Source organism: Peromyscus leucopus, chromosome 18 (assembly GCF_004664715.2).
Source record: "Peromyscus leucopus breed LL Stock chromosome 18, UCI_PerLeu_2.1, whole genome shotgun sequence".
NCBI classification, from domain to species: Eukaryota; Metazoa; Chordata; class Mammalia; order Rodentia; family Cricetidae; genus Peromyscus; species Peromyscus leucopus.
In genome coordinates, this window is record NC_051078.1 from 18,211,958 (window position 1) to 18,356,136 (window position 144,179).

Genomic DNA, 144,179 nt, shown 5'->3' on the forward strand with positions numbered 1-144,179 from the left:
TGTGTACATGGATTGCTTTAACATGTTGTTTCTTAATTCCTTTTCTTATAGTTAGTTTGGGCCAATTCAGTTAAAGTTGGATGTGCACTTTCAAACTGTCCTAATCTGATGGGAACTTCAACTGCACTATTTTTTTGTAATTATTCACCACGGTAAGTTAATTTGCAAAAAAAAAAAAAAAATAATGTTCTAAGTTGATAACAAATATTTACAAAGTTGGGTGTGATGGAGCACACCTTTCATTCCACACCCAGGAGGCAGGGGTAGTTGTATCTCTGTGAGGTCCAGGCCAGCCTAATCTACATAATGAGTTTCAAGCCAGCCAGTACTACATAAAGAGACCCTGTCTCAAAATGAAACAAAACAACAACAACCAAACTCAAATATCTACAAGACAGAATCTTATACTAGACCCTTGAGTATTTTTGATGAAGCCTCCCTCTGCAAAACTAATTTTAAAAGTCAAAATAGGATGGTGACAAATATTGCCTAGATGAAAAGCCTTTCCTCTCATGAACTACTTCAACATAAAAATAGAAATGATAGAAATTGTTTCTAAAGTTTAAAAAGGAGAGACTGGGAAAATGACTCAGCCAGTAAGATGGTTGTCTTGAATCATAAGGACCTGAGTTTGGTCCCCAGCACCCACGTAAAAGGCCAAGCAAGGCAGGCTTACCTATAATACCAGAACTGCCAGTACCAAATAGGCAGAGTCAGGAAGATCCCTGGTGCTTGCCGGCTCAGACAGTTAAACCAGTCACTGAGCCACAGGGTCCATGAGAGACTGTCTCAGAAAACATGCTCAAGAGGGACTGAGACAGACACCCAACAGTCATCTTTACACCTTTCAGTAAGTCACATGCTAGAAAGATGAAAATCACTAGAGGACAATATCACTTTCTTACAATTCAAGCTTTTGGAAAGGAAGAAGGAGAGAGAGGGGATTGGAGAAGAGAGGAAAGAAGGAGAGAAAGACAAAGGAAGGGAAGAAAAAGAAAAGGAAGGGAAGGAATGAAAGAAAATGAAGGGGAAGTTTTGATGGTTTCTTAGTACATAGGAAATGAGTCTTCTGTTGAACAATAGCTGTTGCTCCTGTTCTTTCTAGCGTGTGACTTACTGAAAGACAGAAACAGCTTGCATAAATGTAGATCTAGAAAAGGTAAAGAGCATCATTGGCTCATGAATGTTCTCTGTTTTTGCAGAGGAAATGAGAACAATACCAGTCCTTACATAAAAGGAGAATCCTGCTCCAAGTGTCCCACAAATGACTGCAAAGATAAGCTCTGCCGTAAGCAAAAAGGGAAAAATAGTAACATCATATTTAGATCGTAGTGTTCTCATGATTTCATTATTTTTTTTTATTTCTGGCCCCATCTGTTTTTGATTTCTAGGTGACTTGGTTGTTTCTATAAGAATATAAAGCATTCACCATAAATTATATATAAATATATTTAGTTTGGATGATTGTTCCTTGTACTTGGGGTTTTTTTATCCCACTACTTTGGTGGCCAGCCATCCAGATCCTAAATAAATCACACAGGGAGGCTTAATCTTTCTTATGAATGCCTGGCCTTAGCTTGGCTTGTTTCTAGCCAGCTTTTCTTAAATTATTCCATCTCTCTTTCTCTATTTCTGTGTACCTTTCTTTACTTCTTACTCTGTGGCTTGCTGTGTAGCTGGGTGCCTGGACCCTGATGTCCTCCTCCTTCTTGTTCCTCGATCTTCTCTTCCCAAGTTTCTCCTCCTATTTATTCTCTCTGCCTGCCAGCCCCACCTATCTTTTCTCCTGTCTCAATACGGGCCACTGAGCTCTTTATTAGACCAATCAGGTGTTTTCAACAGGCAAAGTAACACAGCTTCACAGAGTTAAACAAATGCAACATAAAAGAATGCAACACATCTTTGCATCATTAAAACAAATGTTCCACAACACAAATGAATGTAACACATCTTAAAATAATATTCCACAACAACCCCCTCCACTGCTATTTCCCCTTTCAAGTAAAAAGACAAAAACAAATTAAATACAACTGAGATCTAGTTTGTGGCTGTGCTCAAAGTAGCTGCTGGTTGAAATGATTATTTGCACATGCTTATAATCACGGTCATTTGCTTGTTATTACTCTAATAGTGAGTCATTTAGAGGTAAGCACCAGTCTCCACCAGAATTGTGACTAAAAACATGTTTCTTTTCCATCATCACCTTTTTTATTAATTTTGCTGTTTCACAGCTTCACACCTCTATATAATCCATTCTGATTATTCTGCATCCCTGCATTCTCCCTCTCACCCCTGTCAAACTACTCTCATTCCTACGAGTTCCTCTCACTACGCAGCCAACAACAATCTTCAGTTCCTGACCTTCCTGCCTTTGCCCCCTGAATGCTGGGATTACAGATATGAACAGCCACACCTGTTTTATACTGGCGCAAGGATCAAAATGCATTGTAGGCAAGCGCTGGACCAAGTGAGCCACATCCCCATCCCAGTGCTTTTGAAATTATTCTATTCATATTTGGGATTATATCTATAAAAATCACTTTGCGTTTGTAGTTGTTGTGATGGTTACCTTTGAAGGAAAATGAATAATCAACTGGATGAAGATGACTAAAGACTTCCTAGCCCAATGCACAGAAAGCAAGAAGTATAGGCTTGATGGTAATTCACCAGACTCCCCAGCTGATGAGTGCTGAATTAGTCTCCATTGAAATGATATTTTATTTTAAAATATATTTGAAATTATCTCATAGTTCAGATTTAATTAAAAGGCAGGTTTTTTAAAGTACTGCGATCTTTGCCTCATATTTTCTAGTCAAAAGAATTTAAAGATAACAACAATCCATCCACCTTTCTTCCACTTCTCCTTCCTGCCCAGTACCCAAATTGCTAACGCTTTTTGCCAGCATCAATGCTGATTCCTATCTCTCTCTCTCTCTTTTTTTTTTTTTTTTTTTTTTTGGTTTTTCGAGACAGGGTTTCTCTGTGTAGCTTTGCGCCTTTCCTGGAACTCACTCTGTAGCCCAGGCTGGCCTCGAACTCACAAAGATCCTCCTGGCTCTGCCTCCCGAGTGCTGGGATTAAAGGCGTGCGCGCCGCCGCCGCCGCCGCCGCCACCACCACCACCTGGCTCCTATTTCTCTTCTTACGTGTGTATATATGTGTATGTCTATTATATATATACATGTGTATATATGCACAATATATATACATATATATGTATATATACACATATATATTGCTTTATACAAAGAAAATAAGATCAGATTATTCCTTTCCTTCAACTGCTCAGTTGCTTTGTATTAGAGAAGGAAAAAACCTTCTCCCAAACCATACAACTAAAAAGGTAGCACCACCTAGCTGCTGCCCTCTCTCACCATCCTTTTCACTATTCTTCCTCTGAAATCAACACTAAGCTCCTTTATCACCACTCCCAATATTAAACCTCCTTCCCCAAAGCCAGTACCCATATCACCATAGATCTGTGTGTAAGTCTAAGGCTGTTCCTGCTGTTCGTAATACGCTCTGTCTGTTGGTATGAGGTGAATTATCTTTGCAGATACGATGAATTTCCAGCATCCAGAATCGGAGAGTATTTGTATTCCCCTTGAGTAAAGATTTTCTAGTTCTTTGGCTAACCCACAAGAAACCAAAAGCTTTAGCCTCTTGCTCTATTGGAAGCCCTTTAGTATAGAAAGGAATTCACACTCTTACTGGGAATGACGCTGAGAAAGGTACTGAAAGTAGAGACACCGTTTCCGGTTCCAATGCCAAAAGAGCTTTATGTAAACACAGTCATGATATTGAACCCCTAATGATTCCCGACTTAGATAATTGTGGGAAATAATTATTTGAGGTTTAAGCCATTAAGGTTGTATTTATTTGTTTAGTTGGTTACTGTTGGTTATTTTGAAGCAGGGTCTCATGTAGCTCAGGCTAGCCTGGAACGCGCTGTGTAGCAAAAGATAACTTCAACTCTTTGACCTATCTGCCTCTCTCTTTCACATGGTAGAATTACAGGTGTACGCCACCACACACAGTGTTTGAACACACGGTGTTAAAGAGGTTTATTTCATAGGACGTCTTAGGAACACACTTGCTGTGCCTAGTCAATTTTTAATTAAAAATTAGCTGAACAGGAGCAAGACAGAAATGGTTCACGATGCTGAGAAGAGAGATTCATGGTTGTGTCACTTAATCCAAAGAAAATCTAGTTAAATATGGGCTACAATAGATACAAGGCTTCATTCACCTCTGCTTCGCCAGCTTCCAGGGGTCTCTGGTCACATGTTTTTTCCTGTCACTCTCTGAATGCCCACTGCCTTAGTAGTCCAGAATTGCTGAAAAGTTTGCTCTCAAGAGCAAACTTTCGCCTAGCCATCTAACCTTTTCTTTTCTTTTACTCCCTCACAACTGAACAAGTCACCTGAGAATAATATGGGCATCTCTTAAGAATTTTATATCCCTTGGGGCTGGAGAGATGGCTCAGAGGTTCAGAGCACTGCTTACTCTTCCAAAGGTCCTGAGTTTAATTCCCAGCAACCACATGGTGGCTCACAACCATCTGTAATGAGAAATGGCGCCCTCTTCTGGCCTGTAGGGATGTGTGCAGACAGAACATATGTACATGTACATATGTACATACAGAACATGTATACATAATAAATAAGAAAAGAAAAAAGATTGTGTCCCTCCCCTTGTCCTTTCACCCAGATCTTGAGCTCTCTGTTCTCTAATTCGGTCTGTCTAATACTGCAATGCTAATAAAAAACACTACTGGTTTTTCTCTGGCCAGGCAACAGCCTCTGGCTAACAAAAACAAAAATCTAGATTTTTTTTAGCCTGAATCTTGAGCCCAGAATCAACACGTAGACCCCAGGTGAATACAGTATTGTTTCAGCTCATCTCTCTGTGGGTCTCCTCCCATGAGATCCCCATTCCTCCAGTGTGCTTCTCCGGTCATTTTCTTGTGATCAGTATTGGTGGTTTTTTTTTTGTTGTTGTTGTTTTTTTTTTTTTTTTTTTTTTTTTTTTTTTTTTTTTTGCATGTGATATAGATGTCACGGTTGTGCCTGAGCAGAGCCTTTGTCTGTCACAAACTACTCCTAAATAGCCAGGAACAAAGAGGATGTATTATTGAACCATATAGTGTGTGGGCAGAGAGCACATTAAGGTTTGATACCCGACTGGGAGATATTTCTCCATCTTTGTCTTTTTCCATATCATTCAGAAATTATTTGACTGTTCTTGACTCTGGTTTTGCAAATTCATTTTGAAGAAAACTATCCATCACATACAAATGACTCTGGTAAGCACATTGGATTTAGAGAGAAACTGGACTTTCATGCTCACTTAAAAATTAGTATGAAGTTATAAATTGAGGACTGTAGAGGTAGCTCATTGGTTAAACATGTGTACTGCTCTTTCAGAGGATCTAGGTTCAGTTTGCAGCACCCAGGCAGCCTCACTATTGTCTGGACCTCCAGTTCCCGAGTATCCAATACACTCTTCTGGCCTCGAGGTTACCTGCACAAACCTACTCTCAGTCATAAACATAGACACACAATAAAAAATAAAATCTTTAAAAAATGATATATTTGGAGAGAAATATTATCACATGGACAACTTTCATTGAAAATAGTGATTAGGGTATTTATGAAGATTTTAGTTAAGTTTTGAAATGTTCACAGTAGTGGTTTTGCATTTCAAAGTAGATCTGCCTCACTGGCTACATCTTGATCAGAAGGCAACAAGAAGTGGACTGCCTCACTGGGTGTGGCTTGAGCATAGAGGAGCCCTCAAAGCCCACCTCCACAGTGACACACATCCTCCAAAAAGCCACACCTCCTAATAGAACCTTTCCCTTTGAGCTTATGGGGAGCAATTACATTCCAACTACCACAAATACCATTAGATACTCTGGTTTTGAACTGCTTTGTCTGTAGTTACATTCAATCTAAGCCCTGTGACTTCTGATGTGTTTTCTTTTCCTTTCCTATTGGTTAGTCTTTATTAATAAACATTTAGCTCAGTTGGCTTTTTTTAAGACAGGAATATTGGTATTGTTTAAATATGTAGGTGTTGGAGCCAGACAACTTAACTTGAGGAGTGATTAAGGGGATTAAATATCATAAATTATACAAAGTGATAAGAACACAAAGCAAAAAATATTTGTTGAGGGCATCAACAAATATTAGCTGTTATTAGAATTCCCTAATCATATTTTATTGACCCAATACATACTCTTCATAGTGCTTAGCATTCTGAAATGACCACTGTTGGTCCTTTTATTTATTCCATTTAAAAATTAATGAGAGCTTTTCCTTCACTGTTTTCTCTTTTCTAATAACAATTGTAGAGGCCCACAAAGGTTTCTTAGTGAGATCTGAGCTTGCTTTACCCAGCAGAGCTGCATTAGAGGATTGCTTGACCACCATGTCTGTGGTTACCAGGTGATTGCATTTGGCTCTGCTAGGGGGAGGTCTTTTGGCTCCACCCTTTGGCATTCCTATAAAAGGCCCTTTAGAAGAGAAAGAAGGGACTGGATAATGATCCAGGCCCTCCTGAGGCTATCCTGTGTTTCTGTTTCTCTCCCCTATATCCTTCTATCTAATATCTCTTATCCCTCACTCCTCAAGTATCCTGTTGTAGAATGTGGGACAGGGACTTGGTAAAAGGAGTGTTAGGGGTGTTGCAGGTATAAGGGGGAATGCCTGATAATGAATTAAAAATAAAGGTGATGGCATTTAATTCTTGGGAGTGAAAGTAAAGTGGCTGAATGCCAAAGTTAAAAGTGAGGCTGCATGGAGTATCTCTCTCTATCTAGGTTTCTTTCTTATTTTCTCTCCCTTAATTTCTATCTATGAGAATTAAGGAAAAATGTAAGACAGAATACAGAAATATAGTGTAAGAAGAAATTTAGAATAAGAGTAGAATTAGGAATATTGGGTAAAAAGAAACTTAGGGTTAGGTAGAATAAGATAAGCAACAAGACAGAGGAGCTATGTCCTTGATTTTCCAGCTATGGGACTATAAACACGAACTGGAAAGAATCAGAGTCATGAAAAAATACTATAGAAGAAAAGAGGCAGAAAAAGATTCCTGTGGAAGCTTTTGGCCTGTGGACAGCTTACATCTATGCCCTGAGCAGCAGGGAAAGAATTTTCCCTGAGGTAGATGTGGATAAAATAAAACTCTTCACTCTGCTGGCATCACCACTGTACCATCAGAATTAGTTTCCTATTGGCCATGAAGCCAAAGTAAACATTGGCATGATTAAAAGAGCTCATGGCAATCTTATGAAGCAGCTTTAAAAAATTAAGAAGCAGGAAATTGTATCCTCAGAAGCTTACTGGCTGTCTGAGTTTGGTGAGGAGTGTGGAACCGAGGACTGTCAACTCCAATGACACTCCTCCAGAGGTCTAATAGCTGCAGAGGAAGTTTTTTTCTAAGAGCTTATCAGTAGCTCAGTAGGTAATTACTCATGATTTGTGAACTCTCTGTCTTATTGGAAGATAACGTAAATAGTTCAATTAAGAGATCTCTTCTAGATGTTTGTTAAAGTTTGTAAAGTAGTCCTATAGAGTTTACATTTGAATATACTTCAGTTCTGTTAAGAGATTTTTTTAGATAGTTTGTAAAATAGTTCTATAGAGTTTCCTTTTGAATATGTTTGTAAAAAGTGTAAATATGTATAGTAATATTCAGGCTACTTGTAAACATGTTGAATGTAAGTTTGTAAAAAGTGTAAATATTGAATGTAAAAAATGTAAATGTTGAACGTAAGTTTGTAAAAAGTGTATGGTGATATTCATACGAGAACTGTTTCTATTACTCTTACCTTCAGTTATATTTGAACACTTTTTATGATAGCTCAAAATATAATTTTATGGTGTCAGTGGCCCCTGGAAAACTTAAGTGAAGGTGTTATAAGTAGGGAAGCTTTTCTGTCTTCTTCCTAGAAGCTTCCACTCCTTCTCTGTTTCTGTCCAGAAGAAAGGGGCTTAGTGAAGCTAAGACTGATGTAGTCATCTTAGACCCATTCCAAAAAGGATATCCCATCTTTATTATCCTCCACTCCTTTACCGAGAGATGTGACAGCTATGGAGATCGCTGTGGATGTTTGCAAGCTTTTAGTGGGGACCTAGGCCTAGAGCTGAGTTAGGCTCTGTAGCCCCTCTTTCCAGAGGCTGGTAGCCAAAGATGGGCAACTTCTTGATAGCTTCCTGAATGCATGTATGTAAAATTAATCAAGAAGAATGACCTAATACAGGCACAGTCTATCTGAGGGGCCCGAGGGGCCCTTTACTATATCAAGAAGGGGGAGTTATGGAGGCCCTCAAAGGTTTCCTAGTGAGATCTGAGCTTCCTTTCCCCTGCAGAGCTGTAGGAGAGGATGGCTTCACCACCATGTGTGCATTCCTGTAAAAGGCCCTTTAGAAGGGACAGAAGGGGCCAGCGGATAATGATCCAGGCCCTCCCGAGGCTGTCCTGTGATTCTGTTTCTCTCCCCTCTGTCCTTCTATCTAATATCTCTTATCCCTCACTCCTCAAGAGTACCCTGTTGTAAAATGTGGGAACTGGTCTCTCAGCTGGGCTCACACAAACCATTATATCCAAAGCTTAAAATCACAGTACGTGGTAGGAAGTGAATGAAAATACATCAGTGAGCAGAGGTAGGGAACATCAGGGGTAGGGAACAAACGAAAAGAATGAATTTCGAACACACATAGGATGCTATTAAAATTCAAAACTGGGGAGAAAATTTAGATGTTGGAACAATGAATTTGGGGTAGCAATGAAAATTATATTTAAAACTTCACATGAAAGAATTGAACTTTCCTCAGAAACTTAAACTGGACATGGTAGAGTACCAAAAGAAAGCTGTTTTTCTGTGGTTTTGGCTGTTTTAGATACTTATGCATCTAACATAAGAGTCATTCTAGAAATATGTGTTGGCAAGATACTATTGTTGGGCAACACTGTAAAGATTTTAAGTCCAGTAAGTCTTGAAAGTTTTGGGTTTTTAAGATCAAGAATCATTTCTGACTTGATTTCCTTACTTTAAAAGGTAGAAAAAACAATCAATAGTTTTCATTTTATGTAGTTTTTCTTTCATTAAACCTCCATAAATTATACATGAGAGTACACAAAAAATATTTCAGTTATTTTTTTCTTTTGGAAATTAAATGGAGCTTTTAATTGTTGTATTTTATTGACAGGTCACCGTATTGGGAAAGCAGCTCAGCAGAGAGCGTGCCATCTACTCATGCTAGGTTTTATTCTTCATAGAATACTTTAATTGTTATTCCTATTCAGAAGAAATTTTTAAATGCTACAATAAAGACTATTTTCTGACTAATTAGGACTCAAGTTCTGTTTAGTTCTCCATTACATCTTCTATATTCTTGTCTGAGATTTAACTTCAATGCCTACATTTCAATTCAAAAGCGTAGATAGATAGATAGATAGATAGATAGATAGATAGATAGATAGATATTAGTATAGAAATTGGAAAGCAGTGGAATAAAGTGAAGCTTGTGTTTTTATTTTCAAGGTTGTTTGCTGATAATGCACATGGATGTATGTCTGTGTGGGTATGTACACATGTGAAGACCAAAGTTCAGAGCCTCATCACCCATGGGTGCTGGGGTAGGTGTGGCAGTCCTCCTAAACCCACCACGTGGGAAGTAGAGACAAAGGACTCTTGAGATCAGGCTGGCTAGCTACACTTCAATCAGCAAGCTAGGAGTTTAACTGAGAGACCCTGCCTCAACATTGAAGGTGGAGAGCAATACAGGAAGACATCCTGTGTCATCCTTGGGCCAACAAACATGCACATGCACCACACATGTACATCCAGACACATGTGAATACACATACACCAAAAAAGAAGAAGTAAAGGAAATAGGAAAGACTGATAAAAAGAGTCAACAAAGTTCAAGCATATTCCTACTATGAAGAGAACAAAATCATACATTTGTGTATTTTTAATGTTATTCCTTGTTTTTTCTCATTAAATGAACACAAAAGATATATTTTTAAATTTTCTAGTTTTCATAAAATTTTAGTAGCCAAATTAAACTTCTACAAGAAGAAATAGAAAATCTGAATAGGCATATGCTTGTTAAATAAATTGAAGAAATTATCAATTAATTTCCCAAACAGAAAGCATCAGGCCCAGATAAACTCATTTGTAAAATTTACAAATACTGAAGAATGCTATTATACATAGGCAGAGGCTGCTGAATCTCTGAGTTTGAAGCCAGCCTGGTCTACAGAGTGAGTTCCAGGGCAGCCAGGGCTACACACGGCGACCCTGTCTTGAAAACAAAACCAAACAAACAAAAAAGAGTGCTATTACAACAGTGGTCTACAGCCATCTGTACAAGATACAGAAGGACACACTTCCCAACTCAACCTATTAGGTAGTGAATTTTGCACACAACACCAAAGGCATGATCCGTGACAGGAAGAACTGAGATAAGCTATACCTCGTAAATTAAAAAGACTCCTAAGTTGCTGACAAAAGCAGGAAAAAGATAAAAATACTTTCAAAATCATACTTGCATAATATGCAAAAGCCCCTTCAAACTCAAGAATTAATGCTAAACTCGTTAGAAAAAAAAGAAACCAAAGACCTTTGCCTCAATAAAAGGAAAAAAAAAAGCATATAAAAAGGCACAGTACTTTGTAAATCAACAGGGAAAGGAGACTAAATGTAACAATTCCACACACCTATTAAAAACCTCCAGAAACTGACAACACCACATGGGAACAAACGATGTGAAACAGCAGAAATTCTCATTCAACCCTGGCTGGAAAGCACAGGGTCCAAACACACTGCAAAGTAGTACACCAATTTCCAATCAATCAAACTGATCAGAGAGGCCTGGGAGGGAGTTCATCAGGTCGTGGTACCTGCTGCAGAAGCATGGTGACCTGAACGCAGGCCTGGTGACCTGAATTCCAGTTCACGTAAGGGTGGAAAGGGAGAAATGACATCTCAAAGTTGTCCTCTGACCTATACATGGCACAAAATAATTAATAATAATATAATATAATGAACAATCTTGAGCACACTCCTGCCATATGAGCAATAAGCATGTCCCTTTGTTTTGCCTGCAAGAGTTGAACATCATTTCCATACAAAAGTCTTCAAGCACATGTTTCCAGCAGCTTTGTTTATAATAGCTCAAACTTGGTAGAAACCCATATGTCTTTCCTTCAATGGATAAAGGAATAAATATGTACACTGAAAAAAATGGAATATCACTGTGTCAAAAAGAAATGAGCTACCAAACCATCAAAGGACATGGAGGAAATTTCAGTGTAACACTGCAAGAAAGGTGTCGTGTGACCGGCTTACACATTGCATGACTTCAACTGTACAACATTCTTGAAAAGGTCAATTGTAAAAAGAGTGTTTGGCAAGATGTCGAAGGGAAAGAGAGGTAGATGGCATGGAGAAATTCCTGAGCACAGAAACTCCTCTGTGTGATAGCAAAATCATTAATTTTAATGGTGTATAATATGCAATGATGAATCATTACACATTTGCCCAAATCCATAGAATGTATTGCATCCAAAATGAACCTTAATACGAACTGTGAAATCTGGATAGTAACATGCCACCATGGGCTCATCAATTGTAACAAATATAAAAACTAGTGAATTTGTTTTGTATTGTTTTATTTTGGGTAGTAAACGGAGAATTCTTAATGAAAGTGGGGTTGGGGAAGCTTCTTCATTTTATTGCTTTGAGATAGAGGCTCACTATGCAGCCCAACCTGGTCTGACCTTGCTTTGTGGTCCAGGCTAGTCTAAAATTCATAATTTCCCTGCTTAGACTCCTTAGTCCTGACATTATAGGAATATACCATCATGCTTAGCTCCAATGAAGAATGATGATAATGGAGAAGGTCATGCTTTGCAAGGACAGAGATCACATAGGATATATCTGTACTTCTCCACCTACAAATTTCCTCTTAGAGAGCCTATCTTTTGTTAAGAAATACCTAAAAAAATTGCCTTCAAGAATTAATGGCAAGATTGTTTTAGACAAATTACTTGACTGCCCCCACAAACACATAACGATTCTCCATCTGTTTGAGGAGATACAAATGATAAGTGTTTAATAAAGATATTATCTAAGTTAATTTTACAACTATTTAAAATAGTGATATACAAATTTGGTGAGATGAATTTAAAACAATGTTCACAACTGCATTATAATTCACTGTTTAATAAATTATTTGTAGCACTGGATAGACTTATTTCTACTTTGCTCAGCTTTTATAGCCTCATGGGCTGTAACTGATGGGAAGTATTAAAGAAACATTTGTCAGGATAAGGGAGATGCCCAGGAATGGCATGAGCTCCCCAGGAGATGGAGGCTTTCCTATAAAATTGGTCAGAAGGGTATGACCATCACCAGCCCTTATTACATTAGAGACCATGCCTGATAAATGGGGTCCATGTAAGTGTCAAAATAATGTCCAAATATAAAATTGTCTTATTCACATTTGAGAAGAAGGCCTGTGTCTTGTCTGCTGGTCCTTCTCAACCATTTAATATGCTGTCTCGCTATATACACTGAATGAATAAAGGCACGGCTGAAATCATCTTGTGTCGGTTTACTGCTTTTCATCTTGTGAATCAAAGATAATTTTTGACAATGCCTTTTAGATGTTTTTGGATAAGACTTAAAGAGAATCTTCTGTCCCTAACAGAGACAACAATAAAAACACTCACAACTCAATAGATAAGAAAAAAAAAAATTTTTTTTTTAAAGTGAGCCGGATGCCCGTCAGTAACACGGCAAGAATGACTATTTCCCTTTGCACAATTACAAGGTATCTCAGTTGGGAAACATTCAACACTTGGGGTCCAAATTAATGTTTGTTTAGTAAATGAAGACGCACTCTTCAGTGTCAGAAAACAATTCTAGATACCGCTCAACTAGCCTTGTGAAAAACGTGCTTGTTTAACTCAAGTCTGACTTTGGTCCAGCAGCAGCAGCAGCAGTTATCATGAATCCTCCTCCTCTTCCCACTTCTGAGCCCTCTGCCGACCCGTAGATTGGCAGGTCTCGGGGTAGGGGTAGGGGGCTGGCGCATGTGCACTGGCTCGCCCTCCTCGGTGGGTAACCATGAAGGCTGCCCTGCCTTTGTGCGCGGTGGGCGGTGCTCCGTCCTCGTCTCAGCCCCTGACGCTGGGGTCTGTACTGCAGCTGTGGCTGTGTGAGCTGTGGATCCTGCTGATGTGCTCGGGTTTGAACGCCGGCGTTCTGCCTCACGAAGAGAACGTGGACTTCATCAACGAGTACATCACTCTCCATAATGAGATCCGAGGCAGCGTCTTCCCCAAAGGGTCTAACCTGCGCTTCATGGTGAGGCCGGGAGGCTGGATCCCAAACCTCCCACCACCCAGGCCACTGCTCGAAAGTGTGGGGAAACCCAGAGAAGCACAACGTATTTGAGCTTAACAATACATATCTAAACCACTGTCGCTCTGAGACATGATCAGTTCCATGGTTTTACATAGGACCGAGTGTGGAAGAAGTTGGGGTACTCCCCGGAGGTGCAAATTTTAAGGGACACCAATTTAAAAATTGTATTTTAATGCAACTGTTCCCCCCTCCCCGAAACATTAAGAATCAATGCAACTTTATCAATGATCAATCAAGTAACAATATTGAACAAAGAGAGAATCCTTGATTCTGAATTAGTAGGAAGTGAGACACTCGGGGTACGAACCTAAGGTCAGATCCTATTTTATTTAAAATTTTGGATTTTTTTCCCCATTGTGAGTATTTTCACATGATTTCTACTTAAAACAAAACAAACAACAACAAAAACCGTGTTTATTATGCGGTTTTTTCCCATTTCTTTGCTTCTAGTTTTCAGAGGTTTTGTTTGTTTGTTTTCATCATTGCATTGAACTTTGTTCCCAAGAGCTTGTCTTAGCCCCCTTGTTGAGTAGCTAGTGGTATATTACCAGGATCAGAAGGCATTAGGGCTGAGAGACTCCATCATAATTAGCAGCTTCTAAAGCCCAGGGCTGCAGGCTGCAGGACTCTTAGTTACTAGTCGGAAGAATGGGACCCGAGACATATCTAGCCTTTGGAAGAGATGTGACTCCTGAAGTGCCCCAAAAGTCGTTAATTGGTTCTTATCTAAACTTAAATCCAAGAGGACACATTATGACAAAGAAAAGGACATTTCCGACTCCTCGCTGTCAGTCTAAGTGGGCCTCTCAGACATCTGGGTAGGAAAATGCCCCGTAGGAAAGCTGTTCGTTTTAAAGACCAGAAGTAAATAAAGCCTGTCTAAAGGGTAGATTGGCACAACAGTTCCCTTGGGCATTGCCCATCCTCATCCCTTGAACACAGGCTGTCGGCTCTCCCTGTCTTCTGCACTACAAGCTGCCTGTCACCCGAATTCTTACATAGAAATCATAAGGACTAGGAAGCCGAGGGGAGTCTAGGAGTGTCCTGGGGCCCCTTCACCCTAGCACAGACCCTTAGTTTGTTTACTCTTGCAAAGAGAAAACCACCATTTTTGTTTTGTTTTGTTTTTGTTTGTTTCCCTCCTTCACTGCTGTGGAGATTTCATGGTAGTCATTAAAAATGATGACAAAAATCCAGCAACTAAATAACTCTTCCTTATTAGCCAATTAAGCATTTCTAATTTACATTATAAATTACATAGGTGTGCCATGCCCACAGATGTCTTTTTCTGTCTAGAGGATTAGTTCCTCAACAAAAATTTCTGAAGGAGTATGATATTAAAAAAAAAAATTGAAATGTAGCAGTTACTATTGTTAAAGCCTGGCAGATACAACACAGACCAGCAACATGCAAGTGTTATGTTTATGCATCTTCATTGGCTTGGATATTTTCAATCATTTCCTAAATTAATTATGAAATAGGGTTTTTAATGTTAATTGTGAAAAAATCCTTATTAGATTTAAAAATTTTTATTTTACGTGTGTGTGTGTGTGTATGTGTGTGTTTGTGTGTGTGTGTGCAATCCATGACAAGCATGTGGAGGTCAGAGGACAACTTGCAGAATCTATTCTGTCCTGCTTTGTGAGCTCTAGGGATGGAACTCAAGTGCAGAGCTGTCTTTCAGGATCTAATGCTACTCTTTGAAATGCTAGTTCTATTGTCTGTCTTGTTCACCTTCTCTGTCTTGTGAAGTCAGTATTTTCCTCACATCATCGTACCTGCTGATGATGGTTTTGGTTTTTTTTTTTGTTGTTTGTTTGTTTGTTTTCCCCAGCCAGCATTTGTATTTCCCACTCCTTATCACTGTTTCACCAACTTTGAAGTATCCTCCCTCTTTAACAGGAGGAAACTGGGGGGGACCAGCCCCCACTTTTACGACCCAGGGAACTCTTGAGTAGGGAGAAGTGAGAAATATTAGTTAGAAAGAGATACCTAGACAATGAAAAGGAAGACAAAATACAGGATAACCTCGGGAGGACCTGGATCCTTATCCATCAGCCCAGAACTCTATTCCAAAGGGCTTTTTATAACATTGGCAAGGGGAGGGGCAAAAAGACCTCCCCCTGCCACATACAACCAAATATAGACCCTTCCAAATACCTGGTACCCAGGCCCATGGTCCAATCATCCTCTTATGCAGCCCTGCTGGTAAATCAAGCTCAGATCTCACTAGGAAACCTTTGTGGGCTCCAACAGGAAACACTGGTTTCTAGCATAACCTTTGCAAGCTGGGTTTGTGACCTCTGAACCCCATAAAATATTTAACTAAGAAGAACAAAAAACACCAGACCTGCGAGCCTAGATCATATAATTTAAATTTTGACATGGTACATTTTAGGTTTAGCTAAAGGCTAGACCCTAAAATTTGCTTCTCTCTTTTCTAAATCAAAGTTGTCTGAGTTTTGTCTCAGTATTTTCTTCCTTCCTTTTTCCCTTCCTTTTCCCCTTTTCCCGTGCTTTCCTTTGTGTGCCTCACCCAGAAAGAAGAAAAGTGTGCAGGAAGAGGGAGATGAGAGGGTAGGCCAGAGCTGTGTGGAGATGACAGAGCAGGGAGTGGAGCAGGGAGGCAGGTGTGGGACAGGAGAATCTACAGATGCTCTCTCATTATGTGGGTTGCTCAGGGGGGGGGTCCCTGCAGGTGTCATGCAGGGAAGCGAACCACACAGAGATAAGAATGAAAATCCAATGCAGACTGACTTGGATCAGACTTTAGGGAGTCTAGTAACAGGCAGTTGATTCCCAATGTATTAAATTTAAGCCCAGTGCAGTTTGGAAAAAGTTTCCTGGTGTAAAACAATCCCCATTGCACAAGGAAGCATACGTACATGAAACTCAACTCAGGATACATATCATTTCTTCCAAGAAGATAGGTTCAGGGTCTAGCCTGGTCTCAGTTGTGTAGATAGCATAGAGGTCATTTGGGTTATTAGCCACCTCAGTCCTGGTTGTGGGAGCTTGGGAGAGCCTTTGGCTATAAAGGTCATTTAGATTACTAGCCATCTTTGGTCTTAACTGTAAGCTTGATGTAGCCTGACCCAACAGATAACGCAGATCACCACGCAGTTAATCCTTTCCAATTCTCTGTTTTCTGGATGGAAGAACAGGTTTTTCATCTTTCCCACTGGAAAGACAATCATGTGTGCTTAACATTCCTATGCTCCCAACAGGTTGCCTATCTATTTATAGTAAATCTCTTAAACCTGAGGCTGGAGAGATAGCTCAGTAGTTAACAGCACGTGCTGCTCTTGGAGAAGACCTGGGTTTGATTCCCAGCCCTTATAGACTACTGTAACTCAAGTTCCAAGGGGGCTCAAAGATCCTCTTGTGGCTTCTTTGGGCATCAGGCATTCAGGTGGTGCATCTATGTGCATGCAGGCAAAACATACATGTTAAAATAAGAATAAACATTTGTAAGAAGTCTTAGAACTTCCATGAGAACTACTCTTTTTCCTTTATGCGTGTCCTTTTGGTACTGTCTTAGAAAAAGCATCACCAAATCCAATTTATTAAGTTTTCATCTACATTTTCTTAAAAACAAAACAAAACAATTTCAGGTCTTACATTTAGGTCTTTGATCTATTTTCGATTAATTCTTTGATACGATATAAGATAAGGGCCTAATCATATTCTTTTTTGTGTGGATATCCATTTTTCCCAAGGCTTGGTGCAAAGTGCTGGTTTTTGTCCATTCAATGGTCTTGGCAGCCTATGCAGAAACCATTTTCCTTCCTGCATGTGTGCAGGAATTTATTTCGGAGCTCTTTATCTCACCCCACAGTCTGCCAAGGCCTCTTCTGAGTTTGTTTTCTTTCAGGACTTTTTTTTTTTTAATCCTATTTTGTACCCCTTCAGAGTCCCTCAGAATTGCTCTTGGTGGAGGCCACACTACTTTACAGAACGTTTTTGTGTAGTGAGGGCATCTCAGTAATAAGTCTCCAAGCCCCTGGCCACAGATACCAGTCTTTTCTTTAGTGTCTTCTTTTATTTTCTTTAGCAACATTCTATGGTTTTGAAAAAAAGTCCAGTTTGGTTAAGGTTGTTGTTGTTGTTATTATTATTATTATTATTATTATTATTATTATTATTTAGTGTTATCATGGTGGAGTTATGTGCCCAATTTTTCTGTTCAGATTGTTCATTAATGTATGTAAATGCATGTAATTGTGCATGCTGATTTTATGAGTCCTATTTGACTCAAGTCATTTCTAAATTTCTCTGCAGAATACATCCTTCAGTAGTTCTCTCCGTCAGGCTATGAATAATAAGTTCCAGATTTCTATATCCAGGATAAGTTTCATTTCTCACTCTGTAAAGCCTTTATGTGTGTGGTATATGCTTGTTTGTACATATGTGTGCAGGTGTACATGTATGCATATTTATTTGAGAGTATATAGAGGCCAGAGGAGGTCATCCAGTGTCTTCCTCCGGGGTTTTCGGTCTTATTCTTTTGAGACAGCATCTCTCACCAAGTTCCAAATTTATTCTGCTATGCTGGCAGCCAGTGAGTGACTAATAGGAAAATAAATTGACAGGATGCTTAATTTTTTAAATGTTTAATATATCTTTCTAAAAAGTATTTTTCAAAACCTTTTTAGTAACATTTTACCTTACAACTAGGGCAGGTTAAGTTTCAGATATCCGTTTATGATTGTCGCCTTGAGCTCTCTGCAAAGAAATGCTAGAGAAACAATGGCCTGTGTGTGGACAGTAATCTGGTGCTGAGAAAATAAATCTCAGCCCATAGACTCACTATGTTATGCTCAGAAGAGAAATCATAATTTTGTTCCAAAGTAAAATGACCAGTTGCTACACGTGAGAAAGGAAATTTTAAGATAACAACTCAATGAATATAGAAAGTTGTCAGAAAGCTTATGGGAAAGGAATTTCATGTGGTGCTATAAGTAGTCGGCAGTTGGATGTATTTATTGATGAGATATTTTATGAGTAAATTTAAACATCAAAGGAGCTTGACACAAACTAGAGTGTGTGTGTGAGTGTGTGTGTGTGTGTGAGTGTGTGTGTGCTTTTGTGAGTATGTGATGCTTGTGTATGTGTGTGAATGTATGTTTGTGTGAGTGTGTTTGTGTGCATGCACATGTCTGATGTTTGTGTGTGAGCCCAGAAGTATATGCCCAGAGGCCAGAGGAGGATGTAAGGTGTCCTTCCCTCCACCTCACTTCTTTAGGACCGGGTTTCTCCCTAAATCTAGTGTCATTTTTTGTTTTCAGCTGAAATGATAGCCAGAAAGTCCTAGCGATCCTCTTGTCTCTGCCTCCTCAGGGCTGGGAATACAGCAACTTGAGGACCAAATATAATTGACTTCTCATTTTATATCTGAAAATAATATTCTATATATAATGAGTGCTCACTAAATAGTTATTAGATGGATATTTTAATTTACTGGACACAAAATACAGAACATTAAAAATGTGTATTCTGATCAAACTATGTAAGCTTATTATGTAATCCTGAAAAGGCTATATGCAATAGTATTAGAATGATTAGTTTAATCTTTCCCTTGACTATTTAAGTTACAGACATATTATTGGGCTTTGCCTTGGGAAGTAGTCATTTTATTTTTGATGACCTGAAAAGAAGTTTTTCCTACAAATATTGCTCAGAAAACAAAAAGTAAAAAACACGTAAATAAGAAAGAGTTGGTCTAAGAGAGTAAACACCAAGAAAATAAATTAGAGCATTAAGACAACATTATTTTTAATTATTTTGTTTTCTCGTGTGTGTGTGTGTGTGTGTGTGTGTGTGTGTGTGTGTGTGTGTGTTTATTTTCAGACTTGGGATGTAGCTTTATCACGTACTGCTAGAGCATGGGGGAAAAAATGTGTGTATCAACGTAATACGCATTTAGACAAAGACCATGAGGCCCATCCTGAATTTACCGTTGTTGGCGAAAACATGTGGGTTGGTCCTGAAGAGGAATTTACTGCAAGTATCGCTATCAAAAGTTGGCATGAGGAAAGGAAAAGCTATAATTTTCACAACAACACCTGCGTTGATGATGACTGCTCCCATTATATTCAGGTATCTGATTTGTGTATTGTTATTAAATTAGTAAATTTTTAAAATTGCTTTAACTAGTTTTCTGTTTTAAATTTATAAGCTCACATGACAAAATTACTCCCTTAATAAAATAAAAATGTTAATCTTTTCTATGCCTTTAAACGTCCACCATTCCATCTATTACGTGAATCATACAAGAAGTAGGCGTCGTCTGCATACCTCAAGATCAAGGGGGTTGTTCCGAAGCTAGAACCTGGTAGAAATGGAAGGAAAACTCTTAAAGAAAATGACTTACAAATTACTGACCATGCACAAACATAAAAGGCGTTCCCACAGAGTATGTAGACTGTGTAGCTAATTGGCCAACTTCTAGTATATTTCCACCACCCAAGCCCAGCACTCCAGGTGCCCCATTACCCTCCAGCAACTCTCAGCCACCTTTAATTTTCTGTCCTCGCTTTTATTTTACGCAGTAACTGAAATAGCTCATACTGTGCTGAGAACAGAGACCTTGTCTTTTTACTCACAGATTCTCAAAACAACATGACCCTGCTTCGTTTCTTCAATAAGTGTTTATGTCAGAAATCAAAGAGATTTTGAATGAACATGAACTTATTTGAAACATGACATGATCTTCTCAATCAGTTTATATCATATTCCATGTAAAACAAATTTGAGATTTCTTCATAGTTTTGAACTCTACTCTTTCTTTTCTAGTAAGTGAATTCTTCAAAGAATTTTTGATCCATTCTTTTTTTATCAGTTCCTCCTTCTTATGGATAGCAAAGCTAGACTCCTTTATGAAACTTTAATCACCCTCCTGTTACTTTACTGTTTTCTGCAATTCAAGCCACCAAGGCATTCTTGTTCTTTTGTTGGACCTGCTAGATTTTGCTTCAACTCTTTTTTTTTCAAGGTCAAACAGAGATATATATTTTAGATAGACAAGTCATTTTCAAACACTTCAGAGATCTACAGAATATAGCATTTAAGATATTTTAATAACATAGGGTTTTTTTTTTTAATGACAATGAGACATGTCTGCTCCTGGCAGCACCAATCTACTTCAGAGAAGATGATGGGCATTGAAGAAACTCCATTATGGAGTTTACTTTCTTTGTGGCAAAAGTGAGCCACTGGACAAGAAAGTGCCCTTGCCTTGACTGCTGACGGTGTACTGTCCAAATCGGGCAAGCAGGACACAAAAGAAAAGACTGCCAAACCTTGCCAAGACAAGGTAGGAAGGCCCTTCAGAATATCCTGCTTCACAGAAAAGTGTGTCAGATATAATAGGTCTGTAGGCCAAAGATGGATGCCCCAGTGTTGCAGAGGAACCTTGCGTGACTGTCCAGGCAGCCTTTGCTTCAACTCTTATATTTTATTATATTATTTTGTTATTTTTGCAGTAGTGGGAATAAATCCCATGGCCTCACACATGTTACTTGAAAAGTGGTCTACCCTTAGGTTTTTGTCTCTGTTCTTTAATATATCACTATATGTCTTTAAGAATTAAAATTTGAAAACAACAAAAGTTTGTTAAAAATTGAGGAGACAGAAATAGCTCCGCTTCCCCACACATTATGAGCTAAAAGAATAATTTTTTTTCTCACTTGAAATTTTACTAATACTGAGATCACACAGAGTATTTCTGGAATGTCTCTCATTACTCCATCCTACCCTACCCCCACCCCACCCCACCCCCTGTAATTCAGGGTCTGTTTTTTGTTATAGGGAGCAGATCTCTTCTAGGTCTTTCCTAATGAAAAGCCCATGTTTTATTTTGTGACCCAACTTCCTCTACAGGAGGAAAGGTAGATAGATGCCTTGCCACTGCTAGACTTGCATCTTGTTTCCTTCCTATCTGTAGCACTAATAGTCCTCTTTTCTCCCTTCTGCTAGAAACTTCCACTTCCACAACGCTTCTCCTCTTCTCTCTCTCTGATCTTTCTTCCTCATTGCCAAAGACCTAAAACTGTCCAATTTAACTTAGTACTGGGAAATCACTTTGTCAGATGTAAGTTTCACTGGCTTAGAGCACTGCCCAGCATCAGTGTTTTTCGGCTGTTCCCATAATATGAAACTATGACAGTGTTGATGTAAATACATTTGGGAAACGCTCCCTAAATCCATGACAGTCTCTTGCCTGGGTCTAAAACCAATTTTTGATAGTCCTTGAATTTCTTAAAGATTCTGTGTGAATGGAATATAGTGTATATAGCATAAGTACTTCTAAATAAAATTTACATTTTCTTTGACATGCTTATTTCAGCTTGTTTGGGACAATTCCTTCAAAGTTGGTTGTGCTGTTACTCCATGTAAAAGACTTGGCGGTATCCTACATGCAGCACTTTTCATATGCAATTATGCACCAGGGTGAGTGATTTTAAAGCAATTAAAAAAAAGAATAAAATGAGACTACTTCAACTTTAAGTTTTCCTAACTTGTAATACGTGTTTGAAGTCTTTATTGGCCATTAAAGTTTTAGATATATTAATAGAAGACTTCATGATGAAATGTTCTAAATTTCATAAGAAATAAGTCATACCTTGGGCAAGTTGGCTTTACTTACACACTCTTTAATGGTTACCACCTATAGGAAAGAAGCTTAGCAGTAACTAGTTATAATAACCAGAGGAGCTGCAGCAGGGTTTCGGTTATTTTCCAGAATGGTGTATTCTCATAGCACTAATGAAAGCTGTAAAACTCGGCTCGGTTGAAATTTGTGTAATAAGAATTGCGTTAGAAAGATTGTAGTTTTGTAACATGAGGTACACTTTGCTAACCCAAGATGGTTGTTTGGGCTAAAGTGTATCATGCAAGGATTCATTAATATCGGAGACAGAAGAGCTTCTTCAAAAGTCTTTGAATCAAACTATCCACTGGAAGCTTGAATTCTTTCTACTTACTCCTCATAGGGCTATTTTCTTTATACTTGAACACCTGCCATTTAGGGCAAGTAACTACTCCCCAATCACCTTCATCTCAGAAAAACTCTTGTTTGGAAGCTCCGAGTCATATAATGCTATTAGTAACAGGACTGTAACTTCCAACTAGGCAGGGGAATATTCTAATCAATGTCTTAAGTGGAAAAAAAAAGACTTGACTACCTCTCAGGATCAAAGAATACTCTGTGAGACTAAACCAGGGAGTGGGGAGAGAAAAAAAAGAAGGGAAGGAAAACAGAAAGGAAGTCAGATCTCATTGTTTATAGGTTGTTTTCTCCTAGATAGAGAAAACAATGGAATTGTGTTGTATGATGAGTAAACCTAGGAAGCTCCTCCCCAGTGAAAAGCCATCCGTGTTTATAATAGTCTCAGCAAGGAGATGAACCTCTTAGTAAGTAAGCACACAAATTATATTTTAACTAGGCAATGAAGTATGCCATAAAAACCAAGAGGAAACAAATAATAATTGGGATAGGAATTGGAGAGATGGCTCAGTGGCTCAGAGCACCGGCTGCTCTTCCTTAGGACCCAAGTTCAATGCCCAGCACTCTGTCGCTCCAGTTCTAGGAAATCCAATGCCTTTTTCTGGCCTTTGTGAGTACCAGACATGCAAATGGAGCACAGACATCGTGTAGGCAAAACACCCATGTGGTGGAGGGCTAGGGGGAAAGAATATGAATATGACTGGTATGGAAGAAAACTAAGTCCCAGATCATAGCATTTGAGCTGAAAGCCAAATAAGAAGATAGATAAAGAATATTCCATGTGTAAGAGTTTCATTAAAAAATTACAGGGGCCATTGAGATGGCTCTGTAAGGGTCTGAGAAAACACTGAAGGAAGACTCCAGATTCAAATAGTATGCAAGAACAAAGAGCGTTTATTTACCAGCGTGAAGGATGGAACACCTGTACAAAATGGCAATGACCCTGAGAGGAGCATGCAGGCTCCTTTGAAGCACAGCTAGGGGAATTTCAGGGACAGTTAGGTCATCTCAAATGGTCAAGCAAGCAGCAGTTACATTAGTATACTTTTAATTGCCTGGGGTTCAGTTTTACCATTTTTGGACATGCTTGAGTAAGTTTGGTCACGTCAGGACATGACTCAGAAGGGGGTTGCAGGATTTGTCCTTGAGACACTGTGGCGCTGACTCAGGCCTTGTGTTTGCTCTCTCCCTCCTCCCTGAATGTAAGGGTGTTGTTGACTAAGGGCCCTTTGTTGGGAGAGAAACCTGTTTTGCCCCTCTCAAAGGACTGAAACCTAAATTCAGTTGTAAAAGTGGGAAAGTTTAAACTCACTCAGCAGGTAAAGGTGCTACCCAAGCCTGACTATGTGAATTCAATCCCAGAACCTACCTGGTAGAGACAACCAACTCCCTAAAGCTATCCTCTGACCTCCACAGATACACCATGGCACCCCCATGTGTGTGTGCGTGTGCATGTACACACACACACACACACACACACACACACACACACACACACGAATGAATAAATGAATAAACAAAATTTAATTTTTAAAATTCTCTGCAGTTGTGTGAATTTAGCACATCTGAGAAGTGGGTAACTATGGTTAGAAGTCGGGGTGAAGAGTATGTGGTAAGTAGACCAAACAGAAAAACAATGCCATGTTAAAGATTGATTCTAGAGAGCAGCAAAGTCATCGGAAGGTCATAAGCAATTGACTACCATGATCTCATGTGTGCTTTATAAAGAATGGCTCTTTTGTTAAAAGAAGATTAGTCTGGGTGCTCTGTAGAGCGTAGACTATAGAGAGAGCATATCCAATCGGGGTATCACCTTAGTGCAGATGCAGACAGTGATATCCGGAGTAGGGGCTTAGCATATGGACAGGCCTTCTACTGCACATTAAATACCACAAACACCGTGCTTATGAACAGCATCCACTTATATCAAGACTCAGAGGTCATATGTTTATTCACATGTGACTGACTGGGTTTACTGCTTAGGGACGCAAAGACCAAACTCAGTGTGTCCACTACATTATCAATGGGGGAGAACCTGCTTCCAAACTCATTCAGGATGTTATCAAGAATTCAGTCCCATGAAGCTCTGGGACTTGGGTTCCCAACTGCTCCCTGAATGTCAGCCAAGCTTTTCTCTCATTTGCTAAAAGCTCTGTATTCCTTGATACACCCCTCAACACACACACACACACACACACACACACACACACACACACACACACATCCACACACATATCCACACACACATCGGGTAAGCAAAAGCAGAATCTCACACTTCAAATATTTGATTTTGTGCTGTAATCAACCAAAGAAAACTCTGCTTTAAAAACATGCTAGTGATTAGATAAAGCTCACCTTGTTCCATATGAGAAAACTATGAATAAAACTCATAGTATTCAGTGTCCCAAGACTTGCATATACAGATGTAGAGGATCCTGTGGTTTGTAATCTATCATTATTTTTCAAATATTATTTTAGTAACTTATTGGGAATTTCATACAGTGTATCCTGATCACACTTACTCCCATTGAGGACCCCCCCCCCTTCCTACCTCCCACTTCATGTCCTATTTTGTTTGTTTTTAGAAGAGACTATCTTGTAGCAGATGTCCTGGTCTACTGGCTTTTACAGTTTTTTGTTCCTTTTATGCAAAGTTACCTGAGCCTTTAATTAGAAGTTGTATCATAAAGGTATTAATTGGGGGCAGGTACCCCACAGTCAATTGATTTCTGCATTTAGACCAGTTGTGGCTTTCTGTAATGGTCTTTGTATTAGGGTTATCTAGAGCAACAGAACTTACATGATGAACACACACACACACACACACACACACACACACACACACACACACGCATACACACACACCTATATATGGGGGGGGGGGGTTAGTGGAATGACTTATAGGCTGCATTCTAGCTAATCCAACAATGACTGCCTGTGAATGGAAGTCCAAGAATCCAGTAGTTGCTCAGTCCACAAGGCTGGATCTTTCAGCTGGTCTTCAGTATATGCTAGGATCCCAGAGAAGCAGGCTCTCCAGTGAAGGAATGGATGTGCTAGCAAGGGGAGGGCAAGCACTCAAAAGGCAAAAGCCTTTTTTCCCATGTCCAGCAGAAGTGTGGCCCAGATTAAAGGAGTGTCTCCCACTCCAGGATCCAGATCAAAGGCGCGTGTCTTCTCACCTCAGAGGTCGGAACTAGAAGTGGATTCACCCACTTTAAACCAAGCCAAAAAAAGAAAAAATCTCTCACAGGTGTGCCCTCCATTTCTGAATTGAACTTCACTCCAGATGGAGTCAAGTTGACCACCAAGGACAGCCAACATAGTCTGGTCTGCTGCCTAGAGAAGCTTCTTTGATGAGAGTGAAAACTACATTTTTCTATGGGTATAAGGATAAGTCTTTCAACTGCAGTTCGAAGTTACGCTGGTTTAGGCACGTGGCAGTAATGGGCAGTCTCTAGGTTCTATGGACTCACCAGCCATAGGTAGATGACCCAGTAAACAGTTCCAGGCACGAATTCCTTCCTGTCAATCAGGACTTCAGTCCAATTAGGTGGCTGAACATCTCGGTTGGTCTCATAACTTAGCAGTGTGAAAAGAGCTGCAATGAACCTTGATGTCCAAATACCTCTTCGGTCTGTCCACTCAGAGGTGAGTCTGTTTTCTTAACCAGATCATCTTCTTAAAATAGTTAAACGTGGGAACCACGCCATTTCGTTAATGTAAATCCATAATATAATTAACAGAAATTGAGCTAACAGTACGTAGCATGACAACTAAGTCTTTTCTTCCTTTCTGCTTTTTTCTAGGATAATTCTGGCAAGGAGGCCTTATGAAGCCGGGCCGCATTGTAGTCAGTGTGCCCCTCGCGACAAGTGCACAGACTTTCTATGCAGTAAGAGCAAATAAATCCGTAAGATGTAAGACAGTGAGAAGGCAGCGTGCTGCTCACGTTGACCCCGACTCGCATGCTGTCACTGTCCTATCAAACTCACCAACTGCAGAGCCCGTTCTGCTCTCCGTGCTCCCTATTGCTCCCCCTAGGAAAATAAAAAAAAAAAAAAAATCTCAGAATTAAGGAAAGAACTAACAGTTTACTCTCAGAAAGAACTTCACAACTAACTCCTTCAATAGTGGCCACTTTGGCAATGACTGCTGTAAAGAAAAGAATATTCCAAAAATATTCATAAAAATAGTTCAGTAACGTATTTAAGAAATCTTTTTTATTGCTCTCCCTCCCTGGGGGGAAAGTTCCTAAAGTATTCAGAGGGAAAAAAAAATCTAGAACGTATGTCTGATTAATTTCTCTATTACTTCTTCCAAATATAAGAACTTACAGTCCAGTGATAGAACTAAAGCTGGGCTATACACCACTTAGAAGAATGTTATATATATCCTTATACCTAACTACAACAGTCGTGGGCAGTTTCCATGCAAGAACACTTTGTGTTGAATGTGCATTAACATTGCTGTCTCCTGGTTCTCCTGGAGAAATAGGCAAATGTCTGCTAACATATGGTACGTTCAGACCACCAATAAGGAATCAGGTGACTTGTGTTCACATGCCTCCTGTTTTGTTTTCTGCTTATTCCTCACTGATTCTTTCTACGTCCTTTTGTATGTTTCTCTTGATTTTTTTTTAACTTTTTTACACTCTATTCAACTCGTCTACAATGACTGATTCCCTGTATAAGAATTTCAGTAGCTCTTTCTGTAATAACTACATACTTAGTTAATATTTCTTTTTGTTTGTTTGTTTGGTTCGGGGTTTTTTGTTTGTTGTTTTTTTTTTTGTTTGTTTGTTTTGTTTTGTTTTTCGAGATAGGGTTTCACTGTGTAGCTCTGACTGTCCTAGAACTCACTTTGTAAACCATGCTGGCCTCGAACTCACAGAGATCCACCTACCTCTGCCCCCCAAGTGCTGGGATTAAAGGCATGAGCCACCACCACCTGGTGTTAACATTTCATTCTATTTAGAATCAATCTAAATAGAATATAGAGATCCCCTTGCCCTCCTCATATATCCCACAGTTGACTTACATTATTCTGTACAGACCTTGAAAACGGCATCATTGGCATGCTTTTACTTTCAACTCTCAATTATACTTAAAAGAATTGAAGAGCTGATGGCCCACATGTATCGTTTACTATATTTACACAGCTCATCTATCATATTGGCCTCTTCTTGGCTCTTCATTCCTAATCTTGTCTTTCTCCTGACATCATTTACTTCTTATGTGAGGAATTCACTTTAGTAATTCTTTCACAACAGGCCTGCTAGCAATCAATTCCCTTAGAGTTCCTCCAGTTGTTTATGTCCGGATTTCTTCTTTTTCATTCCTAAAGACATTTCTTCTTTTTTACTCAATTGCTGGACAACACAGAATTCTTGAGCATTCTGTTCATTTTGCCTCTTCAAAAATACCATGACTCTTCCCTCTGGCTTCTATGGTTTCTGATGAGAAATCCAGTTGGTTATTTAAGTTTCTTTATAGGAATGTCATTTTCTCTGACTCTATTTGAAGGTAGATTTTTGTCTTAAGTTCCAACAATTTGATTACAATGTTCTGGATGTGGATTGCTTTTGGGTTATTCTACGGACCGTACAGTCAGCTTCCTAAACCTATCCTTTACATCTTTTTCAAACTTTTCTAAGTCCCAAGCCTTAATCCTTTCCATTATTTTTTTCTATCACTTCACTACTTCTCCTTCTGGCATTTTCTATGACATATATAGGAGAGCTTTTGTTGTTTCCAGTTGGTTCCTTGAAGCTCCCTTTTTTTGTGACTTTTTATTGCACTTTTTTTTTCTCTTTAGAGATCTTAGGTCAGTCTGTTAGTCACCCTCCAAGCTCAGAAACCCTTCTGACATCTCGAGTTTCTATGGAGTCCTCCCATGTTATATCGTCTTTGGTCATGTCTTACTGCCTCGGCTTTGTTGAGACTTCAGCGGTGAAGCTTCCCTGGCATTTCTAGATGAAATCTCACAGGAGATCGTGTGTTGTTCTGGCTCTTACAATCTTTCTATTCCTTCTGCTATATTCTCTGAGCCTGGGTGCAGGAGTTATATTATAGATGGATCGGCTGGGGCCGGGCACTACACAAGCGTTTAGTCTCTGCATTTTGGTCAGTTACAGTTTTCCGTGAAGGTCTCTGTCCTTTGCAAAAAGAAGTTTCTTAGTTGAGGGGTAAGAGCTGTACTGACCTCTGGTGTAAGGATATATGTTTAGAACACGTTTAGGAATTATGTTAATTTAGTAAAATATAGCTGTAGTTTCTCCTCCTACATGTATGTAGTTTCATACCTCACTAACCCCAGGTAGTTGCCTAGGTTTCCAATACCAGACATGATTTCCCTCTTGTTGAGCAGGTCTTAAATTCAAACTCATACGTTGGCAGTAACCAAGTACCACTATTAGTCCTTAGGATTATTCTGCCATGCTGGTCATTATTGTAGGCCATAGGCATCATAACTGGGTAGAACTATTGGTGGCTCCCTATGGGGGACCAGCCCCCACTTTTACGACCAGGGTACTCTTGAGCAAGGAGAAGTGGGAAATATTTAGATAGAAAGAGGTGCCTAGATGATGAGAGGAAAGACAGAAATAGAGAATAGCTTCAGGAGGGCCTGGGTCAAAACCCACCAGCCCAGAACTTTATTCGAAAGGACTTTTATAACAATGCCAAGGGGGCGAGACAAAAGACCTCCCCCTTGCTAGATATAACCAAGTGTAGACCCCACCAAACACGTGGTCCCCAGGCCTGTGGCCCAATCATCCTCTCATGCAGTCCTGCTGGGTAAAGCCACTAGGAATCCTCGGTGGGCTCCAACAGCTTCCCTCCCTTGGAAGGTTGCTGATGCCTTCTGGTACCATGAAAGCTGTTCCTCAAGGAGGAGGCTTTCATGCCAGATGTAGCTTGGGTCCTCTGGGTCTTGTGTCTGAAATACATAGTGTCTTTAGCAATAGGTGTCTTCAACCTCTGGGATGCAACCAAGGGCAATAGCAATAGTCTACAATGTTTTGGAAGTCTCTTGGTCTCCCCAGACCAAGAACTCATAAGAGAATTTCCTATGCCTGGCATTGGGGATTTCTTAGTCTGTGGCTAGGTTCAGGTCCAGATTCCCAAACTGCTTTCTTCTGTGGTCTGTCATTCGGAGGCTCAGTTTCTGTTTTTTGAAGGCTACCACCAGTCCAAGCCCAGTCACTTAGAGACACAGGGAAAACTCTTTATACATTAGCTCAGTTCACAAAGTCTTTAGCATTCTATTTAGTATCAGATCTGTATCCAACCTAGATGATCCAAAAAGTTCATCAACATTTAAGGTGGGTTTTTATTATTGCCTTTTGGTTTTGGTTTTGTTTGTTTTACAAAGTCTCTCAGGGTAGCCTGGACTACCACCTTCCAAGGACTAGCATATGCTTCCACATCCACCATCCAGTTTATAAACGCTCTTCCTCTCTTCTTCCAAGCATATAACCCTTTGCAGTTTATCTGGGATCTTCCAGTGATAGAACCCACTTTTAATGTTGAATCATGTTCAGGGCCAAAGCAACAAGCAAACAGATGTGCAAAGGAGTCTGGCCTGAAGTCTTGAAGCCACGGGTCAATGAAATGGTGAAGACAAGTCTCCCCCTCAGAGGATTGGCTTGGGTTTCTTCTTGCTGGCTCTCTCCATTGCCCCCACCACTGCTCCCAGCCTGTTTGAGAGCTGGGCCATGAGTGAATGAAGAAAAGGATGGTAAAACTAACTTAGTGATTCCTCTTCATTCATTGAATAGTAAGATTCTGTTTCCTACTCCTTCAGCCAAAGCCAGAGTACTTGCCTACTTCTGCCCATACCAGAGGGTCCACAGAGTTGGAGGAAGTATTGAATTTCAGTGGGAAAGTATGAGAGATGGGAAAGCCAGTAAGCATACCAATTCGTTGGCATTCTAAGTCCTGATGTTCTCTCTCAATCTGCCTTTAGATTGTTGCTCATCAAAGTTATCCTAATGCTGTGCCATGAATTCTATGCTAAGTGTATAGTTTTATTCTCCAATGGGCAAGAAAAGTTAAAATATGTTCCTACCATCTTCTTTGGAGCCAGACCCGAAAGTTTGGTTGCTAAATCGTACTTAAGTTTGACTGTTCCCCTTTCTCTTTAAAAACCACTGAGAACCCGAAGAAAGAAGAAGTATGTTTCATCTTCATTAAACTTATGAGTCATTTCTGTCACTCTACTATGTAGATCTATAGGTAGTCAGATTTCAAGACTGTGTCTGCAGTTGCAGATTCAAAGCCAAAGGAACACATTCTCAACGTGAAATTTTTTGTTTCAAGGCTTCAGGTAGCAGACCTGAGAGACACACTCTGAAGTTCTTTTCTGACACATAGGGCCAAAATCCATAGCCTGAACTCAACCACTCATGCACATTTTTCCACCAATGAGAAGAACGAGAGGTCATCTGCAGTTGAAAGAATAATCCTTTCTAGTTTTATATTTACCCAGAATGTAAAGATTACCTTCTGAGGAAAGGTAGCCCAGTAATTAACAAGTAATTACTACTAATTATTGGTTAAGATGGGGGTGGTCCTTAACAAGAGTGGTCTCTGAGTCCCCGATAGGCATCCTTGTTAGAAAAAGAAAGAACCCAGAGGAAAGGCCACATGAAGATGGAGTGGTGAGGCAACAAACCAAAGAATGCCAAGGATTGCCAGGAACCATTGCTAGGAAGAGGCAAAGAAGTTATCCATGCCTTGTGTTCAAAAGGTTGCTTGGGCTTCCTTGAATTACAATTGCATATTTCTGTCTTCAGAATTGTAAGAAAATAATCCAAAGGTAAACAGTGCATGGATGTTTCCAGTGTGGCTTTAAACTCAGAGATCCAGAGGGATTTCTGCCTCTGGAATTCTAGGATTAAAGGCGTGTGCTACCACTGCCTAACCTCTATGTTTAATATTGTGGCTGTTCTCTGATCTTCTAGCATTCACCCCAATACCTGGCCCCAGGTTTGTCTTATTAATAAGACCTTCTAACAATTCCTGCTGCATTGCCAGAATAAGAAAATGGTATGTTCACAGTAAGAAGTCTGTCCTGAGCCAGCAAAACTGCTTTGACAGATTTGTAATAGTCAAGCATTGCCTATCAAGGAAACATGGTGGAAATCACATTGGAAATAGCACAAGAAACCAAGATACTGGAAAACAGTAAACACTGCATGGGTCGTGACTGAAATATGAAGTTAAGAGAATTAAAGGCCAAAGAGAACATTTTGAATATACACTGGTAAGTCCGACTCAAACAGTGGTAGGATCTGAAGAACCGAAGCAAAATAACAGCAGGAAATATAAGTAGGGACAGGTGCATAAATGTGCACTGAAAGTACATCACCTTCTCTCTAGAAATAAACATGTTAGTTCCAAACATTGAAAATGAACACTGTACCATGAAAGGGTGCCACAAAGCCAGTGTGTAGTTGATATACTTGGTCAGTTCATGGGTATCAGCGGAAGAGAAAGAATCCTTTAAGCATGCAACCCGAAATACAAAATCCTTTATTAGATTGTGTAGCACTCTGTTTGCCCAAGGAATCAGCAACCACAAGCATTCTGGCAGGGAAGTGGAGAACACAGGAAGTACAGTTTTGTATGGATGGTAATAGCAGAGAAGCAGTCACAAAACCTTCAGTTCTCTTATTGAGTAACCACTGTGACTCTTGTGTCCCTTCCTGTCCCCCTCTGGCTTGCAGCAATCCCTTCAGAATTAGGCTATCTAGCTCTCCTACAGCTTCCATATATTGCATATATTCTAATGACTGGTGAATTCTAAAACTACACAGAGGATAGAATTCATAGAATTCTTGTTTCTGGTCTCAGCTCTCTAGTAAAGCTTTGGCTTTGCACCAGTGTTGTGGTGATTCCACATTGGCAAGGTGACATTCTCACTGAAGGGAAAAGAGGGATTTGCCTTCACCTCCCGTACTATAATATTCAGAACTAAGAAACAGTGGAACGATGCCTAGTTTGCCTTTGCATGTAGAGAGTCAACCAACAATCTCTACATAGCTAAATTTTGTTTACAATTAAAGACAATTTTTTTCTGGGAGCATGCAAGACCTGTTGATGCATACATAATAGCTCAGGTGAGAGCTTCCTCAACAAACTCCTGAAGACGACCTTCAACAGAAAATTGGGTGGTGTTTGGGGAGTAAAGTGAAAGACATTTGTAAGAATTGCATCATAATTTATAGACCAAACAAAATCTGACCATTATTATTGCCAAGCAAAACGTAACAAAAAATTGTAGCAAGATTTTTTAAAAATGGCATAATTAAGCCAGGTGTAGTGATGGGACACCCTTAGTCCCAGCACTTGGGAGGTAGAAGCAGATGGATCCCAGTGAGTTTGAGGCCAGCCTGATCTACAGAGTGAGTTCTAGAACAGCCAGGGCTATTACACAGAAAAATCCTGTCTCAAAAAAACAGAAAGAGAGAAAATAGAGAAAAAGAGAGACACATAATTAACACAGTGTACATATATAAAATTGCCAAAAAATAAAAAGAACAAAACATAAAAATTATGTAATTAATAAAATGGGAGATGAATGATATAGATTTGTATTTTCATAGCCCTTATATCCCAGGGCCAAAAATAAGACTTAAAAGCTGGCAGACACTGGCTTTAGTGGGCAGGTAAGTCAAAGCCACCAGTAACTCCAGTTCCATGAGACACAGCACCTTCTAACCTCCACAGGTGCCTGCATGCATGTGTGCACAGATATCACATATAAACACACACAGAGACTAAAATATTCCTTCAAAAGCAGATAAACAATATATCTGTACATAGATTTAAATTTGTTTAAATATTTAATAAAATACAAATATAAAAGAAGGCTGGGTGGTGGTGGCACACACCTTTAATCCCAGCACTCAGGAGGCAAAGGCAGGTGGATCTCTGTGAGTTCGAGGCCAGCCTGGTCTACAGAGTGAGATCCAGGTCAGGCACCAAAGCTACATAGAGAAACCATGTCTCAAAAAAACCATATATATATATATATATATATATATATATATATATATATATAATATTAATAGTAATAAGAATAATAATATGAAAAATAAAAACTAATGGTGACACGTGAAGAAATATGATAAGAAAGAAGGTTCTGTGGCATCACTGCTTCTACTAAAGGCTCTTTAAGTCCAATACCCCTACAGCAGTAAAAGAACCTACAAACCATATAGAGAAGGATTCTTTTTGGAAAGATGCTCTGATATAGAGTCACCACATAAAGTATGAGGGACCAAAAACCAAAATACCCAAGTGACATCAAAGGTGCAACAGAGTGCAGGTCATCTCCAAGGACCCTAGAAAAATAAATTCTAAATTTCACCATAGAGGTAATACCAACGCAAGACAAAGTCCACGGTGGCACTGCACTTTCCACGTGGCCACTAGTTTATCCTCTTACTAGAAGTCAAGGATGATTGGCATAGAAAGGGAGGGGATCCATATCAGAGGGCAGGTGGGGAGGGACTAGGAGGAATGGGGGAGGGAAAACTACTCAGGGTGTATCATGTAAGAAAAGAATCTGTTGTCAATAAGAGGGGGGAAATGATTACCTGACCCTCTCCACTCAGTTGAGCAGATGAAAAGGAAGTTGTTTGCTTTCAAATGTAATTATCTCATTGCAAAACAAAACAAAACAAAAACCCTAATTTCAATGAATCCCAGGTGGTAGGCTTAACCTTGCTGTTTCAGAAATGAAAATGAACCACAATGAAAACTAAGAATTACATGAAAAATGAGTAAATCCATATTAATTTGGAGTGATATAAGTGGAGAAAGATGGCAGAGCTGTGGTGCTCTGCCTTGTCAACGTGGGAAGGGTCTTTAGAGGGTAGAAGGGAAGTGTTTAGCTAAGGTGACATGGTGCTTTGGAGAGATCATCAGTACTAGAATCTGTATCTCCTTAGCCATGCATTTCTGTAGCCAACCAGGCTGTCTTGTACTGAAAAGAATATTGCACCAAAAACTATAGAGCAGTGGTTCTCCATGTTCCTAGTGCTACAACCCTTCAATACACTTCCTCATGTTGTGGTGACCCCCAACCATGAAATTATTTTCATTGCTACTTCATAACTGTAATTTTGCTACTGTTGTGAATCATAATGTAAATATCTGATAGGTAGGATAGCTGATAGGTGACCCCAGGTTGAGAACTACTGCCCTAGATTCTAAGAGCATGAAAAGTGGTGGTAGTATTGTTAAGAAAATTCTTATAGGACAAAAAAAAAGTATCTATTTCTTTATAGTCTTTATTTTTCTTTCTAGGTGATGCAGTTCGTGACCAAGCTACATGTATGTATTGCTGTCCTTTCTTTCTTAAACAGATTAAGCGTTTTCTATGAACTCTAGCTTTCTTCAACTGCTTCTCTATCTACAGATTACCCGTTCTGGTACCCACATTGGGAAGTGCCCCGCCCACTCGTGTGTGATCTTCTGTGCATGTTCATCTTTTCGCTGAGACTAGCATGCTTTGTGCTCTGTGTTATCGTTGTTTTGATAATACAGTTTCGATTCCCAGATATCCTAAAGGAAAAGAAGATACTCTCAGAGAGTAAGATGTTTTCAGCAGAGGAGGAAATGAAACCTGAGGAGGAAGAAGAAGAAGAAGAGACAGAGATCAGGGAGGAGACGGAGATCAACACGGAGGAAGAAGACTAAGGATAAGGAGGAGATGACCTCAGTAAAGCCCAACAGAAAAAAATCCCAAAACATTGAAAAGTAGAATGCTGAACTTTAAGAAGAAAATATACAAGCCTCATTTGTGATATTTTTTCATTTCTTTTCTACACTTATTTAACAAATTTAAATTGTAAAACAAAAACAGTGTAAATACAAAGCATGCATTGTACAGAAAATATTAAGCCCTTAAAGACACAGAGAACAGTTAATAGAAACAGACACAACAAAAACTTGACTTAAGATTTTCTTTTGGTATCTGATAAGAAGAAGGAATATTTATATTTCCATCTCTCTGTGTAGACTTTTTATATGAGTTAACAAGTATCTGAAGTATTAAGTTAAATGAAATTGTCCATGTAAGATGCTTAGGACCACTCAAAGTTTAGAATAGCCATTTGGTAAATATTAGCTTGTTTTTATTATTCCTATTATAGTTATCAGTAGCAGTTGTATGTGATATCAAAACATCAAATATTGTTTATACTTTATGTATATTTGTGAAATAGTTTACATGATATTAGTCCCTTCTGTTAGAAGATAAATGTGTAATTTCTACTTCGTGGTCAGTAATTCATCAAAGACTTGCTGTAATTTTTGTCTTATAGGCCCAATGAATCCAAAAATAATTCATTGTAAATAAACAATAAAGCTGCTTCTAAATATATACAATAAAGTACATCTCAAGTAATCACTTATAGTTAGCATGTTTGGTAGAAGTTTACACATTTATAGGAAAAATAAGTTTACAAGGTTTACAAAATGAATGGTAATACTAATAATTTAATTGAATAAAATTTTAGCCTGGCAAAATATACAAAATGGCGTCTGTTCTTATAAAGTCTAGGCATTTCTGTAGTTGGAAAATTTCCAGTGACCCACCCGGCCCTCCATGGTCCAGCAAATCTCTCTCACCCATGGTCCCGCAGCCACTTATAATCACTCAGAGGCTGATATCAATTATAACTGCTTGGCCATTAGCTCAGGCTTATTACTGACTAGCCCTTACACTTAACCCATAATTCTTATCTATATTTAGCCACGTGGCTTGGTAACTTTTCTCAGTTCTGCCTTGTCATTTTGCTTCCTCTGTGTCTGACTGGCAACTCCTGATTCTGTCCTTCCTCTTCCCAGAATTCTCCTCATCTGCTTGCCTGCCTATACTTCCTACTTGGCTACTGGCCAACCAGAGTTTTATTTACCAACCAATGAGAGCAACACATATTGACAGCATACAGAACGACATCCAACAGCACATTTCTAGTTATGACTAGCATCATATTAAAAGCTTTTTTTTTAAGTCAGACAAATGATAATAACACAAAAACAACCACAAACAGACAAAGGAACCAGCAGCCTAAACTACCCTCTTTGACCTAAGTTTCTAGGATTTTTACCACTTGTTTAATTTCCCTTGTTTTTTTTTTTTTTTCCGAGCCATCTAAATTTTACAAATTGATGTGGTTTTCCATTATAAAGTCACTTCCTTCTACTCTGCATCCTGGGGAAAAGGGTCGGGTAGAGACATGGAGATGCACTCTATAGTGAGTGAATTGAATGTCATTATTGTGTGTTTGTATTCTACTCAATAGCTTCCGGGAACACCTCCATGCAATTTACACTCAGAGCCACTCTGTGAAGCTATTATTGTTTCTATATTTAAAAGGAGACATCTGACTTCAATATGTAAAATGGTTTAACTAAACCAGGACTGATAACAACTTAATCTCTGAACATGCTGATGCATTTATAGTTATAAATTCTTTTTAACACCATGCTTAATTGTGACAATTGGCCGACTCTTTTCATATCAAAGAATTTGCATTGCAGTGTCCTATAGCTTTCAGCATACTGGTTATTCACACACAATAATGAATTGCTCGGCAGTGCCTTTCGCATCACCGCATGGGTAAAGACGTCACATGTCCTTGAATCTTCTTTCCCAAATGTTATGCTAGGTGTCATCTCTAGCCTTCCTCAAGCCCTCATACCTCATGCTCTGGCACCCTTAGTTCCTACTTTTCCTTGTTAGTAAACAAATTGCAAGTTAATCTCCTTGGTGAGCCTATGAGATTAACAAAAAAAAAAGTGCCTGGGAAAATTAACCTTTCTTCTGCTTCCATGGTATTGAGTTCAGGAATGCACTTTAATCACAGTATTCTTGCCTGCCCTGAAATTTGTACTGGGGAATAAACATCTGCCTGATTCATGTCTTAAAGTAGTGTGCATTCTGTTCTGCAACATGAAACTCTTGAGACTCCTGAGATGCCCCCTGGTCCTTGAATTATCTCTAGCAAGTGTCTGCAGTAGATTATGTGAAGGAATGCTCCAGCATGTGTGCAGGCTGAGAGAAAGGAAGATATGCTTCTGTGATGGCCTTTTTCCAAGGGGTGGGGAGAGTTCTTACACTCCGGTAAGGAACCCTTCACCTATGCTCTGTAAGTAAGCTCAATAAACCCATTAGTTCCCCCAGAGTGAACTTTGGTAGAATTTTACCTTGGTTTGTCTTTGAGACCTTAAGAGAAGGGGTAGGCATTGCTTAAGTCTACCTGTGGGAAGGAATTTTAGCAACGCTTGGTATAAACAACAGGATAGGCTAGAACTGAGAAATTCTAAGTTTGGGAAGAGCAACGGTGTTGTCCCTAGTATGGGGAATGAGATAAACACGCAAAATGAAGTTGACTTGAGGATAATTGCAGAAGAAATTTTGACACGGTGGTTTGTCCCCGTAGGACTACTGGGATAGTGGTTGGGACACGAACAGGGCAGAGTAGTGAGAAATGTCACTGTGGTCAGCATACCTGGGCAGAGGCTGTCTGTAGGGGAAATCTTAGGGTGACAGTCTTCTAGGTATGAAGTGGTATGCATGACTGATGGATGAGGTCTGCCCTGGGTGTATGGAGATGCTTTGAGAGCAACCAGAGCTCTAAAGCAGACATTATGAGCCCTGATAGTAGTATATCGGGCAAGCACATCAGCAAGCAGCTGCACAGGCAGCCTGGATGCTTCTTTGTGTAATAAGTTCAACACAGACAGGTGTAAGGAGGGAACTCGAGCCAGAAATGGATCTAAGGTTGGAAGCCCAGCTACTGATCTCTGACTTTGCAGGAAAATTGGATGAAAATGGAGGAAAAATGGATAGCTTTGCCCACTGTCTTTTACAGCTGGGGGACCAAAGGGGGAAGAGGACCTAAATTACAGAACCCCTCCTGGGACACCCAAATCCATGGGATGAGTCAGGTGGCCGAGGAAGCTCGGAGTTACCTAGAAATAACAAAAGGCTCTCCTCAGGCCCTGCCTACCTTTAATCCAGAGAGAGAGAGAGAAAGCATATGATCCAGTGTGTTGACAGAGGTCTTCATAGTGGTCTGGAGCCAGAAATTACGATAATCAGAATACTCAGTGCTGTCGGGCGGTGGTGGCGCACGCCCTTAATCCCAGCACTCGAGAGGCAGAGCCAGGAGGATCTCTGTGAGTTTGAGGCCAGCCTGGGCTACCAAGTGAGTTCCAGGAAAGGCACAAAGCTACACAGAGAAACCCTGTCTCGAAAAAAAACAAAAAAAAAAAAGAAAAGAATATTCAGTGCCAGGACCTGTTGGAGCTGGGGAAGACTTTCAAACAAGCAGTGGAGGAACCTCTTGCCACCTGCCTTGTGAGGCTGTGGGACATGTTGGCAGAGGGGTCCATTTGAATGCCACAGAAGCAGAAAAGTTGAGCAATATAACCCAACCATCCCTTCTTGAGGAAAAGGCTTCCCAATCTAAGGCAATCTCAGGGCAATCAATCCCTGGGGAACTGGCTCATACAAGCCAGTATGACTGGCTAGTGCTTGTCCTCTGCTGAGGTTCTCCTGAATATCAGGGGCAGGAAACAATAGAAGGGCAGGTGCTACTAAAGGAATTGGGTATTGGGAAGTGGTGTTTGATGGCCAGTCAACAGGCCTAGGCAGGGCTATATTCACAAGAGACTAAAAAGACATTAAACCAGAGTTGTGAGACCAGTGTAGGAAATCAGTGGCAGTTGAACTAAGAGGACCTGCATGAAGTGGGCCTACATGTAAAATATAAAATGTTCGCAAGGTACTAAAGCAATAGGAGCAAGTTGAGAGGGGGAGGAGCCAGGCAAAGTGCCTCTCCATATGTTCCGAATACAGATGTGGCTGGACTTGCACCTAGCCAGAAGCCTTGGGGACAAAACTGGCGGGCAATGGGACACTGTGTTAGTCAGCCTACAGAGGGCTCTAAGGCCAGACCAGCAAGTCACTCCAAGAGTAAAGGGGAAAGGTGACCAAAAGGTGCAGGCAATTCCTACCACGCACCCGCTGCAAAGGAGGGTCTCTCGGGATGACACCCTTCCTAGCTACTCCCCTGAAGTGGTGACCTGACATTCCCAGGAACCAAGGGACATTCAAATGCCTCACCAAAGGGTTATCTCCACACTGCCACTCTTCATTTTGGTGTGGCTCCGGGCTTGCCGTCATTGTTCTGAGCAGCCTCCGTATGAAGGTCTTCTTATACGTGGATAGCGTAACACTAAACTTGGTTGGACTGAGCTGGAGATTCGGCTAAGAGCCAGGCAAGTGCACAGGCAAGGAGCAAGCATGGGGACCTAGGGCACAATGGTGCAAAAGGCCAGGTGTGGCTGTGGCCAGGTGTGGCTAGGAAAGTCACAAGTGATAACCGTGAAGGTAATTGTGGAAGATGGCTGTAGCCTGGTCCTACAAATGTTAGAGTATCCAAAAGGTAAAAACATGCTCCCAGAAGCCAAGAGGAGATTAATTGGTATGCCAGTTGGTTTTTATGTCAACTTGACACAAGCTAGAGTCACCTAAGAGGGAAACTCAATTGAGAATATACCTCCCTAAGATCAGGCTGTAGGGCATTTTCTTAATTAGTGCTTGATGTGGGAGGGTCCAGCTCACTGTGGGCAGGGACACCCTTGACTGGTGGTCTTGGGTTCTCTAAGAAAGCAGCAGCTGAGTGATCCTTGAGAGACGTAGAAGCTGCTTGCAAGCAGCTCCTGCTTCCAGGTTGCTGACCTGCTCTGACTTCTTTCAAGGATGAACGGTGATACGGAAGTGTAAGCAAAATAAACTCTTTCCTCCTCGGGTCACTTTGGGCCATGGCGTTTCATCACCGCAGCTGTCACGTAAGTAAAACCACTGGGTGTCTCGGTGTCAGGAATGGGTTACTTTCCTCGGGGTTGTTGGTTGCAGGGGCTTTAGAGACCACTGAAACAATAGAGGCCTTTGCCACAGTTGTTAGTTGCATTCCAGAATGAACGTTAAGACTCCGTTGCTAAAGCGAGTGCATGCTTTGGCTGCCAGACTTGGAGAAACAGAGCTGGGACTGGACCAAAGTGCCTCCTCCCTGCTAGCTGGCTGTTGCTAAGGATGCTGGGGGAATTGAGGTTACAAGTCCTGTTCAGCTTGGGTCCTAGATGCTTCACAACGGACGTGCCAGGCAAAGTGTATCAGATCGTGCAATGAGTGCTTATGGGTAGACCCAAATTTCTGATTGGGCTTAAGGACAACCTCACAGGGGGGAAAGTCACATCTGGTACCTGGTACAGGGAAGCAAAAGTTTGTGGCCAGGGATGTCACAGGTTTCAGTGGCAAAGCGACCACTGTGATTGGGTAAATGATGTGCCAGCTAAAATGCTTCTCCACATTGGTGTTGACAATCGTTGTTACTGCAGCCTATGGCCATTTGGAAAGTTTTCTGTTCCTGTTGTTTATCCTTTTCCTCATCTGTGTTTTGTAGTAAGAGAGAGAGACCGCCCGCGCCCCTAAGTTGCTAACAGCTGTGAGATTAAAGGCAAAATGAAAGGTCGCACAAGGGTTTGTTCCCTCACTGGATTTAGAGGACAGACATCTATGCCACCACCCTCTTCGAGCCTTGTGGGAGTGGAGGGCAGAAAGAACGTAAGAGCAGGAGGACATGGTAGAGATGTTGTACAGGACTGGCCTCTGAACCAAACGGCCGCCATCTTGAGGAGTTCAGCTGTGCCTGTTTGCAAATAATGATCATCATCCCAGCTGCGCCCATTGACGAGTTGTATCGGCTCATAGAGGAGTGAGGAGGATCAGGAGACTCACCTTAGTACCCAGTCACTCCCTATCACAAACTATATGTAACTTTGCCCTTACTGTAGAAGGCCTCTGGGAAGGGGCTAGAGTCTATAGAAGGACAGGGAAAGAGATTAGGGTAGGGAAGGTTCCATCAATGCAGTGATGGGAAAATCGTCTCTACTGGATAGAGTTCTGGGATGGCTTTGGGGGAGAGCCCCACACGATAGTAAGTAACACACACACACACACACACACACACACACACACACACACCGTGCTCAATAAGAAAGCCCAATAAACTCATCAGTTCCCCAGGGTGAACTTTTCATGGAATGATGCTTTGGTATGTCCTTGAGATCTCAGATGGGAGGTAGACATCATTTGTGTCCCCCACAAGAACTTAAACAGCATCTGCTAAATTAACACATTACAAACATTTCATCTAATAATTAAGATATTTATAAGTCCAACATGGAGGCTGATAATATAAATGCCCTACTAAGAAGACTAAAGATAGTCCATCACAATCTGGGCCCTGATTCTTCTGCATTCCTTCTCTCCACAGTCATGGAGTTCTAACAAGTACATGGGAGTGTCACCACATACTGCTTGGGGCACTTCAGCGCTCCTCGATGAGGAAGGGAAAATGGCTGTGTAGCCCTATGATACAGACTCCGCTTTTTAATGAACTGATGTCTCTGCACTGTGAATTTGTTTCTCAGCTCCCCTTTGCCCTTAGGCAGGACAGGGCAGAAAAAGGGGCCTCAGATTGGGTATTTTTCTTCATTCAGTTCTGCTGATTTCTGAGCAGATCGCAGGAGTTTAGATTTTATTAAATGGCCATTCCTTGTGGAATGATTGTACTCTGGGGCATTTCAACGGGACTTCTCCCTTCCCCCAGAAGCCAGGGGATTTTCCTCTGGTATTTACAGTGAGGCTCTTGGTAGCATTCCTGGAGGTAAACGAGAAAAGCATGGGCCTTGGGCTTCCTTAATTGAGTTCCCTGAAGGTTGTCTGTTTGAACTATAATTTGTATTATCTCATTGGACAATTGTATGAATATTTATAACAGCATTCTGGTAACACCCCATTACCCTCTCCTGTCTCCCTCCAAGCACCAACATCAACTCTCCTCTTCCCTGCTGGGGACCAGCCTCAGCAGTTTCGGGGTCCGAAGGACAGGATACCTGGAAGGCATAGAAACGTTTCAGAGACTGTGCTCATGCAAGCTGACAGGTCACTTCCAGCTTCTGCAGTTGCTAAGCAGCTTTTGGCTACAGTTTCTTTAGCTTCTGCTTTTGCCTTGGTAACCTCAGTCTTTTATTTCCCTCCAAGTCCCTTTCTCACATTCATGACATTTTGTTCTGTTTTGGAACCCTCTGAGTTTATCCAGGGTCCCCCTATGATCATGAGTCTGGACCTGTCCATTGGTCATATGTCCTTACCCATCCTCCACCCACGTTCCAGTGTAGAAACAACTGAAAACATTTGGCTCTTCCTCCTCTAGAATCTGCCAGTAGTTTATAGTTCATCCTGGAAGACAGTCAGCCTCTCCCAGTCTATGACTAACTAATGACAGGCCCAATCTCCTGCAGGCTGGTGGTTTAGTCACCTAGAGCCTCTACCAACTCATCAGTTCCTGTTACAGATTTCTCACCCTGTGGCTGCTCTCTCTACTCTCTGGTAAGTTTTCAGTCCCTCCATTTGCTTGTCTCTTTGAGACCAACCTGCTGGCCCTGTCCTCAGTTCTTTTCGTGGATCCCAAAAGAGCTGCTGACTTCTCGGTCTGTTCAGCTCCTTTCTTTTTAGGAAGAAGTAGTAACTTCCAAGGGCAGATGAAAAAACACAAGCCAGAAGTCTCCCTGTTGACCTTCAACAAAAATCATTATATTTGGTATTGTAGTTAATCCCTATTGTAAGCAGGGAAAATCGGCGAGACTCAGTGCAGCTTCCCGGTTCAGGGAATTGGCTCCTTATTTATTCTGTACTGTCAAACCCAGCCTGGTAAGCAAAGTGCTCCACCACTGACCCCCCCCCCCCAACTGTCACTTCCTTCTGCCGTCTCCCCGATGTGCAAACAGTATTTTCTCTGCCAGGAACCTCTTTTCTTTCACGGCTGTTGGTGCTGATTTTGGTGCTCTGTTTCTTCAAGTCCTTTTCCCAGACACTTTGAAGTTCTCCCCTGCTCCCCTTGACATCATGCGGTCGTGCATTTGAGCCAGGACAATATCTTAAACAGTTGTATGACTTTTTGTTACATATAATTATTAGGATTTAAGTGTTTGATGGCACCAATTGATATGTTAGCATTGAAGTGGCCATTGCATAAGAATTCCTCTTCTATTTTAATACTAAACTTGATATCCTAAAAAAAACCTGAAAATCAATCATTTTAAGCATCTAACACTTATTAAATAACCTTTTAAAAGTAGACTATAACTTCAGTTTTAATGTGATCTCATCTGTCAAACAATTTATGTAACTTAAAGGCAAGAAAATATTTTTGCAGGTAAATGAGAAAACGCTGTCTCATCATAAAACCCCAACACTGGACTAACAATGATTTCTGTACCTCTGCTTCTGATTCTGTCATAGAGGTAGAGTAATGTGTTGTAGAATATTTATTTCAAGATGTGTTGCTTTTGTTTATGCTCTGGAACGTTTGCTTAACGATGCAAAGATGTGTTGGATTAAATAAAATGAACCTGGGCTGAGTCCGAGTCAGCAACTAGCTGACAGGAAGTGGTAGGGGAGAGCCAGGTGAGAAAGGGTTTATAAGGAGGGCCAGGAGAAGCGCGGAGCTGTATTTGGAGGACTCGAGCAAGGAGAGGAGGTGAGCTACTTGCTCTTCAGCCTCTCTGAAGAGCAGAATTCCACTTTAACCTTTGGATCAATTGTGAGGTCTTCAGAGGGACAGAGGTTTAGTTAAGGTCCCTTTGTAGCTTTGCAAGAGCTGGAGCCGGAGGGAGCCCTTGAGGCCAATCCTCCGCTGGTAGCTGTGGAGTTGCAGCTGCTGATTCAGACAGCTGTGCTTAAAAGGCAGCAGCCATTTAAAAAAGGACAACAGTGCTGTCTTGGGACTTGGGTTTTTTTTGTTTGTTTGTTTGTTTCTTTGGTCTTTGTGTGTGTGTGTTTACCTCCCTGAGTCCTGAGTGGAACCCAAGAAAACCTTTTCTCTAAGTAGATCCGGTGCTTTGATCTCATCTTCTCCATTCTGCCATAAGTATTACCCCCACTCTCCAAATCAGAACTAGGTACAGTGTTTACTAGAATGAAGGTAGCAAAGTTCAACAAACTAGATGACTAGCAAGTGTTAGTCTAGCTCTCATGTCTGGAGGCTAGAACCCTAAAGTCAAGGTCTTGGCCAGACTCTGCTCCTCCCAGAGCCTCAAAGAGGATGCTCCCTGCACTGTGCCAGCTGCTGCTGGCCCCAGGAACTACTTGCCTCACGGCAAACAAGCCCATTCTCTGTCTCCATCTTCCTGTGACCCCTTCCTCCCGTGTCTGTTTCCCTATGGCTCTCCTCCTCCTCACTGTCTCACGGTCTCTGTCTCATCTCTTGTTTCTTTGTCTCTGTTGCTTTCTCTGTGTGTCTCTCTCTCCTTCTCTGTCTCTGTCTCTCTCTCTCTCTGTACTCCCAAGGAGAGCAGTTATACTGGGTAAAGCAACCTCAATAGCCTCCTTTTAACTCCATTGCGCCTGCAAGGACCTCATCTTCCTTCATTAGAAGAGATGAGAATCTCAACATTTTGGAAGTTGTGCCGGTTAGTTTTATCCAGTTGACACAAATTAGAGACACGTCGTCAAAAGAGGAACCCTCAGCTGAGGAATTGCCTCCATCCATCAGATTTGCCTGTGTGCATGCCTGAGGAGGTGTTTTCCTGATAATGATTGACGTGGTCGTTCCCACCCACCCCTTGGCAGGTGTTTCAGGGTTAGGTAAGAACGCAAGCTGAGCGAGACAGTAGTAAGCAACATTTCTCTCTGATCTCTGCTTCAATTGGGGGTCTCCAGGTTTATACTTTGTCATCTCCGGGTGATAAAGTGTAAGCTGTATGACGAAAACAGCGCTTTCATACCCAAATTGCTTCTTGGTCATAGTGTTTATCGCAGGAACAGACAGAGGATCATAACTCAACCCCGTACAATGGGGTTTAGCTCGGGATGTTGGCGTCTCTCTGTATAACTGTTCTGGAAACTGGCTCTGTTGTATCCCTACTCTGATAAGTAGCATTCTTTCCTTTTGTATGTCTGCAGTGAGTCAGGTGACCCTGGGATAAAAAAAAAAAAGCATGAGCAGAAAGGCCACATGCCGATGATAAGCAAGGATACTCAGAGAGCTTAAAGCGCTGCTGGTATCATATTCCCGCTTTACTGGTTCTGGATTGCCCTTGGCAGTCTTCGGACTTCCGTACTGAGAAAAATGCCTTGTCATTTAGCCACAGTGAATAAATTTTTGTACAACTAACACACTTTTTCTCCCCTTGAAAACAACTTCCAAAGAGTGAAACTGAAAATGGACCAGCCTGTGCTTTGAAGACGGTCTTGTTTGTGTCTCAAGTACGCCCTGGGTTTAACTTCCTATGCAACCCTTCTAAAGTCAATCATGCATGTTAGCAGTTTAATATGGCATGTCCTAGGAGCTCTGAAGAAGCAAGTGACAGCTTTTTAAAAATAATTAGTATATATTTCAATTCTCCCCCACTCCACCCCACCCCCGCAACATACACTCAGTACAATTTTGACTATGCATTTATTATATATAGCTTTTATTATGTTGAGGTATGGTCTTTCTTCATCTAATTTGCTCATGGATTTTATCACGAAGGAATGTTGGATTTTAGCAAACCCCTTGTCTGTGTCTATTGAGACTGGATTGTGTCCAGTCAGTTGATACCCTGTACTGTGTTAAGTCATTCTTGCATCCCTAAAATGAAACCAACTCGATCATGTTGTATTCCTTTTTGATATTTTACTGAATTTGATCTGATAATAATGAGGCTAAGAATTTTGGCATTGACTCTTATCAGGGATATTGGTCTATTGCAACAGTACTCCACCTACAGGTCACAACCCTTTGGGGAGACAAACAACCCTTTCACAGGGGTCACCTAAGACTATTGAAAAACACAGATATTTTATATAACTGTAGCAAAATTACAGTTATGAAGTAGCAATGAAAATAATTTTATGGTTGGAGGTCAGCACAACATGAGGAACTGTATTAAAGCATCACAGCATTAGGAATGCTGAGAACCACTGGTCTATAGCTTTCTCTTGTGAATTTCTCTGCCTTCAGTAAGAGGGTCATGCTGGCCTGATATAATGTGTTTAAGGGATTGCTCCCTTTTAGTTATTGGGAATAGAGAAAAACTGGCCTTAACTGGAGGGATCTTCACTAGGAAAGCTCAGGACAGTTGCGTTTGAAAGGAGATCACTAGAGCCAAAGTCCCTTCTTCCCTCAGCAAGATTTCCTGGTTCCAGAGCATAATGCCCTAGTTTCCTGGGACACTACTGAGGATGGCAATATCTAGTCCAGGAATGGGAACTCAGAGTATATCAAATACCCCAGGATTCTGTTGTTCTGTCTTCATTTCCTGTTTCTAAATTTGTTTTCATTTAATGCATTTGGCTATTTTGCTTGCATGTATCTATGTGTACCACATGTGTGCCTACTGCCAAGGAGGCCAGAACAGAATATTAGATGCCCTGGAACTGGGTTACAGACAGTAGTGTGAGCTGCCGTGTGGGTGCTGGGAACTGAACCCAGGTCCTCTAAAAGAACACCCAGTACTCTTAACCACCTAGCCATGTCTCCAGCCCTCTGTGTATGTATGTCTATGTGTGAGCGTGCACATTCATGTGTATTTATGGCTGTGTGTGTTTGCATATGGTGTGCATGCACCTGTGAGCATGTGTGTGGAGGCTCTCATCAGGCTGTGGGGATTTCTGCAGGCACTGTTGGCTCTAGTGTCTCGGGATTATAAAAGAGATCTTCAGATGATGGTGTTAGTATAGAATGTGGTATAATATGGATTTCACATATCCAAAACACTCCCAGGGAAGGCCTGGTAGTGGCAGTCTGGAAGCCGCAGTAGGAAACAGGAAGATTTGGATGTCAACAGCCCAAGATACAGGAAATGAGATTACATGATTCAGCCTATCTTTAGCAGGGAGGAGATACCATTAGGGGAAAATAAGCCAGAGATGTCAAGTAATAGCTTTCCTATGCCACAGCCCAGAAACACTGAGAAGAACAGAGTAAAACCACCAGTAACTGTGTTGGTACCAAGGTCCGAAAGCCATTGCTACTATGAAAAGAGACAGCTTGGGTTTACTTCCTTTCTTCCATTTTCTGTGTGAACTTGGCCTAGTTCTCCTGCCCTTGGATTCCTCATCCAAAATGTACCTATCATGGGGTATGGTTGGTGAGTTCCTGAAATGCCAGCACTTAGAGGAGGAGACAGGGGGATCAAGAGCTCAAAGTCATCCTGGGCTCCATAGCATGTTCAAGACCAGCTTATCTCAAGAAAGTAAAATAAAAATAGGTAAACATTTTGAAAATATAATGTACCTATATGATTCCAGGGTAATAAGGAAGCAAACATTAATAGACTATGTCAGGCAATAGTGTCATGAAAAATACAAGGCCGCTGGTAATGAGTGAATGACCTGGCAGGAGATGGCTGTCCCATCTTTTAAGTCAGTGGAATATTCTATCATAAACCTGTTAGTCTTCCTTAGTCTTAGGTAAAGCCAAACCCAAAGAGCTGAAAAGATATGAGTGTGTAGCTAAACAGTTCAAGAGAAAGAGGAAGTTGTGTTACCACGGTAACCACAACAGCTCACAGCCTGTCCACTGGAGAGCTGATTTCTCTGTAGTTCTCCATCTGTGCAGTGGTCTTCTCGGCTGCTAAGAATTTGGTAGTAATATAACTGCCGAGGCATAAGTCTTCCCCAGTAGATGTCACTGGAGAAGCTTGACAGAGCACACAGGCAGATTCTCTTCTTACAGAGGCAGGAAACCTCCGATGTTTATGTGAAACCTAGTTACTCGCATTTCAGCTTCAAAGCATACATGTAGAAGTGAGAATATGAGCCCCTTTTTAAATACCTGAAACATACCAGTGCTATGGAAAGTTTAAAAATATATTTGCCGTAACTATAGCCATGTTTGAGTGTGTAGGTGTGCATGATATTCACTCTCAGCATTATCATAGTTTGAAAAAGGTCTCCTTGGGCTCATGAATTAGGGTGTGATAGGCAATTGATTGGTTTTGGGAAACTTATTAGTTCATAAGAAATTATTGGGGAGTATGAAAAGTAGGAAATGGGGCCTAGCTGAAGGAAGGAAGTCATTAGAGCCATGCCCGGGAAAGATGCATTTTGTCCCCTGACACCCCCCCACCCCCCCCCACCTCCCCACCCCCGGCTTTCTGCTTCCCACAGTCATGCAGTAGGAGGCACTGTTCTCTGCACATGCACCACCTTACCCTGGCCTAGAAACGAGGGACTGAAGCCCTAAACTAAAATCTCTTCTATGAGGTGTCTTCCTGGGAATCTTGTCACAGCAATAAAAAACCTGGCTGGTGCAATTACTTCAGATTCCTTCTTTGAAGCCACTGCTGTGTTCTGGTGTGAGCACAGTTGATCTTGGCACTCGTCAGGTTGACTGGGGAGCTCTTTTCCTTAGTATATAACACCACAAATCAAAGGGCAAATGTGGAGGTTCCAGGTCAGATCCATCTTTGGAAAAACTGTACCCCAAGATCAGCTCAAGTTAGGAAGTGATAAGCTAGAGTCTAGCATGCAAGAGGAGGAAAGGGGAGGTACTGAGTGTTGACAAAACTTGACTGAACTGGCCAGGACAGGCTAAGCACCCATCTGTGCTAGGTCTTGCCCTTTGCCCTTAGACTTGCTAGATCAGCTTTAGCAAAAATGCTTTTATGGCAGTTTTGCGAGCATATCATCTCTCCTGTCTTGATATCTGAACTTTCAATCTTGACATCAGCAACATTAACTCAGTCTTAACAGAAATCTGCCATCCCCTTGATGTCTTCTACTTGATAACTGTAACTCCTCAGGTGTCTTTATTATATTGGAAATTGAGTCCAGTTGTATACTGAAATTTCTTTTTATCTAGTAGTTCCAAAATAAAAGTTATTCTGGCCTCTTACATTATTATCTCTCTAGTGTTATCTTACAATATGAAAAACCATATATACATATATATATATATATATATATATATATATATATCTTAAGTCATCCTGATAGGCACATACTAATGATAATATAAATTAGCATAAGTTCTAAAGGTAATTGCACATGATTCTTTCTATATAAAGATTTCCACAGCATTATTTGTGGAAAAAAATCTGAATATTCATATGTATGTATATATGTTATAGTATGCAAATTATTCATTTGTAGAAAATACAGCTCCTGAAGTATTTATGAAGAGTTACAATATCCAAAAGCATTCTTATGAAACCGTGACTATGGAAAAATGATACAATATACATAAAATTATGGCCTCAATGAAATCTCTGAATGTGCAGATGGTATTTCTTTAAAACACACAGATGTGTGTTCAAATGTACATACACACATGACTGAAAGAACAGCAGTATGTGAGAGAATCTTGCTGGGTATGGTAACTCATACCTTTAATCCCAGTACTAGGGAGGTAGAGGTGGGTGGAACTCTGTGAGTTCGACACCAGCTTGGTCTGTTTAGTAAGTTCCAGGGCAACCTGGGCTACAAACTAGAGAGACTCTGTCTCAAAACAAACATTAGAGGCCAGGTGTGCTAGCTCACTTCTATAATATCGGCACTCGAGAGGCTGAGGCCAGAGGATCACAAAGTTGAGGACAGCCTAGGCTAGAGAGTAAGATGTTGGATCAAACGGGGAAGCCCCAAAGCCAGAATTCCTGGCTATAAAGATGAACTACCTAACTTGAAATGGTGCTTATTAAAGGAAAGTCTCTAGGACAGTGGTTCTCAGTCTTCCTAATGCCGCAGCCCTTGAATACTGCTCCTCATATTGTGGTGACCCCAACCACATAATTATTTTTATTGCTGCTTCATAACTAATTTTGCTACTGTTATGAATCATAATGTAAACGTACGTGCGTGTTCTGATGGTTTTAGGTGACCCCTGTGAAAGGGTCAGCTGACTGGGGGGTCATGACCCATAGGTTGAGAACCAGCATGCTGGAGGCTTTCCAAGCCTAGGTGTTTCCAGAATCTAATTAGAAAGGGTAAGGATATAGTGGGTCCAATGTCATTTCTCCCCTACCCTCTCATGTGGGGACAGTCATGATACAGGGGGTACCAGGATCCTTTTATCTGTGTACAGGTTTATCTGTGTGTTAATGTGGGTATGACTCCAAAAATAGTGTTTTCTTATTACAGAATGTAGTATATATGCACTGTTAAAAATAAAAATACTGAAAACCTGAAATAGAATTTGCTGAAAGCCAGGCAGGCGGTGGTGGCGCATGCCTTTAATCCCAGCACTCAGGAGGCAGAGCCAGGCGGATCTCTGTGAGTTCGAGGCCAGCCTGGGCTACACAGAGTGAGATCCAGGGCAGGCATCAAAACTACACAGAGAAACCCTGTCTCGAAAAAACCAAAAATAAATAAATAAATAAATTTGCTGAAACGGCACTGTGGCAAAAGACTGAAGTCAAGTAGTGGAGGAAACCTGACCCCCACCCCCCACCCGCTTCGTACCCCCCCACAACCCCGTAAATCTTCCGAGAACTGCAAGCGCTCATTTCCGCTGTTCTGTGGTAAACCACTTCTGCTTCGGCTGCAGAAATGCAATGTGGCTAGAGAAGGGGGGGGGGCGCTCAGGGGGTTAAATTGCTCTGAATAGTAACAAAGAAAATGGCCTCGGATGGCACTTTCCTTTTTGGAGATTAGTTCTAGGAGACTGGAGAAAACGCCAACTGATCATTTGGGTATTGTGCTCGCTCGGTTTTTGTTAACTTTGACACAAACGGGGGTCACCAGGGAAGGGAACCTCGGGTAAAGAACTGCACCCACCAGACCGGCCTGTTGGCAAGTCCGTGGGGCATATTTTTGATTCATAATTGACATGGGAGGGTTCAGCCCACTGAGGGCGGTGCCAACCCCTAGGCAGATGGTCCTGGGGACCGTAGGAAAGTGAGCTGAGCAAGCCTGTAAGCAGTAGTTCTTCTCAGTTTCTGCTTCGGTCCCTGCCTCCAGGTTAGCGCTCGAGTTCCTGCCCCAACTTCCCTCACTGATTGGGTGTGGTGTGGAGTTATGAACCCTTTCCCTCCCGCCAAGTTGTGCCGACCCATGTTTGATCACATTAACGGAAAGAAAACTAGGGCCAATTTCAAGGTGATAATGTTCACTCGCGTGTGCATGTGCGTGTGTGCGTGTGGTGCTCAAGCAACCACTAAATTTGCTCACGTGGAGGGTTATGTTTCTTGTTCTGTGTTCAAAACTCAGACAGTGTAGCTAACAGACCCGGAGAATGGAAAGTAAGCTACAAGGAAGAGCCTACTCACTGCTAATGATTAGCACAGCTATCCAAACGTTGCTTCTGTGCCTCAGCCAAGAAAATGCTTAGTCTTTACTGATAGAGTGGAACACTACCAGAAACCATATCCTAGACAGAATTTGAGATTGATTATACATGTCTAGCAAGGCCATTTGCTTAGGTAGCAATAGCAATGCTGCTGTAAGTGTCCGGTCTTTTACTTAATCCTCTCCTATCTGAATCTAGACTCAGAAAAGGGGGGGGGGCGGAACTTTTGCTAGATCAGTGGTTCTCAACCTGTGGGTCGTGACCCCCTTGGCAACCCTCTGTCTCCAAAAATATTTACATTGTGATTCATAACAGGTATCAAAATTACAGTTCTGGTGTAGCAATGAAAATGATTTTATGGTTGGGGGTTCACAACATGAGGAGCTGTACTAAAGGGTTGCAGCGTTAGGAAGGCTGAGAACCAGTGTGCTAAGTGAAAGCTGTTATCACTGCCCTTCTCATGTATCCTCTCCTGTTGACCCCAGACCTTTCTGTGCATCCCGTTCAGGTCAACAGCCTGTACTGTAATTGCTCTTAACCTCATCTCATAGCTCCTTTCATGGTCAAACTCGTAATTGTTTTTAGCAGCTTTTTATATCATTAACCCTAATACACACAGCGGGAGTTTAATGTATTGAATTGAGGTCTGTTTGATCTTCCCAGGTTTCTAAGAACTTAGAGTATGCTAAGCTGTTCAAGGTCTCACAGCCAGTTGCTGGTCAGAAACAGAAAAGAAACTAAAACACCCCACCACACCCTTTTCCCTCCCCCCTTCACCAAGCATGCCTGGGTGTGTACATCTCACAATTCCACCTTTGAATTTTGCATAAAGTCATGATGCTAACCAGACACAATAGTCCCCTCCCGCTTCAGTCACTCATGGTCAACCACCATCTAAAAATATTACATAGAATATTCTAGAATCAAACAATTCATAGGTTTTAAGTTGTGTACTGTTCTGAAGAATGTGGTGAAATTTTGTGCCTCGGCAAATTATTCTGTACTGAAAGTCACCCCACCTTTGTTCAGAATATAGTGTGGTTTTGGTCACTGGTCACTTAATAACTTAATAACAGTTAACTTTTTCAGATAAACTTTAGGTATTGCTGTCCATGTCCTAGAAACCTTTATTTTACTTAACAATGTCCCCCCTGCATATAGTGGTGATTTTGGCAAGTTTATCAGTAAATACCCTTGATTAAGTTGATTATTATTAGTGTTATCTCTGACTGTGCGTAAGCTGTAACTTCAACTTTACCATTATGTGTAGGAAAGTAGTCTGTACAGAGCTCTCATTCAGACACTCACTGAAAAAGCAGGGACCATTGTATTCCCACCACAGTTTGCACACAGGAGTCCAACAAAAAGGTTTTACAAAAACATTTGCAAGCCTCTTGGTGGAGAGGTGAGATGGTCATCTTGGCTGACAAATTGACTCCATCTGGAATCAACAAAAGCCCAAGCAGCTGGGCACTCCGGGGTGGGATTTTTTTAATCTGATCAGTTGAAGTAGGACAAGTCATCCTAAACCTGAGCCACGCCTTCTCATAGCAGCTTACATAAAAGGACCTGGAAGAAAGTTGCTTTTTGCCTACTTGGCCACCATCTCACTGGTAAGTTCTCTCATTTCCTGTGGCTGTGGTTGATGTTAAACTCAGCCTCTTCAAGATTGCAGACAGAAGGGAATACTCCAGGGCTCCAGCTCCAGAATTTGACTGCTGAGACATCCTGCCTCCGAGACTGAACAACTACCAGATTCTCAGGCTTACTGGCAAGAGACAACCATTGTGGGACCCCTCAGGCCACATCCTCTAAGCCAGTCTTAATAAATCCCCTTTTAATACATGCCTTCTGTCATGTCTGTTCCTTGAGAGAGGCCTGACTAATACAGGACTTATTTCTGAAGACCACAGGAATTCCTTTGGGACTATCTCCCATCTCCCATCTCAAAGCCTAGCAATCTGTGTTCTCTAGCTACTGTGTCATCGAGAGGCTCTGACGAGACAGGGTTAAGAGCAAAATGAGCTGCAAGCCATATATGGAGAAACCCAGTGTGGAAGTTTCATAACAACTTCACGTTCTGCTTTCAGGCTTCTCAAGCTGACATTGACTGCGCTTTGCGAAGTTGGCCATAAAGAAGCAGAGGGCTGAAGATCTGGTGCAGTGGCAGAGCCCATGCCTAGCACAAGCGACCCTGGGTTCAACTTCCAGCACAGGAAGAAGAAAAAAGTCTGAAAGCTGAGAGAACCAAGCGTCCTGTCAAAACGCCGGGGTTCTTGTGTTCTAGGTCCATCTGCAGCCAGAGGGATCGATCATGCAGGCCCTCCTTGTTGTGATGGCCTGGATGGTTTCTTCCGTTTCTAGTGCTTCATATACAGCAAGTACTTTGCCAGACATAGCAGATGAGGATTTCATCAAAAAATGTGTTCAAATTCACAACCAGTTCCGGTCAAAGGTGAATCCAAAAGCCAGGAATATGCTGTACATGGTGAGTGCACCAGCAGAACTTGTAGCGCATGTCAGTCAGAAGCAGCTTGCCTGCATTAGGCTGGATGTGCATTCTGAGTCATCCTGAACGGTTTTTGTTTTGTTTTGCTTGTAATGACTGTGTGTGTGTGATCAGAACCCACACGGTGAAGCCTTTCCCGGGCTCTGTCTTAAGCAATGCTACAGCCATGATTCGGTTTCGTGCTTCTGTGTGTGCATGCATATCCAGTTTCCCCGGCATCATTTGTCTAGCGCCCTCCTCTGTTCGTCTCCTTTCTGACCGCACTTTATATTTTTGAAGTCCAGATTGACAATTATTCTAGCACTGTTATTTTTGCTCAGACATCCTTTGGCATAGGGAGTCTTTTGTGTTTCTGTGTTCATTTTCTGTTTTTTTTTTTCCCTAGCTTTAAGGAGAAAGCATTAGTAGCAAAGTAAATCTGTAAACATCTTTCAGCTGTACTGTTGTTTGAAAATACCCTACTCCATGAGCATGAACAGCCTTCCCATTCTCTAGGGCAGTGGTTCTCAACCTTTCTAATGCTGTGACCCTTTAATACACTTCTTCATGTCAGGGTGACTCACAACCATCAAATTATTATTACTACTACTACCACTACTACTACTACTACTACTACTACTACTACTACTACTACTATTTGGGGTTTTGGTTTTTTAGAGACAGGGTTTCTCTGTGTAGTTTTGGTGCCTTTCCTGGATCTCGCTCTGTAGACCAGGTTGGCCTCAAACTCACAGAGATCCACGGGGCTCTGCCTTCCGAGTGCTGGGATTAAAGGTGTGCGCCACCACTGCCCAGCCCCATAAGATTATTTTTGTTGCTACTTCATAACTGTAATTTTGCTAGTGCCATGAATCATAATGTAAATATCTGATATGCGGGATATCTTGATATGCAAGCCCTGTGAAGGGTCGTTCATCCCCCAAAGGGGTCTCAACCCACAGGTTGAGAACCGCTGCTCTGGTATTCTCTTCAGTGTTTGGTTTTCACTGGAGAGGTAATTCACCCCCTTGGTAAGGTTTATTCCTACGTATGTTATTGTTGGAGGACTATGAGAATGGAGCTATTCTGGAGGTGTGTGTGTGTGTGTGTGTGTGTGTGTGTGTGTGTGTGTGTGTGTAAGCATGTTCACTGCTTTATACAGAAGCAACCACGTGTTACATGCTGATCTCTATTGCCCTGAAGCTGCCCTGTGTTGCCTGCTGATCTTTATTTCCCCTGCTGCTTCACTGGACTTGTCCACCTCTTAGGGCTTCTCGTGATAAGTCTCTATCACCTACAGCCAGAGATGTTTCTGCCTCTCCTCTCCTAGTCCTATTCTCTGACCCGATGGCTTCGTATTCTTGCCCTCCCTAGCAGGTTGAGACTAAGTAGTTAGCATTATAGGCTGTGGCTCCTCCTCAGTTCCTGTCATCCCACCTCACTTGCCCCTTGGGCTCCCACTCCAGAAGGAACTGGAATCTGGTAGTACAGTAAGTAGTAAGCCAGTCCCCACTGGTCTACAGATCTGAATGAACAGGAGGAAAGCCTTGAGTTGTTACAGTTTTGAGGAAGAGATTTCTTTCTTGACTTTTATGCTGTTTATTTTTCAGTCTTGGGACCCAGCACTAGCCCGGATTGCAAAAGCGTGGGCAAAATCGTGTCGATTTGCACACAACCCACAGCTGAAATCACGGCTGCACCCAAACTTCACCGTAGTGGGGGAAAATATCTGGACTGGATCTTTATTCCTCTTTTCGGCTTCTGCAGCCATCTCGGACTGGTACAATGAAATCGAGTACTATGACTTCAGCACTATGAGATGCACAAAAGTCTGCGGCCATTACACTCAGGTAAATACTTCCCCTGGAATCACCTTTTCAAAGGTGAAGAGAGAACTGAACGTGGTATTGAAGAAATATATAGTGAGCTAGTATGGTTATAAATATGAGAGGAAAACATACTTGGAGAAGCTAGTTACATGGATAAAGTCATACAGGAGCCATCCGTCTAGGCAGTAATACTCATTATGAGATAATCTGCATACGTTATATTACTTAAAGCCTTGCGATGTATCTGAGAAGTGAATTGGAACCCTCTTCTCACTAGCTAAGTGGCTTTAGGGAAACATCGTAAACTCTCTTAATTTGTTGATGTGTGGTTGATATATGGATGGCAGAACCTCCCCTCTGTGTTTGTGGTAGGAACCGAATGAGCCTTTTGGCTTAGAAAGGTAAACACTGTGCTCACTTACAAAATGGCTGTCAAGAACTCCCAAACTCGGGAATTTCTGAACATTCTCCCATGATGAGGTCTTCCTTCTGCAGGGAGGATGGAACATGGCAGTCTATTGAAGAGGTTAGGGCCACAAAATGTGGTCTCATATCTGTATGAGAGATAGATATGATATCAAATTAATTTTCTCATGTTCTAAGTATTAGCCCTCCTTTTTTTTCCTGGATGTAAAGGGGAAACTTAAAAATTGAGGGACATTTTTGCTGTCTCAAGTCTGTGTGACATGAACTTGAATCTCTCCTCTTGTTCTGACTCCCAGGGATGAGGGAGTTACAAGTATGGCTAACAAGTCTGTTATAAAGTGAACTGTCTTCTGAGTGCCACATATTTTCATGCTCAGCTCTTTAAAATTCAAAGTAACAGGCTTATTCCTATGCATTGTACACCTTCTATACCTGGTTAATTTATCCTAAAGTCTTTATTTTTTCATTTGACAAATTCCATGTTCAAGAACCAAGTGCCACACCTCTTGCAGTGTGGAACATTGGCTTGGTGGTATAGTTTCTGTGTCCTCTTCGCTCATATGGCTGGTGTCAGTTTCTCTGAATTGCACTAGCCATGCACATCTCCCAAAGCTGCACACATGTGTCCCCCAAAATCAGAGGGAGCTAGCCTGAGAGCCAGAAACCATTTCCAACCACATCCTGCCTTCCTTGCCCGCCCCTGTTTCTCCTTACTCACACCTCTGAGATTGTAAGCCCATCAAGGATCAGCATATAAGTTAATATTTCAGAGTGTGCTGTGGAGAAATCTGGACCAACACTTGTTGGTAAGTACTGAGCAAAGATTAGAGCCCAGGATCTAGTTTTCTAATAAATCATGTTGGAAGAGGATACTGATATATCTTGACTATAATTCCTGTTTCATTCTTTGAAGGGACCTTGGTGGGGGTTTCAGGACAATTCAGTCACTTCAGCTTCCTGCTGGACAGTTACCTAAAGTGGGGATTGTAATGTCTACTTACCCTGTTCTTTTTGAAAATCAAGTTGTTTCCATGTGTTACCCAATGACAGCTGGTACGCGGTACAGGACACACGGTCAGATTGATTATCTCTCTGTGAACAGTCAATATTTCTTGACATGCTAATTCAACACTTTACCTTTATGGTCACTGGGGACAGACTGGCAAGTTTTCATTTTTGTTTAGAGGATTCACTGGTGGGAAAGTTCCAGATTCAATTTGGATCTGAGTTCATATTCCCACCCTGACACTGGGTAACCCCAGCTTGCCTCTTGGACGACTAGGTAAAGATAACCACAGGACAAACTCTGTGGCTCAGGCTAGCCTGAGATCCAGTGTGCAGCCCGGGTAGGCCTTGATGTCACAGTGAGATTTCTGTTTCAGCTTCCCAAGTGCTGGGGTTAGAGATGGGAGGCGCCATATCCAGTTTAACCCAACTTTGAAAACTATTAGAGTTGAAGTCATCAATGTCTCCTAAAGGCCTGATGCACTGTTGGAATGTGTCGAAAGCTGTACTGGGTGGGATCCAGGCAAAGGAAGATTAGGTCATGGGGTAGTCACTTGAAAGGGATATTGGGACTTGATCCTCCGTGTTCTCTCTTTGGTTTCCTGGACATTCCAAGGTAGGACTAGTTTCTATGACCCTCATCACAGACCTAAAGGCAATGATGACAGATGACCACATACTGGAATCATGACCTAGAACCTGCCTTTCTTCTGATGTTTCGCCTCAGTGACTAACAGCTAACACACCAACTGAAGCATACTGCGCATGCTAAGCAATAGCTGCACATTTCTGAAAAAGTACAGGTGGCCCAAAGAGGAAGGAAATCTGAAAACACTATGGAAGGAAGGAAGTCCTCAAAAACTAAGAGATTAAACAAAATGCTAAGTGAGCTAAGGTGATAGATAAGGAATGGTGACTTGGGACTCCTGGTATGGTGTGGAAGGAGCACCTGACGGGAGCTGTTGAAATACAGCTGAAACGGAGTTGTCTAAGAACACCAATGTTTCTCAGTAAGTCTGATGTGGGCCGCCCAGATAAAAATCAGTCCCACATGAAATGAATAAAACTGAAAGTTTCAAAATAAAACAAAAGTGATTGGAAAGTAGAAGTACAAGGGTCACGTTGACCCAACAATGTTCAACGTCTCAACAGAGAAGCCCAAGTCGCCTTACTGTCTGTCTAGGCTGGAGATCCCCACATGGGGCTCCCGGCTTCCGATACTCAGAGCTGTTCCTCAGGGAGCAATTCTTTTCAGTCATGGAGAAGAGACTACTGTTTCTAGCCAAAGGATGGCATGGCTCTTTGTCTCTGAGATTTAGGAACAACCTGTCTAGATTCTTCCCAGCTCCCAAAGCAAGGGAACGTCAGTCTGCAAAGGGTAGGCACTCCTACCCATGTGTCTGCAGCCCTTTGTCCCACCTGAAGACTTTTGGCAATCTCCAATTCCATCCTGGGCTTGCTCTTTTCCCTCTCTCTACTTTCTCCTCAGGGAGTGATAATTTTCTAAAGTAAACATGCTTTTTTCCCCACAGCCAGACCAGCCTCTGTTGTAGTTGGTGAATGAGTCCTCTCTACCCTGGGCTCACACAGGACACTGCTCCGTGTTTAAAGACAGATCAAAGTCTGTGGCCCTCAGAGAAGCCATGTATTAGAACCCTTGATAGAGATCAGAGCTCTATCAGTTCCATGATTGCCTCTGTCTAGATTTCATGAAGGTTCCTGCAGGCCCCAGATCACCCGCCATTATGCCTACATATTTAGTATAATGCTTGGCACAAAATGCCTTCATAATTATGGTTAAAAAAATCTTAAAGTATAATTTTTGTGTCACTGTAAAAAAAAAACTCTGAAATGGTTGGTTTGACTTCAAGAACTAATTAGGTTCTCAAATGTTCTTGGTAATTTTTTTTAATATATTTTATTTATTTATTATGTATACATTTGCCAGAAGAGGGCACCAGATCTCATTATAGATGGTTGTGAGCTGCCATGTGGTTGCTGGGAATTGAAATCAGGTCCTCAGAAAGAGCAGCCAGTGCTCTTAACCTCTGAGCCATCTCTCCAGGCCCCGTTTTTTTGGTAATCTTTAATACTCATCATTCTTAGTCAAGACGAGCCGCATAATTTATGGGAATCGGTGGAAAATGACGAGGTGGGATGCTTCTCAGGAAAGGAAGGAGACAGCACCTTGGAAGGTGGTAAAGATGCAGCAGGCATATTGATTTCAACGCAGTCTGGAGCTCCCCTGAGCACCAGACCCAGCCTGACAGCACAGCTGCCTTCCTGGGAACCAGCTGTGGTCTCCACTTCCTCACCAGCAAGGGACCACATTTTACATCTGCTTTGCTGGCTGCTCCTGTATCTATTTTCTTAACCCAGGGTCGCAGTTACCCCTTCCTTTCTATCATCTTTGCCTATATATGGTCTGATACAGCCTTGTGGCTTCCAGGTTGCTCTCTCTGGTGCTACCCCATCCTCTGAACTGCAGGTGGTTAAGCCCAGTGGCTATGCCCGTCTTTACTTCAATATCTAATAGACAGCTCAGAACGAACATGTTCTGCACAGAACCCCGTGCCCAAGGTCCTACCCACCTTGCTTGTCCCCTGGTTTTCTCAAGCTACACCCTCGTCACTTGCATCTCAGTTCGAAGGTCACTTCAGAGGTCTTCCCTGAACACTCCCTTTGAATCAGCTGCTTTCTTCCCATCAGACACTCCATCAAGTTACCCTGTTTTATTTCACTGTGGTAGCTTTCTGTAGGAAGCATGGCTTTGAGCAGTGGTTCTCAACCTTCCTAATGCTGCTGCAACCCTTTAGTAAAGTTCCTCATGTGGTGGAGACCTCCCCCAACCATACAATTATTTCACTGCTACTTCATAACTGTAATTTTGCTATTGTTATGAATCATGATGTAAATATTTGATATTCATGATATCTGATAAGGCGACCCCAAGGTGTCATAACCCACAGGTTGAGAACGTCTGGCTTAGAGTAAGCATTGGAGAAACCAGGATTCTTGCGCACAGGTTTGCTTTCCTTAATGGAAAGAAGAATGACACCTGGTCACCTGGAATGCTTGAGTGAAAGTGGGCGAAGAACCAGGGGATCCTTTGCTATTCTATTAGGAGCCAGCCTCCACCTCAATTTCCCCCCAAATCCTGAGAATTGTTTAGGCTCTACTCCTGAGCTTTGTCTCTCAGTGAATAGAACTCATTATGAACCCTTATGAAGGCGGCCCCAGGTACTTTGCATCCTCCATCAATAGAATCCATCTTTATGGTTATTACAAATCTTTCCTCTGGGCCCTGAGCTCTGTTTATCAGCCAATAGAACTCATTCTTATTGTAACGGGCACAGGTGCTTTGTTACTGTGCAGGGGAATTTTGATGTAGCCGTTCCTGAAGCTTCGTTATGATAACTGTCATGTGGAGACATTGCCCCAGTTTGTCTGTGTTTAAATATATAAGAAAATTAAAGCACAGGATCGGACTCTCTAGAAGTTTTGGTACAGTTTGATTGATCAAGTCTGGCTGTAGTGGGTTTTCATTCTCTGGCTATGATACCTTCAGGGGTCCTACAATAGCTTCCCACTATTATCTTGCCATATACGTGTTTATTTTACACATGTACCGAGATTATACTTCAGAACTTGTTTCCAGCGGCATTTTGAGCACCCAAAATTTCCCTGGTGAAGAACGTTGTACAACTAACTAGAGTAGCTATTCCTTACCATAATTATGAAGGCTTGATGATGATCGAATGTTCATTTCTATGGTAAGACGTTCTCTTGTGCTTCCAGGTTGTTTGGGCAGATAGTTACAAGGTTGGCTGTGCAGTGCAATTTTGCCCTAGAGTTGCTAACTTTGAAAGCCTTTCTAATGGAGCACATTTTATATGCAACTATGGACCAGGGTAAGTGCTTGAATTAAATTCTAAAAATATGTTGTTACAGGTATTCATCTTTAATATAGAAAATCTAGAAAATGTGTAAACAAAAATCTCAAAGCCTCTAAATTCTTTACCCACTCACTCCATTAATACTCTAATACATTTTTCCTGTTTGTGTGTGAGAGGGTGCATGTGCACACACACTTTATTAACACTACAAAGGCATTTATCTTTAAGAGTAACAAGGTGAAAATGTTTACCAGGGACATAAATTGATATATTAACAGAAGGAAGGAGGATTGATATTAACTTATTGTTTTATTAAGATCATAGCATACTTTCCACATAAAACAAACAAAAAAACTAAGGTGGAATCACTCAGTTTATATTAATTACTTCATTACTTTTGACAGTTGAATTTTTCAGGTAAAAACAGTTTGTCCCCTCTGGAAATGAGAAAAGCAATTCTACTTCACTGTGCTTGTGAGTCATACATAGTCAGAAAACTGTGGTCAAACCAGAAATAATTGTTTTCCAGCTTGGTTCCAGTAAATACAAAAACAGTGATAGATAATGCTGAGTCATTCTATGTGTGAACACTCTGCGTGTTTCAAGTGTTAGATTATTGTTGGTGGTATCTTTATTGCTTTTATACAGTACAGGATGCATGTTATTTCAATTTTCCCCATGTTTCCTGAGAAGCTGCCTTGTGTCCTAATATGTGGTCAATTTTGGAGAAAGAACCATGGGCTACTGAGAAGAATGTGTATTATTATTATTATTATTATTATTATTATTATTTAGTGTTTGGATGTGGTACACTATAAGCATCTGTTATATCCCACTTAACTCCAGGGCTTCTCTATTTAGTTTTTGTCTGTCTGTATGACCTAGGGATGAGAGTGGGGTATAAAGACACCCACTATCACTGCGCTTGGGCCAATAATGTGATTTTTAGATCTAAACATGTTTCCTTTGTAAAACTGGGTGGAATTTGGGGGTCTAAGTATTTAGAATTGTAATATCCTCTTGGATTTTCCCCTTAATGAATATGAAGCATTCTTCCCTATCCTAGTTAGTTTTGATTTGAAGTATATTGTGTCATAAAAAAGATATATCTGCTGGATTTTTTAGTGGTTTGCTTAGAAGACTTTTCCCCATTCATTTCCCCTAAGGTGTGCTCTATTTTTCATGGTGAGCTGTGTCTTGGAGACAGCAAAACCATGGATCCTGTTTGCTAATCTAAACTGCTTGTCTTTGACTTTTGTTAGCTATTGGGAGAATTATTATTACCTACTAGTGTTTATTTCTGTTGTGGTGGTTTCTCAGACCTCCCTTAGTTACTGTTTTAGAATTTTTTATTCCTTGTGTCCTCTTGGATGTGTTTAATCATCTCTTCAGACTAACATATCCCTGGCAGTATCCTATGCAAAGCTGTCTTAGTGGACATTCATGTCAAGTTTTCCTCCTTTGGTTAGAACTGACAGTTTTGCTGGGTATAGTAGTCTGGGTCAGCATCTCTGCTCTTTCAGAACTTGTAGAACATCAGTCTGGACTGTTCCGGCTTTCAAAGTCTCCAGGGAACAGTCGGGTGTTCTTTCCAAGGGTCTGCCTCTGTATGTGACTTGGTGTTTTTCTCTTCTGGCTTTCAACATCCTTTCATAGTTCTGTACATATTTTAATGTTTTAATTATGTCATGAGGAGTTTCCTTTTTTGGTTCTGTCTATATGGTGTTCTGTATGTTTTCTGCACCTTGATAATACAATCTCTTTCTTTAGAATTGAGAAATTTGATTTTTTTTTTTTTTTTGCACTTTTGACCTGGGTTTCTTTTCCTTCTATACCTATTATTTTTAGGTTTTTGTCTTTTCATAGTATCTCAGATATCTTGGATGTTTTGTTCCTGGAGTATTTTATACTTAACACTTTCTCTTAAGTGATACTCTCTCTTCCTCTTGGTGCAGTCTGTGGGTGAGGCTTTCATCTGAGCTTTTTGTTTGACTTCCTGGGTATAACACGAATTGCTAAATGGTCTTATTAATAAAAAACCTGGAACCAGATATGAGAGTGAAAGTGAAAGATCAGAAGAACAGAACAAGCCAGCCACAAGTTCTTTCTGCTAGGAAATCCTCAGCCCAAGAGAGAGCTACTTCCTGTATACTCACACCTATATACCTTTCTGTGCCCTGCCATCTTACTTCCTCTCTCCACCAGCTACATCACTTCCTCTCTCCACCCAGCTCTATCACTTCCTTTCTGTCTGTACAGACCTCCAGACCACTATGGTTAACTAGTGCTGAGACTAAAGGTGTGTGCCACCACTCCTGACTCTGTTCCCACTGTGGCCTTGAACTCAGAGGTCCGGGTGAATCTCTGCCTCCAGTATGCTTGGATTAAAGGCGTGTGCTACCACAGCCTGACCTCTATGTTTAATATAGTGGCTGGCTTTATCCTCTGATTCCCAGGCAAGCTTTATTTGTTAGAGCACAAATAAACTATCACCACACCTGGGGTTTTCATTTCAAGTTTTATTCCAGTTTGGCTTTTCTTCAGAGATCCTCTCTTTACTAAATTCTATTTTCAAATCTTCTTTTCATTATTTTACTCAAATGTTTTCAGGGTCTTCATCCAGGCATTTATTCATATCCTTTTTTTTGAGACCCTTGAACCTTTTTGTAATTTTAAAGTCCTTATCTTGGGTGTCGGCTAAGTTGCTTTTCTCAGGAAATAATACTATAGGGGTATTGGGAGTTATTAAGGCAACTCCATGTAGTTAAAAGGGAGGTTTATTTTGGGAGGTAACTTACAAGTAAAGGGATAGGTTACAGGGTCCGGGAGAGGTGGCGTGCAGTCCAGTGGTGTTCTCTGGAGAACTCTGCTCGGTTTACCATCCAGCATCCAGGATTACCAGGAACTAAGAGAACCGGCACATCCAGATCTCGGGTCTTAAGGGCTCCAGTTTCAGCCCCACCTCAGGGGCAAGCCACAGGTAGGCATGACAGTTAGTGGAAGCCTCAATGGGGGTAGTACTTCCATATCAAAGCTGGAACAGCTACCCACTACAATAGGGGTGTTGGATTCTTGAGGAGACGTATTGATAATTCATGGTTTTTTTTTTTTTTTTTTTTTTTTTTTTTTTGCATGGGACTTAGGCATTTAGGGTTAGTTGGTGGTGTTTGTATGGATAGATATAAGCTCACCTTTGTTGGCTGGGTGGGTGTTTGGATCTTGTCAGGGTTATGGACCAACTGTATGATGCCAAGTTTTCAGTCTTGGAGTTTTGGTTCAGATGAGCAGTGGGTGGGATGGCTGATAGTTTTGTGGGCAGGTGGAAGAATTGGCTCAGGTATCCATAGCTGGGATTCCCTGTGGGGCTCCATGTGGCCCTAGAGCTCAACTGGTGGGGGGGGGAGGTTGATGGTCAGGCGGGTGACTGGTCTCTGATGGTTTCTACCTGGAATTGTGATTTGGATGCCACAGTCCCAAACTAGCATAGTTATTGGGATAACTGATAGGTGGATGGAGTAGCTGGGGAGGGAGCTGGCTCCTGAGGTCTTTCAGTCGAGTTCCAGCCAAGAGGTGAGCAGGGTGGCTGATGGATGAGGGAAGGGGACTAGCTCTAGAGGTCCCTTACTGGGGTTCCAAGCCCAGCAGTGGCTAATCGGCAGTAAGAGGCTCCTAAACGGGGTTCTGGGTCAGGCTCTGCGTGGTCCCCGGCTGTTGCAGTAGGTGGGTTGGCTGACAAGAAGGTGGAGGGACACTGCTTTGGGGTCTCTAACTAGAGTTCAGGATTGGGTTTCATGTGAATGGCCAGTAGGTGGTGGAAGGTGGGCTGCAGAAAACTTTTTCTTCTCCATCTCTTTCCTAACTGGTGATTAAAAGCCACTTTACCAGGCTGTTATTCCAATCTTTTGTGAATCCTATTGTCTGCCCTATTCTCCTGTTGGGGTGACTTCCTTAGTGACTTGCAGTAGTTGTTTATAGTTTAGGGCTTTAAAGCTTTTCCACATGTAACCATTTTCCTTTCATTTGCTGCCTAGAATTTTGCTTGGATTCCCAAATGGGAACAAACTCATTTCTCCCTGAGATATTGTTCCAGAGAGGTGCTAATATGTGAGCTGGAAGGAGGAACTGAAGTCAAGTGTCATTTCGAAATCAACAACAGTTTTGACTTAAAAATCTGACCTGGGAAGGGAGAAACAAGAGAAACCACAGCCGAAGCTGTGATTGAACCAGTGACAACTTTTCATGACACCTTCGAAGGGTAGGGTAGTTAGAATGCCGTGTGACCACAAATTAGTCTCGGAGTCTGTTGTACCCAAAAGGTCAAAAATGACAAGAGCACCAACTCCTTCCTGTAGCTATGAAGGTGACATAAAGAACTATCCAGAAATACCAATTATAGGCAATATCTATCAAAGATGGAGTGATTCAAAAATATTTATTATAACAGTAAGTACAAATGTGAATTCTAGTATAGATTCATGCTAGCTTCAGAAGTATATCAAATTTTGAAACATAGATTATAAGACTAACTTTAGAGTCTTTTTTTTTTTTTTTTGAGTAAAACTGAAATTTATTATAAGCCACAGTCGTCCTAGGGACCTCCATGCTATGTATATAGCCTCCATGGTTCTATGGGTTGTGGTCTGATTGTTGTTTATTTTATATCTAGAATCCACTTATGAGTGAGTACATACCATGACTGTCTTTCTGGGTTTGGGTTACCTCACTCAGGATGATTTTTTCTAGTTCCATCCATTTGCCTGCAAATTTCATGTTTTCATTGTTTTTCTCTGCTGAGTAGTACTCCATTGTGTATATGTACCACATTTTTTTCATCCATTCTTCCGTTTAGAGTCATCTTTTTAACACATACTCTTTACTGAGCTTCACACAAGTCAGCCAGCCTGCTGTCTTCAAAGTTGTATTTATGTGGTACAGACACACATATATAAAAGGATTAGGAGGTGTGGCCTTGTTAGAGGAAGCATGTCACTGTAGCCCAGGCCACGCTCTGCCTCTGGGGATCGGGATGTAGATCTCGGCTACTTCTCCAGCACTGTGCCTGTCTTCATACCGTGATGATAATGCACTTATACCTCTGAACTTTGAAGCAGGCCCCCAGTTAAGAGCTGCCTTGGTCATGGTGTCTCTTCACAGCGATACCACAATGAGTAAGACAGCATCCAGAGTAGGGGGGAAGGAGGAGGGGCTTGTAAAAGAGGAGGGAGGAAGCATTGACTAGTATACGCTAGTGTTCTTTGGGTACCGCTACCGTCTGCTACTCCCTTGGGGACCTTTACTCAGACTCATCTCCCCTCTTTCCCAGAGTCCCAAGCATCATATCTCTCAGACTTCTAGGACAGTTACAAAAATACTCTGCTTCTTCGTTAGGCAGAATGTTAGTCTCTTTGTCTTAATTACCCTTACTCAAACAAACCCAGATCTTTCTAGTTTCACGTTTTCCCCAAAACAAATCTACCAATGTTAAGTAACATTTTTTCCCCTTCGAGTTTGGAATGCATAATTAAAAAATAGGTAACAATAGTGATTTCATCAAAACCATTCTACAACTTAAACTGCTTCTTGTGTGCTGTGCTTTTTACCAGTGAAAGGCCTCCCAGTGACTAATGTCTGTTTTGGAAATCAATAATCTCTCTAACATGTTTGTTCTGTTTTCTACGATATGGTATAAGATGAGGATAATTTGTCATTATTTTTACAGTATTGGAGATTGAGTTTAAAGTTTCATCCATGCTAGACAAATGTTCTATCAATGTACCATATTCCCCAGCCCCGACCCCAAAAAGTGAACTTCTGAAGCAACCTAATTTAACTTGAAGCCAAATGAGATTAGAAGATAGATACATATAGTTATATGCATAAAGGACTGGGGATGAAATATAGTTGTGGTTCTAAATAAGGATTTCTCAATGGGGGGTGTATTAGAACTGGAGAAGGAGACATCTATAAACTTCAATTAGAAAAGTTAAATCTTTGTTTTCCATGAAACTAACATTCCCTTTTATTATGAACAAGAATCCATTGTTTTAGCCATAACTGATTTTTTTTTTTAATTATCAGTACCTGTATCTTTGAGAACAGTGGATGTTATTAGAACACACACTCTATTTGCTGCAGATGCTAAGTAGTTGATGCTCAGCCCTACTTTGAAACTGGCTGTAATTATTACCAGACCCCTTGATATCTTATTTTTGTTGGGGGAGGGGATAGATGCACACATGTGCAGGTACACATGTATGTGTTGGTGTGCATGGTTTTAATTTTTTAGATTTGTTCATGTTTGAGTGTTTTGCTTGTATGTTTATATGTGTATCGCCTATGTAGCTGGTGCCTTCAGAGGTCAGAAGAGGGTGTCAGATCCTTTGGAACCTAAGGTCAGGAGTCATGGATTGTTGTGTGAGCCATCATGTGAGTGCTAGGAACTGAACCCAGGTTCTCTGAAAGAGCAGGGGCTTATAACCAATGAGCCATCTCTCCAGCTCCCCATCCCTATGCTCTTCATACAACACACAAACAATGCCTTGTTTCTGAGATATTATTCACTGGGACCTGGGGCTCACTGATGAGGCTAGGCTGGCCAGCCAGTGAGTCCCAGGGATCCACCTACCTGACTCCCCAAAGCTAGAACTTGAAACAAACACTGCCATTCCTGGCTTTGTAGTAGGAGCTAAGAAACGAACATGGGATCTTCATGGATGCATGGCAAACACTTCACTGAGCTCTCCCCATCCATCCCTTTGATCTTTTATTACACAGTAATTATCAGTTACTATTCATATCACATTGTTTATATGCAAATAGTTTCTAACTTTCCCATCTTTTCCTTTTGTAGGGTGACTACCCCAGCCCAATAGTGTATCTAGTAAAAACTATGGTGACCTGGAACAATGAAAATATATACAGTATAATTGTTTTCTAGGATAGGCAGTGTTTAGATGGAAGTAATCATAGAGGATATGGGTTAAGTAGAAAAGGCCCAACATAAGGCCTTTTTAGATTTCTTTCTGACTCATATATATAAACTGAGGTCTTTGGCAACCTATTAATCTCCCAGATCTTCAGTTTTCTTATTGCTAAACAGAAAAATAATTCATTCTCAGAGTTATCATAGTTACATGAGATGGTATAAATTATATAATACTCAGACACTAGGACATAACGTGAACCCTCCAAATGTTAGCAACCTTCCCCTGCTTCCATCTCTACCATTTTATTAGCCTCCCGAGTCTTTGTCCATCTTACTATTCTGGATTTGGTCAAGCATTCAGAGTAAAGCGCAATGGCGTTGGGGGGACCTTTACTAACAGTCTTCTGCTTCACAGAGGAAACTACCCAACGCGGCCGTATAAGCGAGGAACCACTTGCAGTGATTGCCCAGAAGATGACAGGTGTCTCAACAATCTCTGCAGTAAGTAAGATAACGTGAAAAACTTTCCATAGACTTGAGGTTTAAGTATTTGTCTTATCCTTGGAGCTAGAGAGCTGTAACAAACCAATAGCTTACTGTTCTGGGACCAAACATAGGCTTGCAGGAGTGTCCTTTAAGAGGTCTACCGCCCCTGGTATGAAGGGAATCTGAAGCTACCATGGTTATGCCAATCCCATTGTTCTTTTGTGCTGCATCTGCTGCAAGCTGCCTCAGGGCTGCAAGGCCAGGATAGGGGGTGCTTAGCAGGGAGGGGGATAGTAGTCCAAGCTTCACTGTAGGAATCCTGTTAGGGAGTGTGTGTTGTTTACACAATTCTCAAGGTCCCTTCCAGACCTAAATTCCAGTGAAGTGCTCCCCTTTCCCCCATTTAAACACTGAACTTTTCAGGCATGAAATCGCACCTGACCCATTTTTCTCCCAATGTATTATTAATATTTTTTTATTCATACATAGCAGCCTCATCAGGAAACTCAAAAACATGTACCTATGTGCAGTTAATTTCTTCTCAGAACCAAGGCACTAAAAAAAGTACCAGTCTAATTACAGTTCTTTGAGACCCTGGCCATTGCTCTGTATCCATTTCCTTGATAGTAAAATGTACGACACTACCACCTCATAGAGCTGAGTGTAATCATTCAATGAACTGTCAATATCTGCCACAACACAAAAATGCTATTGGTGTCTTAGCTCTGAACCTTTAAAGATAGAACTTGAGATGGTGTCTATGCTTGACAAAACTGAGATTGACTATAGTCCAATAGTGAAAACCCGGGACTGGAGTGAGAAAGACACACACACTTGCATGGTACATATAAGACCATTTACTTTAGATGACTTAAGATCTAGTTTGTCACTGATTTTTCTAACTTCTTAAATATAAATATAGGCCTATTTGAAAGCATTGCACTTTCTTCTGTACTAATACTAAATAATAGTGTTTCCAATTGACAAAACCATCCCATCTTTTATTGTGAGGTCCAGGAGGGTAACGATTGTAACATAAAAAGCTTTCATTTAACAGAACCTACCTGACAAATTATAGTTTGTCATTCATTATGCAAGACTGCCATGCCAGTACTTGGGACATACCCATGGTACATAAGGTAGTTTTAGCTAGTGCGTGGGTGTCCATTTGTTCCTGGGGTTGAATGTCGATCTATGCCTCTGCAGATGCACATGGGGGAAAAACGAGAAACATGCTGCAAATGCATGGTATAACTGTCAAGGCAGCTCAGGTGTAATGACCAGAGATGATCGCAAGTACCCAGAACAAGTCCCAGGGGGCTCCATCATTCAATAGCAGTCCATGTAAAAGAAAGCTTCTAGAACGCCAAAGCAATTGGGGGTACTTTTCTTCCCTAGTGCTCTCAATATCAAAATCTGAAGCTCAGAGGAAGACGTAATTACGTCTTTTAATAAGCCAGACAACCATCAACAGTACCTACCATTCTTCTCTGGGAGGAGCTTAGAAAATAACTTTAATTGCATCATTTAAAACAAGTCATTATATTTTAACCTTTAGTTTCAACCATAGCTCAAAATAAGATTCATCACGTGGTTGTGGCATATTAAACAATTTTTCCATTAACTGATAGAGTACAAAATTCATATTAAGTTCATATAAAAATACTGAAAAACTTAAGTTTACCGTTAATAGCAAAAACTTGATTGCTCTTTGAAAATCACCGCCTTAGGGTTTCTGTTGCTGAGAAAGGACACCATGACCACGGCAACCCTAAGAAAAACCTTTACTTGGGGTGGCTCAGAGGTTTAGTCCATTATTATCACGGCAGGGAGCCAAAGTGAAGGCAACATCTTTAACAGAAGGCCACAGGAAACATCAAGGCCCACTCCCACAGTGACACACTTCCTCCAACACAGCCCCACCTCCTAATCCTACCGCTCCCTCTGGGGGCCATCTTCTTCTCAACCACCACAATCACTGTACGTAAAGCCAAATCTCGTTCATGGTTATAAAGATGGAATTAAAAACACAGCTCCCCCTATCCCTAACCTTTTCTTCTTTCTGGTTTTACAGTTAACCCACAGAGAGACGCTGTCTCACGTACGTATGCAAACCTAAACTGTGTGACGGGGCACGGGGTGGGCTGGGTTCGCCCATCACGAGAAACTAAAAGCACACTGTGTGTGTTTGTTTCACAGGTTACTACTCTGTTGACTATCCAGAATGGCCCATCTATCTACGTAACAGATACACATCTCTCTTTCTCATTGTTAAATCAGTGCTTCTGATACTGTCTGTTATAATTACCATTTTGGTAAAGCACAAATACCCTAACTTAGTTCTTGTGGACTAATGCCAGCGGTGGGGGACTACTTATTCCTCAGTGGCTATTTTAAAATGTTTCTGTCGAGTCTTAGAACTGCTGAGTTTCCCAAGTCTATGGAGAGTAAACTCTCCTCTCTACTTGATGAAGAAGGACTGTCGAGGTTGCCACAGCTAGGCTTTCAGCAACAACCAGACTGATAATTATAAATCCAACTGCCCTCACAGCTCCCAGGTTAAAAACACTTGCTGCTTTTGGGGAGGACCAGTGTTGGAGTCCCAGGGGAGCCGATGCCCGCTTTTGGCCTCAGTGGGCACACTGCATACATGCAGGTTAGATGCCCACATCCGCTTTTCTGGTACCATTTCCTCAGAGTTAGGATAATAGGGACTGAGAGATTTGGAGTCTTGGTTTTTCTGTTTGTGGGTGGTTTTGTCCTGGAATAAAATAAAGCCAAAACAGTTGCCATGAGCAGTAGAAAATACGCATTTATTTTCCTCAAAAACCAAAGGCTTTGGTTAGTCTTTATAAACACACCCAATGGCAACAGACATTGGATTTGATAATAAAAATCTATATAATTTAAAAGAGGTATTCCTAAAATGACGTCTAGATAAAGCCGCCTGGAGCTGACCGGGCACGATGTATCTACAGGTCTCTACCACTGTCTTGCACAAACCTGAGAATACATATGAATGTATTTACAAAGGACATGTCCATCAACAGATGAAACTCTCTGGTCACGATTTTCTGAGCATGACTACTTCCAGGTGAGGCAAGGAAAGTCGTCTCAAAATCCTTTACAAAAGGAAATACCTTCCCAAGTTCAGGTCCAGCTTTTTCCCAATGTTACTTTTTCCTCTTCTGTTTCTTTGCATCGGCCTCCATCTTAAGCTTCACTTCCTCCGCTGTGAGAGCGCCCAGTTTCTTGGCCTTTGCTTTCTTAACCTTTTCCTTGAGAGCCGCCACATCAATCTTAGTTTCAGTAAAAGCTGCAAAATTTTACAAGAAAATATGCAAATTTCAAATTATTTCTAACAATTTAAAAAGGACCTAAGAACTTCAAGTTGAGGAAACAAATCACAGATGAAATGGTATGATGGTATATTGAATTCAGTTAGTCAATTCAATTCTTTACGAGTAGTCATTAGTAAGCCAATTTTCCACATTGCGTAGAAAATAATTTAAAATTACATTCCATGAAAAGTATTAGGTATAGTCCTTCTAGCATGAGTAATTTTAACAAGGCTTATTTTATGTAACATGATCTTGTTATGTGAGAGCATTTGGTGATCTTAACAGGCCAAAATATCTTCTTGGTGTCAAACGGCTGAACTAAATACAGAAAACAATTTTAAAAGGACGTACCTTTTCCTGATAATGGTACAGTTTTCAAACCATCAAAGAATCATAAGAGAAAATGTACCATCAAATAGTCCAGACAGTGGAGGTGTAGACATTTTCAGCCTCCACTCCGAGGCAATCATTGGTATGGCTACCACAGTACTTAACCACCGAAACTTACTTTAAAAAATAATTGTCGTCCCCACCCCACGTGCCAATGTTGCCTTTGGAGGGTGGTTCTGACACGTGCCACCAGAGGGAAAGAAAACAGAGGGTGGATCAGAATGAGGGCAGACCTTAGTGCAGACTTTCCTGATGGTTGCTTCAGGTGATGAAGTACGTGCTAACACAGGAAGGAGCTGCTAGGCCCCAGCTGGGAAAGGCCTCTGAGGCGTGGCAGCAGAGCCGGCTCTGGGTTTAAATCTTTCCAATGAGAATCCAACCCCAGCGCAGGCCAGAGGCTGCTGGGTAGATCCCCAAAGCCACAGCAAATTCTAAAAGCCTTGATTACCCATCCCTTTTGCCTAGGTCCGGGAGCAGATGAGAGCACAGTTGTTCCTCAGTGTGAACGGACACGCCCTCGGGGTTACTTGCCTGCCTTGGGCTTCACAGCTGGCTTTTCTTTAGGTGGAATAAACGCCTTGTTTCTTTCCTCCTGCCTCTTCGTCAGAGCTTCTGCTTGCTTGGCCTAGGCAGTGAGAAATGCCTTAGTAAACACGAGTGATCGCCAGCTTCTCGGTGAAGGTTGTGAGCCATCTTAAAAGCCTTACCTTTATTGCTTCCATTTTCTGCCTCTTCTTCTGATTCGCCTTCAGAAAGTATTCACCACTTGCCAATTCTTTATCAATCTGTTAGAGACAGTTATTTATAGTTAGGAAATTCCTGTCATCTATATTTCTGATCTAAGAAAGTCACGGTGTCCTGCGGTGAAAACTGTGGACTCAGTACTCTAATGAGCTGGCCACACAGGACGGAAGTGTCAGCTGAGGCCCATACAAACATGGAGCCAGGACACCACAAAACCCACGAACTCAGGTAGGACCAAAGGTCAGGGGTTCAGAGAAGAGTGAAAGGAATCAGATGAGTTTGGGGATGGTGGGTGGGGCTTGAGACTCCAAGAAGGTGGAACAGGACTGAGAAAGGGAACAGTGAAAGGATCTAAGCCAGGTGTGGCTGTGCATGCCTTTGGTCCTAGCACCCGGAGAAGCTAAGGTAAGAGGGAGGATTCAAGGTCAGCCAGGGCCACAGGGTGGACCCTGGCGCAGAAAGGTAAAAAGAGAGGGGACACAAAGTCACTGTCTCAATTCTTGTAGTTTGAACCTCATTAACGGTTCCTTGAATGGGTTATCACCTCATTGAGGCATGAGGAACTGACCCATGAACAGGTTGTATAAAATGAGCTGCTCACAGTCACAGAAAGGGGTATGAGGACAAGTCCAGGGATGCACTGCTGTTTAAGACACTCACAAGTCAGCCAAAGTAACAGGTGTATAGCGCTGTTTTGGGGTGAATGAGCATGAGAACATGTATCAGCAAGAGATAGAGTGAAGTATTATAATCAAAGCCCACAACAGCAGCATAAGGAAACAAATACCCCGAGCATCCTGGCTACTGAGCAAGGGGAGAAAACGCTTCTACTCTGCAGGGACATGGATGAGAGAATGGCCAGCAAACTCCGTGCAGGGGAAAGCGATCCTCACTGGAGTTTTACGGCCCACTAAGGTAAAGAAGCTGAAGTTTGGACACTAGCCTGGCAGTACCAAGGGCCTGATATTATCTCCCTGGGGCTACAGCCTGAGGAAGGGACTGATCTAGGGACCACAAACACTGCACACTATCTCTGCCAACCAGACACTCCACTGAGCTGTCTGATGAACACGGCATGGCCCAACAGAGTGACAAGGACCCATGCTTGCTGAGTGTGCTGTGATTGATGGGGAACTGCTCCCCACTTCAAGTTCTCTATCCCTTCAAGGATGCCCCGGGAAACCAAGGGTATAGCCAAAATTTCGAATTTCAGCCAGCGCTAGGACCGGAAGTAGGCACCTAAGCAGTTCCTGCTATCCTACCCCACTCCTGTTTGCCTGTCTGTCACCGATAGGACAAAGGAAACACGAGAGCATCTGTTACTGTTCCTCCAACACGGACACACAGAGGGGCCCTAGAGCCGAGGGCTGGACCATCTCATGCTGAGCTGCCCCACGGTGGAAAGTCACTTTGCTGGACTCCAGCTCTCGGGTACACACTGCCATCCAAGGAGAGCAGAACCCTCACTGTTCTGCTTCAACACTGCCCCTCCCTCCCTCCCTCCCTGCGGGAGTGGGGGGGCCTCAGTGTGAGCGTCACAGAGGGGGTCCTAAGGTTCCCAACACCCTTCCTTCCTGTGGCACTGCTAGGCCAACACTACTGACCAGTCAATGGGCAAGGGCTCCAGCGGTGGAATTACAGGTGGGCACCATCAGACCCAAGTTTCACCAATGAACAGATAATCCAAACAAAAAATGAACCCATACTGCAGCTCAAATAGATGTTTACAGAGCATTATATACAATAGCCTAAAGAAAGACCTAAAGACATGCTTTCATCAAATAAGTTTTTCTATAATAAACCAGATTAGGCTAAAAAACAAATCCTGAGGGGAAAAAAAGAAAAAAAAAAAAGGATAGTATCCTTTAACATTATAGAATATAATTAAAAATCAGCAACGATTATTTTGGAAGTTATTCAGGTGCATGGAATATTTAAGAATTTGTTGAAATAAAAGGAAATATAGGATGGGTGTGATAGCGCACTCCTTTAATCCCAGCACCCAGGAGGCCAATGCAGGCAGATCTCTTGAGTTTGTGCCAGCCTGGTCTAAATAGTTTCAGGATATCTAGGACTGTGTGGAAAGACCCTGTTTCAGCTCCCACCCTCCACCCACTGCAAAAAGAGTGAAATGCAACACAGCACGGCCGTGGGAAGCAATCCTGAGAGGGGAACCTACAGACTACATAGTAACCTCAGCAGAGTTCCAATAAGAACTCAACGAGTCCTCACTACGGAGGGCTTCAAAAGCAACAAACCAAACCCCAAACCAGGGGAGGGAAAGAAAACTACAGCAGAAATAAAGCCAAAGAGCAGCAGGCCAATGGCCAAAGAGCTCCCCTCACCAAGAAAAGCGGTAAGGCCCGAGTAGGAAAAGGGGAATATTAAAGCCAGCGTTAACGAAACACAAATTTCACTAGTAGTTATTATACAACTGCATGTTAATTACAAAATCCGAAGGGAAAACACTCCAGACATCTTAAAATAAAATGAAGGTATTAAAACTCTGTCCTAACAAGTCTCCTGACGGAGAAAAGCTCAGGGCCAAAGGGCTTCAGTGCTCAACTTTTCAGACCTAATGTCAATTCTTCTCAAGCCATTCCAGATAAATCAACAGAAGAATTCTTTCCAAAGTCATCCTATACAAACAGCATCATCCTGGTAACAAAACCATACATTAATATCCCTGAAAAATAGCCAGAAAAATTCTAAAAAAAGATGGCGCATGCCTCGAGTCCTGGCACTTGGAAGGCAGAGGCAAGCAGATCTCAGTGAGTTCCAGGACAGCCAGGACTGTTACACAGAGAAACCCTGTCTCGAAAAAAACAAATAATCTGAAAAAAGAACCAGGACCAGCAAGTCAAATCTAACAGCTCCTAAAAATAGGATTTTGATCATGCTCTTTTCACTCAAGATTTGCAAAGATGGCTCTTCACAAATCAATACATGTTAACACAGAAGCAGAATGAAAGACAAAAGTCCAGAGTCACCTCAACGGATACAGCAAAAGCAGTTCATAAAATTCAACATAAAAGTTATAAATGAGAAACCCAGAGTCAACACCACACTGTGGAAAACTCAGAGAATGTTCTGTGAGACCAAGAACTAAAGATGTCTACTTTGAATGCTTTTATTCAACAAAGCATCAGAGGTGGTAGTCACAGCAACTGGGCATGAAAAAAGGCAAACAAGAAATCAAATGACCTGTCTACAGATGTAATTATGTAGAAAAAGCTAAGGACTCAACCAAAACACTATTATTAAACTGATGAATGAACTCAGAAAAGATACAAAGTCAGCATACAAAGCCATTAGCTTTTCCATACCCCAGTAGCAAATCTGCTAACTTCAAGGGTCTCCAATCTTTTCATATTACAACATGACCCTGTGGGCCACATTCCTGGCTATCCTGGGGAACATGACCAGCAGTCTGGGCAAGGCCTGTAACACACATGTGCACACGTGCACATACACCTAGAAACTTCAGAAAATAAAAGACCTCTACAATGAAAATTATAAAACACTAATGAGAGAAACTGAAAATACAGGAAGATAAAAGCATCTCCCTGTAGTGGATCAAGGAATTAATACTGATGAGTGCCCATGCTACCCACAGCAACCTATGACATAATGCAATCAGTGTTCTTCCCAGATGGGAAAAAGCTATCCTTAAGCTCACAGGAAGCACAGATCTTAAAGAGCCAAAGCAGTCTTGAGAAAAGACGGAGGCACCTCACTTCTCTATTCCAGGACTCCCCACACATTCGCACAGTGTGGCACACCGGCACCCCAGCCCCACTCTAATTCCCATAGGCTCTCACTTTCCTGCCCTCCCAGAGGAGACGCCCTGCCTGGCATTCCCATTTTCTCATCATGAGCTTCACACTCTAATACCTCCCACCCCTGGCCTGAAGATCTTCCCTGGAAACTCCAAACACAGGACTGTGAGGAACAGAAGACAGTGGCCACAAGTTCCTACCAGAACCATCAGAACCAACCTGGTAAAGACTGAGTATTTTATGATATAGACAAAGAAGAAAATAACAAAACAAGATCCCAGGCACGTATAGACCAAAGCCAAGCAGGAAGAAAGGATTGATGGGGTGGAGAGGGTGGGTGGGGAGAGGAGTCAAAGGAATTCGGAATTCTTTTCTGATGGCCTCAACTATTCCAGACCCACAGAATGCCAGTATCTGGTATCTGCCAGGTGTGGGAGGGAACTAAAAAGAGACACAAAGGACTGCCACACAGGTAGGCCTAGCAGAGGCTGGAGACATGAACTTTTAGTGAATTTAATCCAAGGATGGGACTTTTCTCCACTTTAATTTTTTGAGTTTTTGAGTTTTGCTTGAAAAGTGTGGCTGAAAGAAAAAGGTGCATTGGCCGGGTGGTGGTGGCGCGTGCCTTTAATCCCAGCACTCGGGAGGCAGAGCCAGGCGGATCTCTGTGAGTTCAAAGCCAGCCTGGGCTACCAAGTAAATCCCAGGAAAGGTGCAAAGCTACACAGAGAAACCCCGTCTCAAAAAAACAAAAAAACAAAAAAAGAAAGAAAGAAAGAAAAAGGTGCATGAAAAAGATGAGCAAGAAAGGGATGGAAATCCCAGCCAGGAGTGTAAAGGAAAGAACCAGAAGGAAGGCAAAAGGGAAGGAATCCATTACTTAGAAACAAATGGATGAGAGTTAAGACTTTTAAAGTGATACAGTACACGGTCACAAAACATTAACTCCCTGGGCTGCTTTTACGTACAGAACACGGGCTGCTTGGCACCCCCAAGCAGTTTACTCACAATGAGATACCCACTCCCCAGACCCCTGCCGTCCTGACACACCTACACCCACCCTAAACTCTCAGTAACATGCCAAACAAAATCCGGTTTCGTCTGTCCTGGCACTCACCACTCACCTGACTCTCTGGCTGTGGAGGAGGGAAGGGCGTGTACTCCTTCTTAACGCTCTTCTTCTTCGGTTCCTTCCGTTTATTCACATTTTTGTGTTTGAACTGTGGCAAAAATCTTTCCCAACTCTGTGATCGCAACTCTGAATCTTTGGCCAACTCCCGTTTAATCATCAAGGTCTTTAGGCACATACACATAATAAAATTTTAAATTTTAAAATTCATACATTTGTTAACACATTGCTTCCTAGTTAGTGTGTTCAGGAGAATAAACCAATTGCAAGGACATAGATTTTAAACCTGCACAATTGGCCAAACATCAGAAACTAGAAGAATCTAGATTAAACTTAAACATGAAATGAAGCCCATCTTCCCTGCCATCATTTCACTAAAGCTCAACCTGGTAACAGAGAGGTCTTAACTAGCAGGCACTTCCTGTGGACAAGATGCTTCAGCAGTAACTGAGGTAGCACAAGGAAAAGTCCAGTAATTTAAAATCACTTTACCCCAATCCTAGTGACTATTCAACTTCTTCAAGTTTAAGTGCATTCTCCACAGGCTCCCACCACGGTTCCCTGGACTACAGACAGCTGCATTCTCCACGGGCTCCCACCTCAGCTCCCTAGACTACAGCTGCATTCTCCACAGGCTCCCACCACAGCTCCCTGGACTACAGCTGCATTCCAGCCCAATCAGTGACTCCACACACAGGCATACGACAGGCCTCTCCCAAAGAGGGCTACAACTGGAGCATAAATCCCAAAGGAAGCTTAATGTAACCGGAGAGTCTAGACTTCGACAAAAGTAGGCAGAATCTGATTGCTATCACCTAAATCACTTCTGAGAGACTTATTTTCAATGGATTAGAACGCTACAATAAAGGACAGTATCTCCTTCCACAGTTTTTACAAGGGCGATACAAGCACCAAAGAAGGGAAGGATGAATTCACCCAAAACAGCTTTGCTCTCTCTCTGAGCATGTTATATTTTCAGAGAATATCTAACTTTCAAAAGCAGTTTGTGATGTTAGAAGTCTGACAATCACTAAATAATGACTACAATCAACACTCACCTTAATGTTATAAATTGGATGGATGTTCTTCATGGTATCAAGGACTACTTTTCGAACCTGAAATTTACAAAGAAAAATGACGCAGTCCACGAAGACTTTTAACAAACTGGACAGAAGAGGACTAACCTACTGTAAACTATCTTGTGGATCAGACACTAACCGCTACACTGGATATAACTTCTTCAATTGTTCTAGATCATTTATAACATCAGTCAGCCTTTTCAATCAAAACTGTTTCATTACTGTGACTATATAGTAAACAACGAACACAGCAGCCAGTACCCTAGAGTTAGCGCTTTAGGGGAAGAGGGCTAGATTTAGAGTTAAAGGGTGAGGGTTCAAATCCTGGCACAGGGGCTACATAGCTCGGTAGAAGAGTGCTTGGCTATTTTGCACAAAGCCTTAGGTTTGATTGCCAGCTCTGCAAAATAATAGTTATTATATATATATATATATATTATAAAAATAAATAATAATTCTGGGACTGCCACATCACGTAAGAGTCAATTAATATTCCCATTTCATCTTTATGTCTGCAAAATGGAGATAAAACTGTATCTCAGATCTACTCTAAGAACTACATAAAATATTTAAAAACCTTTTACAACTGTAAAATATTTAATATATTTATTATTGCTTCATTAGAAAAAAGGTAAGCAATTTATGAGAAAGAGACCAACAGAATTACTACTAGAAAACATCCCAAGGCAGAAGCAAACCGCACAGCCAGATCCAGCTTAAAACAGTATGAAGAGGACCTGATAGAAAGATGTGCTCCATGGGTATTCTCAAAAAATTTGACAAGTTACAGAAAATGTTCATGAGTACACTAAAACAAAAAACTTGGCTTGAAGGAAATGTTTTCAGAGTCTGACCTCTGCTGGCTGCATGCATTACTACAAAAAAACGAGGCCTCTGCTCAGTATTCCAAATACTGCCTCCATGTGTGGACACCAGGGTCTTACAGGAGCTACTAAGACATGAACTACCCTCTTAAGTATTATAATGGGTTGGGTGATGATCCACAGACCTAACTCAGAACAGGATGTCTCCATGGTTGTCAAAGGCGTTCCTGGAGTGATGACGCCCAAGTTATGCGGCGTACAATTTACATATGAGAAATCAAACAAAGCACATTCTAAAACTACAAAAGGATTATAAAACATTATCAAACGAACAATTATACCGCTACCAGATTATTTCATTTTTGTCTGGAGAAAATGTTAGGTCATAGTTCTCACCTCCTTCAGGCCACTGAAAGGCCCAATGGCTGACACAGTATTCCCCTGCACCATAACGTAACAGTTTGTCAGGAGTTCCAGTGCCTGCACCAAAACAGCAAATTCGAACTCAGTGCACTGAAAAGTCCATTACCGAGCAGCTCACACTCCACTGATGCCAAGTACCTTCAGTGTAGATCCTTTGGGACCAATAAGCCGCTGTCTTCTTTTAACAAATCTCTCTTTATTTCTCACTAGAGAACCGATTTTAATGATGTCACATGCAACATCATCCTGAAGTATCCGCACTGCCTTTTAGGAGAGAGAGAGAAAAAAAAATGCATCAACCTTCTTCTTTTCCTCTTATCAGCCCAGGCTAATAAAATCTAAGCACAAACACAAAAACTTGAGGGAGGGTGGGAGGGCACAGGCAGCGACAGGGAGACACAGTCCTGCAGGCCGCTAGCAAGCTGCCGCGGTTCCCTCAGGCACGGCCCACCTTGTGTTTTGAACAGTCCCCTCACTGGCCCGGAGCTCACCAAGTTAGCTGTACGCGAACACCAATACACTAACCCCCCACCCCTCCACCCCGGTCCCAGACACACCTGTTCAAATGAAACGCTCCTCGCCAAGAGCTTTATTAGGTCTCTGGCCCGAATGATGATGTAAGGGTCAAAAGTCTTCTTCGTCGTACACACAGTCATGCTCCCTTCAATCAAGTCCAGCGTTGCTTTAACATGCTACAAAAAGAAGAACCAAAGAGGGGTTCGGTTTTCCATCATTATAGAGCCGATCCCACCCACCTACCGATCCCTCTGCCTTTCAGCTAACAAATCCTTTCAAGTCCCACTCTGAATAAGCTGGGCAGTTAAAGGCAAATAATGAGAACTTGATTTATTTCATACTTGAAGCGGTTGGAACCAAGACTGAGAAATGGATTTTCCTTCCAAATTTCTTTCTACCTGGTTAATGGACTAAATACAAAACAAATTATCACAGGTCCCCAAAGCAGCAATAATCGGCAAAGATGAGCCCTGGCTCTCGATAGCAAGAACCGGATGTTTAAAAACTAATTTCCTCTGCGTACATGGGAGCATGTGAGGAGAGAGATGCACATGACATGGAGAGGCCAGAGCTCAACCTCAGGCCCTGCTGCTCACCAAGTAAGTGATCCGTGGCTGGCCCATGAATCTCAGGCCTGTCTCCTCCATGCCTGGCTGTTTCCATGGGTCCTGGGGACAGAACTCTGGTCCTAACACTTGACTGCCAGCACCTTGCCAACTGAGCTATCTCCCCAGGCCCAGGAACTACATTTTAACAAAGCAAAGCAAATTGCTTCTTTCGCACTTGTGACACATTCAGAAGAATCCTGAGTTATGGTGAGTAGTGAACATTACACCACCAGCCCCCTAGAGGCTTGTCAGCAGGAGACAAATAGGGAAACACTGGGTGCCTCAGCAGGTCTTGTTTAAAATAAAATCTGAAACATGGCTTGGCTTAAATTGGTCAAGTACATGGTAACCATCCCTGCCTGGAAAAGGTGTTTGGAGATTTGGATGTCACAGGTGGTTTCCGACAGTTTGAGATACCTCTAAATTATTAAAAGCATGAGAATTTCTCAAAGTACTTTATTATGCACAAAACTAAAAATGAATGAACTGTAAGAATACAGTTTACCTAGGAATCTAGATTCCTTTAAATACTAAAGAAACCAAATTAACAAGCTGTGTCAGCATCTCCAAAACCAAAATCCACCAGCACACACAAATGCATTAAAAGTAAAGGCAGGCTGGGCAGTGGTGGCGTACACCTTTAATCCTAGAACTAAGGAGGCAGAGTAAGATGGATCTCTGTGAGTTCTAGGCCAGCCTGGTCTATAGGGCTAGTTCCAGGACAGCCAGAGCCAGAGCTACACAGAGAAACCTGTCTCAAAAAAAAAAAAAAAAAAAAAAAAACAATAAAGAAAGAAAGCAAATGCAAGAGCAAACTCTCAAATGAAATGTTTAAAGCTTGCATACGTGTTCGTTCAAGGCTTTCTGCACCAAAGGCCAACACTCTTTCAGGTAAGCCTCTCTGTATTTTGGGAACAAGGTCGCAAAGCTGCTTTCCTCCAAGAGCCCTCTGGGATTGTCCTCTTTGGAAAAAGCGGGTTCCTTCCAACCATCAGGAACAGTGAGGAGTTCTGCCTCATCTGCAGAAGAAAGAATTCCCACATCATGTGTTAATGGTCTTTCAGACACTTGGTGCACATTCTGTGCACATCCTCATAAGCTTCCCGATACACTCCTTCCTTCCCTCCCTACAGGCTTCACATTATTCAACATCATGACCACAACTCTGACATCATCATTATAATACCATATCGGACCATCTGAATACACTGCAGTTGCCTCATGGATGGGGGGGGCACCCTTCCTTGTATCCACTCAAATTGGGATGTATTAGCAGATAAGCAATTAAGACACTTTTACTGCACTATATTATGGTTCAAACATCCTTTTATCATTTTAATATTAATAATCTGACTTTTCCAGTTATAGAACCTGTGTGTGTGTGTGTGTGTGTGTGTGTGTGTGTGTGTGTGTGCGTGCGTGCGCGTAAAATTTTTTAAAAGTGGATTCTGGTGTATAATGCCAATTAATAATCACTGTGACAGAATTTTAAATTTTCCAAAGAGCTTTCTACATACATTTTATGAATAAAAGAAGAACCGCTATTATTATTTCTACTTTATAGGAGAAGATATTGCAGTCCAAAAGGACTAATGGACCCAAAGGAACAAAAGCCAGAATAGCCTAGAACACTGATGGCTAAATGAAAACACTTCGAGAGGGCCCTGCACCACAACTGTCTTAAAACTCCCCTGCCTCAGCTCTTTAAAAGCCACTCAAATCTAATAGCTACACACTGACGACACTCAAAGATATCGCCTATGAAGTTGTAGCATCAGCACACCTGTGGGAGTTTTGTGGGCAATGCTATCTGGGGCTCCATCCCAGACATAGTCACAATCCCTGGGGTGAGGGTCAGAAATCTCTCCTTAAACCATCTCATCTGGCACTCCGTAAACGACTAAGTTTGAAAAGCTGGTCTTTGGCCCAGGTTATCTATCAGTCCCAGTTAAGAAAACTTGCCCTCTACTTTTCCACTTACATCCACTTCGCTATTTCCAGTTCAAAATACTAAGAATTAGTCCTCATAAACCATTTAGTCTCCAATATCTTCTTTTTTAAAATGCTACCCAAACCGGTAATGTAAAATGCAGTATGTTCCATTTAAACACTTCAACTGCTATCAATCAGTAAAGGGGAAAACGGCCGCCTACCAAAGCACTGAAAGGCAAAAGAAGTGAAGGAGGCTTTCACAACAGAGGAAGGACAAATGGCCCCAGGACAGGTGAAACTATGCAACTTCATCGGGGAAGCCCAATTAAAAACAATCAGCTACAATTTCTTATCTTTAAAACAGCACATTTTTCAAAACGGAAGTAATAAGATTACTGTAAATTTGCAGCAATGAGAAATCTCATCTGTTAGTGAGACATACCGACACAGCTTCCTCACCATGGTTGACTGTATGTATGTACCCTCACACTGGGAGCCGAAATAAACTTTTCCTTAGAACAAAAAACCTGGCACAGCTCCTTCCGGACAGTGTTGGCATAACTTGAACATACCCCGCAATTTAGTTTCCAATCCAAGGGTCCCTACAGAAACCCTTGGGCATTACCAGATGACATGTGCAAAGGTGCTTACAATAGCAAGCAGTGCGTAGAACCCAAATGTCCACCAACGAGAGAATTGGAAGGTGTTCCATGTAAGGCAGTATTACATAACAGCGGAAAGAATAAAATCACACCTACAAACATCACCTCGGTTCAATAACCAAAGAGCAGCTAGAGACACAGCACGCATACGCGTTCCTTTCATTTTGCTGAGGTAAAAACGAAGTACTGTGTTGAAAATTATAATGGCTGAAGAAAAGGTAACGGCACACTCGAATGACTCAGACTCGTTACTCCGGGTATCAGCAAGGAAAATATCCCCTGTGATTGGCTCACGGGAAACTTGTGAACTCTTCCTACAAGACTGACTTGTCAGTTCCTCAAGCGTTGGTTGGATCATTTACTCATGTCTATAGTCCCTGCCGTCCAAACGCCCTTCGTCTTTAAACGCAACAATTAAAAAAAAAACTTTAAATGCATTTCATTAGGATTTATTTTCATATTGAAATTAAATTATAACTCAAGAGGGTAATCAAACGCGGGCATCAAAAATCAAACTAGCGGTCAAAACCAAAGACTAAGCTGTGCCATCTAGTAATTTAGCAATCAGATAAAAAAAGGTCGGACACACTTTCCCACCTCGCTCGGCCCCCACATTTCTGCGTCCGCCTCACTCCTCACTCCTTCACCATCAGCGCTCACTGTACATCAGGATTATCTCTCCCACCGGATCCCGATCTGCATCCGCTCACCAACCTTCCCTGCCCCCGGAGCGCGGCAAAGTACTGCCTCGCCTCCCCACAACTTCTCATGCTATCACCGGAGACAGAATGCACATCAGCTCTGCTTGTCAGGGGCTGCCCTCGGCAAAAGCACGCAGTTAAGAAACACGTGCCCGGCCCGTCAACATTTCCCGATTTCCCACGATGAAGTGCACAGAACTGCGGACAGAACTGCGGGCACTTCACAGTCTAGAGGAGGCTTAACCCAAGTCCCCAGCCAAGGAAATAAAAAAAGACGATGCTTCAAGACCCACCAGCTCCAGACCGGCCCTCGCACTACCTCACCTTGGTTCTCGCGCTTCTGCTTCTGCTTCTGAGGAGCTTTGGCCGGCTCGGCCACCGAAGACGAGGCCATCGCGGAACGGCTTCCGGCAGCACCGGAAGTGGAGCGGTCCTTCAATCCCGCCGGCTACGACGTCTAGGGTGCAAAATGAGTTCCGGAGGAATCCCGACGAGCTCGGCGTGGTCTCTGCGCACACGCGCGTGGAGCCAATGGAAAGGGGGCTGGGGAGGAGAGCGGGACACTTCCTTTCCCAGGGTGCACTGCAACCGCGGAGGCCCACGGCAAGCTGGGAATTGTAGTTCTGTTGGACCAAGGTCGCCTTTGTAGCGGCGTGTAGCAACGGGATAGGAATTTCTTTCTAGAGACTGGGGAGAGAAAGGGCGGGGGGGGGGGCCGGGGGGAGGGGGCGGGGGGGGCGGGGGGACGGCAGGGCCGTGTTGACGCATGCATTTAATCCCAGCACTTGGGAAGCAGAGGCAGGTGGATCTCTGAGTTTGAGGTCAGCCTGATCTACAGAGAGTTCCAGGGCTACGCATGCAGAGGGACCCTGTCTCGAAATAGATAGATGATAGATAGATAGATAATAGATAGATGAGAGAGAAGATTCTTTTTTGTTTGTTTGTTTCTTTGTTGTTGTTTTGTTTGTTTGTTTGTTTGTTTTTTGGTTTTTCGAGACAGGGTTTCTCTGTGTAGCTTTGCGCCTTTCCTGGAACTCACTCTGTAGACCAGGCTGGCCTCGAACTCACAGAGATCCGCCCGGCTCTGCCTCCCGAGTGCTGGGATTAAAGGCGTGCGCCGCCACCACCGCCCAGCGAGAGATAATATTCTCACTTGAGATTATTGTTGAGTCTCTCACCTTCCCGATTGATTTAAGAGGACTCTCCAAAATTAATCAATTAATTATTTTATGAGACATGGTCTCTCACCACGTAGCCTCCGCTGGCCTGGAACTTGCTGGCCTCAGAGTCATAGTCCACTGCCTGCCACTGACTCCAGAGCACTGGGATTAAAGGCGTACACCACCACACCCAGCCTCAGCATGCAAATTTAAAATCAGTTTACTCATCTTTTCAAAGATATGAACATTCTTTGAAAATATTACTATAAGTAATATAAGAACATGAATAATTAACAATTAAGTCATTGGTCCTCAAGGCTCTGTGGGCCCTCCTATTATGGATGCTTTCATATCAAAATTATTATTCTTCCAAAGGAAAATATTTACGAGACCAGCAATAAAATTGTTCCAGTTTCAAATGATTTGTTCTCTTGCCTAACTTAAAAAAAAAGGATGATGCTATCAACCAACCATTTAAATACAAGCTAAAAACTGGACCTATATATCTAGAAGGTAAGTGAATTAAAAAAAAAAAATTTTACTTGCATTACAGGAGCCAATAATCTTATAGCAAGTAGTTTCACAGCTAGGAGTAGGGAGAGACTAACTCTACACAGGAGAAATGAAAGCCTCTATTTAAAAATAAATCTAGCACCAAAGATGAATAAATTAATTGAAAATTAACATTTAATATAATCATATACTGAAGGCTATAAAAGTTATATGTTACACAATTTTTGCCCTTGATGAAAACAATATGATTAAAATCTAGAAGGATACTAAATTGATGCTAGTAGTCATGATAATAAGTAATATAAAATAAAATGAATGGAGAAGCCTTTACATAAAGTGGAGAGGCCGAATGTTTTCCTCAATGCATATACATATTTTCATTCAGGTTAAAATAAAAATTGACTAAACTGATACCTTATAATGGTAAGAGCCCTTACAATCATTAACCTCCAAAATGCATTCAACGAATTTTAAGAATCAGCCATAATTAGCATATGTTTGAATGATTCTGAACTCTAAGGCCCTCATATGGGGATGGTGGTCTGGGTTCCTTTCCTGGAAAAGGGCAAAGGGTCTCACTTCAACTTCTTCCAAGTACTTTCTAAGAGTTGAAAGCATAAGAACAGTTTCAATAAATCCCAAAAATTTTTCTAAGGTCAACTTAGAAGACTAGAAATTCAAAGTGATTATCAGATTGATGCCATCCACATGACCTGTAGAATTTTCAACTAAATTTTAGTGAGTCTGTTATTCATTTACCATAAAGTATTAAATCAATAATTTAAAAGGTTATATGCTGCTGACCATAGTGACCTACAGCCCCAGTACTTGAGAGGTTGAGGCAGGAGTACCTCATGTTTAAGGCCAACCTGGTCTATCTGCATAGTGATTTCCAGGCCACCCTGAGCTACACAGTGAGATCCTGTTTCAAAAACCAAACAAACACCAAAAGGAAGTTTATATCATAAGAAATCATTTGACAAAATTAAAGGATATGAACTTTGAGAAAATATTTACAGCACACTGACTTGGTTAATACCCCTGGTTTGAAAATGAATAAAAGAATACAGACCATTCAACAGAAAAATTATTGAGTCAACTTAAGTGAGCCAAAGTGATCATATATTAAGTTATGTATTGCTTGGGGTGTTTCTGTGTCTCTTTGGATGAAGCTGACATGTATAGCAGTGAGTAGACCTCACACAACAAGTTAAAGACTGACTAGAACAGAAAATTGACCATTCCCTAGCAATAAGAAATTTTGCAGCAATAAGTCCTCGGGCTTGAACTACATCTGTTCTCCTCAGGGCCATCCAGCCATCTCACTATGACCATTTTAGACTTTTATCATTCTTTCTGTATGTAAATCCACATTTATTAGATAAAAGATTCATGTGAGTGGCTGTTTCGTGTATGATTCTCAGCTTCACTGCTACTGCAAACGTGTTTAGACTTTACAATAAAAGAATCACTTCTTGCTGGGCAGTGGTGGCGCACACCTTTAATCCCAGCGCTTGGCAGGCAGATCTCTGTGAGTTCAAGGCCAGCTTGGTCTACAGATTTCCAGGACATCCAGAGCTGTTACACAGAGAAAGCCTGTCTTGAAAAATAAACAAACAAGTAAATTGCTGCTTGCCCACCAGATTGGCAAAAAAGAAAAAAAGAAAAGAAAGAATAACAAAATTAATACTGCCAGAAGAAAGACTATTTGCAAACACTTCTAGTGGAAATGCACACAATTACCAATATTTGGCAAAACAATGTAGCAGTATAAAATGTGCACATCTGCCACAGTAATCCCCCAGGGAAACAGCAAAAAAGGAGCAAGCACATCCAAGGAAGAAATTGTATTCAATTATTGGCCCAGTTCATATTGTACTGCGGTAGGGCCCAAGAATCTGCACCCCCAACAACTAATAACTATGAATCTAAAATGTCAATAGCTCTAAGATTGAGAAACACTGCTCTGTATCTCTGTGATTTGGAGTTTATAGGATTCCGTCATAATGGGCCAATAAATGCTTTCATCTCAAGCACGCCATGCAGCCAGAGTCTGATTCCATCCTTCTGTCTACACAGGAAGAATTTATATCCAAAGCAAGTTCCCGGGTAATTGTTCCTCACTCTGCTGGGCTTCTTTTCAAAGGTCTCTCATTTTTTTTTCTTTGACAATGTCCTCTACAATGTCCTTACATTGTATCTCCAATAGACCCAACCTCAACTCCCGCTTCCCTCTCCCGCTGGACATCCCCTCCGTGTCTCCCTCTTACCCTCGCGTCCTTACTTTTTGTTTGTAATCCACCGAGTCCGATGAATGCTTCCTGCCAGAATCTTGTTGGCTTCACCCGTGCAAGCATTGTGCAGGGCCCTATAGCTGCAGTGATTTCGTTAGTGGGAGGGCCATGTCCCATCCGAAGATCCCACTCTATAGCGCTCTTGCTCACCTTCCAGCCTTTATAGTCTTTCTGCTTTCTGCTTCTATTCTGTGAGGTTCCCTGGGCCCTGAGTGGGGTTGGTATAGGTGTTCCATTTAGGGCTGAGCACTCAGCAGTCACTTACTGTCAGCACTTTGACCAGTTATGAGTTTCTGCACTGTGATGTACCACGCAGGGGCTTCTCGGCCCAAGTGAGAGAGCAGCGCTAATCTATGCACATCCATAAATATCTAGAAGGCAGCTTGACAATGTGTCTATTTACCTACTGGGTTTCTTGATGGGCAACCCTGCTCCATTTCTTTCAACTTTGCCTCGGTCACCTGGAATTCAACTGCCTGTTTACCCAGTGGGACTTGGAAGTACATGGGGCTGTTTGGTGTCTAACGATATTCATCACTGCTTGAATATTAGTCTCTCCAGGCTCAAGACCAATAAAACACTCATATTTCAGTTGGCAACTTAATCCACCCACACCCACTTCTTACAGTTTTTTTTTTCCTTTCTCTTTAGGCTTGCTCTAGCTGATAAGCAACAGCTTTGATTTAATTTGCAGTTATTCTTTCTTCCTAAAGGAAAGTGGAACCCATTTCTTAATATTAGGTTGTAGCATAGCAGCAGAAGGTTTTTAAATGCCTTCATGAATATTCAAGATTCAATCAGTGGCACATGAGACGTATTGGTATTGCTGAGAATTATTTTATGCAAAAAGAACAAGCTACAGTATTTTATTTCTACACACAACATGGGAGGAATATTTAAGCATTTGGGAAAGCGGACTTTTAGTCATTTGTCAAATTTATATGCATTTCCCCATCCTTGATGGAGGTAACTGCAGATGGTTGGGGATAAAATGAATTTTTTACCAAAAGTGTTTTAAACACTTAATGGGTACATATTTAAGTAAGTCACTTCATGATATTAGTAAACATTGCAGCTTCATTATTGCAGATTCTCTATTTCAAAAGTCTAGCTGCCCAAGACCCCTGGGAGAAGTGAGAACTCAAGCTTTTCATAATTACACTTTATGACCACGTGGTGATTATAACCTACTTTTGTTTGCTAGTCCCTTTATCGATCTGATAAGTTTCCAGATTGTTCCCTGGAAAAGTGCAAACATTTGAGAACACATAACAAGCACCCTTCCCCAGAAGCTCCAGTGAATCAATGTCAAGTTTATGCTTCCAAAGCATCATGGGAGGAGTGTCTCGAGACCCTAGGTCTGTGAGCAGTGAGAACTCTGAGATTAGAGCTCCCCGGGATAGACTGGGTGACTTCTTTACCTCAATAAATAAGCACAACGTTCTACAGTTGGAATTTCAGTATGGCTTGGATATCGCACATAGCAATTCTTCTCGAGGTGCCTTCAAAAGTCATAAAAACTCAACTTAAAGTCATTAGAGTAAATAAGAGGACCTATCGCTATCCTATGAGCCCACTATTCGATCTAGGAGGCACAGTGTCATAAAGACATCGATGTCCTTTCTCAGCTGCTTCTCTCTCTGTCTCTCTTCTTCCCTCCTCTCATGTTGGGAAAGCCAGTTGCCACTCCCCAGGGCCGAACAGCATCTCTGCAGAGAAGGTTCCCAGTGGAGAAAGTCTCACATCAGCAGCCCCATGCAACAGCTCAGCAGCAAGTCCTCTGCTCTGCTTGAGTCTTTCCATGACGATGACTGCATCCCTATCTACTCCTTCACGGCAGCCTATGAGAAACCCTCAAGAACAAATTCTCTGCTAGACAACTGATAAAATCTTCACTGTTTGTTTCTTAAGCAACTACTTTGGGGGGGGATCAATAAATTTTTAGACAAATACAGTGAATATGATATTGAAGTGAACATTAAGAATTCATTGGATCCTTTATCGTCTTTTGATACGTGTGTGGACCAGAAACTTTGTCCAATGAAATATCTATCTGTCACTGGTTCTTGTCACTAGAGGGCAAGTGGCCACCATAATGACTTTAGTTTAGAAGAGAGAGAGAGAGAGAGAGAGAGAGAGGGAGGGAGGGAGGGAGGGAGGGAGGGAGGGAGGGAGGAAGGAAGGAAGGAAGGAAGGAAGGAAGGAAGGAAGGAAGGAAGGAAGGAAGGAAGGAAGAAGGAAGGCTTTGCCTGTATCCATGGAACCCCAGAGATAAGATGCAAAAAAAAAAAGTTCATCTGGGTTAGTTGTTAAGTTACCTGTGAGACTGAAATACCCAGAGACACTAATTGATTCAGGCTAGATCTAAATATACAAACTCAGCAACATCTAAAAACATATTAATATTAATCAATACTGTTTTTTTATGCTAGGCATAGAATAAAGGGTAAAATCACTTTGTTAATCCTTGTTCTTTAATTCAATTGACAGATTAACATTTCTGAGATCATCAAACGTAAGAAAATAACTATCCCTATTTATTGGGTTAAGCCACTTCTGTATTGCTATATGGCATTTCAGTCAATGTACACAACATGCTTTTGACACTTTTGCCTATCAATAGGAGAGTCAATAGCTTATCAAAAAAAAAAAGAATTAGCTTAAAAGAAGCAAAACCAAATTTGATTCTGAGACAGTTGAAATTTTCTTACAGTGCCCCGCTGAAGGGGGAGCAAATGATTGTCTTTGATTATATCAGATGTTTGTTGCTTCTGGAAATATTTTAGCATACTGAGACATTTGAATAGATATTTATAAAACATTGGAAGAGAAAATACATTTTTTGTTTTGTTTTTCAAGACAAGGTTTTTCAGTGTCACCCTGGCTGTCCTGTACAGAGCTATCTCTGTAGACCAGGCTGGCCTTGAACTCACAGAGATCCATCGGCCTCTGCATCCTGGGTGCTGGGATTAAAGGACTGTGCCATCACTGCCCAGCCCAAATAATTTGATAACTGTGTTCGTTTGCTTTTCTGTTGTAATAAACACTGTGGTCAAAGCAAGTTGGGAGGAAAGGATTTATTTCATTGTGCACTTCCAGGCCATAATCCATCACTGGAGAAGAACAAGAGAACTCAAGGTAGGAGCTTGAGGCAGAAACCATGAAAGAACATGCTAACAAGCTTGCTCCCTTTGGATGCTCAGCCTCCTTTCTTATAAAGCCTAGACCCACCTGCCCAGAAACAGTGACATCCACATCAGTCATTTATCAAGACAATTCTGCATAGATACAGCCACAGGACAATCTGATTAGGTCAATTTTTCAACTGAGATTCTCTCTTTAAGATTATGTCAAGTTGACAATAAAAACTAATGAGCACATTGTCTGTGGCATTTTGAATGAGATGCCCATCATATTATTGGCATTTGGACACAGGAACCTCAGTTTGTGACACTGTTTTGGTAGAATTAGGAGAAATGGCCTTTGCTGGAGGAAGTGTGTTACCGGGGGTTGGCTTTGACATTTCAAAAGTCACATACCATTACCAGTTTGCTCTCTCCACTTCTGGTTTGTGGGGTGGTTTGTGATGAGAGCTCTCAGCTGCTGCTCCAGTGGACATGCCTGCCTGCTGCCATGCTTCACCAGGGGGATGGCAATGGACGCTAATCTCCCTGGAACTGAGCTGGCTGGCTTATGTCAACTTGACACATGCTAGAGTCATGGAAGAGGTGGGAGTCTCAATTGAGAAAATGCCTCCATAAGATCTGGCCATACACAAGCCTGTAGAACATTTTCTTAATTAGTGATTGATGGGGGAGGGTCCAGGTCATTATGGGTAGGGTCACCCCTGGGCTGGCAGTCCTGAGTTCTATAAGAAAGCAGGCTGAGCAAGCCATGAGGATCAAGCCAGTAAGCAGCACTCCTTCATGGCCTCTACATCAGCTCCCACCTCCAGGTTCTCGTCCTGTTTGAGTTCCTTCCCCGATTTCCTTCAGTGTTGAACAGTGATTTGAAAGCAGAAGCCAAATAAACCCTTTGTTCCCCAAGTTGCTTTGGCCAGGGTGTTCCATCACAGCAATAGTAACCTTGGATAGAACAGGAACCCCAAGTCCAAAATAAATCCTTCCTTCTATAAATTACTTTGGTCATGATATTTTATTACAGAAATAGAAAAATAAGCAATATACTGTCCTTCACTTGTTTGCAATGAAAACATCCTCTGTAATGACCTTGGTTAACTTTCTCAAAGCTTCCATTTATTGTATTGTCTTTGTTTTTAAGAGCAAATAAACCTCTACCCTCCCTATAGTGATTTGAATGACAATGGCTGCCCATAGGCTCCTATGTTTGGATACTTGGTCCCCAGCTGGTAGAACTGTTTGAGAAGGATTAGGAGGTGTGACCTTGTTTGAGAAGGTGTGTCACTGGGTGAGGGCTTTGCGTTCACCATTCCCAGGGTGCCTCTTGCTCTCTCTGCTTCCAACTTGCAGATGGAGATGTAAGCTCTCAGCTGTTCAAGCCACCATGCCTTTTCTCGTCTACCCTGTGGATGAATTTCTAAACAGTCTTATTAAATAAGAAACACAGAGCCAAATGCAGAGGTAATAGCCAAAGAGATCAGAGAACTAGCAAAGAGCCATGACTACCTTATCTTACCACCTCGCCGCCATCGCTTCCCCAGAGAGAGCTTCTTCCCATCTTACCTGTGTTTTTATTGCCTTCCTGTTCTGCCTTCTCATTGACTCTAAGCCCAGCCACATGACTTCTTCATCACTCCCTGTCTATACAGACCTCCAGGCCTCTATGGTTGGTACTGGGATTAAAGGCTTGTGTCACCATGCTTGGCTGTGTCCTTGAACACACAGAGACTCTGCCTGCCATGTGATTGGGGTTAAGGGCATGTGCTACCACCGCCTGACTCCTCTTTATGGCTATGTGACCTTGCTATGTGACCTCTGATCTCCAGGCAAACTTTATTTATTAACATGCAAATAAAATTGCATTTCAGCACAATTAAAATATCACTACACTACCCCTCTGAAGTCGTTAGCCAATCAAAGGCTTTATTTCATAAGTTGCCTTGGTCATGGTGTTTTGTCACAGCAACAGAAGAGTAACTAAGACAAGGTCTCAACATTAGTGTTGTGATGATTAATGAAAAAAACTATCCCTGAATCTCATTTAACTTTGGGGAAGATGGCTGTTTAATGAAGCTGAAGAATCATTACAATGATAATTAGTCACTTTTTAGGATAGATGAGCAGATATCTGGCAGGAGAAGCTTGGTGGGAGCAATGACTCCACCAAAGCAATGACTAATGTCAACCCTCCACTAATATAAAATCAGTGTGGGAAGGGCACAGTATCGATCTATCCACACATGGCTTGATTCATCAGCCCTGTCTGGAACATACTGGTACAGAGTTACAGTACTCCCAAGGTACATAAGCAGGTAACCCAGTCAGACATACCACATGAATATGATCTATAACCCTTAAATAGAACCATGATTGATGTATTCACTTGTATATGCTCCTTGTCATTTCTCACAACAAGGAACTGAGTCGATTTCTCCTGTCTTTGTATCTGGCCAGTCTCCAGGACCTACTTAGACCAACAGAATGTTACAGAGATGACTCTGCTAATCCCAAGTCAAGACTTTGGGAGGCCTTGTAGGTTCTACATCCTCTCTCTTGGGATGTGATCTCAGTGTTCCACGTTAAACCATGCCAGAACCACCTCCCGGTGAGGAAGCACAAGCATGCCATATGAAGGAGAAACAGAAGCATCGCAGCTGAGATTCTGGTCATGAGTGAGAGGAGGAGCATTCCTAAATCTTAAAAATCTTTACTTAGGTAGACTCTGCATGGACCTGTCCAGCTCATGTTGTAACGATTCATAATTATTTGTTAACATTATATTGGGGGATATTTTTTACATATCAATAGCTGTCGGGAGGGGCATGCAAGAGGAACAGCAAGCTGCTGTGGGATGTCTTTCTGTAGGCTGTGAATATGTGTTTGCTCTGATTGGTTGATAAATAAAGCTGCATTGGCCTATGGCAGGGCAGGATGGAGCTAGGTGGGAAAATCCAAGGGAGATAGTGAAAGGAGAAAGGAGAGACAGGGAAGACACCATCCGGCCATCTAGGGAGCAGCATGTAATGGCACACAGGTAAAGCCATGGAATACATGGTGATATACAGATTAATAGAAATGGGCTGAGTTTAGTTATAAGAGCTAGCTAGCAAGAAGCTTGAGCTAGAGGCCATGGCCACACAGTTTGCAATTAATATAAGCCTCTGTGTGTTATTTGAGTCTGAGCAGCTGTGGGACCAGGTGGGAAACAGGAAAACTTCTGACTACAGCAAGCGGCTTTGGAACTCATGGAATACATACAGCCCAGCAGTCAATATAAACACACAGGGTGAGCCTTGGAGAGGCAGAACCCTGAGGACCATGTGTTCCGAAGACCTCATGCTGTTGTTAAGCACAGCTGTGTCTATTGCCCGCATGGTCACCATGTTCTTCATAATCTATGAGCCGTGTGAAAACCCTAAAGGGACTTCTAGCCTCTGCCTGGGCAGTGTTACTAGTACTTAACAATAGCAGTGGTTGGCTTTATCTAAGCACCGCTGCTGGAGCAGATTAATGATGTAGAAAATCTTGGGGGATAATTTAAAGTTTAGAAAGGCACACTTTTGATAGTTGACGAGTGACTCATTGAGGTCAGGGAGCAAGAACAAAGGCAGCCTGGTTATTACGCATTCATGTGCCCTTCTTGCTAGGATGGGTTGGTTGATCAAAGGTGATGATTAATTCATTGTACCAATTTTTGCCTTCAGTTTCCTGATAGGTTTTAATAAAAAAAAATTGTTGATGAATGGGTATGCATGCATTCTGAAGACTGAAAGTAGAAATGACTGATTGGCTTTTATATACAAGTTTAAATTTGTGATGCTTTTAAGATTTTTTATAAGATTATCTTTTGAGATAAATAATAAAACAATTGATCTTTTCTTTGCAACTGCAAAATGCAGCCTGTCAGTAAAAGAACAGTCTTGAAAAATACTTTGCTTGCTCCCTTTGTTAATCTATAACAAGTAGCTTAAACACGAAAGTATGTGGGTCTTTGGGAGTAATTTTTCACCAGTAATAAGTAAAAATGTTTAATCATGTAAGGGAAATGAGAAACAGGCTGGTTTTTTTTTTTTTAAAGCTTGGATTCACTGTAATCATTCACTTGAAAAATAGAATGTAACCACACTGTAAATTTTATACTGCTTGAAAGATTTTGCTGGGGTAATATAAGCTGTCAGGGAACAAATAAGGTGAGGTAGAAGGGAGACAACGGGAAAGATGTAAAAGGAAAACACCGGAAAGAGGTAAGGAAAAAATAAGAGACCCTGACATGTTGAAGATGTGTGTGTGTGTGTGTGTGTGTGTGTGTGCGTGTATGTGTCTGTGTGTGTGCTTGTGTGTATGTGTGTGTGTGTGTGTGTGTGTGTGCGTGTATGTGTCTGTGTGTGTGCTTGTGTGTGTGTGTGCTTGTGTGTGTGTGTGTGTGTGTGTGTGTGTGTGTGTGTGTGTGTGTGTGTGTGTTTTCCCCTTTTTGCTGGCCCCAGAGAATTTTTTGCTCCCTCAAAGAAAAAAATTGTCAGTTGTGTGGTTAGTAGCCTACTCCATGCCTCCTCTTCAGTTCTTGACCTGCTGAGAGCCAGCTCTCTCCTCGGCAGACAGCTATTTGAAACCCCAGTGTCTACAATAGGGGCGTACTTTTCTCGGCCCCTTCTCATTACTAAATTTCTCTTTTAGAGAAATGAAATGAGTAAACAAACAAAAAAAAGTTAACACTTTGGCGAATTGGAGTGCAGTGATTCCATTTTAGAATATACAAATGTTAACTTCTTAAGAGCTCTGATGAGCCGACCGGTGGTGGCGCACACCTTTAATCCCAGCACTCGGGAGGCAGAGGCAGGCGGATCTCTGTGGCCAGCCTGGTCTACAGAGCGAGTTCCAGGAAAGGCACAAAACTACACAGAGAAACCCTGTCTCAAAAAAAACAAAAAAAAAAAAAAAAAATGAGCTCTGATTAAAAAAAAAAAGAGCATGTATGTTTTCTTTCTTCTCTAAATCCCTTATACCTAGTAATATTTGTTGAATAAATGTATTGCCTACTGTGCCTCAGGCAGTTTCAGGCACAAGCCTATTGTACCAAAAGATATAGCATAGACAGCCTTCTGATCTCATAGTGTGTTCGTCCTAAAATACAAGATGAATTACAACTATAACTTTAATACTCTGTGTGTGGGGGGGGGGTAGAGTGGGGTTCAGCCAGTGACAGTGCATTCAGAAAAGGGCAGTTGCACAGCCTGATTTAGAGCCCTCCTGGGCTCATCCACAGTAATCTAATAGGTAGGGAGAAAAAAACCCACCCTGGTGTCTTATGTTATAAAGAGACACCATGATCACTGCAACTCTTACAAAGAAAAGCATTTAATTGGGGCTGGCTTAAAGGTCAGAGTTTTGCTTCATTGTCATCACGGCAGGAAACAGAGTGGCATTCAGGTAGACATAGTGCTGGAGAAGGAGCTGATAATTCTCCATCCAGATAGGCAGGCAGCAGGAAGAGAGAAAGAGACACTGGGCCTGGCTTGGGCTTCTGAAATCTCAAAGCCCACCCCAGTGACACACTTCCCCCACCAAGAGCACACCTCCTAATGTTTTCACATAGTACCACCCTGGGGAGTCTGTGGGGCCATTCTCATTCCAACAACCACATCTGGGTTTCTCTATACTTTCATTATATACTCACAAGTCATGATGTGAGCTGTGTCTTCCCATTATGTGTTTAGTAGCCCAGCTTTACTAATAATGAAATTGACTTGACAAGGTGTGGATTTTTCCCCCCACTTTATCAGTTTTGGGAAATAAAGATGGGATGTGACAGTTTTGGAAGAGTGTGCCAAATGTTGGGTTATATCATCTATTAGGGTGGTTTCTGAGAGAGAGGGTCCCTACTGTGCTCAAAGGAAGTAAGCCTAAGATAGGAGAGATCAGAAACTAGATACTTTACAGTCACATGAAATTTCTAGAGGGAACCAGAAACTTTACAGTCACAAAATAAATTTCTAGAGGGAACTAAATACTTTAAAGTCACATGTAAATTTGTAGAGGGAACTAGATACTTTACAGTCACAGTGTAAGTTTCTAGGTGGCTATATATTCTCATTTCCTCTGAACCAAGGGTATGATAAGATTCTAGGAGAATCTAGACCCAGTGGTTTATATCTACAATAAGCTACTTTGGAGAGTAAGGCAAAAGGATGGCTTTTATTCTGTTGTTTTTTAATTGCATTTATTTATTTATTTAGAAGATTTATGTATTATGTATACAGTATTCTGTCTGCATGTATCCCTGCAAGCCAGAAGAGGGCACTGGATCTCATTACAGATAGTTGTGTTGCTGGGATTTGATCTCAGGGCCTCTAGAAGAATAGCCAGTGCTTCTAATCACTGAGCCATCTCTCCAGCCCTTTTATCCACAAGTTTAAAACCAGAAGTGTGGAGCCAGCATAAGCAATTTAGCAAGACTCTTGTCTCAAAAAAAATCAAAACAAAACCAAAACTACACTCTTGTTTTATAAATAAAATGGTTCCCACCCAATAAGTATTCTGTTGTGCTCCTTTCATAATGGTGGGGTGAGGGGCTGTGTGTTCTTATTGTTCGTGTTTGTTTTGTTGTTGTTGCTTGATGATTTTTTTGGGTTGTTTGTTTGTTTGTTTGTTTTGGCTGACCTCCAGATACTCTTGCCTCAGCCTCCCAAGTGAAAGGATTATAGGCGTGCAATGTGGTACCCAGCTCTTCCCATAGTCTTTTAAAGTTATGAATGACTCTGAAAGAGTCAATTCTGTTGCCTTTCCCCATTCCCTCATCTTCTCAGTGTCATGTCCTTGGTACAGGCTTAGTAAACATTTGCTGCATGAGCAAATATTGGGCTAATCGACAAATATATGCAGTTGAATTCCAGCTATGCAGCTGAGCAGCAATGTGACCTTGGCAAGTTACTTAGCTTTTCTACTTTTCTAAAACAGGACAATGGTATTTTACGTGTTTGATTATAGTAAAATGGAACACTTGCTACATCAATGTCTGTTATGGAAAACTCATAGAAAAACCCCATGCTATCTAGGAGGTACATGGTGAGCTCTGACCTGAAACAAAACTAGTAGAAATTTTGAAAAGCCAGATTCAATAAAAGGTAATAGTGTAGAAAGAAAAACCTCAAAAAGGGGTAGATTGTGTTATTATTTGAGTTTATGACATGTTTGTGGACTAAGAAATGAGAAATTATTGGTGTTTATTTCAACAGGTATTCAATCAGATATGATTTTTTGCAATATAAACTTTACTTGATGGGAACTCGCAGTGGCTGAGCTTGACTGGTGGTCTGAAATGAATGATGCTGAGGCAATATAAATGTTAGGGCAATCACCTTAAGGTCAAGATCCACCTATCTAGGCCCTAATTTAAAAGAAAACAAAACCACGATGTTCAAAGTTCACAAGTCTACCTCTGACAGGAATGCTAGCCTGTGAAAGGAAGGATTTCAGTATCTCTTTATCACCACTAGAGGGAGCCCTTATGTGTTGTAAGGAGACCTTCACTGATGTTTCAAGATCACCACTAACTGGTTTCTCAGCCTGCCCTGAGCATAGGGTTTACAATTAGACTTAGGAATAGCAACAAATGACTCCTCTCTCTATAGCATATTCTTACCTTGGGTAGCCAGCTACTGCCTGATGTGGGTCCAGCTCCTCACAGTCTTTTCATACCAGGCAGTCTATGGAGTCTGGGGCCCCTGGATCTTAAGCAACATCTCTATTAGGGATGCAATTAGAAAATTAATTCTGTAACCATTGAAACGGCACCCCGAAAGAAAGGCATTGGACACATAATGCAGACAGCAGAGTCCAAAGATAGTTGTGGGAAAAATGAGATTAACCTTTTTTAACCTCAGTGGACTCCAGCTGGCTAAGGTCTGGGTATGGAAAAAATACAAACAAACTAGCTACACATTCCACACCAGCCAGCCAGCTCAGTGAGGACTCCTCAGGGATGATCTCAACAGGCACTGGCTTCCTTTTTTTAGCTCTCCAGTTAGAACATCTGTGGTGGTATTGTGTTCCCCAAAATATTGTGCACCCTAATAAACTTATCTTGGGTCAGAAACAGAACAGCCACAATATTAAACATGAGGATAGGCAGTGGTAACACACGCCTTTAATCCTAGCATTCCAGAGGCAGAAATACATCTGTTCAAGAATACAGCCAAGCATGGCGACTCTCGCTTTTAATCCCAGAAAGCGAGCCTTTAATCCCAGGGAGTGACGGCAGAAAGAGAAAGATATATAAGGCGTGAAGACCAGAAACTAGAAGCATTTGGCTGGTTAAGCTTTCAGGCTTTTGAGCAGCAGTTCAGCTGAGATTCATTCTAGATGAGGATTCAGAGGCATCCAGTCTGAGGAAATAGGATCAGCTGAGGAATTGGCAAGGTGAGGTGGCTGTGGCCTGTTCTGCTTCTCTGATCTTCCAGCATTCACCCCAGTAACTGGCCTTAGATTTGATTTAATTAACAAGACTCTAAGATTCATACTTCAAACATCTTTCTGGTTCAGTTCCTACCCGAGGTCCCTGACTTTATATCGTTCCCAGATAACCAATGTCTCCCCTGATAATGGAACATTGTGCTGGAACTCTCTCTCTCTCTCTCTCTCTCTCTCTCTCTCTCTCTCTCTCTCTCTCTCTCTCTCTCTCTCTCTCTCTCTCTCTCTCATAGATTCACCAACAGGATGGGCTTGGGCGCTCCTGAAGGATGGCGAAAGTAGACAATGAGAAAGTCAGTGATGGAGCGAGTGGGAGACACTACCCGTGTCTAGTGGTGTTGGCTCTTTACGCAGCTTCTGCTGGTAACCTAAATGACACACTGGTCACTTGAGGGACAACTATAATCTCAACTTGGTGTCCGTTAGCATTTACATTTTTTAATAAAGTTTTTTTTGAGAATTATTATTATTTATTTGTTGACAATTTCACACACGTGTACAATACATTCTCGTCACACTTGCCCCTCCGCCCTCTCTTGTCTGCCTCTCACTACCACCAGCCTCCCACTTCTTCCCAAAGTCTCTGCCCTGATTTCATCTCCCTGTTTTTTGTTTTCGCTCTGTGGCCCATACTGGGTTTAACCGGGCCCGGTTAAGTATACTCTGAACCACAGATTCTGTCCTTGATTCCTACTGTGAAAATGTATCTATGACAACTTCATCACCCAAAGGGCACCAGGCTCTAACGAGACTGACTCAGTTCCTACCCACACATGAGCATGTTGGGAAGAAGGGGCAGATACGAAACTAACCTAAGCAAAATGGCGCTTGTTAACTATTGAGTTCAGTGCTCCACGAGGGGAAGCACATCGTGCAACAGAAACGCATGTCAGCGTGCTCCTACTTCTTCCAAATGGGAGAGGGAGAGGGAGAGGGAGAGGGAGAGAGGAGAGGGAGAGAGAGAGAGAGAGAGAGAGAGAGAGAGAGAGAGAGAGAGCAGCCAAGGACTTTCATCGTGATCTGCTGAGATGAATGATTTGATTTCCTAGGCTTTAGTTTTCCCACACACAGCTAGACGCCTGGAGGTGAACCGGCAGGGTCTTTCCAGGGCCAAGGTAATGGGATCCTACTCAAACGTCTCATGTTATTACTTTTGCACCCTTGTAACCACACAGCTGACAAAGACAAGCTTCCGGTAGGAATTACATGTTTTGGCTCAGGGTTTCAGAGGTCTCAGTAATTCAGCGTGGTAAAGGAATGGCAGAGCGGAGCTGCGGGCCTCAGGGTAGAGAGAAAGCAGAGCAAAAGAAACCCAGGAAAAGGTCAGAGTTAGACATAGCACCCCCAAAGACACACACACCCTGGCAACCTCCAGCTAGGACCCACCTGTTAAAAAAGTTCTCACCCTTTCAGGATACACTTTCTACAAATTATAGGGTGACTTCTTTTTCCATTATAGAAACATGTTTAACTTTGTTGCTAATGAATGCAACATAAAAAGACTAGGATCCGGGCTGGTGAGAGGGCTCAGTGGTTAAGAGCACTGGCTGCTCTTTCTGGCTGCTCTTCCAGAGGTCCTGAGTTCAATTCCCAGCAACCGAATGTTGATTCATAACCAGTTATAATGGGATCCAACGCCCTCTTCTGATACAATCTTACATGCAGATAGAATATTCATAAACATAAAATAAATAAATTTAATGTTCAGCCCATGAGCCTATGGGAGACATTTTATATCCAAATCATAGTATCCTCCTCCTCCCCATAGCAGATTCAACGTCTTTCCTGTGAGAACAGTTTTGGGTCTTTTGGAGAGTCAGTGGAGACAACCATTGTGTCTGATTGTGGCCACAGCACCAACAGTGACAATCAACACTGGAATCTTTATCCATCTGGAAATAACATGACAAGGCCGTGAGACATCCATCTCCCAAAGCCAAGGCTGTTTTCCGATTCCTACAATCACCGTGGCTGGCACTTTCTTCTGGTTCATAGTGAGCTGCCTATGTCCCCAAGGTGCTACCCTATCATCTTACCCCATAACTAAGTGGATTTGCAAAATTCCCTCAGACCTTGTACTGCCAAATAAAGGTCACATGCCCAAAGACAGAGAAGCATTCTGATGGTTTCTATAGCTTCCAAGATGAATTCCAGCAGATGCTGTAGTAGGACTCTTTCAATGCCCCTCAATGGCTCTCCTCTGTTGCCAAAGCTGGAAGAAGATACATGAAATACCTCCCAGTTTCTCTCTCAGGGAAGGGTAGCTGTGCAATCTACCACTCACCAAGAAGCTACAATCGAAGTTTCTGTTTTCTGAACTTTCCTGTTTAGAACATGCCTGTGGTGACTGGAACTCTAACAGATACCATGAAACCATGAAGTTGAAAGTTATCTCTAAAACAGACACAGTAAAATCAGATGAAGTGAGTTCATTTTTTTTTTTTCCTGGGAGGAAGGTTTGTTTGTTTGTTTGTTTTTTCAAGACAAGGTTTCTCTGTGTTGCTCTGGCTATCCTGAAACTCACTCTGTAGACAAGGTTGGCCTCGAACTCAGAGATCGCTCTGCCTCTGCCTCCTGAGTGCTGGAATTAAAGGTGTGAACACCACTATTGGGCTGAGTTCTTTAATAGTGGCTTAGGGGGAATAAAACTGTCTCGGGCTTGCAAGACCTATATCAAACCTGATATGTTTATTTTATTTAGCATTTATCATAGATTAATATAATCCTGTACTATTCATTTATAATAATAATAATATTGACCATATAAAGAAAGGTCATAATCAAAATTTCCAGCAGACAACAAATGGTCAGAACATGCTTATACTTGCTTATGTGGCATGAAGACATCTTAGCACCACTTTATCTTCTAGGTTTGAGGTTTGATCAATAAACATTGGAATAGCCAAACTAAATAAAAATAAATCTGCCAGCACCAACCTGTCTGCACAGGAAGATGAGAATCCTTTTAATTTTGAGAAGCCCGCAACTGTATGTAACGCTGTACAAGCTATGTCTCCTTCCGAGGCAGAGTCTGAAGCTGAGATGATGTAATTTTTAAAGGTATAAAATTAGAGGCTGGGGAGCTGCTCAGAGGATAAGGCACTCGGGGAAAACAGGAGTTTGAACTCCCAGAACTGGTTAGGGATGGCTGCCTGTCTGCAATGCCAGTTCATAGGAGACAGGCATCCATCCTCAAGCAAGCTGGCTGGTGAAACTAGCAGACATGGCGAGCCCTGGGTTCAGAGAGAGAGACTCTGCCTCAACGTATTCGATGGAGAGCAGTTGAGAAAGACACTCAGCATCCATTAACTTCCAGCTTCCACATGCATGGACACACACACACACACACACACACACACACACACACACACACACACATGCCCACCCACGTGCAAACACACATACACATATGCACACACACCACACATACATATGAAAAAAGGGTAAGGCTGCTTGAAGCTGCCTATCATGGGGCATATTTTCTACTTTGGAGAAAACCGTTCTCAGATATTTAGGTATGTGTATTTCCTGTGAGATTCTTTGCTTCGTAGGAAACCAAGACTCTGATGTCAAATGCCAGCTCAAGTTTGCAAAAACACATTTAGCAATGTCATTTTAGGTAAATGTGGAACTTTGAGGAGGCTTAGTTTTCTTATATATTTCTTTGCTTTAGACCAGTAGTATTATAACAAAATACTCCAGGCAGGATAACTTTGTAAAGAAAACAGTTTCTGTTTTGGAGGTTCAGGTTCAAGGTGCTGGCTTCCCTGAGGGCAGAGTCCTTGAGGTGGCACATGTCTATGTATGGTCTCTTTCCACTTTCCCATTAAGCCTCCAGCCTCCAGCCATGGGGGTGCCATCCTAATGGTTATCCAGATTTAATCAGTTCCCAAGGACCCTACATCTAAGGAATGTAGTTGAATTGAGCCTCCACCTTCTTAATACCAAATGGAAGAGCTGTTTCAAGATCATAAGGTCCCTAGCACCCCTGTACACCCACACAGATCTCCTGGGTCTTGTTTTGCTTACAGTATTGTCTGCGTCATGAAAAATAAAAACAAAACTCAAATCGCCTGAATTTATGTATTTTCTAGTTTTGTTCAAGGCTGTTAGCAATGGTGTCAGAATTAAATTTATGCACTGAATTATTTATTAAAATTAATATTTCTCTAGCAGAGAGATTAATGGCCAGAGAGAGAGAGAGAGAAATAAATTTCACCAAGTTTCAAAAAGCTAATTTTGTGTTTCTGATAATTCCATAAATAGAGCCTGGGTTTTAAATTGACACTATATCAATACGTTCATCTTCCAAAAACCAAAAGTGTTCTTTGCAAACAGGCAACACTTGGAACTTTTAGACTATACTTGACCATAATTAACCCACAAAGACAAAGTAACTATGGTTATGGATGAAAATGTAAATTGCTAGGCAATGGGAACCCAATAGGTGTCCCTAATTGCCATAGACGTTCTGGAAGCTTACCAGAAACTTGCAAAAGGAAACAATAGAGAATGATTTCATTACAAAGCAGGCAGAATACATAAATCCCCAAAGTTATGGAATAACAGTCCCCCCACTCTTCAAGTTAGCTAAATCCATTTGATGTCTTGAAGTTTTCTTTGGCTCCTCCTTTTTGTACTTATTTTAAATATTCGATTCTTCATGCCTTGTGTTTTTCCTTCTACTCTCTCCTACACACACGATGCACACTTATTTTACAGTCTTCGGTAGATTATTCCATCAGGCAAATCCTCACGGCACATTAACCTTACTGACACTCTTTTAGAGAACGCTCACACCTCCATTGTGTTGAGAAGACTCCATACTAGGCCTCCTCGCTAGCAATAAGCATGCTTTACAGATTCAGGCTCGACTGCGACTTGAATACAGAGAACTGGACTAAGTAACGTTTCATGTAATTCTTTGTATTTCTGCTGGCAAACATCTTAGACAACTGTGTAAGCAAGCAGATTCTCTACCATGGACTTTTAAAAATCTACATCCAGTCCCTTAGACTTGCCTCCAAGCCTTGGATCCTCAGTGAAGAAAGGCTTAAACAAAGTTTCTTCACAAATAAAAGTGTTGGAAAGGTTATTTATGCTGCCACAACAGACACGTTAATGATACATTATGAAAGATATTATCTAATGGAGGTATCTGAAGCATAAATCTTCAGTCATGAGACTGAAAGAAATTAATTAAATGAATAAGAGATGCTCCCAGTGTGCCATTATCCTACACAAGCATAAACAGATTTGACTGAATATTATCTGTAAATAAAAGACACAATTCCTTTTCAGCCTTCAGTAGAGTATTTATCTCATTAAATAAAACCAATGGGTACTTAAAAAAATTCTATCGTTCTTTAATTGCCTATTTAATGTTAAGACTTCCAAAAATGCTGATCTAAGTTTATTATTTAAAACTCTTTCTTTGTTTTGATTTTTCATAATGAAACATTTAGCTATCCCTGTGATGGTAATTGTGGGAAATGATTTTAAGTTAGACCTGGCTTTTGCTCAAAGAGTATCATAATTACAGACATGAGTTTGTAAAAATGGATATAATATTCTTTGGTAAATATCACAATGGCCGTGCATGATTAAGGGTCATGAGGATGGCTCGGTGGGTGGGAATACTTGCTATGGAAACAAGATGACCTGAGTTTGAACACTCAGCATCCATACAAAATCCAGGCATGGCCGCTTATGCCTGTATTTCTAGTGTTGCTGGGTGAAGACAAATTCTGGGACAGCCAATTTAGTTAAATTGCTGAGTTCTGGGTTTAGTGAGAGAGCCCATATCACAAAAATTAATATAGAAGCAATACAGAAAGACATCCAGCATCCTCCTCTGACCTCTGCATGTGTCTATATGGTCATGCATATTTGCATGCAACACACATACACACCTATAAAATAAAATAAAAAGCCATAGAATCTTATGCCTGGAGATAGGAAGAGTGCATGTCTGGAAGATTTCACTTAAGGTCAACTTCAAGCTATTTTTACACAGGCTAGCTAGTGGATGAGGCACTGCTAAAGTACACTACCATTAGGCATGAACTGTAAAAGTGAGAAGTGTCAAGAGAAACCAGCCCTCGAGGGAACAGAAAACTGTACGGGGCCAGTTTATGTTTAGACAGCATGGTACTGATATGGATCTCCTACATGGGACAAGATGGGTAATGCTGGAGATCCAGAGGACTATGAGTCAGCACAAAGTGGCTGGTACTGTATATCCAGGGGACCAAAAGTAAATAGTGTTGCAATCTGTCACATAAGATTCCTCACACTAGTTGTGGCAATACATCAGTTTTGTATGATTCTTTATAAATATGGCCATGGGGGTAAAGGTGGGTGCCTTTGCTAGTTTTCAATCCATAGGTCTATATGGTCTATATGCCTACATCCATGTAGCCTATATGCTAGTCAACATGTGTGCATGTGCCCACCTGCATGCAGCCTGCATGCCCTGGCATATACCTGGGTGACTACTTCATCTGCTTGCCTACTGGTCTGTGCGCAGGTAAGTAAAGCATGTCTCAAAAATCTTTTCCCAGCATGCAGTGTTGTGGGAATTCGATCTGTTTAGCCAATGGCTTTGGGGTAACAAGCCCTAGGGCGTGGTCTTGTCTGCATATGTGACTGGACCAGAGCTGAGGAAGAAGGGTCCTCTGCTCTCTTGGGTGGTCAGAGCAGGAGCAAATGGCGGAGAGCGCGACCCTCCTTTCCTGGCGTGGAAGCTTGAATCTCACAGCCCACTCAGGTAGAACCTTACAGCCCACACTGAAAACTTCAACTTTATTCTAGAGAAGATAGAAAGCCAATGATGTCTTAATTGAAGGAGCAATGTGGTCAGATTTTATTCTAGGAAGATGGGGCATTTGAAGGGCTGGTACTAGAGACAGGGATGCCTGCAAGGAGATCATTGCTGGATGCTAGGCAAGCATGATTTCAGCTCTCCGAGAGGGATTAGAGATGAAGGTAGAAGTGATAGGATTGAGAAATATTTAGGAGGTAAAACCATCAAGACTTGGAAAGTAATAGGATTTAGTCAAGAAGATGAGGGAGGAAAAGAAGTCTCAGGTAACTGTTCAGTAATGAGGATGTAGGAGCCATTAACTGAGATTAGCAAGACTGGAGAAGCAGGTTATGTGGACCCTAAAGAGCACTAAGCGCCTAGGGCAATCCAGATGAATCTGGTGCTCAGGTGAGAGGCAGAGCTGTACAGGGGTACATTTGCATGATGATTATAAAACCATAAAAAGAATTTGAGCGTGCCTAAGGAGAGCTTGCAGAGAAGAGGCTGGGAACTCAACTGCAGAGACTACTAGAACAAATGGTTGATGAGATGAAAGGGAACTGTCAGAGTGCACAAAGAGTTTGATGAGCTGTAAGTGCAGAATTTCAGTGAGAAAGTGCACGGAGGGTGCGTGGGTGATGGGGGAATGGGTGTTTCCCAGCTCATCTCGTCTAGAAACTTCAAAGAAAATTCCATCCACTATCTTCACCTTTCTCAAGAATGTCTGATGGAAAATGGGGACTCTGGTCTAAGTATGCAGGTATTAAAAGAAAGCAAAGGAGCTCTGAAATTACTGGGTGCACGTAAGTGTCTCCTTAGGCAGCCTGTTTTCCCATCAGGCAGCAGGAGGCCACCATTATTGCTAATAGTCATTGTTAATGGAAGAGTGAAGAGGCTTTTCTTGAAGAGAAAGGTATCCTTTTACCCCTAAAGTTACCAACTAGAATTCCTCGCTATCACACAAATTGAGAACCAGGAGGCAAATTTTAATTAAAAATATTTATAGACTTGGGATAGCAGCTGCCAGTTTCTCTGACGGCTCCTGAATGCATTCTGCAGCTGGCCATAGCTCTCCATTCCAATCAGCTTAACAGATAATAACAGCTGTTCATTAGGCAGGGGACATTTCTATTAGTGCCCATGAGGTATGTAGTCCATACTGCGAAAGAAATCTTTAATGTGATGATTTTTAAGAGTACTACACCATGATTTGAAAAATTATTCTTAGAAGCCCTTTTAAAAAAATTTTCCTTAAAGTGTCTCCATTTTCTGTCCTAACCTACTCATTTTAAACCATGAGGACACTTGACATGACATTAAACCAAACAAGGAGGGGGGTGGGAGGAAACAGAAGTGGGGGACAAGGTAGCTAAAGGGATGATTTTTGAAGGGACCCTGTTCTTATGTCTTTTCTTTTTTTTTTAATGTTTATTGGTATTTTGCCATGGGTATCAGGTCCCCTGAAATTGGAGTTACAGACAGGTGTGAGCTGTCATGTGGGTGCTAGCATTTGAACCCGGGTCCTCTGGAAGAGTAGTCAGTGCCCTTAACTACTGAGCCATCTCTCCAGCCCCAGGAGCCCTGTTCTTAAACACATCTTGCTTATGAGTGTAGAACATCACAAGTCAGCTTAAATTGCAGTTTTTTGTTTGTTTGTTTGTTTTGTTTGGCTGATCAGACAAAAACAAAAGAGGTATGGAGAAATATTAGGAAGTGAGAACAAATCCAAACAGAATTTATGATCCTATTGATAGGGTCAAAGAGTACTAAAATACTAAATTAAAACCCCAGTACAACTAAAACTGAACTCTCATCAACAGACCAAAGATTCAAAGGTACCCAGAAATAGATAGATTCATCAGTTAGTTGTTTATGTGTTCAGAATTCCTTTTGTATAATCCTTCATAAAATTATATATTTTAAAACTATATATAAAACTATGTATTTCTATATTCTACTTATTAGAAATTATTATTTGGGGGTTTGTACTGTTTTCTGTCCACTTGACCCAAGCTAGGGTCATCAGAGAGGAAGAAGTTCAATTGAGAAAAAGTCTCCAAAAGATTGGGCTGTGGCCAAGACTATAGGGCGTTTTCTTCTTTAGTGATTGATGGGGGAGGGCCCAGCCCATTGTGGGTGATGCCACCTCTGGGCTGGTGGTCCTGGGTTCAATAAGAAAGCTGGCCGAGCAAGCCATGGGGAGCAAGCCAGTAAGCAGCACCCCTCCATGGCCTCTGCATCAGCTCCTGCCTCCAGGTTGCTGCCCTGCTTGATTTCCTTCCTCACTGCCTTTGAAGAACTCTTATATGGAACTGGGAGTGAAATAAACCCTTTCCTCCCTAGCTGGCTTTTGGTCATGGTGTTTCATTGCAGCAATAGAAACCCTGACTAGGACAGGGCTGGAGAGATGGGTCCGCAGTTAAAAGCACTTGCTGTTCTTGCAGAGGTTCAGTTCCCAGAGCCCACAGAGTGGCTCACAAACATCTGTAACTCCAGTTCCCGGTCACCTGATGTCTTCTTCATATGTTGGTGAGCACCAGGCATACGCATGGTATACATATATACATACATGCAGGCAAAACACTCATACAAATAAATCATTAAAAAATGTTCAAAGACAGCCGGGCGGTGGTGGCGCACGCCTTTAATCCCAGCACTCGGGAGGCAGAGCCAGGCAGATCTCTGTGAGTTCGAGGCCAGCCTGGGCTACCAAGTGAGCTCCAGGAAAGGCGCAAAGCTACACAGAGAAACCCTGTCTCGAAAAATCAAAAAAAAAAAAAAATGTTCAAAGAAAGTACCATTTATGGTACACATCAGAGTTCAACTTGATTCTTAGTTTTATTATCTAGATGTCTCATAAATTGAACTTTTGAATTAAAGATCCATTGAGTTGTATAATATATTTGAGTTATATATGCATATATACATATGTTTTAGATATAATACATAAAACAAGAATGAATTTTTCTGCTTTTTTTAAAAAGAAAATCAACCAAAAAAAAAAAAGGATATTTCAAGACAGATTTTGTCCTCATTCATACTTAAACATGATGTTTCTGAGCAATATCTTTTTTTTTTCTCATAGTCTTTATTTATATTGTAAGCCAGAATGGCATATATTCAGACACAGGTTGGAAACATCACTTCTTGTAAAAAAAATTTTCCCTTTTATTTTATTTTACAATACCATTCAGTTCTACATATCAGCCACAGATTCCCCTGTTCTCCCCCTCCCACCCCTTCCCCTTACCCCCAGCCCATCCCCCATTCCCACCTCCTCCAGGGCAAAGCCTCCCCCGAGGACTGTGATCAACCTGGTAGACTCAGTCCAGGCAGGTCCAGTCCCCTCCTCCCAGACTGAGCCAAGCGTCCCTGCATAAGCTCCAGGTTTCAAACAGCCAATTCATGCAATGAGCACAGGACTTGGTCCCACTGCCTAGTTGCCTCCCAAACTGATCAAGCCAATCAACTGTCTCTCACCTATTCAGAGGGCCTGATCCAGTTGGGGGCCCCTCAGCCTTTGGTTCATAGTTCATGTGTTTCCATTCATTTGGCTATTTTTTTCCAATAATTGAGTAAAACCAAAATTTATTATAAGCCACAGTCGTCCTAGGGACCTCCATGCTATATATATAGCCTCCATGGTTCTATGGGTTGTGGTCTGATTGTTCTTTATTTTATATCTAGAATCCACTTATGAGTGAGTACATACCATGACTGTCTTTCTGGGTTTGGGTTACCTCACTCAGGATGATTTTTTCTAGTTCCATCCATTTGCCTGCAAATTTCATGCTTTCATTGTTTTTCTCTGCTGAGTAGTACTCCATTGTGTATATGTACCACATTTTTTTCATCCATTCTTCCATTGATGGGCATCTAGGTTGTTTCCAGGTTCTGGCTATTACAAATAGTGCTGCTATGAACATAGCTGAGCATGTATCTTTATGGTATGAATCAGCATTCCTTGGGTATATGCCCAAGAGTGGGATGGCTGGGTCTTGAGGTAGTTCGATTCCTAATTTTCTGAGAAACCGCCATACTGATTTCCACAGTGGTTGTACGAGCTTACATTCCCACCAACAGTGGAGGAGTGTTCCCTTTGCTCCACATCCTCTCCAACATTGACTGTCATTGGTGTTTTTGATCGTAGCCATTCTGACAGGTGTAAGGTGGTATCTCAGAGTTGTTTTGATTTGCATTTCTCTGATGATTAAGGATGTTGAGCATTTCTTTAAATGTCTTTCAGCCATTTGTGATTCTTGTTTTGTGAATTCTCTGTTTAGCTCTTTAGCCCATTTTTTAATTGGACTGTTCAGTATTTTGATATCTAGTTTCTTGAGTTCTTTATATACTGTGGAGATCAATCCTCTGTCAGATGTAGGGTTGGTGAAGATTTTTTCCCATTCTGTTGGCTGTCTTTTTGTCTTGTTGACTGTGTCTTTTGCCCTGCAAAAGCTTCTCAATTTCGAAAGGTCCCACTTATTAATTGTTGTCTGAGCAATATCTTTTAAAATGAAATGAAACTTGAAATTATGCATGAGGACCAGAGCGAGCAAGCTGGACTCTAGGAAACTAAAATTGATTCTGAAACTCCAATCGGAGGCAAGGGTTTCTTAGGGCAGATTGTATAATCTGGAGGGCCCCAGCCTGAGGGTTTTTTTGTTTGTTTGGTTGGTTGATTTGTTGTTGTTTTCAGGACAGGATTTCTCTGTGTGGCCTTGGCTGTTCTGGAACTCTCTTTGCAGACCAGGCTGGCCTCGAACTCACGGAGATCCACCTGCCTCCTGAGTGCTGGGATTAAAGGCGTGCATCACCACCGGGCTCTGGCTTAAGTTTAACCTAGCTGATTATATTTTTAGCCAAGAGTCTTCTTCCGGAGACAAATGCCATGGCTTCATTCCTGCCCCCCACCCCGCTCTTTTTTTCCATGCCCTTTCATCAATTGATTTTCATCTCAAACTTTGAGTTCCTGCTTTCAAGTTGTACTAAATTTACATAGAAGGAGCAGAAAAAGACTAGAAGCCAAAATTGCATCCTAAGTGGGCCAGAGGAGACTCATGAGAAATTAGACGAGAATTGGTAGAAACCAGAATTGAAGGCACCGCAAGAAATTCATAAGAGAGAGAAATATGAGAGAGAGAAACTGATTTTCTTTTTTCAAAAGTGAAAGTAGAAAAACAAAATCAAGAGGGATGCCACAGAGGAAGAACACGCAAGCATTAGGCTTTCGTTATTTCTCTTATATGCTTAGAATAATCGACTTGCTTGGGAAATTTGATCCAATCTATTGTAGAACAAAGCAAAAATTCAAATAAGAGCTTTTGGGGATGGCAACTTTAGCAGGAGTGACAAAGAATCCGTGGTTGTTACCTGTCACTGGACATCTCCCCTGAGACCACTTAGAAACTGCTGTGCGAGACAATGCTCGTGATTTGCTAATCAGACCAGGCAGAATAATTAAATCCTGCAAACTGCAAGTGGTTAATCCTCCTCTTGTTCCATAACTACCAGGAGGATCGCCAACTAAACATACCCTTTTATTTTTCTATGAAAAAAATTGCATGTCACAAGCCTGTCACAGTTTGATTAGACTACCTTCCCTGTCTCCTGCAAATTCTTCCAAAAACCGTGTTTTGGGCTTGCACAAAACTTTCAGGAACATGATCCGTGTCTTGATTCATGAAGCTGTGTGCAATGCATAATACATGGAAGAGGGAAGGGAATACATAATACATGGAAGAGTGAATGAGGCATTCAAGGGCCACCTTCACTGTCCCTTTACATGTTTATTTTCTCCTGCATTCACCATCACACTACAAGCCATGCTTTCACATCACTTCTGGGAGGATTAGCTTGTGGCTTAGTAGAGAAAGAAGAGCAAGAGAAAGAAAAGGTCAGCTCCAGAGAACATCCTCTGGTTTTTTTTTAATCTTAATTCCAGCACTTCCTTCTGGCTCTGTAGATTGACAAGTAGAAGATGACTTATAAATAGAAGATGATCACATGGCCTAAAATGAAAAGAACCTTCAAAACCTGAAAAAATAAGTTCTCTAGAAAGAAGAGGACAGACCAACTCTAAATGCAAGCCGGTGACATTAATTGGTTCTGACACTTCCATCCAACTATTCTATTATGAGAAATTGTATAGAAAAAAATCTGAAATTTCAGTTCTTTTATTTTTACTACAGAGATATTCTTTTATTCATTCAAGCTAAAATCGAGACAATCCTCAATTTCAAAAGCTTTCTGAGTTAACACATTTCTAGTTATTTATAAATAGAGACAACTAAACAGACATGTGATTATAAATCGGGCTTACCCACTTTCTTCTTAGATTCGTTTTTCCTGTAACACATTCTTTCTAAGCAGGCGGCACCCTTCACCTTGGTGGGAACACACCCTGCTTCTTGTTCTGTAGTGAGGCTTTAGCAACTGTGTGTTAAGTTTATGTGACACTGTGAAAGCCAGGAGCTTCTGAAATCTTGAACTTCTGGACTGCAGCTGTCCCCTCAAGCGTAGTGTAAAAATGTAAAAAGGAAAAACAAGTTGAGGAGGGAGAATGCATTATTCTAGGCATCACTCACTAGAGAGCCGAAAGTCTGCCGTGTGTGGGGGTATAACATGAAGAACGTTAGCATTGGTAATAAACAGAATAGCAAGTAACTGAAACCCTCAGTGACTACGTCTTCCTTGTGGGGTCATAAATAAGACCACATCGATTGACTTTTCACCCACTTTACTAATAAAGAATGTCACCAATCGGGACTTCGGGAATTAAAATGTCGAGGAAATCAAAGGCAGGTCCTGACAGTTTGAGAAGACCCAGCAGTGTTGAAAACCAAAAGACTGATTTGGATTGAAACAATGGCCATTATATTTGTAGCACGGGAAAGAGAAGAGAATGAATGGCATCTTCAGTAAGCAAAGGATAAAGTGAAGGGTTGTTCAAATCTTAGATGGTCTTTTAATTAAAAAAACAAAACAAAACAAAAAAAACCCAGAGCCAGATATTGGGGTGAAAACTGAAAGATCAGAGAAGCAGAGCAAGCTACAGCCAACCTCACCTCACCAACTCCTCAACTGATCCCGTTTCCAGGAATCCTCAGACTGAAAGCCTCTGAGTCCTCATCTGAAAGGGTCTCAGCTGAACTGCTTTAGTTCCTGTTTCCTCACGCCTTATAGACCTTTCTCGGCCCAGCCATGTCACTTTCTGGGATTAAAGGTGTGTGTGCTTCCAAGTACTGGGATTAAAGGTGTGCGCCACCACTGCCTGGCTCTGTTTCCAGTATGGCCTTGAACTCACAGGGTGGATCTCTGCCTCTCGGAGTGATAGGATTAAGGATGTGTGCCACCACTGTCTGGCCTCTATGTCTAATCTAGTGGCTGGCTCTGTCCTCCAATCCCCAGGCAAGTTTATTAGAGTGCACAATGTATCACTACAATGAAGTGTATGGCAGAATCCGGGCATGTTTGGGATGCTAGGATCCGACTTAGCCGGAGCAGGGCATGTGGGCGTCATAATAAGCGTAGAGAGAAAAGACTCTGGTTAGCAGGATTTCACATGATTTAGAAAGTCAGATAGAAGAGTCTAGTGCGAATGATTTGTTCAGTTTCATGTATTTGTTTTGACCTTGGGCAGCTGTTGAGGAGAGAAGGAGTTCTAGATACACCAGATCATGGAATCATAGCACACAATTTTTACTTAAAGAAAATTAAAGAAGTAAATTCTTCCAAAGAGCTTTTGTCTGGATTTCTTCCTTTGCACACTTTGGGATTCTTCAATAATGATTTTATTTTGACTTATCTTCTCAGATAAATGTTCATGGGCACTAAAATAAATTTATGTGTATTGAAAATTCTCAAACGCTTGCATAGAATGTTCACAACTCACAATACATTAATGAGAGGGGAATTTTTTTTTTCTCTGCTCCCTAAGGTCAGTGCTAGAGAGCTTGTGAATTAAACTAATAAAATACAGAGTAAGAGCAGGAAAGGCAAACAGATTTTAAAAGATTTATTTTATTTTTAATTGTGTGCACGAGTGTGTGTGTGTGTGTGTGTGTGTGTGTGTGTGTGTGTACACAAATGTGATGAGTGAAGTGCCCATCACAGAGGCCAGAAGAGAGTGTTGGATCCCAGGCAGACAGAGTCACAGTAGTTGGTTGCAAGCTGCCCTGTGTGGCTGCTGGGAACCAACTTGGGTCCTCTTCAAGAGCAGCAAGTGCTCTTCACTGCTGAGCCATCTCTCCAGATCCAGCAAACAGTTTTTATTTCAGAGGCTTTATAGCTAACAGGGGAAAAAAAGATGAAAAAAAAAAAAAGAAATATTTAGAAGCAGGGCATGTATACCATTTTAACAAAGGAAAAAGTTAAAATAACATAAAGTAGTAAAAAAACGAACAGCTGTACATAAGCCCATCACAACAGCCATGCTTCATGCAGCTGTTGGCAGCTGTTGGCATTTGTAGGCAGCCATTGCTCGAACTGCATTCAAACAGGGAGTGGTAGCCAGTCAGATGTCTTCATACTGCTCTATTTTATGTATCTTGTTCCTGCTCTTATCTGGAAACGTATTCAGCATTTTTTTTTTCAGGCGCAGAGCTCTCTGAACCTATTCTGGTTCTGAGGACTGCCCAAGTCTGGAATCACAGATGAAGCCCAGAGATCTTTAAGCTAAATTTGTTGTAATTTTGTCTTTTAACAAACTCCACTTCTGGTGAGTGTGAATTAGTAGGAATAAAATCAAGAGTATACTCTATTCTGTTTTTTTTGTTTGTTTGTTTTGGTTTTGGTTTTTTTGAGACAAGGTCTCTCTCTCTATGCAGCTTTGTGCCTTTCCTGGAACTCACTTTGTAGACCAGGCTGGCCTCGAACTCACAGATATCTGCCTGCTTCTGCCTCTCCAGTGCTGGGATTAAAGGTGTGCGCCACCACTGCGCGGCTCTATTCTGTTAACAAATATTCACTAGATCCTTAATACAATTAAGACAGATGTAGGTCTGGACTGTGAATAGAATAGTCCTTTATGAATTTGGAGAGCTGGGCACAGTTGTGCATGCCTATAATCCCAGCACTCAGGAACTGAGGATCTAGAATCGAAGACCTGCCTGAGCCACATAGAGAGACTCTGTATCAACAACAATTTTAAAGTGGTCTGGGAGCAGAAATCCAGTTAACTGCATAAGGATGCAGATATATAAACAAATGAAGCAGATTGATGCTAAAAAAAATGGTGACTACATCTTGGCTGGCTGAATGTATGTAAAGAGGTCATATTTCAAAGCATCCATTGAAGTTAATGGTAAATGTTTGCATACGTCACATTGGATAGTTAAACTACCCTGGGACAGTTGCACGATGATAAGTGTTTAATAATTGGCTCTTTGGGATGAAATCCGGAAGTGCAGTATCAACTAATTTCTGAGGGTAATGACTTTCGGAGACCACTAGAGGGATATCTGCTTTCAAGTCCCTTGGCTGTTGTCAAGCCTCTGAAAGGGCTTCGGTGATAATGGCTGGGAAGGGATGTACACACACGCACTGGTACATGGCATTCTCAGCATAGTATGGACAGAAGACACGTAAACTGCCCCAAAGCGCCGTAAAATGACTAAGGGATGGGCTTGCAGTGCTGACCAAGAGCTGTCGGTATAGCTCATTGGATTCTATATCTCTTTGTTTGCTGGTATTTTTTTGCATGGTCAGTATCCTAAAAGTCCTAAAAGGGAACAATTGCCTCCTACAAGCTTATAGGAATGAAGTTCATAACATCACTTGCAGACCAAGGGGAAGAACAGGCATAAAAAGTCAAAGATACATTTAGGCTTAGGCAAACAAATAAACTTCTAGACTATGCAAGTCATCAGTTGTGGTCGGATTTTCCTTTGGGCCACCAGCTCACAAATAATGACATGGAGACTTACGAATTATGAAAGCTTGGCCTTAGCTTAGGCTTGTCTTTAATTAGCTCTTATAGGTTAAACTAACCCATTTCTATTAATCTACCTTCAGCCACTTACCACCCATCCTGCTTCCTCAACATCTCTCTCATGTGCCTAGATTCCTCTTCCTACTTCCTCTCTCTGCCCGGAAGTTCTGCCTACACTTCCTACATAGCTATTGGCCGTTTAGCTTTTTATTAAACCAATCACAGAAATATACCCTCACACAGTGTACAAACATCCCACAATAATGAATATAGTGGATTAACTTGATAGTAGTGTTTATTGAGAACTTACTAATGCTAGGAAGACTTTTGACTCCTTTCATTTCCTTTTTCCTCTTCTCTTTCCTTCCCTCCTGCCTGCCTTCCTATCTGTAGTGGTATTTGTTCTGCCCATGACCTTGGGCTATAGGGCCCGAAGAAGGCGGTGCTTCCTGCTGTTGTAAGTGACCTCTTAAAAGGGAAGGGGGAAGGGTCAGAAGTCCCTTCTCCCTGCTGCCTGCTTCCTGGTCTGATAGAACCAGCCAGGTGTATTCACTCAGGTCAGAACAGAGGATGACTTCAGCTGTTTACTCGGTTCTGTATTGAGTGTATTTTCTCAATTTATATCTTAATCAATTACCCATTAAATAGACTACCATGGATTGATCTTAGCACTTGCCCTCCTTCCTCAGGGATGAAAGGAGGTCCTTATGACCCTTAGAAGGCAAGCATCCAACCACTGAAGTATATTCTCAGTCCTTAAAAAAACAAAACAAAAAAACCATTGTGTTTTGAGATGAAGTCTCACCGAGTTTCTCAGTGTAACCTTGAACTTACTTTGTAGTTCTGGCAGGCTGTGACTCTATGATCCTCCTGCCGCTGCCTCCAGAGAAGCTGCGATTACAGCCATGTGCCTTTAAGCTTGGCCTCTTGGCCAAATTTCTCATTTATTCTTCATTGCATTCTTGTGAAATTATATTATTATTGACCTCCTATAATATATACACAAACAGGAACAGAGGGAAACAGTGTTTTCAGTGGGAAGGCAGAGATTAACTCTAATTTGGTTGGATCGAAAGCTGATGTTTTTAAACAAAAAGAAGACGCTAGCACTAGAGTGAGAGACCTTAGTAACCCAAAAGGCTGTGGAAGCCTTGGGCTTAGTGCAATGCACTGAATCCTTTATTAGGGGCCATGAATGAGCTGGTTTGGTAGCACAGGCCTGTACATCCCAACTACTCAGTGGGCTGAGGCAGGAGGATCATAAATTTAAGATCAGTCTGGGCAACTTAGTGAGACATTGTCTCAAAATAAAAAGTGGGAAGAGGGCTGGGTATACAGCTCAGTGGTAGAGCATTCGCCTAACATGCAAGAGGCCATAGGTTGTGTCTCTGTCTCTCTGTGTCTCTGTCTCTCTTTCTCCCTATCTCTGCCTCTGTCTCTGTCTCTCTCTCTCATATAGAGGAAATAAATTCTAAAGATGGAAACAAACACCTTCGGTTTGAGTCCCTCACAACTAAATTCTAAGAGGATATGTGCTCACTCCTCGGATTCCTGTGTTGTTTACTTATCTTACTTTTGTCTGTGATTTGTTTTCAGTTTCTGAAGAAATAAATACAATTTGGTAATACCAAGTGTTGTTTTAGCCATTAACCCTAAACCCCCTCCAGTTGTTCTGGGAAGAGTGGGCTCAGTTCCCCCTCTGCCCGTCAGAATGATTAATTAGACTTCATTTCCTGCTGATGTCTCCACCGTCCTTTTCTTACCTCCGATGACTAATAACACTTCTACCAAGTCCAAACAAATGGCCACAGTATCTAGTGTTTTATTTTTGGAAGTCCTCCCCAAGCCAAAATACATCGAACCGTGCACAGACAGCAGTTTAGAAATTCCTGGCTAGGATTCCTGCCCCGAACAGCCGCACTTGATATGGCTAGATGGCCCGTTGACTGGCACCCTGGGTGGCATCGTGCCCGCATGAGAGTTGCCAAGCTATCTGAATCAAGAACAGGCCCCGAGTTGCGATAAATCCAGATGGGCAGCCTGCTCAACAACCCGGTGAGGGGGCCCTATCTTCTTCAGGAAGTATCCCTAGGGCGGCACTAGAACATCAATGCCGCATGTCTTCCTCTACACTTGACATCGGTGGACACTTCCAGTCTGTGACAGAAGGAGGGAGAGAACCGGAGTGGGAAGGGAGACAGGAGGTTTTGTAGATGGGGCGAGCAAGGTGGAGACCAATGCGTCACAGCCGAGGCTCCAAGTCCGTTACGATCGGGAGCTCACTGGCTATGGAGCATTTGATGCCAGTACCAAGAGGTACCTTATTTCAAGGCCAGTGATGAGCAAAATGGAAAGCAGAGGCCAGCCAGGGATTGGCTTGTCAAACTGCTCCTAGTTGTGACAGAGCTCCCTCCACACACATAATTACTAGTCAACACGGCTACCAAGTGAATCCTTCGGGCAGAAAAGAGCCCCTACCCAAGACACAGACCCAGAGAAAGGAGTTTAGATGCACCATGAACCCAGAACATGGGCAAACTCAGGGGATGAGAACCGCAGCTGTTTAGACAGTTCTAGAGATCCCCATAAGCTCGGCATGGCTTTTTGTCAATTTCTCAGTGAAATAAAGACGTCTAGTGTTCTAAATATATGTGTGCACATGGGATGACTTCAGGTTCTGGATTTGTGGAGCTCTGGCTCTGCCCTGTGGCTAATTTAAGGCTCGGGAAGGTTAACAACAGGCCCGGGGTCATTTTACACATAATCCACATCTGTAAATTAAGAATTAGATTTAAATATACCTCACAGCATTACCAGCTTCCACTGAGGTGGTCTGTGCAAAGTGCTTACAAAAAAAAAAAAAAGGTCAGTCCATAGGAATCGCTGTAATTTTTTTAAGAATCAACTTCTTTGTACATGTGAATTGTCACACTGACCTCCGTCATTGGTAATTTTGAAAAAAATCATAAAATATGAACATAAAACACTATAGGTCGGGACTCTAGTGTCACTATCACTATTTGTGTGTGTGGTATGTGTGTGTCTGTATACGTGTGTTTGTGTGTACATGTGTGTGTATGTCTGTGTATGTATCTCTGAATGTATACATGTGTCTATATATGTGTATGTCTGTGTGTGTATGTCTGCATGTGTCTGTATATGTCTGTGTATGCAAATGTGTGTCTGTATGTGTGTATGTGCACATGTGTGTATGTGTATATGCATGTGTGTGTCTGTGTATATGTGTCTCTGTGTGTCTCTGTGTGTCTATGTATGTGTATGTCTGTATGTCTGTGTTGTGTGTCTGTCTGTATATGTGTGTCTATGTATGTCTGTATGTCTGTGTGTGTATGTGTGTCTGTCTGTATATATGTGTGTATGTATGTGTATGTCTGTGTGTCTATGTATGTGTCTCCCTCTCTCTCTCTGTATGTGTGTACACGTGAATGCATAGCTAAAGATCAAACCCAGGGCCTCATGCCTTTTCACAAGCGTAAGTCCTGATGACATTTTTTTTTCTTAAAGCAAACGTGTATGCACCACAGTATGACACTCTCACTCTCAGAAGACACTGAGACCCAGAGGTTTAAGGAACTCTTCCGGTCTTTGGTCGCTGGACAAATTGCCACGGTCACAAAGCAACTAGGAAGAAATAAACAGCAAACTAATTCCGCTTTTCAGAAAACAAAAATAATACAGTGGTTTTAAAAGCAAATGATGAGGGGTCAGCAAGTGGGTAAAAAGGCTTGCTGCCAAGCCCAAGTGACCTGGGTTCGATCCCTGGTACCTGTATGGTAGAAGAAATGAACCACCTCCCAAAGGCAATCCTCTAACACACACACACACACACACACACACACACACACACACACACACACACGGCCTTATCAGTGCTAGGTTATTTGCAAATTCTGATCCTACATCCCATCTTTAAAATCCGTATCACATTGATTTGTTATTATTTTTTATTTTCTCTGTTTAAAGAAAGAGAAGTTTATTTTGGCACGTAGTCCAGGGGATACAGTGATGGAGGTGGAGGAAGATCGGTCCATGGAGCTGATACACTGAAGCAGAGGAGAGCTGATTGTTTGTTTGTTTTTTTTTTTTTTGTAAACTTTATTTATTTACTTATTGTCTGTGTCTGTGTGTACACATGTGTCTATGTATGTGTATCTCTCTCTCTCTCTCACTCTGTGTGTGTGTGTGTGTATATATACACATGCACACATGGCATGCGTGGAGGTCAGAGGACAACCCTTGGGACTCACTTCTCACCCTCTACCCTGTGAGTTCCGGGGACTGAACTCGGGTTGTCCGGCTGGCCAGTAAAATGCCACTATTCTCTGAGCCACCTCGCCAGCCCATCATGTTTGACTTCTTAAGGTGATAAACCCAACATCTTGCAAGTCAGTGTAACTCCTTCAGAGAAGCGACTCCTCTCTCTGCATCCTATAAACAGACTTTTTCTGTTCCCACTGGAGCTTCATTTATGACCGTCCGTGACTGCTTTTATTATTTGTGTTTTGTTTGTGTGTGTTTTTAAAGACAGGTTCATTTTCTGTTTCCCAGGCTGGCTGTGACTGAACTCAAAATCCTCTTCTCCTGTGGGATCAAAGAATCTTTAAGACATTTAAACTAGGCCATTACTTGGGACTTGTTTATTTGTGTCCATTTCCAATTTACACACTGTGAAGTCCTTCAGGGAAGGGACCTCTACAGTTCCCGTTTTCTATCACCTACCATATAGTCCAGTCAGCACACAATAAAGTAAGTATGTTTAAGACACATTTAATAAACCAGGCAGTAATGGCGCACGCCTTTAATTTCAGCCCTCCCGGGAAGCAGAGGCAGGTGGATCTCTGAGTTCAAGGCCAGCCTGGTCTACAGAGAGTTCCAGGCCAGGCAGGGCTGCACAGAGAAACCTTGTCTCAAAAAAAAAAAAAAAAAAAAAAAAAAAAAAAAAAAAAAAAAAAAAAAAAAAAAAAAAAAAAAAAAACATTATTTAAATAAATGCATGAATATATGCAGGAAATTAAATATGAGGCAGTGTAAGTAAACATAAAGCAGCCATGACATCTTAACACACAGAAAGATCCAGCATATGCTTGTCTATTTGTATCTCGGATCAACGTCAGCGACTTTGATTGACAGATCCTGGATAGCACAGCCCTAGCTGCCTCGGGAGGACCCGAGTTAAGGACACTGCCTGAGGACTATTGTTGTTAATAGCATTATTTTTAGTCTTTCTAGTTAGTGGAATGCATTCCTTCGTGGGGAATTCAAAGTGCTTAAGTCTCTTGTCAACTTAATTGTCACAATTCCAGGAGCCGTGTGAGTCCAGGATTATCACCTTATTTCATGAATGAGGAAGCTGCAGAGGCTTAACTCATTCAGAGCTACTCAGGTAGCGTTTAGAAGGGAGATTAGCAACGCTTTTCCTATTCTTTCTACTGTTCTACTGAACAGCCACTGACTTTAGCATCAGGGCACTCAACACTTCACTGCTGCTGAGAAACCCCAAGCATTCAAAACCCCAAAGGCCCCACAGCTCCACACATTAGAGCTGCCACAATCAATCGAGTCCCCGGGTCAGATTCCTTTTCCCTCCTGGCATTTTCGCAGCTTGATGCTCAGCTACTGGGGAATTCCTTGCTCAGAGCTTGCTGCATCATTTGCAGAGCTGGATGCAAAGGAAAAGCCTTGGCTGGTTGCTTAAAAGTTATCAAGGGCGTGAAGACAGACTCTGCAGAGCATCGAGGCAAGTGTGTGGCCTTTGGGAGGCTGCTCACTCTTGCAAATAGCTTTTCCCATCTGTCTTCTTGTCTTCCAGGACCCTCATCAGGTTTTACTCAGTTATTGTCTGTAACATGCATGTTTTCTTCTATTTGGATTGATAATACCTATGTAGTATAGCCTCTATGATGGCCTTTGGATGGAATTTCTAAAATAAAAATTCTAAAATTATTATTAATTATTATCGTTTGTGTGTATGACTCTGGGGAGCGGGGTCATACATGCCATGGTGTACATGTGGCAAGCAGAAGACAACTTTGTGGTATTGGTTCTGTCCTTCCAATCTCCTCCTCTGTTACGGGTTTATTTATGTCATTAGACTCTTAGTTTAACTTTGGTAGTTTGGATAAATCAAGAAATTTATCCTAGGGGCTGGAAAGATGGCTCCAAGGTTGAGAGCACTGGCTGCTCTTCTAGAGATCCTGAGTTCAATTTCCAGCAACCACATGGTGGCTCACAAGCACCTATAATGAGATCTGGCGCCCTCTTCTGGCCTGTAGGCACATATGTCGGCCGAACACTGTATACATAATAAATAAATAAATCTTTTTTTAAAAGAAATTTATCCATCTTCTTTGATTTTCCAACTTAATGGAATACATTTTTTTAAAAAAAATACTCCTCTATAATATTCTGAATTTCTTTGGTGTCTGTTATAATGTTTCCTTGTTCATTTCTGAGTCTGTTCATTTGGATCTTTTTTTTCTCTCTTGTATGCATGTTTCTATTTCTACTGTGAATTCTGACGTCTGAACTCTGGTATCCAGGACTGCATGGCCAGAGCCTTTATTCACTGAGCTATACCAAGCAGAAATATTGTCTTATTTTTGTTTGCCGCTGTCAGGCCTGGTGCAGTGTTTGGCTTATAGTCATTGCTTAAATCACGGTGTAAGTGTGTGAATGTGCGCGCGCGCGCGCGCGCGCGTGTGTGCGTGTGTGTGTGTGTGTGTGTGTGTGTGTGTGTGTGTGTGTGTATGATTAAGGATGAACTATAATACTGCAACACCAGTCTACAAGGAAAGGGTATTTGCTTATCTTTCACCTACTGTAGTAACTCCTGAATTCACAGCAATGAGGGGCAGCTAGGAATTAGAAAGTATTGTTGAAAGAATGAATAATGCACCGGATGGAAAGTGGCCTCCTGAAGTGTGTCCTCGATTCATTTCTGCCAGATGCGGTTTTCGCTGCCTTCTTTATTGGGTCTTTGAATTTGAAAGTCACCAAACATGCCTTACAGTCAAAGTTCATGTAGCCCCAGGAAAAGTTGAAGACATGAACTGCAGGAGTCCTGTGTTTTGGTGAAATCCTTCACTTGCTTTATTATAATGTCACAAAGGCTGGCTTAAGAAAGTATCAGCTAGAGAATCCAAACTCTCTATAGAAAACCATAACATCTACATGTAGAACCCCCTAGAATACCTAATTCTGAGCACCCAAATCTTTCCAACTCTCTTTTCAGCCAGGAAGTGATCTAATACAGCTGCCCACAGAATCAAAATATAGTCATAAAATGTACAGCTGATTGCTTCCTTTCCACATTTTTCATTAGGGAAATGGGGGTTCCTGAGGCACAATAGTTTTCACACGTTAATTTGGGCTTTATGAAGGCCCTCAGGTATCGGACTGCCACACCACACATACTGTACCCATGTCTGGTGCCCATGGAGGCACTGGGGCACTGGATCCCCTAAAACTGGAGTTGTAGATAACTGTAAGCTACCATGTGGGTTCTGGGAACCAAACCTGGGTCCTCTGCAGGAACAGCAAGAGCTCTGAGCCATCTCCCCAATCCTCAAGAGTTACTTTTCAAAACGAGAATTCTTCCTTCTTTAATCCAGTCTTACAAAAACGTCTCGCTTAATTCTTAGCCTTTGGGATGACTTTGAGGAAAATACTTGTTGAGGAACAAGAACTAATAAGATGCCAGAGTGAGGGCCAGAATGCTAAAGTGATCTTGAAACTAGAAATGAGGTTCTCGCTCCTCTCCCGGCTAGTCACTCACCCTCTGAACAAGCACCATCATGTGAACCATTAAATAGTCCCTCCTTTTTATTTATGAATCATTTTATTATGTTTCTTTAAAACCAGTCCTTTGTCAGGGGCTGGAGAGATGGCTCAGTGGTTAAGAGCCCTGAATGTTCTTCCAGAGGACCTGGGTTCAATTCCCAGCACCCACATGGCAGCTCACAACTATCTGAAACTCCAAGATCTGACACCTTCACACAGACATACATGCAGGCAAAACACCAATGCAAATAAAGTAAAAATAAGTAAATTATTTTTAAATAACCAGTCCTTTGTCAATCTTTATAACTGCTTTGACTCTATAGAAATAAATGCTAACCACATGCCTTCGAGTGGATCTTATTACAGAAGATTCCTGCTTAAACTATCCCATACAGGGAAATTATTCCATGAGAACAGTCAAAACTGGTGCAACCATTTGCTTGGGGGAAACCTTGAGGTGAGGGCCTTGCCTCACTTTGCTTTAAAAATGAAAATACAAGTGGTGGTGTGGTAATATGAGTTCAGTTTCCATGAGCATACTACCTGTCTGCTAAAAAACACAGTCTTTCATTTTTTTTTTTCACCAGAATTTTAGTAGTAAGAAGACATTTTAGTTTTCCACTCTCCTTTGAGCTCATTCATCCTAATAGGTACAGTGCCAGACTTTGACATTTCCCTAAACTGTACCAGGCTGTTAAGTGTATATTTGAAAACTGACTCATCATATCGTTCCTGTCCTCTCCCACTTAGTATTTCCTGCACCCGAGGACAAGTCCATTTGCCTAAATGTGGAGAGTGTCAGCTGCACTCACCTCTGCAAAACAATTGAATACCTCTGATGGCCTTTGACCCCAGCTCTAGTTTCAAGCATAAACCCCCTATCCAGCCCAGGAGAGATCTATAAAGGAAGGAACATGAAGACATCAGCCGACAGAGACGATGAGCAGTAACAGAATGCCGGGAGCAGGTGGCAGCAGATTCCGTCCCTTTCACAGGACACTGAGCAAGAAGGAAGACTCAAGGGCACCGTTCAGAGGAGCACACTGTGAAGGGCTTCCATCAGCACTGTCTTGAAAAGACATGCTCAGCTGCCATCAGCCGGCTGACCGCCGGATGAAGCCCTTTGCGAAGGAGAAATGCTGGAAACTATATTATAATCTTGAAGGACTTTAGACCTAGCACAGAGGCGAAGAAAAATAGGAATGCTTCACAGATTACCCCCCCTCACCTGAGCTCCCCAGGAGGTGTCTTTCACATTTCTGTGGTTCCTGCTCCTGTGGGCAGAGAGGTCAGGTCACTATTCTGGGAACTGATACAGGGGCAGTAGATTTGGCTCTGCTCATGCTCTTGAGTGGACTGAAGCAGCCATAAAATTTGGCGCCTTAGTAGGGAATCACACCTGATATGAAACTGTCCCCTAAGGAGGTGTGAAACACAAAAATCCCCCAGACAGTAGGAAGTGTGACTGTAGCTGAGTGTGCTTGTGGAACACAGGCTTGTTTATATGTAGCAAAGGAAACTCTGAAATGCATTCTAAATAGAGTCCTGTACGCTTCACTGAAAGAGCCACTGTTTGTGGTTTAGCTGGAAGATGGAGAATCTTCTAGAGACTATGTCAAAATATTACAAAAAAATATTTGCCAGAATACCTAATATTCATCTAGCATTTGTGAAGAGTTAGAAACTGCGCAATCTTTTCTCAAGCATTGTCTCATAGGCTCATTACGAAATTATTTCACAAAGGAGCTATTATGGTCTCCACAGCAAAGGAAACCTGTTTAGAAAGACCAAATAAAGAAAAGGTAACCCAGGACTTTCTGTCTCTGTTGAAAATACATGCACAGCTGAAACCTGGGGGCAGAGGCTTGTAATTCCAGCAACTTGAGGCTGACACAGGAGAATAACATGTCCAGGGTATGTCTGGTCCATAAAGTGAGTTCAAGACCAGCCTGAGCAACTTGGTGGGGCTTTGTCTTAAAATTAAAAAGTAAAAAGGGGCGGGGCTGGAGAGAGGGCTCAGAGATTAAGAACACTTGTTGCTCTTCCAAAGGTCTTGAGTTCGATTCCCAGCAACCACATGGTGGCTCACAACCATCTGTAATGAGATCTGTTGCCCTCTTCTGGCCTGCAGGGATACGTGCAGACAGAACACTGTATATATAATGAACAAGTAAATCTTTAAAAAAAAAAAAAAGAAAGAAAAGAAAAGAAAAGGGGCCAGGGACGTCACCTCAGGCAGAGTGGTTGCCCAACATGAGCAAAGTCCCGTATTTGATCCCCAGTTCAGGAAAATACAAAAATTCACTCCTAGGTTAAAACAGGCTGTATGTTCAATAAAATTAAGAAACAATCATGACAGAAATGTGAAGAGTGAGGACGAGCCCACGGAATGGCCAGCCAGTAAGAACACAGTAATTCAAGGCAGGTTATGTGTTGGCTTCACATACAGCAAAATAATTTCACAATAGCTGGTTTGTCCCGGTAACAATGCTGTCTTTGAAATACTAACTTTGAAAACTGCAAGCAATATGCCCTCCTTTTTTTTTTTTTTACATTTCTTGAAATTGCTTTTAATTTTTATATAGTATATTTTAACCATATTCTTTCCCCTCCTCCAAGTCCTTCCAGATCCTCTCCATCTCACTACCCACCCAACTTCATGTTCCTTTTTCTCTCTCCCAAAACAGCAACAACAAAAAAAGAAAAAAGAGAAAAAAAGAAAGAAAAGAAATAGAAAACTAAGCAAAACAAAAACTAAAAAGACAAAAAAAAAATAACAAACCATAATAACAACAAAAAGGCGCGCGCGCGCGCGCGCGCGCACACACACACACACACACACACACACACACACCGCGTCTGTTTTCCTCTGGTCAACTACTCCTGAGCATAAAGGCCCGCCCTGGAGTGTGGCTGACATACCAGGGTCACTCCATTAGATAAAGCTGGTTTTGCCTTTCCTAGCAGATATCAGTCGGAAATAGCTTCTGGGTAAGGTATGGGACTTTGTGACCACTTCCCTTTCTCAGTGATGAGATTTCATCTGGTTTGAACCTGTGCGGGTCCTGTGCATGCTGCCGCAGTCTGTTCACACGTGCATCAGTCCTTGTTGTGTCTGGAAGACACTGTTTCGATGGAGTCATCCCCTACCTCTGGTTCTGACCATCTTTCTGCCTCATTTGTGACGTAGACCCTCGAGCCCTGACTGCACAGCTTACTATCTTTTGCTCCCAGGATTTGTGCGAAGCTACAACCTAGTTCCTCTCATCTATTCGGTGTTTCTGCTCAGTGAGACCGTTAGGTCAAGGTCCCTGCGCTGTCAGGAATTCTCATTCTAGGAGTTGCTTTCACACACATGATTAACAGGGTCAAGGTCTCTCCAGAAACAGCCCCGAGTGAGTCAAGGGAAGCCGCTTGAGCAGAGATGCCAGGTCTGAAAACGCTAACATTTTTGCCCACTAGGGGGCAGTGCTTGAAAGACTAACAGTCCTTACCTTTGAGCTTAGGCGGGACCGAGAACAATGACCTCCTTGTTATTTCCCAACCCACATGCAGAACACATAAAGGTTTTATTTCTTTGCAGAAAAGAGGTACAAAAGACGTTTGCTCTAACTGGAGGCAGAAGTCAACGATGATGAGTCACTTGCTGAGCTCAGAGAAAGAGATGCCGGGGCACTTAATAATCAGAATCACTAAAGCATACATGAAACATAAAAGAAAGTGTGTCTAAAGGCGAGGTGGGCGCCTTTAATGCCAGCACCCAAGAGGCAGAGGCAGAGGCAGATTTCTGAGTTCGAGGCCAGCCAGGGCTACACAGAGAAACTCTCTCTCTCTCTCTCTCTCTCTCTCTCTCTCTCTCTCTCTCTCTCTCTCTCACACACACACACACACACACACAAGAAAAAAAAAACAGAAAAAGAAAATGTATTTGTAAAAGTGAAATCTTTCCATAATAAACTCTTAAGTGGAAGGTATTTGTCAAAGCTATGCCTAGGTGGCAGGAAAAAAACCAATAACAACAAAAACAAACAAACAAACGAAAAAAAAACAAACCTGGTTGCTCTGGTTTCAAAAGATTAAAATTTGCTCTGGTGAATAACTGATTTAATAAATAACACATTTTCCTTCTTTGGTGTGTGCAACCGTTGCCCATGCTGCATTGTACACAATGCAGGCAATATCTGCATGGAATAATGTGTAATCCTATGACGCAGTTATATTTTGCTCTTTGAAGAAGGAAAGGAACATTGGATGGGAGTGGTGAAAGGTGTTTTTGCAGATAGATGCAAAAGCCGTATAAGTCCCTTGTTGACCCGCTTCAATCTTCAACAGGAACAGCATCAACCAGATATAGACTACCGAAGTGGAAGCCTTTGTTTCTTTAAACCTTAATTAAAGCCCAGGGAGGTGGAAGAATCGGTTGAGCATTCCTGCTCTGCAAAAGGAAACCAGAGAGGGTGGGAGAGAGAAAGGCTCGAGACAGCTTCTTGAAGAATGCCTGATTCAAAACTGCTTATTTTTCCTTAAAGTCAACCCCTGGAATTCACTCGTCACCATGGAGTTACTGAATGCTCGTGGAATTACAGAATAGGAACACATTGGCAAAGCTAGAAAAACAGTGGGTGATTACAGAATGTTGTAAAAATCTCTTTTGCTCATCTTAGGGATAAATGGATAAAGTCACCAACACAAGTGAAGCATGAGGTTACTGGATCCCGGTGACTTCAAAGTATCCTGGAATTCTTTTAGCGGAAATCAGAAATCCTCTCCATAGATTTGCCATGGAAGACAGTCCAGACAGAGGGTACCACATCTACCCCAAGCCAGTCAAACAGGCCCCTTTGCTCTAAAAGTTGGCATGGTAGCTATGGTAGCTACCTACCTCAGCATCAACTCCCCTAGTTGGAGGGAGTTGATAACACCACTGTGTGAGAAGTGTTGGGGTTCATTCCCACTGACTTCTGCCTTTGACTTAAAAGAACAGTGTAGAAAGCAAGTTTACAAACAAACAAACAAATAGAAACATCTGGAAGATCGAGTTTTGTTTTCCCAGTCTTTCTTAGCTGTGTGACCCAGTGTGGCCCTGCCCGGGGCTAACCATTAGGTGACACACAACTCTCTTTGCAGAATGGGATGATAGACACACTCCCATCACAGGATCAATGGGCAGGAAATAAGGGCAGAGGCAGCTCAGATGCCCTTCACAGAGCTCTTCTGTTATGGGCCCGTCATGATCTCACAGGCTTCGCCGATTTCAAAGGCATAGGCTGTCACGTGGAGTATATAAAAATTTAGCCGCAGATTATAGAGACCCAATTATTCATGTTCTAAAGGACCTTAAGCTTTCAAAACCTTCAAATAGTGTTTGCTTTGTTTTTATGAGGAATGTGTTCCCATAAGCTGCAGTTGTAGAATATTTGACCAGAAGAGGCGTCAGTGATCTTTCTAGAACTGCCCCTCCCCCAATCCTTCTACACCCCTGTGCTGCTAATCGTTTTTTTGTTTTTTGTTTTTTGGTTTTTTTTTTTTTCCTGGAGTCAATAGTAAATTTTTAGAGGAACTGGTGTCCTGATTTTCAGCTCAGGAGTTTGGGTAGCCAAGAACTACAAACACAGGACTAAGATCCAGTCTAAAGATAAAGTGACTTCAAAACCAGTATATTATCCAGAGAGAGTGGGTAATTAAAGAATTCGAAAGTGTATAGCTGGTCATAAATATATTTATAAGAAACACTGACACTCTGACACCAGAAGTAATGAGAAGTACGTGTACAAATACTATTCATTATGTGTAGTCACTCAGCAACCAGGCTATTTCTAGTCTTATCAGAATCAACATGGTAGTAAAATGTCTCCTTGTCCTTCCAGCCTCCTTATTAAAATGCATTAAATTTGTTTTTCTCATACATAGGGAGATAAGGTTATTAATTACACAAACTGCTTATCAGCAAAATGTAAAACAGCAGGGGAAGCTAGGAAGGGAAAAAAATGCTGGGTTGAAAGAAATTTGGGGTACAGGAAATCGTAGAGGGTGAATATAGAATCCAAACATGTGAGACTTAACTTTTAAAATTCAAATGTTTCCTCTGGAAGAGCAGACAGGAAAAACACCAATGCATATAAAATAAAATTTAAAAATTAAAAGAAAAAACTGGAATGGAATATATAAAAATTTTAAAAAGTCTCATGGAAAGCATTTGTAATCGAAAGAAAGACAATGCAAAAGGATGTAAGTGTGTGTGAAATTTGCTGATTAAAGTTAACGGCATAAATTGTTGTCCACCAATGCTAAGACTTCTACAAACAATAAGGGTAGGCTCAGGAGGACTGCGGTAGCAGAGAGTTGGCAAGGATGCAGGAGGGGCAGCCTTGAAGTCCACTGCACACCCCTGGCTTTGTTTCCTGTAGAAACCCGTTAATAACTGATGTGTGGGTTAGCACCATGTGTGGGAATTTGACTTTGCAGCTAACAAGAACAAGTAAGCATTCGGCAAATGTGAGGTGGGACTACCTTCTCTTCGGAATGAGAAAAAAAAAAAAAATGGAGTGGTTGCATCTATCAGTGCTCTAGTGTGCGGAGCACAAGCCGCTACCTCAGCCGCTAGCTCTCGGCTGGCAATCCAGATGTCTGGGAAATGGATTCTCAACATAGAGTGTTAGCTGATAACCCCAGTCTTGGAAAAGACCACGTCAAAGCACTTAATTTCTGTGGACTGACGTGCTACAGCTCTTCATTTCATCCACAAAATAAGTTAGTGAAAAATCACTGGGGAGGCACAAATAAATATTTTGGATTAATTCATCTGAAGTTCATATATATATATTCAGTGTGCAAACTGAATCACAACTACGAATCACAACCACTAATCACAACCACTAATGACAGCCACAAATCCTCCTGGCTGACGGCATCATGTTTTATACAACATTGACTTCTACGTGTGCTTTATTTACCAGTTTAGCCACATGCCTCCCCATCTGCCCAGCCTTGTCTTTATGAAGTGCAGTTTCTAAGCCTTTAGAAGGCTGTAAAAACCTTCTCTGAAAGTGCAGCATCAAACAAAGATAGTCTGGCTGTGTCTGGGGGAAGCCCACATCCAAGCCGCTGCGTCCACATGTGGGGGCTAGCGAGAGAGAGACATTGTGTGGGATAGGGGCTTGGTAGCTGAAGACTGTGATCTTGCGCACTTGGCAATCAAAAAGAGAAAATGTTTGCAAACCAGTGTGTGTAACAACAATAAAGTACACTGCTCCAGCCTTTAGCAACACCAGTGAGAGAAAAAAATGTCATGATGCATTTATAATAAAATGTGTAATCCTCTCTTTTAAGCGTTGCTGACCAGAAACTGTAACAAGCTTAGACACATTGTAAATAATTAATCTCCTGTTGACTATACCTGCTCACCCCATTGCCCATGTGTAGTAACGGCCACCTTCTAAGCTAACAAGGGGTATGATAAGTAAGGAAGAATTCACTGTTAGTCTTCATGAAGAAATGACTTCAACATATAGTCTAGACCAGTGGTTATCTACCTGGTGGTTGTGACCCATGGGTTGCATATCAGATATTTATATTACAATTCAGAACAGTAGCAAAATGACAGTTATGAAGTAGCAACAAAATGATTTTATGGCTGGGGGTCACCACACCATGAGGAATTCTATTAAAGGGTCCCAGCACTAGGAAGGTTGAACATCACTGCTCTAGACTTTATTTGCCTCTGCACTGTATAAAGAAGCCCACTCTGGCTGGTGTTCAGTTGTACGGTTGTCCAAGTGGTATTGAATCACATGTTTGAGTCAGTGTTGGTTAGGGATTATAAACTCTCAGAGGCAGGGGGACTCACAGCTACTTCACTTCAACCTTCCGTCCATTGCTGCAGTCAGGTGCGCAGGGATGACCTTGGGGCCAGAAGACTATTTCCTTTTCCTCTTTATTTTCCCTCAGCTCCCCATTCAGAACTTCTAATGACTGAACTGCCCACGTTCCTCCCTAGAAAGATTCCACATGCAAAGTTTTCCCGGGGAACATCTGTCAGGCAGGAATGAAAAGCAAACCTATAGAGAGGATGTCTGATTTTAGCTAAAAGAATTCCAAGATACTTTGAAGTCGTAGGGATCCAGATGTTCTTTTCTTTAAAAATGTTCTTTCCCTTAAAGGTAGCTAATCATTGTAAGAAAGCCCAGCTGGATAGACGTCCAGGTCCAAGCTGTAGCATTTTATAGAAAATTGCTAGGAATGGAAGAAACAGTTGGATGGGAAAACTGTGATTTTCTATGACAACAGCCAGGTTGGTATCTTCTTAGATGTGGGTTTACCATCCCTCTGGAGTTTTTGAAGGTAGTATTAGATCCCTGTGTGCTTTCTGGATGCAGAATGACCTTGTTGTGTCTTAGAAAATTTAGATGAGAGCATTAGTCCCAGTACAAGATGAATTTTCGATCCTTAAGCAGTAAGCTCAACCTTAATGAATTTCTCTTGAGTTTATGTATTAGAAAGGAAGCAATAAAGGATATGGGAAGGGAGTACTGAAATAGTATATCAATTATATTCTAGGACATCGGACACCTTAAAGTTTTAAATGAGCACTTACTTAGTGAAAGGGAAAAATCAGTAGCCATCTTGAGAGACACTTCCCCTTCCCCTCCTCCAAAGGTATTTGCTGACCAGCAGTTTTAAAAGTGATCAGAAGTTGAACTTAAGGCTGGGATAATGAATCTATGTATCCTGGACTTGGCAAAACAAGATATGGGGAGTAATGGGCTCAACTGACCTCAGAGGAGAGTAGGACTGGAACAATAAATCTGAATGTATATATCCTGGGTTCAACAAAAGCAGGACACAGGGAGTAAAAAATTTATGTCTCTGTAGCTACCCTGAATCCTGTTAGCCATCAGTAACCTCATGCTTATCGTTCAGCCAGTAACTTCAAAGAACTGCCTTACCCCTAACCCCTCATCCAATCCCAAGCAGCATGTAAACCTTTCCTATATAAACCCCTTCAAGTGAGTGCTCGGGGAGTTCTCCTCCACCCGCTGTGTCTGTGTCGGATGTTGGACATGGACCAAGCTTGCTTGTTTTGTTATTAAAAACCTCTGTGTGCTTGCATCGGATAATAGCTCTGTGGTGGTCTTGCTTGAGGGTCTTGCAACCTGGGCACAACACTTAGTACAGTCGGTAATCCATTCATTTGTTCAACAGGTATCTGGCTTTGTATGTGTTTGTGTATACATGATGGTGTGTGTGTGTGTGTGTGTGTGTGTGTGTGTGTGTGTGTGTACATATGTGTATATGAATGTGAGGCCTAGAGGTTCATATCAGATGTCTTCTTATCGATGTCCAACTTCATTTTTTTCATCTTTTCCTTTTCTCCTTCTCCTCTTCTTCTTCCTCCTTCTTTCTTTTTTCTTCCTTCCTTCTTTTCTTTTGTCTTTTCTTTCTTTCTTTCTTTCTTTCTTTCTTTCTTTCTCTCTCTCTCTCTCTTTCTCTTTCTTTCTTTCTTTTTGTTGTTGTTTTGAGACAGAGTCTCTCTATGGACCCCTGGCTGTCCTAGAACTCCCTCTAGAGACCAGGCTAGCCTTGAACTCACAAAAATTTATTTGACTCTGCCACCTGAGTGCTTCGATTAAGGATGTGGGCCACCATGCTGGATTCCATCATACTTCTTGAAACAAGTTCTCTTATTAATCCCAAGGAGCATCAGCTCAGCTGGTTTGCTGACTACGGAGCCCAAGTCCCCTCCTGTCTGCTTGCCCAGCCCTAGGATCATAATAAGCACACCACCCGCCCCAGAATTTTCATGCAGGTGCTGGATTTCGAACACAAGTCCTTACGCCTGCTTAGCAAGCGCTCTACCCAACAGAGGCGCCTTCTCATCACCTCAATAATTCTTCCCACAGATGTGTACTGAGGTCTGACTTGTATCAGGCTCAGGCCCTGAGTCAAGTTTGGATTACGGCTCCTAGGTAAGCATGGTAAGCGCAGAAATAAATAAAACGTGATGGCACCCAGGCAGACACTTCTTGGGTTCTGAAGGGAACCTATCAGGGAGGCTGGGGAACAGAACTGAGCTAGTGGAGGTAGATGAGAGAGAAGCAAGAGGTGAGGAGGCAAACTCACCAGGCACCAGAACCTTAAGGTTCTTTTTGTTTGTTTGTTTGTTTTTTTGTTTTTTGAGACAGGGTTTCTCTGTGTAGCTTTGCACCTTTCCTGGAACTGACTTGGTAGCCCAGGCTGGCCTCGAACACACAGAGATCCACCTGGCTCTGCCTCCCGAGGGCTGGGATTAAAGGCGTGCGCCACCACCGCCTGGCCAAGCCTTAGGGTTCTTCAACCAAATGAACTGACCTGCCCTTCATCGACATCCCTGCTTCTCAGACTTTGATCTCCTCAGGTGGCCCAACCGATCATGTATACACATCTCAGGTGATACACAGTCTGAGATCAGCTTTTTTCTGCAGCGCTGGGAAGCTTCAGGCCCAAGCCCTCTCCCGGCATGAGGGCAAATCCTTGCAGAAAAGTACACTGTGAGGAAGAGCTGCTTAGGAGTCTTAAGCAGACCGATGATGATGATGATGATGATGATGATGATGATGATGATGATGGAAGACTCCGCCTCCAGGCCGGAGCCCTCTCCTGGCATGAGGGCAAGTCCTTGTAGAAAAGTACACTGTGAGGAAGAGCTGCTTAGGAGTCTTGACAGATGATGATGATGATGATGATGATGGAAGGCAATTTGCATCTAGAAAGACCCCAGACTGTGAGGGAGAAAATAACAGGCAGGGAGTGTGAGGAGAAGTAATTAAAGCTACTAGAGGCTACTGCAGCCACTGATAAGAGAATTAGAGTGCCTGGGAGCAAGGTGGTAACAGCAGGGCATTTGAAAAGCGTTTGCAAGATGTTAGAACTGTAGAAACAGTGGGGGTGGGGGTTGTTGATTCATTTTCTTGTTTAATAAACTTTGATTGAAAAGCCACCATGTTCTGGGCACAGCTGTCCACTCACAGCAGGAAGAAGGCCGTTTTACTGGGGCTTCTTCTATTCCAGTGGAAAGACTCAGACAAAACAAAGCCAGCGAGGAACAGATTCGGCCACAGAAACCAGAAGTCAGTGCTCAAAAGGGGAATAAGCTGGATAAATAACATTTATTAGGGGAAAATATAAAATGGCTAAGATTTCAAGAGTGAACAGGCAATGAGGCAAAAATGGCGAGCAAATAACTAACTGTCCTGCACTGAAACCAGGATACCAGAGAGGAAACCATGACACGTTCTGTTTGTCTGTTTCACTTTGGACACTGCTAGATGCTGTGGATAGACCCAAGAGCCTTGCAGACCCCAGGCAATCGCTGAGCTGCACCCCCAACCCTTAGAAATCTAGGACGGTTCCAGACAGCGCGATGCTGAGTTCAGTTGGGATGACTCAGAAGGCTACGTGACCAAGAGAATTCATTTGGTTTCTGTGATGAAAATAGGGAGAGCTGAGAGGTGGATAGACAGAGAAAACGTGCATGCCCAGGAGCATACATACACACTTACAGACTCACAGACGCCACACGGAATCCTACCCCACCCCCAGAGATGGGGTAGTACTGACTTTGGATCAAAAATTGGCAGCTACATGGTAAGGGGGGGGGAGACCCAAAGGACGTCCAGCAGCTGTGAGACTGATTCAGTGACTCGTCATTAATTCTTTTAAAACTTTGGATTGTCATCGTGTATACAATAAATATGTTGCCCTGCATTCGAGACACACAGTCCATTGGTTTCTGGCTGGATTTGGTACAAGTGTTATTCCCGACATGTTGTTAGTGAAAATAGCTCTGAAGAGAATCGGTCAACGCTCTGCTTTGGGGTGTACTCTACACAGCGCTTCCTGCCCACCTGTACTTCAAAGGGACACCTGCGCAGTCCCCCGAGAGATTCTAAGCTATACTAACTCAAGCCCAAGCCCTCAGCAGTACAGGGCAGCCATTAAGATAATGAGGGGTCTGTTCTTCCTCCTTGCAAGTCCCCTAAAGTCCCAATTAGAGAATTAAAGACCCCGAATTCCAAGGGTGCATTGAGATTGAAAAACCCCATTTTTTTTTGTCTTTAGGCAATGTGAGACAAAAAAGCCAGTGAGGTGTGTAAAAGAAGAAGAAGAACCAATAAAGAGGCTTTGCCCACTCCAATAGCCCTTCCATCACAAGCCCAGCCGCCACCTGGGGCTTAATGCCTTAATGCCGTCAGTATTTCCACTGACTTTTCTGTGGGCCGTTCGGCTGGTCTAGATAGGATCTGGTCATTATACAGACATTGTTCATGACCATAAAGGCCGCAGACCTCACTGGTGGAATCTTCCAGCATCAACAAGCATCTTCCAACCCGACCTTTGAGAAAAACAAACAAACAAACAACAGACAGACACACAAACAAAGCAATGTGCCTGTAGGAAGGGACACACTTGGAATAAATGAAGGCTTGTTTTCTAATGTGATGCTTTGGGCAGGTCTTTTTACTACATTTCCCCATTACAGCAAACGGAAATGAATGATCGCCTGCCAGACACAGCCTTAAATGTTAAAAGGCAGCATGGGAAAAAAAAAAAACCTAACATGCCCACCTAAGCTGGAAAATGGGTATGATAGAAGGGTGTTGGTCTGTTAACTGGCGAACAGAACTAGAACGATCAGATATTAAAAGAACAGGACACGATATAAACTAGATGACATGTCTATCCCAAAGCCATATTCCAGGACTAACAGACACTCAGCTGCTGTGGAAAGGCCCCTGAGGGACTAAATGGACTTCTCCTTCTTACAGTGTTTGCCTTTGGTTTTCTGGGTTTTTTTTCCCCTGAAACTTGCTCAGTGTCCCGAGATGGCTAGTACATGCCCAAACTCTGAGGCAATGCTTATACTCTCTAAAAGGCCAGTGCTAGAGACAAAAAAACCCCCTCATTGTCTAAGTCTAGACGAGAGGGGATATCCAGTGACCAGGCACGTGCCCGCATTTGTTGTCCCCGCCTTATGAAAAAAAAAAAGAGTCAGCTGTATTCTATGAATATAAGTCTGTATCATCCCCTCCCAAGCTAGACTAGAAATACCTGCCACATTCTTGGTGGGTGTCTTCCCCACGTTGTTATTTTTTAAATTAAATTTGTTCGTTCAACACATAGAATAATAGCTTTCATCATGGCATTTCCATACATCCATATCCCTATACTTTGTTTTTATTCACCTCCTGTTCCGTCTCATGTGTGTGAATGTGTGTGTGTATGTGTGTGTGTGTGTGTGTGTGTGTGTGTGTGTGTGTGTGTGTTTCCTGTTAGGTTTCTTCATTCACTTAGGGAAGCCAGAGAAGGAAGAGATGTTGTGAAGTCCAAGAAGATCTACCCTGAGGAGGAAGGTACCACTGTTTGCAGACCCAGCTGCCAAAGTCGTGAGCAGAGGGGTGCCGATGGGCTAGCTTTTGTCTTGGTGAATTCACCACTGCTTAGGTCCTGGCTCTCAGTCTTATCAGCTCAGAAATTTAATATGCTCTAGATTTCAAAATCGGTCCCCTTTGAGTATATTCTTCTTTTTTAGACATTGTAAATATGTATATAGAACCAAGAAGAATCTTTAGTATATCTCTTTGTCTCTGTCTCTCCTCTGTCTCTGCCTCTGTCTCTATGTCTCTGTCTCTGTCTCTGTCTCTGTGTGTGTGTGTGTGTGTGTGTGTGTGTGTGTGTGTGTGCTGTGTAGATCAATAAATATCACACCCAAGTTGAGTGAATATGTTAACCTGGTCAATTCATTCTTTTTCTGTATATACAAAGAAAAATATCAAGAAACACCAAATTCTGACCAGAATAAGCAAGATTTTATATATTGTTAAGAAAAAAAAAAAAACCCACTGCATCAGATTCCAATAGCCATCCTCACAGGAACTGATGCTAACTAAGCCAGCCCACTAAGATCTAAGTTGGTCTTAAATGCTCAGATCTGTCAATGTTTGCCCCGGCACTGTTTTTGCCAATGCCTCTTTGGCTAGATAAGCCCCTTTAATTTACCACGTTGGCACAGCTAATTAGACTATTGACAATCCATGAGGCCCAAGAACCACTAATTATTATTACTTTCTTAGGTTTCTTGAGATCTGTTTGTGTGTAACCACTATATGTTTGCCTTCAGATCACAGGCATTTATTTTATCCAGAATGAGTCTCCCACGCCTCCTGTTGTGGTTTGGAGGTCAACTGCCCTCCACCCCCCACAGGCTCATTGTGTACAAGTGTTTGAACACCTGGTCCACAACTATTTGGCATTGTTTTAGGAGGTTACAGAACTTTGGAGCCATGGGACCGTTCTGGGGGACATAGACCACTATGATTGGGTCTTGAGGGTTCTAAGACTCTGCTCCCAGTCTCAAGCTCTTTGCTTCTTTACCCAGCAAATGTGAGGAGCTATGACGTCACATCCTGCCAGCCTGGAATGCACTGCCCAGACTGTCATGCCTTTCCTGCCATGATGGACTGATTGGGCCTATAACCATGAGGCAAAGAAACCCTTTCTCCCTTAAGTGTTTCTGTCACCGTGATGAGAGAAGCAGACCCAGAGGAAGAAAAAAAACCATTCAGGGCTTTGGCTACACCCCAGACACCAAAACAAACGCAGCTTTCATTACATTGACATGATACGTTGGACAATAAGCAAAGCACGAAGACAATGGTGATTCTACATGCAAATGATAGTCTATTAGACACAATTGTCTCTTAATCGGTGGTCCATTGAGAAAAATCTCAGGCAGCTCATTTGTAGCGTAAAACCCATTCTATAGGAGGAACTTCTCATAGGTAATTATGCACAATTCAAAAAGAAAGTCCTGAAGCCATTTCAATTGGCGTTTGGGAGGTTCAACAGTACTTGTCATCTGTCTGTAAATACTACAGAAGAATTTGCCATCACTCTAAGAAGATAATGGCTGGCAGCCTTCCAGATATAATTACTCAAAGACAGGACAGCATTGTGTGGACTGCAAATGCTTGCACAGAGGATACAGCTTATGTGTGAGGTAATGTAAGGGCATGATAGAGAAAAATCTACTTTCAAACCTGCTACAAATATCAGGAGAAGATAAAGAAAAGTCAACACCATTGCACCAAGGAAGGCTCTCTTCCAGCCTTCCTTCCACAGGAACACATCTCACTAGCAGAGAAATTATCAGTACATTCCAGATATCAGAAAAACCCAGCAGTTTCTAATCAGGGTTACACGATAAATGTTGGAAAGATGAATGAGAGATAATTACCTATAGCCAATCACTATTTTTCTAGTGGCTCAATAAGGAAGTTAATGGAACCAACTTAGCCTCATTCTGAGTTTAAGAAATGGAGGCAGAACCTAACAGAGTGAAGGGAACAGTAGTTCAGGGAGCTGGACCCAAGGGAGGCATAAGTATTGACTGGTGCAACTCACATAGGAAGAGCCTCACCCCGAACAACCCTGCCTTTATTCTCCGTCAGGGAAATCCCCCAGTGGAATTCCTCCATGAGAACACTTTCTATACACACTCAAAATACCATGGGGAGGGGGAGAGAAAACATGAAGCAGCTGCCGAGCAGCCTCTGAGCAGAAAATAATTTCAACAACATTCGTGTGACAAAGCGTTCTGTACCGGGGCCTGCAATAGCTATTGGGAACAGGGTGGAAACAAACTTTGGGGTGATTCTTTGTCTCATGGATCTTGGGACTTAGTTGAGGAGGGCCATTAATCCAGTCACCCCGAGATGAGTGTGGAATTATGGACTGTGATAAAAAGCTGTGTACAGGAAACGCGGGGCTTTTAAAAAAGCAGATGACTTCATCTAGGTTGAGGTCTCTGAGAATTTCAGAGGGAGTGGTCACTGAGTTCACAGTGGAAGGGTGTGCAGGAGATAGCGAGCTGAAGATGGAAAGAAAACTCACTCTGAGCAAGACGACAGTATGTTCAGTAGCTGTAGCTGGAGAATTTCTCTCCAGCTCCTGCCAAGTCCTGCTAGTCCTGGAGCCCACTTATAAAATAAACACACAGACTCTTACATTATTTAAACTGCTTGGCCATTAGCTCAGGCCTATCATTGTCTAGCTCTTACTCTTATATTTAGCCCATTTCTATTAATCTATACTTTGCCACATGGCTCGTGGCTTATTGGTATCTTACATCTTCCTTGTCCTGGCGGCGGCTCCAGGCAGTCTCTCCCTTCCCTTCCTGTTTCCTCAATTCTCCTCTCTGTTAGTCCCGCCTATACTTCCTGTCTGGCTATTGGCCAATCAGTGTTTTATTTATATAGAGCAATATCCACAGCAAGTAGCCAATGGAGTAGGGTATTATTTCTATGAAAGAAATGCTGGTGCTGGTAAATGCTAGAGCGTGAGTGAAACTTGAAAACATTCTGTTAATTAAAGCAAATCAAAGAGAGGCTAATATTTTACTTAAATGTCTATATTGGGAAACTCCACAGATAAAAAAAAAAAATCCATATCCAGCACTGCCAATAAGGAAACAGACCGAGAGACTAAAAAATAAATAACTTGTTTGTATGGTTAGTTGATAATGTTGCTTCCTGCATATGCACTCATACACACACCCACACTCACCCCTCCACCCCCCTCACACACACGGTGTCCTTTTAGGAGAGAGGCCAGATCCTAACCTGGCCACCATGCTGCCGCCTGCTGGTGTGCTGGCATTGTGTCTCTCATTCCCTGTTGCTTTTGGCCATCTTTCTACACTCCTGCCTTTCAGCGCCTGGAAGGGACTGTGCTCACTCTGCCAAAAGGAAGATACTTCTCCTTAAAGAAAAAAAAATGTAGTCAAATACCAAGACATACAATTTACTTTTTAAAGCATGTTGGAACAGACTACTCAATGATATTTCAATATATTCCCAATGTTGCATAAAAACCCAATTAGCAGTTATGAGGCTCTGGGAATGGAGGAATGAGATAGACCTAAAAATGGAAGATAGACTGTAGGTAGACCTATATATGGACTATAGAGTGTAGATAGACCTATGTATGAACTATAGACTGTGGATAGACCTATGTATGGAAGATAGACTGTGGATAGACCTCTGTATGGAAGATAGACTGTAGATAGACCTATGTATGGAAGATAGACTGTGGGTAGACCTATGTATGGAAGATAGACTGTGGGTAGGCCTATGTATGGAAGATAGACTGTGGATAGACCTATGTATGGAAGATAGACTGTGGGTAGACCTATGTATGGAAGATAGACTGTGGGCAGACCTGTGTATGGAAGATAGACTGTGGATAGACCTATGTATGGAAGATAGACTATGGATTGACCCCTCTTTCTCTCTCTCTCTCTCCAGGGTCTCATGCAGCCCAGGTTGGCCATGAACTCATTATGTGGCTCAAGATGATGTTGAACTCTTGTCCTTCAACCTCCAGAATTCTGTGATTGGCGATACATACCACAACATCAACTGGTTCACGTGTTACTGGAGATTGACCTCATGGCTTCATGGACAGTAGGCAAGCATGATATCAATGGAACAATATCCCCAATACCACATTTTTTATTGTTTTTACATAATCATAGAATTCTTGAGGATGGGCCGGAACTTCTGGACTCTGGACACTTGTGGATGCCTGGAGACTCACCACAGGGGCCTGGCTGACTTCAATCTGTCAGAATAAAATTGTGAGCGCCATACTGGGGGAGAAAGAAGTTCCTGGGCTTAAAAAGGTGATGTAGAGTAGATTGCACTACCATTGTTGGAAATGATAGGGCTGCTACATACATAATATATTTATCCATTTGTTCTATCCCATCTTACAGAGCAGGTGTTTAGTGAATGTCATCCGCTATTGGACACTATGTTATGCATAAGTCCATAAGGCTACAAGTAAAATTGGCTCATCTTCTATGAACGTTAAGAAATTATAATTTTACTTAAGATATATGGGAAGATAGCTTTCTGCTGAGAATATAATGCTATCATCAAAGAACTACTGTTTACTTCCTATGAAATACATGCTGTATAAGAATTATTTTTCTCAATGGACCGAGGCTTTTAAATGATTATATTAAACAAAAAATAGCCCTTTTTTCTTTTGGTCTGAAGCTATGTTCCCATCAGTTTCTATTTTCCCCCATGCTAACATGTTTATAATATCAGAAAGTTGTCTCATGTAAAATTTGAAAATAAGTAAAAAGATAAGGAGTTCTTTGGATTTCAACTTATGTACATAAGATGAGTATTGTCATCACATCTCATTATGAGTTATGAGATTTTTGAGAACCACTTGACAATGCAATAATACACATTCAGTGACAATCTGTGAAGCAATTTCTTTGTGATAATAGTTTCCAGAAGTCCAGTTGTCTAGTTCCCACCGAAATAACGTACCTCTGCATAACAGTCCCCAGGTTGTCAGCTTTGTTACCTGGCTAGGCTTTCCCATCATGCCCATGGGCAAATTCTCAGAGCAATCACCCCTTTAGGGAATTGGCCATTGGTCAAAACACCAAAAGACAATCTAACTCAAAAGTTTCCCAATGACTTAAAAATTGATAAGGGTAAAACTGAAAATCAACGCTAATAAATGAAGGAGTGCCTTTTAGAAAGCTTAGGAATCCAAAATAAATAGCAAAATCTTTTAATCAATTCTACAAATTAAAATTGATGGAAAATTTTGATTTCAAAAAAAATATTTATTTTATGGGATTAAGCGTGACTAAAATTACTGGCATGTATAACAAACCTAACACTATGTGCATTTACATTAAAAATAATGTTATAAAGAATGACATCTTGGTGTCTAAAGAAAATAGTCTTCTCAGCCATTTACTCTAAAGAATAAATTAGAAAGGCAATGAAAATCAGAGACAAGGTTTCCAGCTCCTGGGCTCACTGGCACTAATAAGTCTGAACTAAAAAATCAAGGTTCTCTTAATTGAGTCATTCCTGTTCCCATGGCTGTTTGGAAAAGGAATTTTAATAATCCACGACTCCCGAACCCCTAGGCTAGCCAACAGTGGGCTCTTGGGGGAACCTGAGAACTCCACCCCTCATCAAACTTTAAGATAAATACCACATAAAT

The 144,179-nt window shown here is 41.8% G+C and overlaps 4 protein-coding genes across 7 annotated transcripts in view; 3 read left to right on the top strand and 1 right to left on the bottom strand.

Moving 5' to 3' along the window:
* Positions 1-1,332, top strand: part of LOC114695670 (GLIPR1-like protein 1) — a 14,915-nt gene extending 13,583 nt beyond the window's left edge. The window contains exons 3-4 of the mRNA XM_028873099.2: positions 52-152; positions 1,203-1,332. Of these exons, the coding sequence (XP_028728932.1) occupies positions 52-152; positions 1,203-1,332 (231 nt within the window). The remainder of the gene's footprint in view (positions 1-51; positions 153-1,202) is intronic.
* An 11,796-nt stretch (positions 1,333-13,128) lies between these two features.
* Glipr1l2 (GLIPR1 like 2) lies at positions 13,129-35,239 on the top strand. The gene is made up of 6 exons (XM_028873096.2): positions 13,129-13,387; positions 19,298-19,546; positions 21,795-21,898; positions 26,264-26,349; positions 34,772-34,798; positions 34,884-35,239. The coding sequence occupies exons 1-6, from the start codon at positions 13,148-13,150 to the stop codon at positions 35,162-35,164; spliced, it is 987 nt and encodes a 328-aa protein (XP_028728929.2). The 5' UTR covers positions 13,129-13,147; the 3' UTR covers positions 35,165-35,239.
* A 7,533-nt stretch (positions 35,240-42,772) lies between these two features.
* On the top strand, positions 42,773-71,666 carry Glipr1 (GLI pathogenesis related 1). 3 transcript variants are annotated; one of them, XM_028873067.2, is made up of 7 exons: positions 42,773-42,935; positions 53,907-54,304; positions 55,915-56,154; positions 61,363-61,475; positions 68,801-68,886; positions 70,946-70,972; positions 71,071-71,666. In XM_028873067.2, exons 2-7 carry the CDS (start codon positions 54,131-54,133, stop codon positions 71,223-71,225), a joined length of 795 nt encoding a protein of 264 aa, XP_028728900.1. In that variant the 5' UTR covers positions 42,773-42,935; positions 53,907-54,130; the 3' UTR covers positions 71,226-71,666. The 3 variants fall into 3 exon arrangements, with proteins under 3 accessions (XP_028728900.1, XP_037052667.1, XP_037052668.1); XM_037196772.1 differs by lacking the exon at positions 42,773-42,935 and adding an exon at positions 43,998-44,085; XM_037196773.1 differs by lacking the exon at positions 42,773-42,935 and adding an exon at positions 53,408-53,429.
* On the bottom strand, positions 71,541-85,475 carry Krr1 (KRR1 small subunit processome component homolog). 2 transcript variants are annotated; one of them, XM_037196770.1, is made up of 11 exons: positions 85,324-85,475; positions 82,551-82,723; positions 81,138-81,272; positions 80,719-80,844; positions 80,554-80,637; positions 79,313-79,369; positions 78,250-78,420; positions 73,310-73,387; positions 73,134-73,227; positions 72,012-72,187; positions 71,541-71,632 (listed from the first exon to the last, which is right to left on the bottom strand). In XM_037196770.1, the coding sequence occupies exons 1-10, from the start codon at positions 85,391-85,393 to the stop codon at positions 72,045-72,047; spliced, it is 1,131 nt and encodes a 376-aa protein (XP_037052665.1). In that variant the 5' UTR covers positions 85,394-85,475; the 3' UTR covers positions 71,541-71,632; positions 72,012-72,044. The 2 variants fall into 2 exon arrangements, with proteins under 2 accessions (XP_037052665.1, XP_028728899.1); XM_028873066.2 differs by lacking the exon at positions 71,541-71,632 and having other exon boundaries at positions 71,664-72,187; positions 85,324-85,474.
* Between the last annotated feature and the right edge of the window lie 58,704 nt (positions 85,476-144,179).

What these genes read in the sequence shown, in the direction of transcription:
- Glipr1l2 (XM_028873096.2), top strand. Translation starts at nt 13,148, where the DNA reads ATGAAGGCTGCCCTGCCTTTGTGCGCGGTGGGCGGTGCTCCGTCCTCG. An exon ending in ATATGCAATTATGCACCAGG is followed by an intron (nt 21,899 to 26,263) that starts GTGAGTGATTTT and finishes GCTTTTTTCTAG; the next exon opens with GATAATTCTGGCAAGGAGGC. An exon ending in GTGCACAGACTTTCTATGCA is followed by an intron (nt 26,350 to 34,771) that starts GTAAGAGCAAAT and finishes TTTTCTTTCTAG; the next exon opens with GTGATGCAGTTCGTGACCAA.
- Krr1 (XM_037196770.1), bottom strand. Translation starts at nt 85,393, where the DNA reads ATGGCCTCGTCTTCGGTGGCCGAGCCGGCCAAAGCTCCTCAGAAGCAG. An exon ending in GGAGCGTTTCATTTGAACAG is followed by an intron (nt 80,845 to 81,137) that starts GTGTGTCTGGGA and finishes CTCTCCTAAAAG; the next exon opens with GCAGTGCGGATACTTCAGGA. An exon ending in ATCCAATTTATAACATTAAG is followed by an intron (nt 78,421 to 79,312) that starts GTGAGTGTTGAT and finishes ATGTGCCTAAAG; the next exon opens with ACCTTGATGATTAAACGGGA.
- Glipr1 (XM_028873067.2), top strand. Translation starts at nt 54,131, where the DNA reads ATGCAGGCCCTCCTTGTTGTGATGGCCTGGATGGTTTCTTCCGTTTCT. An exon ending in TCTGCGGCCATTACACTCAG is followed by an intron (nt 56,155 to 61,362) that starts GTAAATACTTCC and finishes TTGTGCTTCCAG; the next exon opens with GTTGTTTGGGCAGATAGTTA. An exon ending in ATATGCAACTATGGACCAGG is followed by an intron (nt 61,476 to 68,800) that starts GTAAGTGCTTGA and finishes TCTGCTTCACAG; the next exon opens with AGGAAACTACCCAACGCGGC.